We start from the raw sequence: 124,851 nt of genomic DNA, 5'->3' as shown, positions 1-124,851 counted from the left end.
TTATTACATAGATCATATTATAATAATAATGACGTCAGATGATCATTGGTGCAACTAGGGGGGGGGGGGGGGGGGGGTACTAAGATTTAGCCCCCCACAAATATGATTTAGATATAAGCCCCCTATGGGTTATTTTAAATAAATAGTTTTGTTAGCCCCTCCCCAGAATTTTAACCTTAGTCATGCCTATGCAGATGATGTTATTATTAATTACACCACCGGCCACCACGTCCTTGCAAATAGAATCCGACGATTTTCCTGTGACGGCGGATTCAATTTCGAGGAAAAACCATGAATTCCAGTCGAAATCTGCCGATTACACGGAATAGTTTTAAATATTATGATCTAGAGACTACGCTTGACTTTTTTCTATTATTTAATTACTTTGAAAGACTAGTTGTTATAGGTAGTTGGTTTAATCAATGGCCGGAGGTTTTTAATTATTGATACCTAGTTTATAGCTACACAATTCAGAAGAATACAAGGACATCTTAAATTGAAAAAAAGGTGGATAAGTGGATGTCGCTCTGCTGTACAGTAGGTTACAAGTGGGTCACTGTAATGGATGGTGTTAAATTTGAATTCAATGATATAATATCATTGTATAAGAAAAACGATTCTAAGCGAAAACGATCAGTCAGTCTATGATATTACCAAGTATATTTGATGATATTATTGTGAATAAAGTATATATATAACCTATTTACGTGGAGCCTTGTTTTAAATTTTCAATCCTTAGCTATAAAAGTTGAACATATTATACATTTTTAACTACAAAATAATTATTAAATATTAAATTTAATACATTTTGTTGAAATTCGAACTTTAAAGCTTATAAAAAAAAATTCCGTAAACAGCTCAAAAAGAGTCAATATATTTTAAAAATTGTATGGTGTATAGAAAATGCTAATATAAACATTCAGTCAAAATTTCATGTCCCTACGGTCATTTGTTTTAGAGTTACACCAAAAACCAAAATCGATTTTCTCGAAAACAGATTTTGCGTAAAAATTCCCGTTTTTCCTTAATTTTTCTTTTGTTTTTCACGTCGCTTTTGAAAATTACTGGGAATTTTTTTCTTTTGATCCTCCAAAGTACTAACTAGATTCACTTTCCTATCAGAAAAGTTACTGTTGAAGAAAATCCAAGCACTTTTACTGTCCTAAAAGGTGATGACAGACACAAAAATAAAAAAATTTAAAAAAATGTAAAAAAAAATTAAAAAAAAACACACATCATTATAAAATCAATACATTCATCGCTTCGCTCAGAATCTAAAATTTTATATGATGCGAGACTCCCAATTAATTATAACGACTTGAAGAGCCTAGCTGGTAATAATAGAGATGAGTGGAGAAAATATAGAAAACTACAAAACCAGCCTTGGGGTTGAATACCGAAAAAATCCGCACAAGACCCAACCATGTAGATACTTATTTATGAAACAAACTATACAGTATCGTTGATTAAAATTAACACTGTTCAACAATTAAATTCAGGGAACTTTGAAATTTTTGAAAATAAAAATGCAAAAAGTTCCTAAAATGCTAAACATGAGTAGGTTTAGCAGTATAGCCATAAACTACCTAAAATATCTAGAGCTGACTGCTAACAACTGACTGCTAACTGCTGACCGATAGAGCATAGCCACTTTCCGCCAAAATGTATTAAAATGTTACTATTAGGAAACCATGTAAATAATAATAATAATAATAACGCAAAAATGTAAGAATATCATATCTGCAATTTTTAGTGTACAAAACAATGAAAATAATATTACATATCGTAATTAACAAAAATTAATTGTATTAACTAATAATACCAAAACGGGTTTATTTTTTTAAAAAAATGCATTATAATACATTTTACAGTAAAATATTATTTAATCAGTACAGATATTAAATACTATAGTATAAGGTAATTATATAGTTGCATTTCATAAAAAAAATAAGTTACAAGGAATTGTTTTTTAAAAATTACATATAAATATTTTATAATTTAGATAATGATAAAATTATACACCAGTCAAATAAATTACATTATTTAAAGAAACTACAGTCTTAATAACAGCAATTGACCAACCTACTCTATTCTTATAATATATTTTAATTGCGTTTTCAGTTTTTGACACAATTTTATATTACCTGAAGTCCTGAAGATTAACCAAACATTTTGAATTTTGGCGAAGACGTCACAAACGGTCAATATTATTTTGAAGGAAACGAGTATCAACCTAGCCTATTTAGTACAGAACCTATTTAGCTAGACAACCCAATGGTGCCCCTACAATCTACATGTAAATATTCAAAATAAATAGATAAATTCATAATTGTCTACTCAGTATTTTACTATCAATAAATATGAAGACGTACTTAGTACTAAAATATTTTAATGAGAACTGAAAAGGTACAAAATTAATCGTGAACTAAGATGACAATAAATATCAGATCTCAAAAACATTTTCTATCTTACATCTCTTTGTAAAAATACTTTTATTTGCACAGACGTTTATTTAAGCATGTTATTGCATGTTTTAAATAAATAGATACCTTCCTGTTATTGTGACCACCCAAGACTACCCAGACTCCTAAAGACACCCAATCTGCAGCTTCGTTGTACTATTTTGACTCCGTCTATCACGATTGCAATTTGAACGCATTATTTTATCATGAATAATGATAAACATTAAATATTAGTCTGTAGGTACGTGTTATGTGTATACACTAAACAATATACAATATACTATTTATATATATTTTTGAATGTTCTTATAGTTCATTTCATTGATATAATAAAAGTAGTACCTACCTTCCTATATTTTAATAATAAAAATAAATAAAATATGAACTATAAATAGATAAATAACTTTGACAAAGTGTAATAGTTAAATGTAAAGGGTTATAAAAAAAATAATTTGATCTTCCAAGATAAAAAATGCTACATTTTGTTAAGTGCATACATGAATTCCATATATTTTTCATTCATTAATTTTACCTCTTACCCTTATATTAGATGCATTCTATTACACTATTTATACCCACTTAAAAATGGTGGTCGGGGAATATCATAATTAAAGACCGGATTTATATGTTTTTACATATCGTTACAGGGTCTATGCGGTCTTATGAGAGCAAAAAATATAGACGATTCGTACAATTCTGAGTTCGTAGAAAAAAGTTTTTTTTGCATATTTTGGAATATTTTGTAAATTGTGAGAAAAAATATTCATTTATTATTAATTTTAATATTATGGTACCCAGAAAATTTTTTATTGAACATTTCCAATTTTCTTTTTTTTATAATTTTGATAAAAAGAAAACACGTACCTAGTTTTATAGTATTATAAGTCACCGTGCAAATTAAAAAAGGTGGGTAAGTGTATGTTGCTCTGCTGTACAGTAGGTTACAAGTGGGTCACTGTTATGGATGGTGTTAAATTTGAATTCAATGATATAATATCATTGTATAAGAAAAACGATTCTGAGCGAAAACGGTCAGTCAGCCTATGATATTACCAAGTATATTTGATGATATTATTGTGAATAAAGTAATTTATATATAATACCTATTTACGCGGTACCTTGTTTTAAATTTTCAATCCTTAGCTATAAAAGTTGAACATTTTATAAATTTTTAACTACAAAATAATTATTAAATATTAAATTTAATAAATTTTGTCGAAATTCGAACTTTAAAGCTTATAAAAAAAATTTATGGTGAATGTATTTTTAATATTTTTCTACTGCTATTGTAACAATATATCAGGAGCCTTGCATTAAATTTTCAAGCTTTTTTACCCAAAAAATAAAATTTAATTGATATTTATAGAAAAAAAATCTAAACAAATTGAAAACTAACAATGTCCGTAAACAGTTCAAAAAAAGTCAAACTATTTTCAAAATTGTATGGTGTATTTAAAATGCTAATATAAACATTTAGTGAAATTTTCAAGTATCTAAAGTCATACGTTTTTTAATTACAACAAAATAAGAAAATCGTTACATGAGAAATCGAGTGAATATCAAAAAATATGAATTTTAAACGCTCATAAACATTTTTGATAAAGGTAGACAAACTTATGTATAATCTTGTATTACATTTTCAAATCTTAGATTTAAAAAGAAGACATTTTTATGAATTTTCAACTCAAAATAATTTGCTAATTTTCGTGATTTTTCGGTATTTTGTCAAGATTTGATCATATTACTCTGCAGGGTGTTCCAAAAATGCAAGCTTATTTAACTACCCTGCTGGTAATTGATATGTCAGTCCGTCAGTGTTTCAGAAGGTTTAAAATCTGATATTTTACCACCTTGTGCCCAATCTACTATTTTAAATTACTACCTACTTTATTAACGAATAACGATATCGATATAGATAAGTTATTTGAAATATAATTAAAAAAAGGTGGGTAAGTGGATGTCGCTCTGCTGTACAGTAGGTTACAAGTGGGTCACTGTAATGGATGGTGTTAAATTTGAATTCAATGATATAGTATCATTGTATAAGAAAAACGATTCTGAGCGAAAACGGTCAGTTAGCCTATGATATTACCAAGTATATTTGATGATATTATTGTGAATAAAGTAATTTATATATAACCTATTTACGCGGAGCCTTGTTTTAAATTTTCAATCCTTAGCTATAAAAGTTGAACATATTATGCATTTTTAATTACAAAATAATTATTAAATATTTAATTTAATACATTTTGTTGAAATTCGAACTTAAAAGCTTATAAAAAAAAATTATGGCGAATGTATTTTTAATATTTTTCTACTGCTACTGACAATATTTAGACAATATTTAGACAAATGTATGTCATACCCTCAAAAACATAATTTTCTATAATTTTTGTAAGGAGTGATTTTAATCTAAGTTAACTCAAAAACATAAATAAAATATTCTGTGAAAATCCGTTTTGTATATTATGTTGCACGTGGGCCAGAGAAAGAAAACAACAGTCCACTTGACATCCACTTAATAAAATAGGTAATACTTTATAGTATTACTCATTTTACTTCTTTATGTTCACTGTTAATAAATAATAATAATTTATTGATAATAATATGATCAACGAACAAATAAGATATAGGTATATCTACAATAATATTTGTCTATTGAGTTATATTTACATAGTACATTATTTATATATTTTATGACTCAATCAACTATTTGTGAATATTTATTTAATCGTGAACTTAAAAATATAATATATATTTATACATCTGTATATTCTGTAGTAATAAATTATTAAGAATTTATTGAATTGTTGTACCTATATATTTATTTTAAGTATATTACTTATACCACTTGTCAGGTGCGTCCAAATATATTAAAATCAATTTTAATATTCAATTATATTTATTATATAATAATGTATTATACACAATGTTCACTAGCGATTAAGACAAATTCATTAAAATCGCAATTTAAATGAACTGGCAACTGAGTTGTAGTTTATTTTAAACAATAATTAAAACTGTACTTGTATCACTGTCTTTAAACGATTAATATTGAGGATCTATCCCCGATATCATGCAGTATATTGGTATACCGACATACCGTGAGATTGCCCAATATATGTCAATTGACACTAAAATGTAGACTAATGAAGCTAAATGTGAACTGCTGAAAGTAAATTTTCTATGTTGTGACTGTTGGGTATACTTGTAAGACGTAGAAAACAAATGTGGGTGTGAGTCGTGAGACCTTCCATAATTAATTTTTTTTAAAGTGTTTTGCGAGTGAAAGAACCACTTGGGCTAAAGTCTCAGTTAAGAAATACATTTCTTCCATTAAAATAATAGAATATTTTGTCTGTGCATTGTGCAATATTGTGATATCTTATTTCGAAACAGAAAAAACAAAAACAACATTGCACAGACAAAGTTCTATTTTTTTTTTTTGTGAAATTTGGTTTTTTAATAATTATAGCCTATAGGTATTATATAGGCATCTCGGGTCTTTTCCTCTTGAAACTGTTTATTTATAGATGATCTATAGTTATTGACTATTGTGCAGCAACTGAACATCTAACGATATATAGTAGTATATTATATATAGTAGGTTTACTATAGAACTAACTACTATTGGTAATAAACCACTATATGGGATAATCACCTCTAAGTTACATTTAATTATATAGTATATAAATTTAAGTATTTATAAGATTCAAAATTTTTATTTTATCAACACTTTATTAAAATTTCTGAAGTATACAAATTCCTTAAAAAGCGGGTTTATAACGTATTTGTAACTGTTAAATAATATATTAAATAAAGAAGAAAGGTTAAAATACCTAATATTTTTATAAACTCAAATTTTGATAATATTTTTTATCTTTGCAGTAACATTAATTTTGCATGATTAATATATTTAAGAATCATCTACAAATATTTGGGTAAAATGTAGGTAGGGAAAATAAAACTGCGCATACAATCTTTATTATAAAAACATTGTTTAAATTTTTTTATTTATTATTTTATTTTTATCGTTATTTTTTTTATTATAATGATTTCCTAATGTCAATATTATATATATTATAAGGTCAATATATTAATTGGTTCGCCCTTAAGACTTAAGACAAGTAACTCTGTGTATAGACGTATATAGTGCAGAATATAATTGATTGAAATAAGACCGTATAAACTATAATAAGTAATAACTAATGAATTGCATATAATTTATTATATTCATTATTCAATATTTCAATAATATTATTATATACAATAAATCTGAATATTGGTATATAACTATACATACCTATTGTATACAGTATACTTACTGGCTACTGTCTACTGCAATATTATAGTGCAGCTTAATGTCTATTTAATTGATACAATTCTAAACGAGAAGGATTTAGATCATTACTTAAAACTTAAATCACTAACGCTTTTTAGTTCTTGACACACTCCTTCTAAAATGTAAATGATGTAGGTACATATATTTCATGTTTTAGTTACATTTTTTTCAACTTAACCTCAAGCTCCAATTTAATACATGGACGGTTTATATATAGGTTCGGCAGCTAACTCCAATATGTAATATCATGTACCTAAGTGTTAACTTGATACTAATTTACTGTACTGTCTACTTGAGTCTTGAATATTAAATAATACATTAATAATTGTATCTATTAGTTTTTAAACTAAGAAAATAGTTGTACACATAATATGTTCTATTATATAGTAATATTATTGCAGTTGTATTATATTTCATTGTTATAAATAAGGATACATGTATGTTGTATATATACATACGCTATTACACCATATTATGGTTGGTAGGTACCTTTAAACGTAGAATGATTACTCTATCATTAATTACATCATCGATATACTTGATAGATGATACAAAAGTTTTCCATTTAATTAAACGTGTACCTATAACTGTAGAAACTTCAGTAGAGGTAGTAAGCATAGAACATTGCGTAATTGTATAAGTTTTATACAACGTTCATTTGATAAAGTTGACAAAAATCTTTGATAGCCTTTGATCTTTGTATAATCGTATAGAATAGTAGATCAAAAGAAATAAATTGAGTGTATGGACGCAATTCAATGTATATAATCTACATATGATTTTTATTGGATCCTCAATCCCAATATGAATATGAATATAATAACCCTGCAAGTGGCCAAGCTGGGTTTCTTTTAAAATACTAACTAATAATTATATTGCATTTATAGTATTATAGTGTAAATCTCGATTAGAATATATACATAGGTTTCAAAATCCTACGAATAATATTTTTTTGAACTACAATAAAATAACTCAGCTTGTTATTTTTCATTGAAATATCCAATACCTTCGAAATTTAAACTTCTAATGACTGTTAAAAATAATTGCATTTTAGATTCTTAGTGGAACGATGAATGTATTAAAATTACAATGATGTGTTTTTTTTTAATTTTTTTTTTTTTGAGTCTTGTACACGATAAATAGTTGAAATAGTGCTTCGATTTTCAACTTCAGTATCTTGTTCTGGGAAAGTGATTATTGTTGGTGCATTCGGGAGGTCAAATTTTAAAATTCCCAATAGCACCTGGAAAAACAACATAGAAATTAAGAAAATACGGGAATTTAACGGGAATTTTCACGCAAAATAGGTTTTTTACAAAATCGATTTTTGTTTTTGGTGTAACTCTAAAACAAATGAACGTATATACATGACATTTTCACTGGTCGTTTATATTTGCATGTTCTATACACAATAAAATTTTAAAAATATTTTGATTTGTTTTGAAGAGTTTAGAAACATTTTCAGTTTCCAATTCTATTCGTCTTTTTTTCTATGAATATCAATAAAACTTTATTTGTTGGGTAAAAAAGCTTACAATGATGTGTGTTTTTTTTTTTGTATCTGTCATCTTTCGGGACAGTAAAAATGCTTAGATTTACTTCAACAGTATCTTTTCTAATAGGAAAGTGAATCTAGTTGGTACTTAGGGGGGTCAAAAGTAAAAATTTGCCAGTAGTTTTCAAAAGCACCGTGAAAAACAAAAGCAAAATTAAGGAAAAATGGACATTTTCAGTTTCCATTTTCTGTAGTTTTTTTTTTTTATAAATATCAATAAAATGTTATTTGTTGGTTAAAAAACCTTGAAATTAGATAGAAGATTCCTAGTATATTGTTTCAGAGGCAGATGAAAAAAATTAAAAATCCTTAGTCATAGTTTTTATTTATAAGCATTTAGAGATTTTCTATAAATATTAACAAAATTTTATTTGTTGGGTAAAAAAGCGTGAAAGTTTAATGCAAGGCTCCTGATATATTGTTGCAGTTGAAAAATATTAAAAATACATAATTACAATTTTTTTTAAAGTATTTAAAGTTTAATAATTATTTTGTAGTTATAAATTTATAAAATGTTAAACTTTTATAGCTAAGGATTGAAAATTTAAAACAAGGTTCCACGTAAATGGGTAAATATATAAATTACTTTATTCACAGTAATATCATCAAATATACTTAGTAATATCATAGGCTGACTGACCATTTTTGCTCAGAATCGTTTTTCTTATACAATGATATTATATCATTGAATTCAAATTTAACACCATCTATTATAGTGACCCACTTGTAACCTACTGTACAGCAGAGCGACATCCACTTAACCATTTTTTTTATTTTTGGGATGTTAATAGATTTTTGTAAAAACAACTATAACGAGGATTGAGGTCCTCAATCCTTCTTAGTCCATAAAGAATCAAAACAATCAAGTAAGTATATAAGTGCTCTGCTGTACAGTTGTTATCTGTAGGTGCAGTTGAGTAACTATTTGAGTCTATATCGTCGTTGAGACCGTCGAGTAGGTCACTAATAATATAATATAGGTGTGTTAAATTTGAATTTAATGCATTAAATTATGAATCATGTTATATAAACAATAAAAAACGATTCTGAGTGGTGACCTATATTTTAGCTTATATTTCTAAGGGTATTTGATCAAATTAGATTTTTATATTCCTATAATATAGTATTATGTAATTTATCCAACTTTAGTTATCAAACGATTATTATTATAATAATATTACACAATGATAAGTAAACATTTTAAAAAGTAGGTATTGGAAAATGTCATATTTTGACTTTCTACAGTATAAACTAGATCCATTTGCTAGCAAATACCACCCTCCAAGTTAAGAAACGTATAGCATTTTCTCTACACTAAAATTTTTTTTTCAAACACATAAAAAAAGGAGGAAAGTAGATAACCACTCTGCTAGTCTGCTGTTATACACTTATACCACAGTACTTGTCGAATATTCCTCGTCATTGAGTTATAGAATTGATTATATAATCAATGGTTATAGTGACTGTAATGTACCTATTTAGACATGTGGCTATGTGTTAAGTTTAAATGAAACGATAAATCATTGCATGCGGAAAAAAATGTTGAGTGAAGTCAGAACTGATTCCGTCTCATAAGTTTTAAAACTACCTATTAAAAAATATCAAAATACATAGTCACAATATTATGACTAATACACAGCTAGGAAATGGTAAAACAGAATATAAAACATTCAGTAATCACTAATCAGTGATATAATATTATGTAATATTATAATAAAAATAATTAATTTGAAAACAACTTTTAGGATTAATTATTTTATTTTTATTATTAATCTAATGTGTAGATTTGTAAACACTATACTACGTCTATAATACATACATATATAATATTCACATTATAAAATGATAGTATTAATCTACATTACTACATAATATATAATAATAAATATTTATTTTTCATTATTATTATTATTATTATTAACATTATTGTTATTGATTTATTTTTAATTTCATAATATTACATAATATAATTTTATGCTTTTACATTTTAATGAATAATTTGGTATTTGTGTAGTATTCTACCTATCAAAAAACTGTACGCGGGGATATATAATATATAAGCAAAATATTATTGTTATTGTTAATGTTTGAAAATTATAATATAAATATCATGGCTAGATATATGATAAATATACAAGTAAAATAAATTGTATTCAATATACCTATATATTTATAGTAGGTACCTATCTATATATTTTAAACTTTTAACCCTGATTTTATCATGTTTCTTTAATAGGTACCTACTTGATTTTTAATTTTTTAATGATATAACTATATAGGTACAGTGGCAGATCCAGGGCTACATTTTAGATTCTGAGTGAAACGATGAATGTATTGATTTTACAATGATGTGTGTTTTTTTTTTTATTTTTTTTTTTTTTATTTTTTTTTTTATTTTTTTATTTTTGTGTCTGTGTACACGATAAGTAGTCGAAATAATGCTTCGATTTTCGACTTCAGTATCTTGTTCGATGGGAAAGTGAATATCGTTGGTGCATTGGGGAGGTCAAAATTTTAATTTCCCAGTAGTTTTCAAAAGCGATGTGAAAAACAAAAGAAAAATTAAGGAAAAACGGGAATTTTTACGCAAAATCGATTTTTAACAAAATCGATTTTGGTTATTGGTGTAACTCTAAAACAAATGACCGTAGATGCATGAAATTTTCACTGGTTGTTTATATTTGCATTTTCTATACACAATACAATTTTGAAAATAATTTGACTTTTTTTGAACTGTTTACGGACATTGTCAGTTTTCAGTTTTTTTAAATTTTTTTTCTATAAATATCAATAAAATTTTATTTGTTGGGTAAAAAAGCTTGAAAATTTAATAGAAGGCTCCTAGGTTATTGTTTCAAAGGCAGATGAAAAAAATTAAAAATCCTTAGTCACAGTTTTTTTTATACACGTTTAAAGTTCAAATCTTGAAAAAATACGGAAAAATCACGAAAATTTGCAAATTATTTTGAGTTAGAAATTCATAAAAAATTTTCTTTTTAAATCTAAGATTTTAAAATCTAATACAAGATTCCTCATAAGTTTGTCTAACTTTATCAAAAAAAAAATTTCTACAAGAAAGTCAAATTAAATTTTTATGAGCGTTTTAAATTCATATTTTTACAACATTAGATATTCACTCGATTTCTCATGTACCGATTTCCTTATTTTCTTGTAATTCAAAAACGAATAACTGTAGATACATGAAAATTTCACTGAATGTTTATATTAGCATTTCCTATACACCATACAATTTTGAAAATATTTTGACACTTTTTGAGCTGTTTACGGGCATTTTCAGTTTTCAATTTTTTTAGTTTTTTTTTCTATAAATATCAATAAAGTTTTATCTGTTGGGCCAAAAAGTGTAAAAATTTAATACAAGACTCCTGATATATTTTTACAATAGCAGTTGAAAAATATTGAAAATACATAGGCACAGTTTTTTTTTATAAGCATTTAAAGATCAAATTTGGACAGAATTTATCAAAATCTCGAAAATTATCAACCATTGTAATTAATAAATTATAAAATGTTCAGTTTTTATAGCTAAGGATTGAAAATTTAAAACAAGATTCCATGTAAATAGATAATTCGGTTACCAAAAAATCTAAAAAATACACAAGCACAGTTTATTTGTATAGTCATTTTAAGTTCAAATTTGGACGAAATTACATAAAAACCTAGAATAACTATTTTAGTTATTTTGTTGTGATTGTATAATATTATTCGTGGGCACTTGAAACTTCTAATTTGTAATATTTTCATCGATATATTATGATGAATGATGATAGTATCACGGTTTGTTGTTGATGTATAACGCGTTATATGTACCTAATGGATATTGTGATATGATTAATTTGGAATTTATTATAGGTCAATTTTTTTTTTAATACCATAGATAAGTGTATAATATGTCTTATACCTAGACTGACATATCGTCTCCACTCAGAATCGTTTTTCTTATACAATGATATATCATTGAATTCAAATTTAATACCATCCATTATACAGTGACCCACTTGTAACCTACAGTACAGCAGAGCGACATCCACTTGCCCACCTTTTTTTTTTTTTGGTGGGGGGTCATGGGGGGGAAAGTACAATTAGTACAACAATTGTGTACAAAATTGGCTAAACATGGTGTAAAACATAGGGAACCTACGGCGATTGGGGGGAATTCCCCCTTTGACCCCTCTGGATCCGCCACTGTATAAGTATACCTATAAACTATAAGTATATATTTGTAATTAAATATTAATAATGAGGTAATTACACTAATTAGTTTTTAAAAACAATTTGTTCAATCATTTGCATGTGGTTGTGAGTAATATTGTAGTCTGGGGATTTTTATTCCGATTACCACAGACAGTATATTATTATTGTGAAAAATTAAACTTGAGTAAATAAATATTTATTTTATTTTGTATGACTTCTATTTTTAAGTGAGGGGTGGGGTGTGGGGACAACGCCGGTTGTACTTATTTCACAAAAGCTCCCTTGCCTCCCCCCGCGGGTTTGCCACTAGGGGGCCACATATTTTTGGTTAGGCCACTCAGGACTATATACTGTATTATTAACAACTCGGCCAGACGTAAGTCAGTCAATGTGACCACCATTATAATAAATATACCTACTTATCTATGGTGACCACTGATAGCTCAACTTACAAGACCAACAAAAGTAATTATTATTTATAAGTAGTTTATGAGGTCTAGGGACTAGGGGGCCTACCTCTTATATTACAAATACATATATATGGTTTATATAATTAATATTTATAAACAAAGGTATCATTTTAATTAGGAGAATTGAATACATGCAATAATAATAATATTATAAATTTAAATAAATCAGGTATCCATTTCCGAAAATTAATCATTTAAATCACTTTCCATACTTTCCACACTTGCTAAATAATCGTATTAATCGTAACAATAATAACGATTAACTTCGGCCGAGATGTCTTGGTTAGATTTTTTTAACATCGTCCTAACTCCTAATCGAGGAAATGTTTTGGTCGGATGAACCAGGAGCATATTCAGTAAATCCTCATTGGTGTGTTGTCTATAGTATCTTTTCTATATATTACCACATGTTATATAATCTGTGATAGTGTACGGTGTCCCCTAATTGTTTTGTTATCTTTGTTTCTTAAGTTTTGCGCGCTTCTTCAGAAAGTTTACCTTACATTTTGTTTCAATGAATATTACTTTTCTTATACACATTAAAAAACATATTAAAAAAATATTTGTTCAACCATTTGCATGTAGTTGTGAGTAATATTGTAGTCTGGGGATTATATTTCCAGGGATTTTTTTTGCCGGGGATTTTTATTCCGATTTCCCCAATGTCCATAGCCTCATTTGTATAAAATGAAAAAAAAAGGTCAATTTTTTAAGACGACATGCGATAGCACGAACAAAGTCGGCGGTATTAGTGTATGCCCGATGGTCAAAGTTTTAAAGAACATCATTAAAGTGTAGTAAGGTGAAAACGAATGAATAATTTAAATGGCAAACAATGGTGGACATAAAGAGGAGATCGAAATATTCGAAAAGCACGTGAGTACCATTGAGGCGTCGAGTTCGAGAGCGGTCAAGCGAGTCGTCGACATTCGTTCATAGCTCGTATCATGATATGACGTCATATAATATATCTATTTTGTCATGGCTAGTACCTACTACCTACCTACTTTGTGAATTGTAAACCGTGATGGTGTGAGTCGGCTGGGTGCAGTGGTGGGAAACTGGGAAAACCAGTAGGGTTGTGATGGGGGGGGGGGGGCATGGACCCGGGCTCACGGGCCACGACGGATATCGAACAATAGAGCGCCACTGGCAGGTATAGGGTATAGTACGTTTCCTATAATATGTGGATAATGGATATATTATTATTATTTGAATCCGGGCCCAAAATTATCTTAATCCGGGCTTGACGTAATAAGCTATTATAAGATCTAAGGAATATATTTTTGATTAATTTACAGTTAATACTAAACTCGATTATCCGTGGTCTTCCTAGTATCTATGAACAGTACTAAAAATAGTATTTATATTCATTGTATTTGTATAAGCATAAATGTAAAATAATATTAAAATGAACATTTACACAACTTTTATGTGTAAAATAAAAATACAACCGCGGGTACCTACTAATCTAATTTTCTTTAAATACTGTTTAATATTACGTCATAATATAATAATAGCATTTTTGCTTCAATTTTGGTCTAACAGCGGGATTCGATTATCCGTGGACCGTGATTGCTGTGCTACCCTGCACCACGGATTATTGAGAGTTTACTGTACTTGACACTACTTGTATTAACTATTAGGTTATATTTAGTTTTATAGTTTATTATAATTATAGTTAGACCCAAAAGTTAAAATAATAATTATTATTATTTTGTAGGTAATAATGTATTATCATTAATCAATCATCATTATAATTTTTAATACATAAGTACAATAGTAGGTACCTATTTACATAGACGGTCCTACGGGTGCAGCCTCTACAGCTTGTGCTGCACGCCTGCCCTGACATTACAACCACCACTTTATTTTATTGCTTGAAATCATATAATTATTCATAACTCATAAGGTAGATATTTTATAATTTATATATTTTTGTTATTTCACGTTCTATTGTTCTGATCATGAACTTAGTTGTTTGTTGCAATTTTGGGTAGTAACGTAACGAAAATTATAAATTAGTGTAACGAAATTACTATTGCAGTAGCCAGTAACGCTTTAGTAATTTCATTATATTTTATTTAAATTAACGCAATTGTAACGAAATTTCTTTTAAAAGTAATTTCTATGGAGCAACGTGTTATTTTCCACGTTGTTAAAATAAGTTATGAATGTAGAGTGCTTGACATATACTGAGGGTTAGGATATTAGAGAAAAATTAAAAATCTATAAAATGTATTTACTATTCTGAAAGTTTTAGATAATAATGATGAATATTATAAAAGATGCAGGAATTTTACGCATTTTATTCATGCGTTACATAATTTATCCATTATCAATATACCTATTGTACCTACATAATCAATGTCTTACATAATATACTACTATACAGTTTATATATAATAATTAATAGTATACCTACTACTTATTATATCGTTATGAACTGAATTTGTCGTTAAATTTTGAAAAAGTAATGCATTACTTTTTGAATGAAAACATAACGTGATAAAAATAATTTCGGGTGACGCGAATGTAATTTATATGAAAATATTTAATGTAATGAGTAACGTAATAGAGTTTCTTATCGAAAGTAATTTACCCAACACTGGATAGTTGTTATCTCGTAGTTCTGATGATCAAGCCAGGATTAAGGAGAGGAAGACCCTAGGCTAACAGCCGTATTTATATAGTCACGATCATATCTATAATTATTATCATATTATGAAGAAAAACCAAGTACGGAGGAAAGGAAATTACTACAAAAAAAAAGGTTGTAGTTTACTAGTTTTAACAATAATTATAATATATAATAGTCTAAAGTAAATTATGGTTCATTGATACTCAGTAAATCTAACTTTGTACACATTCCCGATACCCCTAACATTTAAAAATTAGCCATCTATGCTGCACTGCTACAGCTGAAGTAAAATCCTGGGACCGCTTATGCCTATTTAGCACGATTTAAGATATACTCAGGGTGTGCTAGTAGTACTGGGAACAGCTGTTTCAGATAGTTAGTTCACCGGTCAAATTATGGGAGTTCGATACGCAACCTCTATATCTTAAGTCGTGCTATTTAGTAAAGGTTAAACAATTTTTGAATAATAATGTACTGGTAATAGTCTATTAGTCAAGTAATAATGGTATTAATGTATTATAATTTATAAGTCATTGTATAATAAAATAATACGTATCAATAATTACAAATACCAATAATAATTATTGGAATGTACAGATAAGTATGTACATTATACATATGATAGTATGATACTACGAACTATTTATTATAAAAACAAAATAGAACTAATTATTATTTCCCATAACAACTTAGCTTTATTATGCGGGCTATTCTTTAATAGTTTAATGTATATAATAATAATATATGATATTGTTATACTGGAATTATTATACAAATCAGATTTTGACAAAATCTATTTTGTTTTTGTTGTTGTTAGGTGATCAAAAATGAAGATACTCTAAGTTCTTGCCTAATTTTTAGAACACCAACATAATTTACATCATGAAAACATTTTCAAAATATTTTACTATGTTTATGTTTTGAATTTACTATGTTTCGCGTGGATTAGAGGGATAAAACAAATAGTGCAATGACATCTTCTTAACTCCTAAGTTTCAACAACACGAATATAAAATTAATGTTTCAGCACTCACGGCGCACAAGTAAAACTATACTAAGTAGTAAGTACCTACTACCTATGTAATAATATGTAAGGCGTAAGCTATTAAGACTTAACGACATAATACATAGGTATTATCATATTGAGATTTGGGATGGGGGGGCTGAAGCCTTATTATAATACTATTGAATAAGATTAAAAAAATGTGGATACTTTTGGGGGGTTATTGAAATTTTAGGGGTCCTTACTCCCTCCACCCCTATTTGTGCCTATGGGTATCATGCATATTTTATACATCAAATGTTTAACTCCTTGAGTATCTACTGCGTAGCGTAGCCCGACTGCCCCAGTACAGTACGTATAACGTATATGTATAGATATTTGAATTTATGTATTTCATTTCATCAAATACCTACCTAACAGATTTGGGTAGATGGTCTTTGGTAATGACTCATGGACAATGAAAGCTAACAAGTCGGAGGTCAAATTGTAGTCCAAAAACACTGATTTAGTACCAACTACCAATGCAACGTTGCCGTCATTAAATATTTATAGACTATAATATGACGTGTCTGTCCAGCTATTGTAATAAAAAGTATAATATTGTATGATACAAAAAAACCTAGGTAGGTATGTTATTTAATTGAATTGAATATATTATATACATACAAATATATAATAAATAATAATATACCTACTTGTTTTGTGTAAGTTATCAGTGGTGGTATTCCAAAATTTTTCTGGGGGGGGTCCTCAAAAATAATATGTTTTTCAAATGTATTATTTTTATTTTTATAAAATTAATTAATTCATAATATATGAATATACTTAACTCCTGGACCCCCCCTCCCGTAAATCCACCACTGTAGGTAATTATGATAAAGAGAGTTTTAAAATTAAGTATAACTAGTCCTCAAAATAACTATTTGAAATTATACCTAACTATACTAAACGACAAATTTAAGTAAGTGTTTATAAATTAGCAGTTTTACAAAGAACTGTTTTAAAATTAATTAACATTGCATGACGTGTAGCAAGCTTGAAAAAAAACAATCAATTTAATTGTGTTTAACAAATACATAAGAACGTAGCAGCAGCAGCAGCAGCAGAAAACGTATTTAAAAATCATGCGACAGACCAATGAAAAACTTTTTTTATACAAAATGTTTTAGCGCACTTAATTTTTAATTTTGTTTTAAGCTTTCTCGGAAACTAATCGGGAATAGCTTATTAAAAAATTTTAAATTGTATAAATAAATACATTTAATAAAAATTAATTTTACGAAATATTTATAAATAACCTATAACTTATAGGTTGCTAAGAATGTCGGACATTTTTTTTATTTTTGTGTCTGTCATCACCTTTTAGGACAGAAAAAGTGCTTAGATTTTCTTCAACAATAACTTTTCTGATAGGAAAGTGAATCTAGTTGGTAATTTGGAGGGGCAAAAGTAAAAATTTCAATAGTTTTCAAAAGCAACGTGAATAACAAAAGAAAAATTAAGGAAAAACGGGAATTTTTAAGCAAAATCTGTTAGACCGTAGGTACATGCAGTTTTGACTGAATGCTTATATTAGAATTTCTTATACACCATAACATTTTCCAAATATTTTGAGCTGTTTACGGACATTGTCAATTTCCATTTTTTTTAGTTTTTTTTCTATAAATATCAATAAAATTTTATCTGTTGAGTAAAAAAGCTTGAAAATTTAATAGAAGGCTCCTATAGGTTATTGTTTCAAAGGCAGATGAAAAAATTTAAAATCCTTAGTCACAGTTTTTATTTATAAGCATTTAAAGTTCAAATTTTGACAAAATACGGAAAAATCACGAAAATTAGCAAATTATTTAGAGTTGAGAATTCATAAAAATTTTTCTTTTTAAATCTAAGATTTGAAAATGTAATATAAGATTACCAATAAGTTTGTCTACCTTTATCAAAAAAAAATGTCTACAAGAAACTTAAATTAAATTTTTATGAGCGTCTGAAATTTATATTTTTACAACATTAATTGATATTCACTCGATTTCTCATGTAACAATTTTCTTATTTTATTGTAATTAAAAAATGACTGTAGATACTTGAAAATTTCACTGAATGTTTATATTAGCATTTTCTATACACCATAACATTTTGAAAATATTTTGACTCTTTTTGAGCTGTTTACGGACATTGTCAGTTATCAATTTTTTTAGTTTTTTTTTCTATAAATATCAATAAAATTTTTATGTTGGGTAAAAAGCGTGAAAATGTAATATAAGGCTCCTGATATATCGTTCTAATAGCAGTTGAAAAATATTAAAAATACATAGGCACAATTTTTTTTTATAAGCATTTAAAGTTCAAATGTTGACAAAGTATATTAAATTTAATGTTTAATAATTATTTTGTAGTTAAAAATGTATAAAATGTTTAGCTTTTATGGCTAAGGATTGAAAATTTAAAACAAGGCTCCGCGTAAATAGGTTATATATAGGTAAATTACTTTATTCACAATAATATCATCAAATATACTTGGTAATATCATAGGCTGACTGACCGTTTTCGCTCAGAATCGTTTTTCTTATACAATGATATTATATCATTGAATTCAAATTTAACACCATCCATTACAGTGACCCACTTGTAACCTACTGTACAGCAGAGCGACATCCACTTACCCACCTTTTTTGAATTATATTTCAAATAACTTATCTATATCGATATCGTTATTCGTTAATAAAGTAGGTAGTAATTTAAAATAGTAGATTGGGCACAAGGTGGTAAAATATCAGATTTTAAACCTTCTGAAACACTGATGGACTGACATACCAATTACCAGGAGGGTATTTAAATAAGCTTGCATTTTTGGAAACACCCTGCAGAGTAATATGAGCATAAGTCAGTTTTGGTACTATAGTGCTATACACCACGACTATTATATATTATAACAATATTATTATTGTTATCATTATTATTATTATTATATAGGTAGTAGGTACTTAATCAGAGATTACTTTTTGGAGTCATAAACTCATAACATAGATATAATGTAGTCATTTTATAGAAATAAATAAAATGTTATATTTGGTAACAAGTTTTAACATTAATTTTAAAATTACGTTTGTGTTTGTATAACATATTATGTTAGTATTGTTACGGATTGACTTGATGAAATATGTGGACAATTAATTTTCTATATTTTCTATTATTTTAATATTTTCATAATATTCATACCAATGAATTATAAAAAGAAGTTTAGTGAAACTCACATTAGCCGGTAATACATTATACTCTGTTCTTAAATCTTAAGATAAATTGCTATAAACACATTGAATCTTAAGTTGTTGCTTGAGAAAATTGAAGATGAGTTGTAGAGGATGCAACCTTCATTTATTAAAACAATGGTACCATAATATTTAAGTTTATACATTTTGTGATGAAAAAAATATCGATTTCCCGTGCCGAATAGTTGCCACTTACCACAGTCCGCCCCTTGGCTCTGTTAAATTAAATGGTAAGTTCGGAAATATAAATGGAACTGCTCCTGCTTTTAATATGGGTCTAATTCTTTTAATTTTATTGACATAATTTAAGATAGTCTCATACTCTCATCAAAAAGTAGAATATCATTCTCTCCAAAATACAATTCACACACAAAACACCTTTCTGTGAGCATTTTATCTTTTATAGTTATAGTTCTATCCGATAGGGGTGGACTGGCAGGGCGGGTAAGTGTACTTTTGGGAGGTCAAAATTTAAATATAAATAGTTTTAAATATATAGTTTCTAATATAAATAGTTTTTAATAGCGCAAAATAAAAATTAAGGAAAAACGGGAATTTTTACGCAAAATCGGTTTTTGACAAAATCGATTTTGGCTTTTGATGTAACTCTAAAACAAATTATCGTAAATACATGACATTTTCACTGAATGTTTATATTAGCCTTTTCTATACATGAAAAAATTTTCAAAATATTTTGACTTGTTTTGAGCTGTTTACGAATATACTCGGTTTTAGGTTTTAAGTTTACAAAGCTCCTACTATATTGTTATAATGACATTTGAAAAATATTAATAATCCTTAGTCACAATTTTTTTTTATAAGCATTTAAAGTTCAAATATTGACAAAATACTGAAAAAAACACGAAAATTAGCAAATTATTTTAAGTTAGAAATTCATAAAAATTTTTCTTTTTATTCTAAGATTTTAAAATGTAGTACAAAATTCTTGATAAGTATGTCTACCTTTATCAACAAAAAAAAATGTCTACAAGAAAGTCAAATTAAATTTTTATGAGCGTTTGAAGTTCATATTTTTACAACATTGGATATTCACTCGATTTCTCATGTAGCGATTTTAGTTTAAAAATTGTAATATTGGGGTAATTTGTTTTATTTCATTATGTTAAATTTAGTTAAGTATAAACCTACAGAATTTTTTTCATTTTGTTATAAGTTCCTTAAAAAGTTATTTTATTTAAAATAAAAATTGTAACACGAGTCTCTTGTTTGGTAGCGAGCAGCTTATCACGGCCACGAATGTATGCACAAGAGGCAAAGTGCGAGGGGCGCCTGGTAGAGCTCTGCACGGTCCGTTTTCTTATAGACCGGACTGATAATTTTTAACAGAGACCAGGACTGGACCGGACCTATAAAATAAAAATGAAGCCAGACCAGACCGGACTGATATATTTTAACAAAGACCTGGACCGGACCGGACCGAACTGATACATTTTAACAAAGACTAGGACCGGGCCGGACCGGACCAGACCGATAAAATAAAAATGAAGCCAGACCGAACGATTATTTTATTATGATAATGATTTTTATTTTTCAACGTACCTAATATAAATTATATTATTAAATCAACGTTCAAAATGCAGATCACTATAGATCGGACAATATATACCTAATATAAATTTGAAGGCGGACTGGACTGGACCATTTTTTTTTTTTAGACGAAGAGACCGAACCACTTTAAATTATAATACATAAAGACCGAATAAAACCAGACCATGATCTGGACCGATCTTGACCAGACCGTGCAGAACTCTAGAGTTCCTGCCTCCTGGAGTTCACAGTTTCACACTGTTCACAGAGCCCTCTACATTTAACACGGACTAAGATACAAATTGTGTGGCCAAATAAAACCACCGGTAGCGCTGAAAACTTCAAAAACAGTATTCTTATCAGCTAAGTGATACCACAGAATATATTCTCATAGGTTAGGTTAATTTCATATATTCTGTTAGAGCGCGCTTCCTGTCCTATGAAGGCCTATTTTTTCATACTGTTAAACTATGAATTAAAATGTTATTTTTTTTGGAGTTAGCATCTAATATATATTATAATTTATAATAAGTGGAGCCTGTAATTTTAATTTACATTTGCATTGTGGTTTTAAATATTTTTTATCAAGTAGACATCATTTATGAAATATTATGATTTATAATATTTAGTCACTTCTTAGGATATTTGCAACCTAATTGAAATCTTTAAATTAAATTAAAACTATTATGATTCTGCTTCTAATTTTAATAGTAGTCTGGTAGAGTGGAGTATTATTTTCTAGTGCTCATAAAAAACTCTAAAAATATGTTTAAAATATTTTGCATATTTTATTATATCATTAGGTATATTATTTATATTATAATATTATTCAATAATACTAATAACAGTTATCTTATAAACTTCAAACTAATTTTGAAAAATTGTTTAGTTTTTTTGGTGTTTTCTTGTTTTTAGCAACTTGCTAATTTTTTTCTTTTGCAAGGGAATGTGATTCTCGTTTTGACATAATGCGTTATGATATATTTAGTTAATATTTGACTGTGTATTGAGCAACCAACATTTGTCAAAAATGTTGTTTATATTTTTCTTCAATAACTACAAATTATGTTAGAATAATAAACAGTGAAAAATGTATACGAAGTTTTTAAATTGTAATGCAACATTACAAACTTGATCGTTTACCGCGACCGCTAGTTATATATATTTAGATATTTTACAGTATAATCTAGTACAGTGCTTCTCAAATTTTTTTTGTCAAGAGGCTCCTTAAATTTAATGTAAAACTGTCAAGGCTCCCTTAATCAAAATTATTATTTTTTTTTCTAGATTAGGTATACATATACTAAAATTACATGTACTATTTCACACAGATAAATTATTAAAATGTATAGTAAATTAATGTTTTAATATACTTTTGAAAAATATTAATAATAGTATTAAAATTTAAGCATTTAAACTTTTTCCATAAACTCTTAAAGTCTAAAGAAAACAAGCACTGATCTAGGATGACCATATAAATCTATCAACCATTTAGCATATAGATATGTTTTTATCCTCACGATCTCTGTTAATAATATATAGGTAATAGCATTGATTTTATAATATACTATAAATACTATGAATATATTATAAAATCAATGGTGATAGGTACAACCGAGTAATAAATGCTTATAAAAAGGTATTCAAAATATATGCATTTTGGTAACACATAGGTAATATGAATACTAGTATTAAACTCGATATCAACATATTATGAATTGTATTTAAAATCAATATATTAATTAATAATTAATAATTATTATTTGTTAATTGTAATACTTTGAAAGCATTATGCATTTTATGCATGATAATTTAGTGAATTAACTCTCACATTTTTCATATATTTTTTTTTAATAGGAAATTTAAAAATGACAATATTTAATAATATTAATAATTGTTTTTGGTTAAAAGAAAGTATTTAAATACATGCATATAAATAATTAAGAACATTGAAGTCATTATGCAATGAAAAATTTTGAATTTTATTCCTTAAATCATAACATTCAATTTTCTATAGCTTCGGTGTACAAAACTGTTAATTTATCGGCCTCTTTAGGACATACAGCGCTCCCGGTGGTGAAGACTATCTGTAGTAAAATTTTCAATCAAGTTTTCAAACAAGTGACGACCCCTTATCAATACACCAGCTTGGTCCGTGGATAAAACCACAGAATATAACAATCAGAATGGACACTGATAAAAATTTATACAGGCAGCATAGGACGAAGGCTTGAGTCAGTCACTGCAGGTCCGCAGTAGGGCCAGTTCATTTAACAGTTTGACCATTAATACACGAAAAATAAATATGGCATACTTTTATACGATAAAATGTACTATTTTAATTTAATTGCTTTAAAACAATGAGTTAACTCTTCACCGGACATCCGGACACAACTAATAGTTAATACTAGTATTGGAATAAAGTAGTATTAAAAATACTTTTAAAATACTAGTATAAAAATGCCCTTTGCGATTACTCACTAAGTATTTGAATACAAATACAAATATTTAATACAATATTATAAATACAATTTTTTTTTATTTTTAGGTACCTTAATTATGTTACTACTTACCATAGATTTTAAAAAAATTGAAATAAAATAACATGTCCGACTATGTGAATACATGTTCAGGTATTTCATTCATATTGATTCAATTAAATTACAAAAATAAATAAAAAGTGGTATTAACTATTAATATAGAATTATTTTTAAAAATTCCGATACGTTAATATAATAGAGATAACAATAAAACGTGGTATCATGGCAAATTCAGTGCTACCAAAAATGAAAATGTTAAGATTTCATATTTTCCCAGATCATGCCCCTACTGCGGACCTGCAGTGGTTGATTCTCTATTATCAGCCCGCCGCCGAGAAGTGTCCTACCCCTGATAAAACATAAGTATTACTCTATGGGATAAAAACCACTATATAGAGTAAATATAATGAGTAATGATAATATGATATCACTCTATGATAAAACCACGATCACCGACTACATTTTTGAATTATATCTTAATAATTAATAATTAATGCCATTATGGCACTACTGTACTAGCCACTAACTTTCATCAGCTATTCTGTGCCACTAATGCATAGATAATATATTCTTATATTATCTATGCACTAATTTCTAATAGTCCGTGACCATGATTAAAGATATTCAAATATACGATTTTAAATTATAAAACTTAAATTTAATAATATAATCTGTGATAATATTTTGTCATGACCAACTACAACTGCCAAGCTAGTCTCCTACACTATTTCTATTTAATAGAAATCTGTGTAATTTGTAGTTTTACCACTAAATATAGATAACTATTTTTTTTCAGCTGTACTTGTTCAGTGTCTCTTTTTTAACTATTGCTAATGTCTATAATTTTTAACTAATATATTAAAATCTACATTATTTATCCCGCAACGCATGGATTTCAGATAATCGGATCCACATTTTGATTGCAACATTGTGAAAAGTAATAATATGATACCTAATATTTTATGTTAATTTAGGTAGTTACCTTTAATTTTACGTATTTTTGCAGATGAATATAATAAGTTAACGTGATATTGTATTATATTTCTTGACATAGTTAACAATTATAACTATATAATCAAAACCATTGTTTAAGTTCCTCAAGATTTTTTTTTATTTCATTATTTCGCTGGTAGTACCTATTGCTGAATTTCAAGATTCAAAATTATTTACAACTTTTTATAAAATAAATAATTTTTTTTGTTCATTATTTTATTGCTATCTCATTTTTTTTGTAAATTATAATCGAAGAATTCAAGCAGATGGATACTAAGTGTTAGTACTCTACTACTCTAGAACGCATGCTCTATGTTTAATATAATATTTTATAGTAAACTGTTTCATATAACTTCTCTATTATGTTTTTGAGTTTGAACCTAATATATTATTCAATTCCTATTAAATTATTTTTAAATCTGAAAAGTGTACTCAGTTGTTAATTAACTATTTAAAATTATATTATGTTGATTTTAATCTATAGTCTGTTCGAAATAAGAACAGGCTTTGGCGGCTACAAGTTTTTGTTCCACGATGGTCAGACGCCATCCCCACTAAGGTGGCGCGTCAGGAGTTGCCACAGAATAAAGCCATACCCATGAGTACAACTTGACTACCAAAGCCTGTTCTTATTCCGAACAGAGTATGGACATATTATGCACACGTTATTTTGTCGTTCATTATCTTACTCAAATGTTTATTTGGTTAAAACAATTTAATACTATTGTTCTTACATACCTAATAATTGACTTGTTATTTTACCAAAAGGCAACTATATAAGAAATGTCTTTGTCACAAGACTCAAGAAATGATGATCCATCCACATGTGAGATTGTCGATTTTGGTATCTACTATTTGGACATGGTGCAGTGTCCATTAAATCCAAACCACAAACTTCGACGTCACAGGTTGCCATATCATATTTTAAAGTGCAGAAAGAATTTTCCGGATAAAGTGCAATGCCCTTATGGACATTACTATTATTTAGAAAAACACGAAATGGCTAATCATTTACAGACATGCCCTCATAAGCCGAGGACAGCTCAAGCTGAAGAAATGCAACCATACAAAGTACAAGCTCAACAAGCTAGAAATGAGAATATCAAATACAACTATGATGTTGACAACTATACAATTGATGAACCCTATTGGGATTAATTTTGTTAAACCATTTTTTTTACATAAAATTTAAATTTAACTGATACCACTTATTATTAAATACCATTAAAAACTGTTGAATATTATATAAGCCAATGATATTTTTACTGTAAGGATAGAAGCAAATGCCTACAGGCTTTGATCAAATTTTCATTTTTTTAAAAAAATTTTCAAGTAATTCAAGGCATTAACTAGCTTTTTTTTTAAAATAATAATCATTACAATAACTGCCAAAAAATGTATGTGAATTTGATTAATATATTTTTAACTTAAAAATATGCTCTCATTAAATAAATTATGTAATAAGAATATATTGTATAGAATAAGTTACGCAGCTGTGTTAATTGCATAACAATATTTCTATATTATTACTGCATTTATCACCAATAATTAGTCATTGTAAGACAATTTAATTTAATTTACTTATTTTATTTTAATGGACATTTTTAAAACAAATGTAATTTTAATTATTTGTATTAAATAACTACATGCTCATTGAAACCAAATAAACATTAGTTGACTTCTCACAATGTTTTTAAACTTTTATTTTGATTTTTGCATTAATTTCTTTCAGCTCGAGGAAAATGTGCAGACAACTGAAATATCGAAGAATCACAAGAATGTAATGTTATAACTGAGCTTACTAAGTAATACACCGCTATCCAGTGCAAGGGTAGACAAAATAAAATTAGTGCCAGATATTCAAGGGTCTATTTTTATTTTATACCCGCCACTTCTACAGTAAAATTGACTAAATAGTAAATGTTAATAATATATAAATAATATTTAAGGGTAGCTACTCACTTATTATTTACCATTATTTTTGAATGTGCTCACTTTTTCTTGCTTAAGTCATAGATTTCCCTACAATCTCTTTTTTATGACTTTAAATATGGTCTTAGTCTGTGTGTTCAAAAATACCAAAAATCAAAATTTGAATATAATATATATAATTAAAGCATAATATTTAGGTGAACATGCTTAAAAAATCACCCTATATAGTATACCTACCATTACTATAACGCTAAAAAAAAGAAATTAGAACGCTATAATTTTAATCGGGGAATTTCAAAATTTGCCATAGATCTATTAACTTAATATCTCTATGAAAATATGTGCACATGTGCACTGTTATTGTAAATATTAAAATGATTGTTTTTATTAACATTATTTTATAACTTGTAAGTAATATACATAAATAACAAGTGAAAATATTAAAAATCACTTTTTTGATTAAAAAACACTTAAATGAAAATAATTCTCACTATTCCCACTTAATTTAAAAAAAAATTTAGTAGCAACCCTGTAATATGTATTAATAAAAATAGGGAAAGTGAGCAATAAACGTATATTATAATTGTTAAAATATATTGTTCAGTCTATCATTTAATGACTACATTTATTCAGGTTGAAAATTGTGCCCAGCCATTGTTTAATATTATTTAGGTCATGGAAGGCTATTGATAATTAATATTAATAATGATGGAATAGTATAATGTCAAGTTAATGGCAACATTTATTTTTGCACAATATACTACGTACAAGTTGTTTTCAATTCATAGGTGGAAATCCATTAAAATTCTGGGGGGCCAACATTATTAACATCAATGTAAGTGGAGGCGCTTTGATCCTACAAAACTAAAAAAGAAGGGGTTTGATGGACTTTTGGGGGGCTGAGCCCCCTCAACTCCCCCACCTGATTTCTGCAAATGTTTCAATTACAAGTCTGTAAAATGTTACATTAATTTTAATTATAAAAACAATAAAAATGTGTTGTATATATTTAAGTTTTGAATTGTTCATACATCCAAACTCAATTATTTATTTTTACAAAGTAGATACTGAAAATAGTTTGATGACAATTGGGTAACAAGAAACATCAAACCTTGAGATGATAAATAGGTATTATAGAATTATCATTGATGGTCAGTGGCGTAGCCAGGAATTATCCAAGGGGAGGGAAGCTTATCTTTTTGCGCATCACTAAAATATATTGCCCTGGTATGGTAAAACTGTAAATGCGCCACTGAGTTGTACGTTAATTGAATAATACATTTTTTATTAGACTAATAATGATACATATTTGTGAACGTTATTATTATTTAAAATTATTGTACACAGTACACACTTATTGACTTTTTATAGAAACACAGGTAAGAGTATAAAATAAAAAAAAACTTTTAAATTGTACTATTAGTATTAGTTAAAAATATTTATATAATATCTGCATTTACATTCTAAGTTAGGTATAAGTTATAGCAATCTTATTTTTCTTGAGACTTCTGCAAAGTCATCAAGAACTTCATCTGTAGTTAAGACTTTCATGATGAATATTTAGTAAGTAGTGTTTCTGAGGTATGTCTTAAGTCTTTTTAAGGTAGAAACAGACATTTCACTACTTGCTGTAGTTACAAAAGTGTAGCTGGTATTTGCAGAAGTTTATAAATCAATGGAAAACTTAATGGGTTACATGTTATAAGAGCTTCCAATGCATTTTTTGGTTTTTCTGCTCTAACAAACTTTAATATCCATGTTAATACTTCTCCAATTACTGAATTAGGACTACATCGAAGATCTTCACTATACTTTTAATGTTTTCTTCCTTATCAGCTATCTATTATTCTCATTATAATTATCATAGATCATAAAGACATGGATAGGACAATAACGTCCTCCCTTTTTTTTAGGCCAAGGGGCAGGGTTGAACCCCTAAACCCCCTCCCCTGGCTACACAACTGTTGATAGTAGTATTCTACATTATTTTCAAAAATTTTATATTATTGAACTTAGATTCTAGTTGTTAAAATTATTATTCATTCAAAATCTTTTTAGTATAGTTAAAGAAACACGAAAATATACTTAAGTGCTTTCTGGTCCATACATAATACCTATTATGTTAATTATTTTTATTTTTTAATTAGTATTGGGACTTACGAAGACGCTACACTCTTTCGCCTATATGTGTTGTCTCGTGTCTTATATACGGTTTACTCAGCAAATTGTACATTCTGAATAATCCATTTAGCTGTTGTTTAATATTAGAGTGAATTGATATATTATAAAAATTTATAAGTAAGAATATTATCTAGTAAATCTCAGGTTTTTATTATATTTTAATTTGAAAGCGAGTTATGTAGATGAACATTTTAAAGTTGTAAATTGTTCGTACATTTTACTAATGATGGATATAAAAATGTAAAATTAAAATAATTGTACTTTAGAACACTATTATATTATAATTTATAGTATAAAGATATTGTGATAAAAAAAAAAAAATAAAGCTATAATTAATATCTTAATATATTTAATACTAAAATATACAACAAATACTTGACATAATGAGAAAATATATAAAAAAAAAATACTTTCACAACCACATTGCCATTATTTGTAATTAAATCAAGTAGTTTGTGGATATTTTTTTTCTTGAGGTAACATTTGTATGTTAAAAATCATCATCATCGTTAAGATCATTAAAATCTGTAAAACAAAAACAGTCCATTAATAAACAAAACAATAGAATAAGTGTGGGTATTGGAGTATAGGGTAATAAAATGTAATAAGTCATTCAGTTTTTCTAAGCTGAGAGACTTGTTTTTACCTAACCTAATACATAACTAATACATTTTAACATTCTTCTTTTATTGCAGTATTTTTATTCCAGGATTTCGTGATTGTTTTTTTATATATATATATTTTTATTATATAAGATGATAACCCAATAAAATGATACTCATCTTAAACAATCAATACTTAAGGAAAAAACAATCCTACACTCTATAGACAGAGTAATAGCACCAAAAGTTTTTAAAAGTATGTATTATTTACTTAACCTAATGAGTAATTTAACTAATGTTTTATGAGAGGTGTAATCTATTACATTAAAAATCTAAGGGCCGTTCTTACAATGTCCGGTTAAAGTTAATCGACACTTAACCGGCCGAATTCTGCCGGTAATAAAATCTGTTATCAGTCGGTTAGCGTTAACCGACACTTTACCGGACATTGTAAGAACGGCCCTTAATCAACTACTTTTAGTTAGTAAACATGTTTTTTTTTTTTGATTTTCTTAGTTTTTCATTTTTTTTTTGGAAATTTGATTCAATCCGTTCTAAAATATTATATTGTAGAAGACAATCATGCCAGCCTAATTTTATAAAGTAGACAAAAAAAACTAAAATTTCAATAAAAGTTAAGAATAAGTATGGTTAGTAAATTAACTTTATAGGTAAATTAATATTTAGAAAAAAAAATGTCAGGAAAGTAACCAACATCTTCTAGTTTCTAAACATTATGTATACATTTAAAATTGAGTATATAAACAAACTTTGTTAAAAGTAATTTGTTACTTCCTAATACTAATTAAAATTCAATATCTTTAAATTGGCATTTTGAAATATTTACTACATCTAAACTCTGTATGATAAATATGGGCTTCTATAATACTATATTATGTAATATGGATATACTCTTAGGATGTAGACCAGTGATGTGTACACACCTCCTAATTTTATATTTACTCATGTACCCTTAACGAAAATCATGGTATACAGGTTAGGCGTAGCCCCCATGTTATTTTTTACAATGATTAAGGCGTGTACCCATAAAATTGTTTAGGACTACATCACTGATGTGGACAAAATGTATCATTATATATTTAAATATTTTTATAAGATTAATAATTGTATTGTTAACTGTTTAAAATTATGCGTTCGACAGATGGGTATATCAGGATTTTTTAATACCAGTGATGTGTGGTGTTTTCACAGTTATTTTCAAGAGTATCAAAATACTCCATACTGCAAAGACAATTTTTGTGTCACATAAGACATGTTAAACTATGCCTTATGTGACACTTGACTATGTATACAAGCATTAGAATACTAAACATAATAATATAACATGTTAGACACAAATATGCTCTCATTTTAATATTATGCTCTCAATGATAACACAAAATGAAGATCAAGTTTACATTTTTGCCGTGACTACTGACAATAATTTAAGAAATTAATTAAAAATTTAACATTAACATAACAAAAATAAGACAAATCTTAAATTATAATGTGTTCATATAATATAACATACCATTATAAAAATCAGCTTGTAGACTTTTGTCACTCATTTCAAATATAACATTGCTTCCCGTCTAAGAAAAATACATTTATTAATTTAATGATGTACAGGTTATTCACTAAGCATGCTCACCTCCATTTTTTCATTTTATATAATGGATTTTATTTATACAACAAATTGGATTTGTACTACTATACTTATGGAGTGTCCTGTGGTGATACAAACTTATTTTTCAAATAAAACCCTTCACTTAAAATTATTTAGTGCATAATTTTTTTGAAAATTTTTATTTATTTAATTCAAAATGCAAACGAGTAGTTTCTCAATTATTGAAATGTTTTTATTAAGAATAATAGTTTTTAAAAATAATTTACAAAAATATGAAACAGATGTATAATATAATATTGAACTTAGTATCCTAATAAAACTTTTACTTTCTTGATTTTTAATCAAGTCAGTATGGTAATTAAAATGAAAAGTCTGAATTTTGAAAACTTCAAGAATTTGTGTTAAATAGGAAAATAATAAAAATGTAACTCAGTAATGATGAGTAGGAGGGTAATTTAGATAGCTTTACTATAAAATATTGATGAGAGAGAATTTGATATCACACCCAAGTGGTATAACCAATTGAATTCATAAAAAAACAGTCCCAAAATGTCTATTTTTTAACTTTTTTCCTAAACCATGATAGCTATGAAGTTGGTAGATAACTCATTAAAAAAGGATTATCAAGTAGATACTAAATATGGCATTAACATTTTTACAGATAAAAAGTTATTTTTTGCTAGATTTTCATTCAGCGAGGTATTTCCAAAACTGGAGAACGGATTTTGTTGTTGGGGTCCTGTTAGATTCGCATTGGCTAAGAGAAATGCAGTGAAGATTTTCAAAACTTTATCTCCAATTGTTAATTCACTACAAAGCTGTAGAGCTGACAAACATAAAAAAACGCCCAATAAAATTTGTTTTCATTTTTTTTTTAATATTCTGCAGTGAATTAACTATTTAAGATAAAGTTCTGAAAATCTTCACTACACTTTTTCTAACCACTGTGAATCTAACAAGACCCCAAACAACGAAATCCGCTCTCCGGTTTAGCTAAAAACAGAAGTATCTTTACAGGATACTCCTTAAGGTTTACAAACATTCTCAAGAATTTTAAAATATGGTATTATAACATATTTAAAAATTCTAAATATCAGATTTTGAATAACTGCATTATTGAAGAAAAAAAAGGAGTGAGCATGCTAGGTGAATCACGCTGTATATATTATATAACGTAGTCTTATATAACATTTATTAACTATTTATTGAAATTACCTCATCGTCCAAGTCCATTATGGCACTGGTCCCTTCTGGGAACATTTCATCGGCAGCTACTACAGGCTTCATGTTAAATTGTCGATTATCGTCGATAATTTATCGATACAACAATTAATGAATGAGGACTTTTGTGTTCTGTTTTTGACTTGAGGAATTTAATATTTAATAATGATGGTCGTTAGTTCGTTATCGTTGACAGTTATCATTGTTAGTTATTAGATAAAATAAATAATAAATAATAATAATAATAATAATATGTATTCTAATGTTTATTTGGTTTATTATTAAGATATACCAGGTATACCAGGTTCTGTGGGTTTTGTATCATTATCTATTGTTATCATTTATCACTTCTGTGGTTGTTCTGTGCCACAGACTTCTCTATATAGTTATATAGTATCAAGGTGTATAAAAAGGTACCTATTCAAAATATATGAATTTTGGTAACACATAGGTAATATGAATATTAGTATTAAACTCGATATCAACATATTATGAATTGTATTTAAAATCAATACATGGTTAGGTCCATTTTATCAATCATCAGTTAAATGAATTTAAACTTGAGTTAATATTAATCTTAAGTTAAACTAAAATTTTGATTTTATGATCTCTTGGTTAAATTTTAACTGTACTTTAATCAAAGTTTTAACTAACTGACAATTTATGGTCAGTTAAGGAATTTAATCTGTGATTAAGTTCAATGTTATTAGGTTGCTATATTTTGTAGGGCTATTATAATACAATTTTTTGACATATCATAAAAATATTCTTTAAATAGGTGATTATTTCAATGTAATTGCCAATTTAATTTATAATGCCTATCAATTTGACATCATCACAGCATTACATATATCGTAGGTAGGTACTTAAAATTCATCCTAGTTGGCTGATTTAAGTAGTAGCAGTAGCAGTGACAGCAGCACTGAAGAAGAGTTTGAGTTTTTGGGTTATATAAACCAAAACTTCAATAAAGTTCGAAGACCCTATTTATTGTCAACTAGAATAGACCATTTAAATAAATGGGACGACCAGGATTTTTTTGCAAGATTCCGTTTGACTAAAAATACTTTTAAAATTGTATAAGAAATTGTTCAACAAGAAGTTACAACTGTTACACAAAGGTAAAATAAAAATAAAACTCATCAGTAATTATAATTAGATATTGGTACTTATATAAAGTAAGTATGTATAGGTAGTCCATTTTTAAAACCAAAATACATTTTGAGTAACAATTGTATATTGAATTCTACAAACAAATTATAATAACTGGAATGTGGGTAGGGAGGTAATTTTAAGGGAGTTACAAAATTATACTAGATAGTAGATTCCAAAACCCATTTACACCATATAGATAGTTTGATATTTCTTGAAAAGCAATGAGGAAGAAATGGTATGTAATTATGTAAACATTAGCTTTAAAAAAACTTTTAAGTGCTATTTTCAATTTTCTATAGCTTTGGTGTACAAAAACAAAACTGTTCATTTATCGGCTTCTTTAGGACATACAGCGCTCCCGGTGGTGACGACTATCTGTAGTATAATTTTCAATCAAGTTTTCAAACAAGTGACGAAATTTTATCAATACACCTAATTGGTTAGTATATAGATAATAGATATCTGTGTTCTGTGCCCGATGCCAAAATTGAAAATACTATATTACTATTTACTATCACAGTCCTCAGATTTTAATTATTAATTCATATTATTATTATATTTTAAAATATATTGTTCTGTGCTAATATTCTCATAGTAATATAGTATAAGGTCTCGTTTATTTATTCTAAAAACAAATTTGGCTTTGTCGTCAAGTCTACTTGAGATCGACTTTTCCTGATTTTTAATTTTGACTACTCCAAAAATTTAAATATTCCATTTCCTTTTTTAGTACGAATTTGTTTAATATTTAGGGCGATTAAATCAATTTGGGAAAGTCCGACTGAAGAAGACTTGACAACAAAATATTCAAATATGTTTTTAGAATTCTTATCACTATTCACTAGATCAATCGGTACGTTGGAATGAAAACACGTTACACGTCCAAATTCCGTTTGTTAGACAAAGACAGAAAATCACCGTTTCCAATCCATTAACAAAAATATCTTATTAGAAAAAAAATAGTCCGTACTTCGTGATAATATAAATTATAAAATTATAATAAGAATTCCAGTATTACCATTCACAAATAACTGTAAGGACTAAGGACTACAGAATTGTTTTCATAGTTTTTTTAACAAAGTAATATATTATATAAATTATTACTCAATGATTCTATTATCTATTCTATAAAGTCAATAGTCATATAATTATAGACTAGTATTCTGTATAGTTGATCAAAGTGTGTTTTGATTTTTGAATTGTTTTCTCTTAAATTGTAATCATGGGTAGTGATGGAATTCTTAAAAATAAACGTAGACGAATAAAAGAATTGAAAAATGTTACTAAGCGTCAAAGATTAGATCCAAAACTTTTTAAAAGATTACCTGCTGAAATACAGAAAGACACTTCATTGTTGAAATATTGGCGTTCTAGATATAGGTTGTTTAAAAAATATGACCAAGGAATTAAATTAGACAGTGGTAAGCATAAAATTACAATATTATTACCTATATAATTACAATAAATATATTTTTGTCTCGCTGTTGTGATACTGATTAAAGAAGAGTTATAAAAATATGAAACTGTGATAATAAAACAGGTTTAATCGATATTCCTATAGACCTACAAACTTAGCTTATAGGTGTATGGGTATTCAATATCGTTTACAGCTATTGACTTGACAATTATTGTAAAAATAAAAATTGGATTTTCACGTATATCTAACCTACAATATTATAGAAAGAAATATTTTTTAGTTGGATGTTACAATATTGTTATTTTTTAGAAAGTTGGTATTCAGCGACACCAGAAGTAATAAGTCGCATGATTGCTGAGCGGTGTACATGTGATCTGATAATTGATGGATTTTGTGGTGCTGGAAGCAATTCCATTCAATTTGCATTAACTAGTAAAAAGGGTAGGTAGATTTTTTTTTAAATGTGTTCATCCATTTATAGTTAATAATTTTTCGATTTAAAACTTTTATATGAGACTTTAATTTCAATTTTTGAAATTTTTCAGTCATTGCAATAGACATTGATCCGATTAAAATAGAACTTGCACAAAATAATGCCAAGGTTTATGGTGTATCAGATCGAATAGAATTTATTATTGGGGATTACTATGCTTTAGCTCCTACTTTAAAAGCGGATGTTGTATTTTTAGCCCCACCATGGGGTGGCCCTAAATATTCACAAAAAACAACTTTTAACATTGATGATATAATGCCGAGTAATGGAGGTGGTAAACACCTATATGAATTAACACGTCAGATAACCAAAAATATTGCATTCTTTCTCCCAAAGAATATTGAACACAAGCAAGTATGTAAATTTTAATTGAAAATTAATATATTATTTTATCTAACTAATTATTATTGGTCATTAGTTATTATTAATATTTAAATCTTAACATGAATACAGTTATTAAATATAATCAATACTTAAAAGTTATATTTAGGGCTGTTCTTACAATGTGTTGGCTAACGCTAACCGACTGGTAACTGATTTTATTACCAGCAGAATTCGGTCAGTTAACCGGACATTGTAAGGTTTTTTTGGTGTCTCCGTTTTACAAGTGCGTAACATAGCAAATTGTTCACTCAATATATCATGTTTAGTTCTGTTAGTTTAAAAATTAGAGTGAATTTATAAAATTTAAAGGTAAGATTATAATCTAGGCCCTAGAGCATCTCATAGGATTTTTATTATATTTTCATTTTAAAGCGAGTTAAGAATATCTTAAAATACTCATAACTCGCTTTAAATTTAAAATATAACAAAAATCTTATGAGATGCCCTAGATTATAATCTTACCTTTACATTTTTTTATAAGATGTCAATTCTCTCTAATTGTTAAACTAATGGAGCTAAACTTAATCTGCTGAGCGTATAATTTGGACAATTTGGTATTTTATGCACTTATAAGATGAAGGCAACAAATGTCTGTGAAGCGTCCTCTTAAGGGCTAAGGTTAGGGTTCTAGTTATGTTACTTATTTAAAGGTCCAATAATTTTTCTTTTAAAATGCATTCTTCTTTAATTTATAATTTTTGACACACATAAAAGAATAATTTATATTATAGATGTTATTATCAAAATAAAATATAAATATACAGTCTTGTCAAGTCTGAATTTGCGAGACTACTGTAGTCATAATATAATTTATAAGATTTCACAAGAAATTATTTACTAAGCAAAAATTAAGTTTTAGTTTTAGTTTATTAAATAACTCCTTGCGTCTGAAAACTATTATGGTGTTAATGCTAAATTAATAATCATTGTAAAACACAATATTTAATTTTTTACATTTAAAAATGTGGCTTTTGGTTTCAGTTATTTGAAGATATTTAAATTTGTTCTGGGTTTCCAACATTTTAGGGGTTTTATGGTTTTAGAACCACTTATTTTCGGCTTGATTCCAGTCTCTGGTTCTTATAATATGTAAATTATAAATAGTTCATGTTCATATGATACATTTTGATAACCTACTACCTCTATTTACTAAATGAAAATATGTTTAATTATTCATGTGTAGATATGTTTTTTGTTTGTCTATTAAGTGAGGTACACTTTATATAAGAGCAATTTTTTTTGTTTTCAATTTATTTCTGATAATGTTTACATTATATAATATAATAGTATGTCAATATTTGTATTATCCAATGTGTGTGTATTAATTTAATCTATTTTGTCATTTAGTGTATTTCTTTAGCTGGCCCAGGAAATTTGGCAGAAATAGAAAGTAATTACTTGAACAATAGACTGAACTCAAAAACATTGTATTATGGGGATTTAATTAGTATTAAAGACAAATAAATAATAGTACAATATATAATTCATGAATAAATCAAAATTTAGTATCAATTTTGAATTGATAATTTTTTTTCTTTATTTATTTAAATTATATAACAATATTGGTTACAAATTACAATATAATAGATTAAATATATGATTAACAATTTTTACTGTTGTAAAATAACTTTTAAAATGATATGTATGTGTTGCATAAGTGTATGTGATACTCTTAACATAAATTTTATGATGTTCGTTCCTGTAAGCAAATTACAAGTAGTCGTAAAATAAAAAAAAAATGGTTGTTTTGTGCTTTAGTTTGATATTATTTGTTCCATTTTGATTTCTTAACAGAAACATTTTTACATAAACAATAAATATGGTATATTAAATCATTGACTTACAAAGTAATTATATATATAATTTTGACATTCTATAAATAGGTAGGTATTTATATTCAGTTTCTTATTGTAAAAATCATTATTGGAGAGCATGGTAGCGTTAGGTACTTAGTAAATATAGTAAATAGAAGTTAGGTAATGATTCTTACATTTGAATCGTCCACGCGATTATTATACTATAACAGTAACACTTAAAAAACTACGACTGCAATCGTTTAGGTACATTTATATTATGTTGATATAATTGCTCATAATTCTTATTGAAAAATTAAGAAAGCAGATTTTTATCATCATAATAATTTTCGTATAACTAAAGTTAAAACATAATAATAAACTTAACAAATGACAACATTGGTTGTCAAACTTATAACTTTATAAGCAACTGTCAACTAATGAGTACAGAATATAATTCACTTACAAGTTACAATAAAGATGAGCTCAATTAGTTTTGATGGTGATCATCATTCTATTGGATTAAGTACATAATATTCATTTTAATAAACCACGAGCATCTATAATATGTCACCCTAAATTAATTGTTTAAGACAACTTTTTTGATTACATACTACCAAGGACTTAAGACAAAAAAATTCACAATTTGATATGTAGGTCATGTTTGCAACAAACAATATTATAAAATAATTTTTTTTTTGGTAACTTTTTATGATTTTTCCGGCCGATTTTTGAATAGTTCTTCAACTATATGTTCGTCAGCTAATGTTGATATGTCACCTACTTCTCTGTCATTGATTGCTACTTTTCGTAAGACTCTTCTCATTATTTTTCCAGACCGAGTTTTTGGAAGACCTGGTGCATGTTGAATAACGTCCGGCATAGCAAAAGGCCCAATCGATTCCCTCACTAAAGCATAATTATTATTATTTTTTATTTATTAATTAACCCGTGGCAACTTAGGCCATTGGGTGGTTTTTAACTGTGGGGGAGGGTACTGTAGGTTTAAACATGTGTGTTTGGTAGTTTGGCAGAATTTTCTAGTGGGCACCTGTAGGTATCTGCCATGCCCGGGTGGGAGATGGCAATCTCTCTCTCTCCAGACACCATGACTGCCCAGAGATAAGTGCTGCCCGCAACCGATGCCTTAGTCCGCTCGGCCACTCCGCCCCCCCCCCCCCATAATTATTTTATTACCTGTATTTATAATATTTATCTGTATAAAACTTACCTTTTTTAACTAATTCGGATGAAAGTTTTGATGTAAAAGACACACCATGATTAGGAGTAACGAAACAATAAAGACACTCTCCTTTGATTGGATGTGGTCTTGATACAACTGCAGCTTCAGAAACATCTGGGTGTTCAGTGAGTACAGATTCCACTTCAGCAGTGCTCATCAAGTGTCCAGATACATTTAACATATCATCCACTCTTCCAGTCACCCAAAAGTATCCATCTTCATCTCTTCTTGCACCTACCATGAGACATCAATTATTCTCCTGTAAATTATTAACTTTGAGGTTTGAACATTAATTTTAATTTACCATCTCCTGTACAATAGTATCCTGGAAATTTGCTGAAGTAAACTGATTGGAATCGTTCATGATTTCCAAATAATGTGCGCATTATACCGGGCCAAGGCTTATTGAAAACTAAGTATCCCTCGCCAACTCCTTCAATTTCTTTACCACTTTCATCCAATAGGATTGGTTTAACACCAAAGAATGGAAATGACTATAAATGCCGATAAGTTACTTGGTAGTTGTTTGGGACGGTTTCTTATAGTTATGTAGTAAAAACTTACTGCCGATCCTGGTTTCATTGGTGTACAACCCGGGAGTGGAGTTATAACATGCCCTCCGGTTTCAGTTTGCCAAAATGTGTCCGCTATGGAACATCTTTCTTTGCCAATATGTTGGTAATACCACAACCAAGCTTCTGGATTTATTGGTTCACCTACTGAACCTAATACTTTTAGTGAATCGAGATTATGTCTAAAAACAAAATCAAGTTAATAGCTAAAGTGACTAAGTTACTAAATAAAGTCTGTACTTCTTTACTGGTTCTTCTCCAAACTTCATTAGTGCACGAATGGCTGTCGGTGCAGTGTAAAACTGTGTTACTTTGTATTTTTCAATAACTGACCAGTATCTTCCATTATCTGGATAAAATGGTGTTCCTTCAAACTAAAGTTCAAAAAATATGAATAGGTATAATATATTAATATTCAATTATATTTTATTTGTTTGATATTTTCAAATCAATTTTAAAATTACTAAGTTTGACTTTCAAAATAATAGAAATCTTTTTTTGTTGATCAAACTGATGATGTGTAAATTAAATTTAAAAAAACTCACTATAACTGAAGTTGCCCCATTTGCTAAAGGTCCATAAACAACGTAAGAGTGGCCAGTGATCCAACCAATATCTGCTGTGCACCAATAAACATCCCCTGGGTGGTAATCAAAAACATACTTGAAAGTAGTAGCAGCGTATAATAAGTATCCACCAGTTGTATGAAGCACTCCTTTTGGTTTTCCTGTTGATCCACTATTAATAATAGTGTATTTTAAAATTTCAACAAATTTCTAAATCATTTGTTCATATCTTATAATATGTATTATGTTCACTGTTCTGTTTAATCCAGGTTTCACATTTTAAACAGATGACATTAATAGTGATAAACTATTATGTTAAACCTAAATATTTTAATTTGTAGGTAACACAAAATAAGTACTTATTTTTTTTATATAAATAGGTAACTGGTCACTGGAAAGTAATATAAAACTAATTAAAATCAATTCTTAACCGTTAACATTAAAATAATTCAAAACTTTGAACCCTGAAAATATAACCATCAAATGTACCTATATTCAATTTATTGACTATTGTAGTTGGCAATTTATTAAGAATAAATAAAGTGTAATTAGCGGCGCAATTCTTAAGCTATTACACTAATTAGCAAACATTTAAACACAATTTTTAGAGTAAATGTACCTACTAACCTCGTGTATAACATAAATAGTGGATCTTCTGCAGACACCCAGACTGGATAACAAGAGGGTTCTACATCATCCATCTCATCATGCCACCAATAATCTCGTCCATCAGTCCATGGCACCTAAAATACAAGATCCACATTACCTATATTTTCTATATACCTAATTTGTCGGTAATCGCATAGGCGCAATTTGAAGTGTAGGAAGTAGGTCCTATAATCTTGATCATACTAAAAAAGTCCTGCTATGGATCCGATCGATCAACACTAAGTTGATCCGACCTGATCCAAATTTGAAAATCTAGCCCTTCTAGATAATCCGAAAATTAACCCGGCATATTATATTAAACCGAACGTCTAATGACAACCCGACCCAAAATTATTTTTAAGTGACTATAATCAGATATTAGATCCGAATTATTTTATTGGTGGCCCAAGTATTATTTTTTGAATTAGGCGTTACAACCCGAGCAATGCTTGAATTTCTGGTCCGAACCATCACAATCCGACTTCGGGTCAGGTGAATCCCGGTCCGTGCAGAGCTCTAGTAAGTAGGTACACACGAAGCAGGGATTAAACAAATGTTATTGAATAATAGCATGATAAATTAATATGAAATAAACAATTGTTTTGTTTTTTTTTTTTTGTACCGGGGGAGAAATTAGCCCCTACATATTTCTAAATTGCGCATATTACCGAGAACGTCAGATTATCATTTAATATAATATTGAGTTTAGGTAGGTACGTCTGAGTGTAGATCTATGATGTCGGAGTTAGACCCATTTGTACCATTAGATGTGTTCATGGATCTGTAAAGACGTGGTAAGTGACGAACTACAATACAAGTTGAAACTTCGTGTCCAAAATTCTTGGCTTTGTCCATTGCTAGAATGTAGAAATATATATTTATTTGTTATTTGTTTATAATGCAATTTAATTAAAATACACGTAGGCATCTATTCATTAATTACCAATATCACATAGGCTTTTAATGTTTAACAATTTGTCTCCTCTGTATACACTATCAGCTGTCACAAGGACCTTGCACTTACAGTCGGCCATACGTTCTGCTAGCGAATCGGATGAAAATCCTGCGAACTAATACCCAAAAATATAAGATTATGATCTATATAGAGTAGGTAATTATTATAGTTTATAGACCTGAGAACTAAATGAATTAATACTGGGTATTAGACAGTTAAAACTAGGTAGTATTATTATTATTTATTAATTATTACAACGCTGTGTCTTGTATATGATAAATTTTTCGGAAACAATTACCTAATTTATTAAGAAAAGTTTGAATACCTATAAACCTTTTAAACTTGATTTTTGAAATAACATAGGCTTGAACATATGAATATGAGATAAAATAATTAATAATTATCAATATATTTGCAGATTAAATGTTATGTTCTTGTATATACGTGAAATTTCACGTATCACAATAAAATTGTAAAAACCTATTCGTTTTTTGTTTTGTTTCTTTTTTATATAATCTGACTGTTTTGTTAACACTTTACAATATGACACAGTATGTGATGTATGTTCTTCGTGAGCGAAATCAACATGACTGAATTCTTCTGTCACTGTCCAGGTACCTTATGTATATGTATGACCCATTTTATAGGTCCCATTTCGTCATCTGATTTCCGACCAATTAGGTAGGTACATCCAAGTATCCAACTAAATATCATCATATCAATATATCCAACGGTAAAAATATCCACGAACCATCCAAATGGATATTTCGACTTAGAATCCATCCAACTATACCTAGAAAATACCTCAACACCAATATATGACAGTATTTGCATGTGAAAAACGAATGACTTACCAACTACTTATCAGTAGGTAGGTAGTTAGTTTAATTGATTCAATGGTTGGTCTATTGATGTACGATGAACATTGAACATATATATATTATCTATTGTAGTTTATATGACTATACGGCTATACCTACCTAGATGGCTAGATAGGTACTAGGTACCTCTTACCTAATGGATATTCAGTATTCTTTCTGTTTGATATTAGTATTTAGGATCTTACATTCTTATACTTAATTATAGTAATCTAACCCAACGTTTATCGATTGATTTTGCTATACTTGCATGTGTTCTGTTCTGTTATTTTTTAATTTACGAAAAATCATTATATTAGTACCTATCTACAGATTACCCAAACGTCCCAAACAATACGCCAATACGCATCCATTAAGATAAATTACCTATGAATAGATATATTATCCTATTACGTACCTAAATTAATACCCCTGTCGGTCAATCATAGTCAATATAGTCTATAAAAATCGTTTAGAACTTACAACAATAGAGTGAACTGCGCCGATTCTTGCACACGATAACATAGCAATCACGATCTCAAAAACCATTGGCATATAAATTGCGACACGGTCACCTTTAACTACGCCTTTGGATTTTAATACATTTGAAAACCGGCATACTTCTTCTAAAAGTTTTTTATATGTGATTTTGCTATAGTCTTCCGGATCATTGCCTTCCCTAAACAAATAAAACACAATTTATGAATTAGCGATATTTTATATTAATTAATTAATAAATAATTATTGTCTGAACTAAGATCTAACTACATAGTTAGCCAGGTAGGTAATGACTTAATTCCTAAATGTTAATACAAACAATTCATGAATATATTAAAAATGTTTAATAATTAATAGCAATATACCTAAATAGAAATGTGATTCTATATAGGTATTATGAGGACGTTATACACGAACATATTTTGTTGTCTCCGTCTTACAAGTGCGTAACAGCAAATTTTACGCTCAACAGCATAGGCGTATATTTGGTCACATCCGTGGAGGGGCTTAACATTTTTGTCTTATCCATTAGCGGTAACATACATTTTTAAACGCTTCAACCTACTAACTAGTGGCTACTCAGTACTCCTACTTTATTCTGGGAGAGGCACCAAGTATATATATTTATTTTAACATCTAGTGTGGTTTCAGGTTTGTAACATTCAGGGGGGGCTTAAGCTCCCCGATATCCGCCTATGTTCAACAGATCACGTTTAACTCTGTTAGTTTAAAAATTAGAGTGAATTTACCTCATATAAAATTTAAAGATTAGATTATTATCTAGAGCATCTCTATAGGCTTTTTGTTATATTTCAATTTTAAATTGAGTTATGGTATTCTAAGATATACATACAATTTAAAATTTTTAAATACAACAAAAAGCCTATGAAATGCCCTAGATAACAATCTTACTTTTAATTTTTACAAGAGGTAAATTCACTCTAATTTTTAAGCTAACAGAGTTAAACGTCATCTGCTGATCGCAAAACTTGCTATGTTACGCACTTGTAAGACGGAGACAACAAATGTCGGTGTAACATACTAACGTCCTTATGTTTCTATCGTAGATATAATAATAATCATGATATAATCATTTACGCACACTTTTTGTTGGAAATTAAAATAATTTTTTGTAATTGTGTTCAAATTGCACAACACATTAGATATTGTGTCTAAGATTTATGAAGTTGAAAGAGTAATGTTAATTTTTTCCGAAATTTAAATCATTCAGTTTTTTATAATTTAAGTACCTATTTGGCATTTGCCAATCACAAATTATTTGTTTATTTATTTGCTTATTTATCTTTTGATTTTATTTATTATTTTTAATTATTACCTATACCATTTTTGTGGAGTTAGGAACTTTTGTCTCAGCGTGTACTTTTGTGAAGATTGTTATTCACACCTACAGAATAATGAAATTGCGTATACCCCCCCCCCCTCCACCACAGTATAATATAATTGCTAACAAATACCTCTATATCACTATCCATATATGCGAAAATAAAAAGTTTTAGTTAATTAGTCTACTGTCAAAACATTACAGTTTACGATCTTCACATTTTAATTGTAATGCAATAATCAAATAAATTATGAAACTTCCTTAATTGTTATCAGATAATTATTCTTATCGATATAATTTATATGCTTATACCACAGATATAGATAATAAACTTGACTGCTAACCACGGACTGTATACCACGATTTGAAATTCTTCAAAACATAATTTGAAATTTCGTTAAATATTTTTGTAAATTATCATACGCCTATTTATTTAATTCACCTTTGTTTTTTGAAAAATTAAAACCATAGGTACATATCAAATTAACGACCGCAGACCGCGAAAAGTAATCAAAATTTCGTTAATATTGCTTAAAATTGACCTATTCAGTATAATTTAAAGTAAAATATTGTATTTAGATAAGATAACTATGCATTCAGGTAAAAATTAAAATAAATTAATAGATTGACTTATTCAAATCTAACTTAACCTATGAAACCTACAATTTTGATAGTATATACAGATCGAACATTTTCTTTAATCCACGTGTATTGGGGAAACAAAATAACAAAACGCACTCTGGTGGAAGTAAATTGTACTTTCCGATTCGGAATATATAGATATAGTTTTATATCGGTTATTTTACTTTTTCTAGTCTTTTTCTTTGTCCTCAAAACTTTATACTCTGATATAGCTAACTGTATACGTTGGTAAGTACAATTTCTACTTATATCATCAAATACATTCAAATACATTTCACTTGAAGCAAACGTATATCTACGGAATATCGGGAAATTACTTACAAGCTGATAATGTTTATCCTACTCCGGACTGGTGGGTTAACCGCGTAACCATCACTATGGCAGGCGTCGACAGCGAGCCCAGTGTTAATTTGTCTTCCCAAAAGTAGGTGTTTTAGAGTATAATTTACATCAATAATTTTTTATATTATATGAGATTGTAATTACTGCATGTTATCTGTTGATATTACTATATTAGAAGCAATAGAAGCCTATACAATTTATAATATAATAAATAATATAATTTATTATCAGCTTAATAATTATACCGCTTCGATGATGGTTTTCTCAAAAATATTTTACTATAAATGTACGAGTATAAACATTAAGCAATACAAACATTGAAACATTACGATTACTGATTAGTAAATACTAAATAGTAGGTAGGTAGGTCATATATATCAAACATCAACTATCTCATTAATGTATTTATTCGATCATATGATCAACCACATTGACAATCTGTCGTTATAAAAATAGATTCAAATTTACATTTTAATTGAATAGGAATAGGTACTTACTAAGAAAAAAATGTTGACAATTAACAAATATATTATGATTAAAATTGTTTAAATCAATTTAAACAAGATATCTTGTTTTACCCTTCAATATTTTCTCAACGGTAATAAAAAAACAATCATACCAACAAAAATAATTCAATAGGTACGAGAAAATAGTTTTTATATATTAATTACTATTTAATTAATCAGTAACAGTAAATATTTCGTTAAACACACAAATACATTTTAAATCGTGTAAGAAAGTTAATAGATCTGTTTTTAAAATCTAAGTGCTACATTTTACAAAAACGTTGACCTTAGGTATAACCTTCACCTTTCAAACGCAAACTTGTATTTGTTCATCGAATTAAACAATCAAATGTGTAGGACGAGATGAAAACAATTCATGTTATAAATGAAAATTAAATTTCCTAATCTGTTTTTAAATAATTTTAATTATTGGTATTATCTATGTAATTATAGTGCGGTATGAGAAATCCCTGCAGTAATGGAAGAAGTGGTGATTTGTTTGTGAAATTTTATAAAATTCTGTAAATGTTTTCAATAAATATATAAATACAAATTGCTCTTATAGGAAACAAAATATTATATAATTTATTTAGAAATAAAGATCTGATTAAATGCAGCTTAAGTATTATTACAATATATTAATATAAACTGTACGAATGTATGATTAAAAATATGTTACATAATATGAATAATGCATGGACAAATGTTTAAACACTCAATAATAATTTATGAAATAGAGAAAAAATATAATGTAAAACTATGATAAATAGTTAGTAGCATTATAGTATTTTAATTCATACAATATATTAATATGTATAATACATTTTAATATTCTGGAATAAAAATTACAAACTATAGATACGTAGGTATTCAGTATATATAATAAGTACATCAATCCGAACTAAATCTGGTAGAAACTGTTGACATTAAATCTATAATTTAATGCAGGCGAAGATGGACGATTATTCGAGGTGGCGGGGGTGGGGGCTAAGACAACAATTTTATAGGCACAGTTTTAGTCAGGGACCTTTTTTATAATATATAGTATGTACTAAAGGTACGTATTTTTAAATTACCTATGTTAGTAAGTACTTACCTACTTATGTTTATAGACTAGAATAAATTCAGTAGAACCTGTTTACGCTCTCCCAGGGACCAGTTAAAAATAGCGTGAAATCGTATAATATGGGTTATGTTGAACGTTGTCAAAAACACGGGACTCATAAAAATGATCGTGTTATAGGCGGGAAATCGTCTTAAGCGAGAGCGTCTTAAACGGATTCTATTCTAGTACTGTACATATTAATTTTAATAATGAGCTACTACTAACAGTCGGGCAACCCAAAGACTTGTTTACCCATGGTATAGTCTTATCTCTCAATCCACTAGACGAGACGTAAAATATTCATAACATTTTTTATACTTCTTATATCAGCTGAATATGCTTTTTTCATTTATGTTAATAAAATTTCTGTTTCTCGGTTAAAAATCTTGAAAATGTATTAAGTACATCATACATTATGGTATTCCCTATAAGTACTTGAATAGTTGAATAAGGTAAAAAATATCAAAAATACAATACACATTTTTTTAAAGCGTTCAAAATTCAAATGTTGACGAAATTGAATATTCAAACGTAAAATAACAATTTTTCCTCAAACGATTTTAGTTATTTTGTTATTATAAATTTAATAAAATAGTTTAACCTTAGAAACTTGAAATATTTTAGTATGAGTAATATTACCTATTATTTTGAAATTATTTATAGATTTTAGACTAATTTATATCTATTTTTTAAAAATAGTTTTATTTATTTAGAGATTACTCTTTCTGGTAATTGACTAAAAACTCTTTAAGACACATCAACTAATATCCGACTGTGGATGTTCTTCAGCGTTCAGCTTTACGATTTAAACTAAATGTTCTTATTTCAACAGCCCTGCACTATTTTTGATTAGCAGAATGATACATTTCTAGCTCTTTCGACTTTCATAAAGGCTAACCTACCCTGGGATCGATGAAAATCTGTTATCGGCTTGGCAGACTCTTTACTAGAAATTTACAACAGTTCCAATATGTTCTTACTTTGTTTGAACGCAGATAAGTATAATCACTTTAAATTAATTTACTATCGCCCAAAAGTCGGCCGAAACAATTAACTCAAAATTGTCCATGATACGATGATGTAGGTAAATAGGTAATATAGGTACACGTAATTCACTTTTAAATTTAAAATATTTAAAAATATTTTAAGTACACCGTACACGTACATCATAATGTACGAATTGACGATGGTAATTACGACACTTAATTCCGACAGTACATAATATATAGTACTATACCTAATAGTCAACTTAAAATTAAAATTGCCGTCAAACGTCTGTCGACACGTTATCGCAGTCCGTCGCAGTCTAATGTCCATAAAATAATTAATACAAAATTAAAGATATAGGTAATATAAACATAACACACGCTCTTTCCAATACCCTTATGAATTATTATGATATAGTTAGTAATTATAATAAACCTTTTATAATACATAATTATTTAAGAGTTTATATTATATATGACCATATACGACTAGTCGACTTACAATTAAAATGTCATCGATTGTCTGCTGACGCGGTATCGTGGTCCAGTAGGCAGTAACCACATAATAACATTATATGAAATATTAGAAACTTAAGTAGGTATATTTATATAAACATTACATATATTTACATAAATTTTAACCTAATAAATAACAAAATTGTGAATCACATATTTTTATTCAGGATTTATTGGTTTTCTTAAAATGTTTTTTTTTGAAAAATTGTTTGAAACATTTTTTTTTATGAATCAAATGTTTGTAACACATATTTTATAGTGACCGACTAAAAGACTCTAACATTTAAAAAATATTATCTAAATATATATTATAGGCACGTAGGTACCTACTACCTATTATAATATAGCAGAGCGAGTTCCCCGTTTTTTGTACTCGGCAAGATCTTAATATAAAATATAGATGCAGAAATAGCTACTTTAAATTGTAATATATTGCATTATTGCACATATGTCATATATCACCATGCATATAATAAATCGTTGATTATATAATTTCTAATCGATATTATAGCATAAAATATAACATAATAAAAAAGACTTAATACATATATACTATATAGGCACCTATTAATGGTACTATTAATATTACCTAATATCGTAAAAACAAAATTAATTTGAATGAAAAGCAATTCATCTTTTATACCAACTATATTGATATGCTGATATCATTAGAACATATACTTCTATTTAAAATATTCTTATTTCAATTGAATTTCCATGATTTATAACTTATATAAGACTTTAAAACAATTTATCTTTATAATATTAATTATTAGTGTAGGTACATTGAAATAACACCCTATCCAAGATTTGTGAATATTTTGTTTTGTCTGATTATTAATGTTTTATATTTTGCCAAACGAAATAAATTCGATTATTTAAGAGTTAAAAATGTATTATTCCTATATCGTGTCCTAGTTTCTTCTATAATTGTATACTAAAAATAAGTGATAAGTTAATGTTTTAGTCGAATTATTCAATAATAATTTAGAATATAAATACCTACTGACATTATATAACAACTAAAAATATGAATTATATGTGCAAATATATAAAAAATTATAAATGGTATGTAAAAATAATCTAATGATCGGAAATGATGGAAATTGGAATAGCCGAATATGTACTTAATGTTTTTGAAGAATCGTTGCGATGACCAAGGCCGTATTATGTGTTCAGTGTTGTAACCGCGGTCTTACAAACATAACATGGCGAGTTTTCTTACAGCAGAATCCATTTTTAAACAATTAATATAACAATGAATAACAATAAATTAACTATTGTCTTATTGGTTACCATAAAAATGTAACGTTGAGATTATTATCTGTGTTCTCTCGTTGTTTTTTTTAACTTTGAATTTAAAATAATAAAGAGAGTGATGAGTACTTACTTTTAAATTTTAATATTTTACATACCAAATTAAAACACGATTTAAAATTAAATTATCAAAATACCTGACGAAAGAACACGGATGATATTTTTACCTTTAAATTTGATAATGGGTCTATTTACTGTAATATTAAAACTAACATAATAGACTCTGATGAATGCGAATAAGCCATGCGCCTATATGTTGTATGTACGTGAGACGGAGGTTAACGAATACCACGTCCTCTTAAATCAATAATATTTTAATAGTTTTCTTATATCTATACATTAAATATCATATACTATTTAATATTTATATAATTTAAATTTAAAATATATGTAGTTTATCAATCATAAACATACATTTATTTTACAGTAGGTACTCTGGTACTCTGCAGTTGAGTCAGACCTGCAGTGAGTTATAGCCTATAGGTACACTTGTCTTGTACAAATATGATTGATTATACTGTCAATTTTATAGCAGAAAAAATGCTTCCATTTTCAACTTTAAGGGTGTTTTTGGTAGAAAAATGGACGTATCTTTCACTTGGGGGGGGGGGGGGGGTAAAAACTAAAGAATCCCAGTATTTTTCAAAATTATTATTGGGAATCACAAATAAAAAAATAAGATGGTTAAAATTGTAATATTATTAAAATAATTCTTTTTAGTAGGTAATAGCTATGTTGCGAATTTTTTTATATTTAAATTATATTAATAAAGGAAAAATAAACCCTCTTTTGGATAGTTATTATAATTTAACGGTACCTAGTTGTTTTTATCACCACCCAGCAACCATCCATTGTATACTCAGATATTATTTTTAATATATTATACCATTGCAAGACTTCCAAATAAAAGTAAATAATAATAGAAACATTTATTAAAGTTGACAAATTAATATTTCATAATTATTAATTACACGTATAAATAAAGTACTAAACACAACAAAACAAGACAAGTTCCTAATGTATTTCAGAAACGTCAATAACCTTAGTAGTTGAGGCGTATATTATATAAAATATAAATAATAATAAAAAAGTCAAGTTCTAATAGTCAAGATTAAAAATCCCTAAATATCATTACTGTAATAGATGATATCCGTTTACTCATACATATATCAAATAATAAGCATAGATAGTTATTAACAGACAGATATAAATATATGATGAATAATAGAAATTGTAAGGAATAAGAAATAATGTTATGTATATGTATGTGTATATCAATAATGATATATCAATTGCCAAATACCCAAATACACGAGTAAGATGATGAAGGAGGTCAACTTACTGTCAATAGCGTTATTGTAAACCGACAATCACGTTATTTAGTTAGTAATATTTAAAAAAGGACCACATCATATTATATGCGAATCGTCAGTCACATATTATAAGATAATGGGAAATGGGCATATATATAATATAACGTACATAAATATAAACAGGAAAGTAATATTTAATAAATGATTGACAACCATGGACACAATGATAGGACTTTTGCACAACTAAGCGTGCAGGATATAGATAGCACTATTTGTGTAATACGGATAAGTCGATAGGCAAGGGGGAAGGTAGGAGAGTAGGAGACCCTTATAAAAACAGACCTAAAACGGCCTGTATTCAGACGTGTTCACCTATTGCCATCACAAGCATCTTCACGACACTCGACACCAGAATTATATAATTTGGACTTATAATTAATACATCAGAGTAAAATCTTAATAAACGTCTTTTACAATTCAACGAGTTTAATTTTATTCAATCAACAAGAAGAAATCCTCATCACAACGGTCTTGCTACCTGCAACCCGGTAAACCACACAATCAACCCAATTGTCAGTTTATCACATTATCTAAAGTTTTTATTTGTTTTTTAATGGTTCTATGGTAGGTACCTATACTTTTGTTGTAAACAATAAACATGTAATGCCAATATTAAACATCGCGGGGAATAACTCTTAAATAATTATCTTTTAACATTGTTTTAAAATAAGTTAATAACTTTTATAAGGTACCTAGGTACGCACTTCAAATTATACATAAGTACAATTTAGCGACACACCGACAACATACTAACATAATGATATACTATATAGTAAAATATAATTTCAAATTTTTAAATATTAAATTCATAAATAGATGACATTTGAACTAGACTTATTACACGTAAGATATCAAAAGCGAGCGAAATAATAATCAATATGAATACAGAAGTGGCAAATTTTTAGATTCAAGACTCAGCCTTGGTGGGGGTTCGGGGTGGAGTTATACTTAATGTTAGTCCTAGTTTTCACATACTACTCATACTACATGTCTCATAAGTCATAGATGAACGTCATTATATTATAAATTCACGGATTCGCGCGATTATCCAATTCACGGAGTCACTTGAACACGTGAAAACGTATACCTACGCGTGAAATAGAGAGCCCTAGTAAAAAATGACCATGAAAATTAACTATAAGTAAGTAATAGGTAACTAATTATTTATTCTAAAAAAATACAATAACACGAAACTGCAATACGATTAACTCGTTAACCTTCAATTTCTAAATCTATGAGAAGGTAAATTATGTTATCATTTTAAGCATAAATTATAAATTTCAATTGATGTTAAACTTAAGTACCTTTAGTATTTCAATTATTAATTATTTAACATTTAAAACAAAGTTTATAAAATAGCTGAAATTAAGTTTATACATAAAAAAGGTAGGTCGTAGGCAATAAATCCAAAGATTTTAAAGAATTCAAAGATATTCTTCATTCCTCTGTAATGTGTAAATGTATAATTATGTGTTTCGGTGTTATTTTAAAATTGTAAATTATAAAATACATAGTTATACTATACTAATATATATATATATATATATATATAATAAGATTGTGGTGAGGTATTTGCCATACTTTCGATTTTATATCGGCAACAAAAACAATTATAATTAAAAACTAATTTAATATAGCTAGGTAAGTGTTTAATTAATTTATCGATTTTTAAGTACCTAGGTATACTGTATGATTTCATAAATATTTATATAATTATATTTACTTTATAATTATCAAATATTTTATCATTCTGAAGTATAACTAATAACGATATAATATCTGTTGAAATTAGATAAAAAGTAAATTTTAAATAAGTACAATATACTTTTCACATTTGTACAAAGAATTGTATTAAAATTATTATAACATTTAACTAACAGTGAGTGTATAATATGGCCATATAAATAATATTATATTTGGAATGTATAATGTTAGGTACCTATAACTATGTAATAAAAATCAAAATATCGTATATTTATTAATTAAATATTAAAGAATTTAACTAAAAATAATAATATTAATTTATAGCACAATGCGTATAATGATACAATTTTATTGTTTAGTCAATATAATATTTTTAAGAAACTAGTCCGTGATAAATGTACAATTATAAAAAATGTGTAGGTACTATTTATAAATTGGTGCCAAACTTAATATCGGAATCAAATATAAGACCTCGCAATTGACCTATAACAGGGAGTTATAACTCTGTGTACCTAAATATTACAATAGTTAAGGTTTGTTTTATTACTGACACATGTATAAGCCAAGAAAAGTAAAGTACATTATTCAAATATTCATCTATCTAGTAATAATGCAAGTACCTAGTTTGTTCATTCGCTCATTAATATTTATGAACATTGAAAATATTTATATAGGACATATTGTTGTCCACTTGTCCAGTATCAGGACATTTGTTATTCGTTTTTCGTATACTACGTCCTTAACATCAATTGTCATGTGTATAGGTATTGTATAGTATAATATAATAACAATATAATATTAATATTTCAATATTTGCAATTATATGTTTTGTTTATGATGATTTTCAGTTTTCACAGATCAGATCTGAAAATATTACGCGTAAAGTAATATAGCAGTCATCTAACAACCCTTGTTGTAAATTGGAAAATATCTATAAAACTTCCTTGACGAATTATTATCCCTGTGGTTCTCAAACAAACCCTAATATCCACCAAAAGTGAATCCAAGATTAAAATAATACACAAATTTAACTTAAGTATACAAATTAAAAATCGAGAAATCCAACGGAACAGCACCGATGACTCAGTAAAATATTTAGTCACCTCAACGAAAAATTATCTCGGAAAACTCGCATCAACAAAAAACTCATCTCAGGATACACAAGAATGAAAATCCTATATTAAGTAGGTTAGGTTAGGTATTATTATAGTTAGTACACGGTAATGATAACTGATAAGACAGCTAGGTAGATACTAACTGACGCATGCTCAGTATATGGGCTGCCGCGTCTCAAACGAAAATTAAAAAATTGCATATTTTCCAAAAATAATCCTGAGGATGGCGCTTTAAGTTTATACGGATTAAACAATAACACAATGACACGGGATTGCCTGCTTATAATAAAATGGATAATTAACCGAAACAAAAATGGTTCAAAAACCTCCATTACAAAACATCTAAGACTAGGCCAAAACCACGCCTATCACAATTCACAAGACATTTTCCTAGAAGACCGACCAGACCAACTAGGTAGTAAAGAAAATGTTTATTGTAAATTTGTAAATTTATGACGGTGTAAAACATTTTTTTTTTTTTTTAGAAACCATTAATTAATTAAATTAAAAAAAAATATATTTATCGGCAGGTGCCGGGCTTACCAGTAAAAAGCTACTTTGTCACCCATCCCGTTGCGCACGTTCTTGTCCAGTAGGTTGTAGCACACGTTTGTAGTGGCGCCTTCCATCCATTTAACTTGAACGGGCCCCTTGGTCACGTCGAAGTTGTACGAGTAAAAGTTGTTGATGTCGTACGGCGTTTCCCAGTGAAATTGTGACGCGATTTCTGACCAAAATTCCGCAGTCGACTCCAACGATTTATTGTGCATTTCCCGGTAATGTTCCATAGACTTGATGTGAGCCTTCTCGGATGTCGCGCTATACGGGAGGTATACGTTTTTCGACATTTTGACGTGTGTGCCTAAACAATTAGTTTCGGTTGGAAGAATAAACAAGAACAATTAATTAACACAATTATCGCAATTATTAGAACTGCGGGTGATGACGATAGGGGTAAAAACACCACAACAACGATCGATTTAAATTACGAAAACTAGAACTACGTAAATAACGAGCTGAAAAAGGCGTTACTCCGTGGACAGGCGCCACGCCACTGAGCACTGACTGTAGGCTGCAGCGCGTACACGGTACGGAAAACATGTCAATATTTCACCCGCGCGCCGATGCCGCTACTGCCACCTCTACGCTAACAGTGAACCAACATTGCCAATAATACTCGCGCGGATATCAAATATATTGGCATCGTTTTCAGTTATGATTTAACGATAGTATTTACTATTTACCTACATTATATTATAATATTATAGTTTTTTTTTCATTAAAATGTATACTTATTGCGAATTTCGATTATTGTTTAAACTTTGTCGCTCTGATTTTAATATTAACTTAACTTATACGCATAACGTAATTTTAGTCTTTAAACAAGTCTTACAAACATCACTAGATCGGATTTCCAGGAAATTAAGTCGAAAACAACATTATTAAAACTCGTCTTGTCTTATACTAATTTTATATTAATATTTAACATATTATAATATATAGCCATATAGGTGTTGGAAATATTAAATTATAAGATTTATATACATTGAGTTCTATAGGTTGTAGGTTTTCAAAAAAGTTTAACATGTTTTATATAATAATACCTGAAAAACACGATTACTTCCTGTTGTATGATAAAACTATTAAATGACAAAACTATATAAATGATACACGTAAACATTATAATTTATGCTGACCTAGAGGCTTACTCTAGTCTTGCCGTCTTGGTCGATTGACCTGTCGGGTGCACTATTTAACTATTGGGTGCTTACCCATATTTCATTAGGCAAATGTAAATTCCTTGTCACCAAAATTACTTATTGTACAAAAACTTGTATAAATTGTAATTATTAAAAAAAAACAACATAATTTATAAATACTCAAAATGCACAAAAACATACAAAATACACAAATCAATATTATTTAGCGATTGCTTAAATTTTAATTCTGCAATATGGGTACCAACAATGGCGTAGCCAGGAGGGTGTTTGGATGTTGATACACCCTAATAATCGGCGTATTTCAGATTTCTACAAAATATGTTGTCATATATGGTTCTATTTCATATTTGATATTATTAATATGAATATTGATGACTACAATGGAGTGTGTAAAGATCCCCAAATGTTGTACTTAAATATTATAAACACCCTCCTAAAAATAAATCCTGGGCACCGAAACTGCAATTAAAACTAATTAGCGATTATTTAGTTTTAATTATATTTATATATTATATTTAATTTATATACCTAATACAATATTCACAAACAGAAAAATAGCATTTCAATTTGTATTGTTTGATTGTATCATATAAATAAAACAATATTATTAAAGTGAAGTAAATTTGAATTTAATTTACCTATTTATGATTATAATATTATATTATACATAAAATAAACTACACTCTCCATCAAACCAACTACCTATTATACGTTGCACCAAAAAATATAACTATTAAATAGCTTGTATTATACTGATAATTTTCAGCAGTAAAAACGCGTTCATGGAAATCAAATAAAACGGTGTCAAAAGTGGTTTTAGAGTATATGAGTTTAATATATTGTACCAACTTCTAGACTATAGCCCATACATTTTGATATCTCAAATGAATGTTGTTGGTGTATTATACCAGTTATGACTGCAGATCAAATTTAAAACTATGTTAGAATATTATATTTTATCATAATTTAAATAGTTTGTATTTATTATCTATTTAACCTTCTAAAAATACTAAATGACAAAATTGAAAATACCTACTAAAATATATTAAAATACATTTATTCAGGATCGGTGTTACTGTGTTAGGCCAAAGCATACGCCTTAGCGCTATTAAAATGTAAATTAAACTATTTAATATACAATAATTATATTTTTTTCTTACAGAATATGATAAAAAAAAAACAGAAAACTTAATGTTTATGTAATATGTACGTGTATACGCATACATATAGTTTAATTTCAATACGTTAACACATTAGATAACAGTTGAACTTTGTACATAGCAAATATATCTGAATAGGTACATCTAATCCAATCGTTCCTATATACATATAATATAATATACCTATATTTTATTATTACCTACCTGGTTTTATATTTCAGTAAAAAGAAAATTTAACAAAGATAAACAAAGATAAAAAAGACTAGTAGAGTTGTAAAGTAGTTGTTGCATGGGCGTGCTCAAGGGGGGAGGGGGGGGGGTTAGGGGGAGGACAAATCTAGTTTAGTGCCCACGCGAATTTTTAAATTTTTTTTTTTGGAAACCTATGTATTATATAGAGTTAAGAACGATGTTGCAAAAATTAACTGCCGGAAATCAATAGTTTTTAAATTATAGCCTTACAAAGTTCATGATTTTCGGTGTGTTACACATTCATATTATGTAGGTACAACGCAATATTGTACCGCACGTTTGGAACTTTTCTGTTTTACCGGACAACCTATCTTTTCAATTTTTTTTGTTATGACGTACCTATGTAGTTAAACATGCTAAAAACGACGGAGAAGTCTGAATTTAATGGTCAGACTTATTTTAATGTTATAGCTAATTGAAATTGTTGGTATTTTCATATTACATAGGCGTATGTATACCCGGCCGGCGGCGTGGTCACTTGATTGCTTCGCTCGCTCGGATAATTATTAAAATCGAAAACATCCATCGAATTGTTATGTAAAACCACCATGGGTTGGTGTCAGAGTTATATTTACACCGTAATTTTTAAAATATTGATTTACCTAGGCTTCAAAAAAAAAAATGAAAATTTGTTATGAGCGTTGTGCGTGTGCGCAAAACACTGAAAATCGTAAACTTTGTAAGGCTATATACCATAATAAATTAATAACTAATGATTTTCGGCAATTCATTTTTGCACAATCGTTCTTAACTGGTTGTAATACACAGCTTTCCGAAAAAAAAAAATTTTAAATTCGCGTGGGCGCTAAACTTGATTTATACCTCTAAATTTAACAAATATTTTATTTGAAAATATGTCACCCCCCCCCCCTCTCATTTTTCCTGCCCATTTCCTGAGCACGCCTCTGATTAGTTGTAGGCATAACTGATATAAGTAGAAGTTTTAGGATAATTACTTACCAAATTGCGATAAAATAATAAGAATCGAATTTGTTAAAAACGGAGTTTCGTAATTGTCCCTTTATTTCGTATTTTTTCGCAATAAACTATAACTACTAGAGTCTAGAGAATTCAGTGACCCGTTTCTATTAAATATTCAAATCCCATTTTTGATGAATTTCTAATAAAAAAAAACACCCACACAAAGTATTGTATGCACTGTTTTGTCTGAAATAACCAAGGAAGCCGCTCAACAGATGGCTAATGGATGTGTTCAAATTGAATTCAACAATAAATAATTAGCTCCCGAAGCCACCCAAATTCAAAATGTTAAACATAAGTTTTCTCAATAGTTAATAAGTAGGTAGTTTATAAGTACGCATATGAGTATGGTTTATGAAAGCATAAATTGATGATTTCTAAGTCAGCCGTTTTTAATTATCCACAAAAGTTTAAATAATGACTAACTTTTTTTAAATCTGGCCGTTAATCATTTCCAAAATATTGACTGTGCTTAAATATAGTACGCAATTTTTATTTTTTGAGTATTTTTAAGCAAGCACAAACTTTAAATTTTGTAAGATAAGCCCCATTTAATTCAAGCCTAAAGGAATTTTTGATTTTTGTTAGTCAATTTATAGACTACCAAATATTAAGTTATTTTTTTTAAACAATGCCAGCAGAATTAGGGTAATTTTTAAGTATATCTAGGTATATGAATTTTTGTATTTCATATATTATATCATGTACAATTCAGCATAAGGACCTTGAAATTGGGACCCTCAACTTTGTCAGATCCATTCGAAAAATGTGTGTATGAAAATTAAAACCATTTAACTTTAATATTTAATTATTAATTACAATATAACAACATAATCTAAAAAAAAACTTCGTCACATTAACCCCCTCACATTGGTTTTCCTAGATATTTAAGAAATTATAACTAATAGATGAATGTTTGAAAATTTGAAATATTGAAACAAATGCGGTTTAGTTTTAAGATATTTTTGTGAATTTTTTTGAAAATTTTCAATAGAAATTATGGTCAACAAACTTTAAATCTCTAAAATCTTGTTTTTAAGTTTATGGTACCTATTATCATTATAATTATGATTATCATTTTTGTTTTTTTTTTTGTAAATCTGTAAGTTTTTTTATCCTTAACATTTTTTTGTAATTAGAAATTACTTATCGGCTATAGTACTTACTTTTTATTTTATTGATAGTAAAGTAATTTTATTTTGAAAAAAACTTTTAATGACTATATTCTAAAATAGAACAAACTTAAGAAAAATATAAAATTATTAAGCATTTTGGAGAAATCCAAATCATTGTAAAACCATTACATTCCTCGCTCCGCTCAGAATCTAAAATAATTGAGCCTGTCTTTAATTTTTTATGAAAAATGGTAATATAAATAATAAATATTTGGTGAATATTTCAAGGGCCTTTAGTTATTAATTTTGAGTTATACCAAAAAAATTAATTCGATTTTCAAAAATTAGTTGCGTAAAAATTACCACTTTTTTTGTTTTTTTTTGTCGCTTTTTTTAACTACTACTTTCAATTTTGACCTGCTATAAGTACCAACTAGATTCACTTTTCTATTAGAAAAGATGCTAATCTCGAAAATCGGAGCATTTATACTACCCACAAATATGTTGGCTGTTGCTTACAGACAGAAAAAAAACATATATAATCATTGTAAAATTCATACATTCATTCGCTCCGCTCAGAATCTAAAACTTAAACAATAACAAAATTTCAAATATCTATTTGTATATATAAATATTTCAAAAAAATTCAAAATATTTAGAAAATTATAACATTTCAGAAAGATCTACTATACAAATTTGGTGAAAAATTCAAGTACTTTCTGGTTTGAAAAGAAGTTTTACGTAAAAATTTCTGTTTTTCCTTTTTTTTTTTTGGTTTTCCCTATTGATTTAAAAAGTACTGGGAATATTTAATTTTGACCTCCTACCAGAACATGTAAGCATGAATTTCAATCAATTTTTTTCTACACTAAGTATAAAACGTGTATTTGTGTACATTTATACAAAAAAAATTCATTATTGTAAAATCAATACATTTATTATTCCACTCGGAATCTAAAAAATGTAATCAATATAGAAAATACTATTACTCAATGAAAAATAAACAATTACTGAATGTAAAAACATTAAGTTCAGGCTAAAATTATTTGACTCTGTAATTAGGCAGTAAAAAGAAAATTTCTTTGAACTTGATGAAAAATACCTACACAGTATTATATGTTCTGGTAGTACCTATATACCTATAAGTATATAATAAAGTGTATATTATAATTTATAAGTATATTAATTATAGCTATATATTAAAAATTATAGACATTGTTATTTAACATATAAATGTTGAGTACCTTGAACGCAGCTCAAACATAATATATAAAACTATTATTTTATCATAATGACTTCCATAGCCATTCCGAGCTAAATAATTATGGATAAGTTCATAGCGCATAATAATAATGTTTTTTTATACCAAAGCTGAATGAACATATTATATTATATTTAGTATACCTATCCGGCTACACGTTAGAAAACTATACATTTTGAGCGTTTTAGTCAAGTTTATTGTGAAGGTTATTTTGCTACCTTCACATTAGTATACAACACTAAACATATGTATAATATAGTGTTGTAAAAGTCGGCTTAGTAAATTATTTAAACCAGAAAGTGATTATTTCCACATTCCATTATATATATAATTTAAATAAATAAATTGAGATTAGTTTAGAGTTTGGATATAAAATAAAAATACTCACCTGCTAAAAAATGGAGCACGGCTATCGGGCTATGGTGATAATATGTTCTTCTGTAAATTTGATTCATCCTAAATATTTGTATAAATATAATTTTAAATAACAAGTACCCACATTTAAGTTTGAAAAAAAATAACCTTGACTATATTAATGTCGATGATTTTTTTTTATTAGATGATAAAAATAGAGTATTTACAATCTGTAATATTTATATACAATACAATAAGTAAATTTGATAGCTATAATATGGTACAAAACATGAAATGACGTGAGGAGGGACGCCCGCCAGTGTGGATACCCTCTACTTTGGGGTAGAGTTTTTTTTTTTTTTAAATAGTGCAGGTCGGGAGATCTTGACACCAGTGTCTTTTTAGTCTTGGGATGCTATTTCGATTTCGCTGGTGTTTTTTAAGGAGATTTTTAAGTTTCAGTTGTTTTCTAAGATGGTAGAGAATTTTTCCCAATTGACAGGACTTTTTGCGAGGGAAGGTCGAGGAGGTTTGCATATTAATGACATCCATTACAAAGACATAGGTACCTATCTACTCGATAACTATTGTATAGTAAAGGGGTACTCTTTAGTGCTCTAAGCTCTTGTTCACCAATTTTTTTTCGATGGAATCACCAGATGGGGGTGTACACTGAACCGTTTGCACAATACGGCATGTATGTACTAAAAGTACACACGTATATATGAATCTTATAAGCGACATGGGATTATTATATAGATAATATTATGTATACCACTTACCTAGTTAACGGAAATCTGAACGTGAATAATGATTAAACCATCGAGTGTCTGTGATCGACGGGGCGAACAATTAAGAAAGAAAGGTTTAACTGTAAACTTCCTCAATCCATTACAGAGGTTAGGTTTTAATATTAAATCATCAATGAAGTGTATGGTGTACCTAGTCCGAAATGGTCTGAAACGTTATATTTTATGTTAATATGTTGTCTATACTCTAATACACTATATTTAGGTTTTACCAAAGTCACATTATATGGACCATACAAGTAGAACAAGTCTGTATACTGTGCATTTGTAACCAGCTATTAGTTACCTATTACTGCCTATTACATATAATTAATATAATTTTTTAGAAGTCTCGTATTACGTGCGAGTACACATTTTTCATAAATTAATATGTATGAACACGAAAACGCAAATTCACACTAAGATTTATATTAATCGCTCATTTATAATAATTGTGTAGAAACAATTATGTAGGTACAAGAATATTATTTTAATTTGTGAAACGCATGCCACAGAATGACTTTTTTTTAGGTACCTACCTAACTGCTACAGGTTATTTAACAATAAGCACATCTGCATACGTATTACCTATTACATGGAGTACTTCAATTTGTGACGTATTGATAATACAGTCATATAAATACTTGGTAGGTTATTTATCTATTATTTATCTACTCCTATCTACTCCTCTCATTACCTATAAAAATTATAGACACACAAATTAGGTAATATATAGGTTAGATGTAAGGTGTAGGTGTAACAGCATTTTAGGGGCTATTGTAATTCCCACTTCCAGGACTTCATCATACATACAGCCGACAGCCCGATGACCTACATTTTTGTGTATTCTGGTCTACCCTATGATGGCCGCGAAGTAACGATCACGTCACCGTTTATCAGATTGCCCAATTTGAAAGAGTCTCCAACAATTTCATCGGATAGGTACGCCATAAACCGTGGCATAGCGCTGATTCAGCATCATTTTGTCCGGATCAATATCTACAAAAATGACGTTCCAATTATTAGAAGCTACTAATATAGGTACTTAATATTTATTGTAATATAATATAATATTAAACTCATTATACCCAGTAATTACGATTAAGTAGAAATAATATTTATCAAATAATAGTTCAGTGTCTTAGTCGAACAGTCAGCTGTACGAAGCTTCCGCTGTGCCACAAAACGGGTCGACGCCGGTCGCTGAACATGGGAAGTCCTCAAGTCCACCCAGCATCGTATTGATGAATCAACAATACATCTTACATCTATCATTGCAATCTTATAATTATTCACCTGAATGCATGTAATCCTGAATGTACAGTTAATTTATTACTACCAATCTACAAAGTCAACACTGTAAGTATTTATTGTTAAAATAAAATTGAGTTCTATATTATTTGTAGGTACTTAAAAATTATTTGGGTATAAAGGAAACATATTTTAATCATACAAAATTAGATAAACTAAAAGACAAAAATAATAAGTAAAAAAGGTGGATAAGTGGATGTCGCTCTGCTGTACAGTAGGTTACAAGTGGGTCACTGTAATGGATGGTGTTAAATTTGAATTCAATGATATAATATCATTGTATAAGAAAAACGATTCTGAGCGAAAACGGTCAATCAGCCTATGATTTTACCAAGTATATTTGATGATATTATTATGAATAAAGTAATTTATATATAACCTATTTACGCGGAGCATTGTTTTAAATTTTCAATTCTTCGCCATAAAAGCTAAACATTTTATACATTTTTAACTACAAAATAATTATTAAATATTAAATTTAATATATTTTGTCAAAATTTGAACTTTAAATGCTTATAAAAAAAAATTGTGCCCATGTATTTTTAATATTTTTCAACTGCTATTAGAACGATATATCAGGAGCCTTATATTAAATTTTCACGCTTTTTTACCCAACAAATAAAAATTTATTGATATTTATAGAAAAAAAAACTAAAAAAATTGAAAACTGACAATGTCCGTAAACAGCTCAAAAAGAGTCAAAATATTTTCAACATTTTATGGTGTATAAAAAATGCTAATATAAGCATTCAGTCAAAATTTAATGTAGGTATCGTATTTGTATATGATAATATATTTTAGACGTTTCAATTACCCACGAATAATATTTTTAAAATAGGCATATGTATATACTACAAGTAACAACGAATTAAGAACGATATTGCAAAAAATAATTGCCGGAAATCATTAGTTTTTAACTGAAAACGACAGGGAAGTCTGAACTTGGCGGTCAGTCTTATTTTTAAGTTATATGTATTATAACTAATTGAAATTTTTGGTATTTTCATATGTACCCGGTGTACCACACTGCGCTTGCTCGAACAATTAAAATCAAAAACATCCCTCGACTTGTTATGTAAAACCACCATGGGTGGGTGTCAGAATTATTTTTGCATCATCAATTTTAAAACGTTGATTTACCTAGATTAAAAAAAAAATTAATTTGTAATACTTAAGCTCGGTAAACTTTAAGCGTTGTACGTGTGCGTAAAACACCGAAAATCGTGAACTTCGTAAGGCTATACCATAAAAACCAATGATTTGCAGGAAGTCGAGTTTTGGACAAGTACCTACATAGGTAACTTATAATAATTCATATTGTAAATTAATTAGGTACAAAAAAAATATAACTTCTCAAACACTTAGTCTATTGGCACTGGTGGGAGAATGTATTAGAATGTCTATAAACTTGCGGACCAGTTTGTAAAGTTAAATTTGGCATGCGCACTATAATTGAAATAGAAAACCAGAATAGGTGCATTGCAGATGACAAAGATTTCTGTAAAAGAACATACGATTTATAAATATACCGTATAGGTTTACTGAGTACTTATATAATAATATATAAGTTCTTTGGATTTATCATGGTAAATAATATATTTTATGATATCTATGGCAATCGTCAATTGTCGAAATTCGTCGGCGACGGTTAACAATTCTAATAATTTCAGCAATACTATTGTATTATAAATATTATAATACATTGTATATTTTGATTTCAGTGAACAAAAAAATAATAGGCCACAAATATAAACGGACAGTTCGTTAAACCGGATAAGTTGTAACATAAACTCGCAAATTTCGTTTGATCAGGTTATTTTCATAAAATATTTCGATACTATCAAGTTTCAGCTCATCGGAGTGAGATGATTAGATAAAGATGGATGAAGATAGCTGTTTCTTCGGCGATGGTGGCACTCTAGCTACGTTTCACCGGAAGAGTAGATGTTTACGAGTAAGTTTGTTTTCATATTATTACCTACTATTTTACATTTACTTTTTAGACTTAAATTAAATATTTATTGCCACGGACAATCTGTTAACTACGTGACGTAGAAGCATTTATAAGTTTAATCCCAATAGCGCAATGTATAAAATACGCGAGACCGTCTTCGTTTCACCACGCCAAGTTTAATACGCACCTTTTTGCATGTTATACTATACACCGGGTATCACCTTAGGTTTGCGCGAAGTATTTAAAACAATATAATGTTATTAATCTTTATATTTTATATTTTTATATACATAAATACATTATACACCTCATACATTTTATTAGCATACTTACACCTTTTTTAGTGTAGTTTATACCCTAGATGGCTATAGATATAGGTATTAAATGTCTTGCAATTATATATTTTACTATAATTATTAATTTCATTATAATATAATATAACAATACACTCTAAATTAAATTAGTTGTTATCAAGACAGACAGTCTTAAAACAAACTCTTTTCTGGACGTTTTCAAAACGTATTATGCTTAAAAAAAATTGCACAGTTGTCGTAGCAGTCAGTTGCTAGATCAACCCGTGTGACATCAAATAGGAATTATTCTTGTTTTTTTAAATAGTTTTTTCGAAAAATATATGTAACATGTATAGCTCATACAATTATGAATTTATAGTTAATGGAAATGCGGATGTTTATACTTCATAGATATTTTTTTAGTTAATAATCGTGTAAATAATTTGATTAAACAATAAGGTACTTACCTACTCATCACTAGTATCAATTTTATTATATTACGTGTAAAATCACCAACACAAGGTGCAGACTGCGTTTAAAAAATTAAAAACATAAAATAAAATATAAAATAATGTTGTAGTAGAAGCTGGAAACTGTAGTTTATTTTAATTTATAATCCAATTAATATAACCGAGAATGTAACTATTAAATTCATCATTGAATGATTATTCAGAGATCACTTTGGGATAAATGTAAATTAAATTAAAAATAATTAAAAAACATTTTGTGAAAGGAACAAGATTACTGCTAATATTTAAGTCTTAATTATTATTAACAAATAAATACAAATAATAGATATTTTAATAGCTTTTTACTATTAATATTCAGTGTAAATATAGTTTCTGATCGACTTACCAATATGTAATAAACCTATATGTAATAAAATAATTATTCATATCAAATAATCCTAACAATTTAATGCAAGGATTCTCATAAATTGATCTTACAGCAGCCTTAAAACACCAAAAATACATTTGTACATCATTTACAAAATTTTAGTTCTCTATTATGGTGTAGGTATTAATACAAATAATAAATTGCTATTCGAAAACACAAATTCGTATACCTATTATTATTTACTAAATACCTACAATTAAATTAAGCTAAAAATAAACATATGATTACATACTGAGTGCCTATAATATAATATTATATATGAAAATTGAATCTTTATTACAAATACTTATCGTTTACACAGACCACAAGAAAAAATAATTAAAAATATTAATAAAAAAAAACGCACATCGTTGTAAAAATATAGTTGGTATTATAGTATTTGATGAATTTACTGTATACGTTTATGGCTTTATGTTAACTCTAAAATCCAGTTATCACATTTTTATTTAATAATTCATAAAATACAATATACTCTTATAAAAATATTCTTGTGCTTCTGATATCTATTCACCACCTTAATCAATAATTAAATTGATAAACGAAAATAATAATTTAAATAATACCTATATCAAATTATTATAATTCAAATTCAAAATTATAAACTATTTTGGTTTATTGTCATATCAAATTTCAATGAACAAATTGGTCCTTAACACAGAACTCTTTGATATAAAAAGTTGCATTATATTAAATCCGTGGATTCATCATATTGACGTACCTAGTATAATAGCTATCATTTATTTATTTAATCTATGGCAAATCTCAAAGTCGTTGCAGAAGACACAGTCGATTAAAAATTCTAAAATTTAAATAAGCAAAGAAAATATGAGCAAAAAACTTACTGCGTTTCGTATAATTTTATTTTTCATAAATCACAATATTCTAAGTTCTGGCTGTATTCTGGAGCGTTTCCTCATGGGCGTCGCAATTCACACACGTCACGGATTCCGCCGAAGGAGTCGATAATTAAAGTAAGTTTGTTTTTATATTCTTTTGGGGCTTAAATTTACTTTTAAGACTTAAAACAAATATTTAATGTCACGAAAAATGTGCTATCCAAGTGTTGTAGGCGCATATTTTAGTTCCGGACTAGAAATGTATAAAATACGCGAGATATAAACGCCGTCGTCGTTTTTCCAGTCCCTGTTTGTAGAATAATTATAATTAATAGGTGCATACCTATACAGGGTACTTAATATAAATATATAAATATTTTGGTTTAATTTATAGAAATATATGTTATGACTTATAACTGATAATAGTCATAAGATACAATTTTAATTAATAACTGGTAATTTTTTTTCCAAATACAACGTTATAAGTTATAGGTAACTATTAATTTAGTGTCACATACTTAACTTCTATTGTTCACCTAATATCTATATTCTATATCATAGGGATTAGGGATGTATAACCATGTACACATAAAAGTATATTCACGGAATGGTCAACTGCCTATCCTGACGTGTGCGCACTTATGAATAATAAGTATACTCGTATAGGTATATAAATAGTGTAATACTACATACTCGAATGTGTTACCTACCTATTATGTCCCTAAAAATTGAACAGTTATTATTATATTTATTTATTTTTTAAATATAGGTAGGTACATTACAAGACTCTAATTAAAATCACATTTTTTTTTTATTTTTTTGAACACAATGTTTTAAAAATTATTAATTAATATATAATTTATTGGTATAGTACTAGATAAATTAATGAAATAAAACAAACACAACTCTATAATTATTAGTAATAATAATATATCCACGTATAAATTATTAAAATACTAAACGAACAAACGAAAAACGATTCTGAGCAAAGATATCGTTGACTAATAAATAATGAGATTAAAGTAATTTATTTTTTCGGTAGAAAATCGGTATAAATATGAATTATAAATATTTTTTTTATTTTCATACCATGACGCGTGTGTGAAAAATTGTTTATATTAAGTGTTCAAGATGTTAGATTTCGGTTCGGCTGATTGTCCACCCCCTCACTCTTCCGCATCAATGCATCAGAAATTATTATTTATAATATTTAAATATAAACTGCATTTTCTGAATTTTCTAGAACATTGCTTTCGAAACAAACAATTCGTTTCATATAATATTATCAACGAATTGAAAAATGAAATTAGAACATTTATATGGGATAAAGTCAATTTTATAAAAACTTATTAGAGAAAAATTAAATACAATTAAATAAAGGTAATTTTTTTTCTTATATTTCTATTTTTTACGTACCCATTATGTTCGATACTATAACTTCAGTCTTCAGTTATAGAAAACAACACTTGCCAATATGGAATTACTGTCGAATTTTTTTATTTTAAAATATTAAATAGCATCTGATCGACTGATGTGCTATAATGAAACTCAAAATATAACGAATACACTACCTATACATTTATCTAAATTCTATTTTATATTCGTTTAAATTGGACTTTTATTAAGCTTTGTAATATAAGTGCATTAAATCGTATTTTTAATGCATTTAAATCCACGTCCTATTTATAATTTAACGTTATTTTGTATATACCAATCGATTAGTGTACTAATGTATTAAAAAATATAATATTATTGATGGGTTAATAGGTTGATAACTATTATGTAGGTAGGTACAGTTTTGTACGTTCAATGTATCGTTCTTAATTCATAAAGTAGCTAAATGAGTCAAATGATTTTGTCAAGGGGGGGGGGAGGATATGGCTGATTTTTGACATGCACTATTTCAAGGGCTCTTAACCTAAGGGGCGCACCACTCTAAGGTGGAGTGACACAATTTTGTAAGGAGGGGAGGGACGTGAAAATGTTTAAAAAAAAACACGAATTTATTTAGTTATTTTGTTATTTAGGTGATACACATTAATTAATAGGTATTTCTTAAATTTTTTTTATTATTTTATTTGAAACATTATTTTTAAATATTGGGATCAATAAAACTATTTTTATATAATTACTATTTTATATCAATTAGAATTTGTTTATAAACCAAGTAAAAAAACCGTTATCTATATTATAAATTTGAATTCAATTTACCGCATTTGCGTCTAGTAGAAACAAATAAATGTTTTTTTGAAGATAATGTAAAATATCCATCATCCATCGGTTAGGACCATATATATATTTTCTATGATTAGGACGGTGAGGTTATAATTATAAATAATCTATGGCAAATGACAATCGTCTGAGACGAACAGCGATTCCAATACGTACTCACATATTATTTCGTTCCATTCTGGTTATTAAGCTAGGTGCCTATTTTTATAAATGTCATTAATCTCAATACATCCAGACTGAACTTTTGGATCGGAGATATGCATTTTCCTTGGCGGAGATGCACAGCTCTGACACTAGACAATATTATACACTCGAAGGGAACGCGTTTCGCCGGAATAATAAATAATTACGTAAGTTTTGTTCTTCTACTCTGTTGACGCGGTAGACTTAATGTAAATATTTATTGTCAGACAAACTTATATACTCGCTAGGCGTAGAGTAGTTTTTAAAATCCAGTTGTTATAGGTGTACAAAAATTAAGATATTATGAAAAATACCTTAAATTATAATACTTTGCCTACAACTGTTAATTTATTGTTATAGTAGAATAATTTTTAAAATTTGAAATCAATGATTAGGGCATTAGGCAATGGTTTTATAAGTAGGAAGGTAGGTTTTTATACCTATACCCAATAAAATAAGAAAATACATAATGATTAATGTTATTTAATATGATTTGTAAGTACATAGCAGATTATACCTACCACTTGGTGACGATTATTTTTGTCTTATACGTTCTTCGTAATTCCGTTCCGTCACGATAGTTTTAGTTTTCGTTAAATGTGAAACATACATTTTCTATGCATACGGGATACAGGCATTAAATATTTGGGGTTTAAGAGAACACCTCAAACGTACGTTTTATTTTGGGGGTTTTACGGGATATACCTATAGGAAATGTTCTTCAAATTTTCACATTTCACTATTTGATATTGTGATATTATTTGTACCTAGGTTAAGTTTCTGTTTTAGAATCGATCGATATGTTACCTAGGTATATCACATTCTTTAATTTAAATTCTGGTAGTCGAGTATTGGACAAGTACCTACGTGACTTATAATTCGTATCGTAATTTAATGACTAAAGAAATATAATTTCCCCAACAGTGTCTAGGGCCACCGGCAGCAGAATGCATTATAGAATGTCTATAAACTTGTGGTCTAGTATATGGTTAAAATTGGCATGCGACCAACAACTGGGGGCTTGTTCTGGAAAATGTAAATGATCTAATAAGGTTCATCTCATTATTTGAATTAAATTAATTTTTAAGCGATTGTTGTGTTAATCAATTTTTTAATTTATTTCATTCAACACACTCGTCTCAGTTTTCTAGTACCTCTGGATTTCTAGATTCCGTCACGGGGTATGTGTTTTCTTATTTCTCAGTAGGTTTTTTTTTTATTATTGTTAATTGATCAAAGGTTGTATTGCCCGAAATTTTTCAATATTTGTATTGTAATTATACTGGTATAACACTATTCCGGCTATCAATAAAGTCGTGTTAAAAATTAGAAAATTGGGAGGTATGATATTTTTTTAAGTAATTCTTTCGAGTAGGGAATTCGCTCAATGATATTTGAATATTTTCACCGATAATCAAGTACGATGACTTGTAGGTAACTAGAGACTGGGTGAATAGGAATTAGGTAGTGTGTAATATGGCGAAGATAAGGAAATGGGTCAACAGGATTTCAGAATGTTTGGTGTATGAAAGGGAAAGATGAAAAAGAAATGTAAGGTTAGGGTAGGTAAGTGGAGTGAGGGTAGCAGATATGAGAATAATAAGTTAGGTGTTAAGGTACAAAAGAGGATAGAATAAGAAATTAATTAATTAAGGGTAGTGTAGATTAGTGTACATATTGTAGTGAAAACAAGAGAGAATAGGTTTAGGTGGTTCGGTCACTGTATGATAAGAGATAGTGAGAGTGGCTATAGAAGTTAGTTAATTTAGGTGGGAAATGAGGGGTGAGAAGACTGAAGAAGAGATGGATAGACAGAATACCGATCATATGGAGGTGTGGAATGAGAGTGGCTGAACCTGTATATAGCTGTGAGAGACGGGGGAAGAAAAAGTGTAAAGGTAGAATAGTTATGTTAACAATGCCGAATACGTAGGATAAGATCTTGAATTGCAAAGGCCACTAGCTTCAACTAACCATAGGTTTACCTAACTAACCTTCTTATGACTCATTAGTACACTCTGAATAAAAAGATCCTGAGTTGCTGCAGGTTGCCGAACTTAAGTGTTTGATTATCAAGTTGATCCTCTCATTGTTGACACCATGGATAGTCCACGCCTATGTTAAATACATTTGAGGCCGCGTTCCCGGAGGGGAAGGCAATTGAGGCTCCTTTATATTGATAGTCGATACTCGATATGAGTATACTTTATTTGGCCTCAATTGTTCCCCTCGAAGGACGAAGACCGCTGATAAGACCATTATGTCCTATCCATATCTTTATTATCTATGATGGAGCCATACAAAGCTCACTCGTGTAAACTTGTTGCTGGTTGGGATGTCAGCGCACTATTTGTTTTCCATCTTTGACCCACGCGTAGCATACCAAATGTACGATTAAGAAAACACTAAAATGATTGTGCGTGGGTCGGAGAGAGAAATAAATGGTGCGCTAAAAATCTGACATCCTCTTAAGTGTTAAATATTTGCCTGCATGTATGCACTAAAAACAGGCAAATATATGCACTAAAATATTCAAAAATATTAAAAATAATAAAATATTCAAAAAAATACTGAATGAAAACGTTTTTATTAAAATTTTTTTAAATTAATAAATAATAATTCAAATTGGTTTACAAAAACAATTTTTTATTTACACACTTGGTAGGTAGGTAACGGATGAACCGAAAATATAAAAACATTTTAAGAAAATAAGCATAAATACGAAGAAATCATGAAAACATGCAATTATATTAACTAACCAGAAAAAACGCATATTGGTAACGGTGTTGTAATAATAGGGATCTCCCCAAAAAAATACGTACTAATAGTTCAAACAAATCATAAAAGCCAACCTTAATAAATATTAATTTATGAAAAAGTATATTAAAAAGCATTATTATTATAAATGAAATAAAACTATCAACTATGGACCGTGACATAATATAGGTATTTCTATATTTTTAGCTCCATAATTTCTGTTAAAATATTAGGAAAATGTATTAAGTACCGTAAAAGTGCTAAATTTGAGTTATTACTTAAAATATTATATTCATAACAAATTATAATAGAAGGTTGGGTACTGTTATTCCACAAAAAACTAAAAAAATCATACTTGAAATCATACTAGATTTCAATCTATGTATAATATACGTATATTGTAATAAACGTTTACTATAGTACATTATAAAAAATTAACTTAAGTTCAATATAATACATTATAACAGGTGTTCAAATAAACATTTCATACCACAAATTTTGTTAATTCACACAGTCTCTCTTCAATTTTAAATTTTTCTTCAAATTATCTACAAAACATAAATGTTTAGTAAATTGGAAGACTTGATTAAGTATTTAATCATTTATCTAAAAGAGATGTGCCGGGTCGCCACATTACTATATCGAGGGACCATGGTGCAAGTGTCGTCCATAAATATCATAACATATATTATATTAGAAATACAAACTTAATATTTCACTAACAGTAAATATTATAAAAAAATATTACGAAATGTACTATACTCATATTATATTATGATTGTATTAGTTACAAACTCTTGAATTAAGAGTTATGTTTGAGGATTTAATTAATTTCCTAAAAGGAAATGCCTCAAGGTTGCCTCAGTAGGTTAGGTTTACTAATTATTACTAATTATACAAAATACTGAAAATTAATGAAATCACAAATATTAGTACAATAGAGAGACTGTGCATTGATTTACAAATTTGTCTTAAATTTACTTTTTGCATAGAGAATATGAAGGTGGGCTGGGCTCTTAATATCAGAGTATGGGGGACAGGTCTGGGATTTCATATTATCATTAATAGAGACTCGTTATCGCTTTTATGTGCTTCAAATTGTTTACACGAGTGAGCTGGGTATGGCTCCATCATACATAATATAGATATAACATAATGGATAGGACATAATAGTATATGGTAATAGTCTTACCAGCGGTCTTCGAGGGGAACTAAGGTGTCAACAATCTAAGGATCAACTTGATAATCAATCACTTATAAGTTCGGCAACCTGCAACTCAGGAACTTTTTATTCAAAGTGTCCTAATGTAATTAGTCATAAGAAGGCTAGTTTGGTAAACCTAAGGTTAGTTGAAGCTATGGTAATGATAGACGACTACAATCACTGGTCGTGAGCTTTGCGATGATCTTTTCCTACTAACTATAAAGGTATTCGATATTGTAAACATAACAATGAAAGAAAATATTTAAATATTATTAATTTGGTTATGTTAGGTTAGGTTAGGATAGGACAGTAAATTAGACGTTAACTAATTATTATAGTTTTTAACACGGTCTTAAAGACTGTCAACTAGAGTTGTACCAGTATAGTTATTAAAAACTTAAATACAGCCAACATTAAATAATGATTTTTTTAACACAACAAATTATAAAATGTATTTTAAAATATAACAAAATATAATTTGTTTAGGATTTTATAAGGTTTTCAATACTTATGAGCTTTTGTAAATAGAAAATGTATAGAATCAATAGTTTTAATTTAATATATAGTATTGTGTTTTATTATCCTACTGTCAAAGAATTCTCAGGGTTTTCTTTCCACATTTTTTTACATTGTACTAAATCTAATTTTTTTCCGCACATATTTACAAAGACTAAAACAGATATCTGACTATGTTTTTATTTGCATTTAGACTTTATAGTTTGTTATTTAATATTAACACAATATTATTTTAAATTAAACATTATTTTATGTCCTTCATAAATTACAATCACATAATAGAGTCCGTGCAGGACCTTTTTCTGATTTAATTTTTTTGCATCCTTTATAAATAAATTACATTCGTTTTTATACATTTTCTAATACATATATTACGGTGATACACCTCTGATCATAATAACTGTTCGTATTATTATAATGTAAACAATACCTAGTTTTTGGATTGTAGTTAATATGTATACTGCATATTTAGCTTCCAGCGTATTCTTTTGTTTAGTGTTATTTCACACAGATTTCTCAAACAATTTTTTTTTCAATTCATTGAACTCTAGTAGATTTTTTTGTATAAATATTTTTCAAGATTAACCGGCTATACCTGGGAGTACGCTGAGTTGTAGTGTACTCCTAAAGCGTATTCCTATAGTAAAATTTTTTCCACATTTTTTTTTTTGTTTTCTAAAATTAATTTTCCTGCAGGTTCCCTCCTTCAATTTTTTTTTTTAGTTATGTAACTATAGTTGAATATTTTGTATTGACTTTAAAATTGATAACTTGGTGGTGCCCCATGAATAATCATTCTTTAATGAACTAAATATTTTGAATAGTTTTTCTAAATTTTTTTTTTGTTTTTTAAAATCTATTTGCCTGCGGGCGCCAACACCTCCCTTCAATTTTTTTTTTTAGTTCTATAACTCTAGTTGAATATTTTGTATTGACTTGAAAATTGATAATTTGGAGCCCCATGAATAATCATTCTTTAATGAACTAAATGTTTAGAATAGTTTTTTCTGTTTAAGATTCTGGGCATTTTAGTTTGAACTTTGAAATGTATTTTTCTTCTGTAAAATGTATTCAAAATTTTTTTTTTGGTTTCCTAAAATGCATTTGCCTGCGGGCGCCAACACCCTCCTTTAATTTTTTTTTTGGGATTTAACCTCTAGCCAAATTTTTTAAACATTGACAATCGAGTACCCTTGAATAATCCTTATCTTTAATGAACTAAATGTTTAGAATAGTTTTTTCTGTTAAAGATTCTGGGCATTTTAGTTTGTACTTTGCAATGTGTATTCCTACAGTTAAATTTATTCAAATTTTTTATTTGGTTTCCTAAAATGCATTTGCCTGCGGGCGCCAACACCCTCCTTTAATTTTTTTTGGGGGATTTAACCTCTAGCCAAATTTTTTAAACATTGACAATCGAGTACCCTTGAATAATCCTTATCTTTAATGAACTAAATATTTTAAATAGTTTTTTCTGTTTAAGATTCTGGGCATTTTAGTTTGTACTTTGCAATGTGTATTCCTACAGTTAAATTTATTCAAATTTTTTATTTGGTTTTCTAAAATGCATTTGCCTGCGGGCGCAAACACCCTTCTTCAATTTTTTTTTTTATGATAAAACCTTTAGCCAAATTTTTTAAACATTGACTATCTGGTGCCCTATGAATAATCATTCTGTAATTAACTAAATGTTTAGAATAGTTTTTTCTGTTTAAGATTCTGGGCATTTTAGTTTGAACTTTGAAATGTATTTTTCTTCTGTAAAATGTATTCAAAATTTTTTTTTTGGTTTCCTAAAATGCATTTGCCTGAGGGCGCCAACACCCTCCTTCAATTTTTTTTTTTAGTATTGTACTCTAGTTGAATATTTTGTATTGACTTGAAAATTGATAACTTGGTGCCCTATGAATAATCATTCTGTAATGAACTAAATGTTTAGAATAGTTTTTTCTGTTTAAGATTCTGGGCATTTTAGTTTGTACTTTGCAATGTGTATTCCTACAGTTAAATTTATTCAAATTTTTTATTTGGTTTCCTAAAATGCATTTGCCTGCGGGCGCCAACACCCTCCTTTAATTTTTTTTTGGGGATTTAACCTTTAGCCAAATTTTTTAAACATTGACTATCTGGTGCCCTATGAATAATCATTCTGTAATGAACTAAATGTTTAGAATAGTTTTTTCTGTTTAAGATTCTGGGCATTTTAGTTTGTACTTTGCAATGTGTATTCCTACAGTTAAATTTATTCAAATTTTTTATTTGGTTTCCTAAAATGCATTTGCCTGCGAGTGCCAACACCCTCCTTTAATTTTTTTTTAGGATTTAACCTCTAGCCAAATATTTTATAAATTGACAATCTGGTGTCCTATGAATAATCATTCTTTAATGAACTAAATGTTTAGAATAGTTTTTTCTGTTTAAGATTCTGGGCATTTTAGTTTGTACTTGTAATGTGTATTCCTAAATTTAAATTTATTCAAAATTTTTTTTTGGTTTTCTAAAATGCATTTGCCTGCGGGCGCCAACACCCTCCTTCAATTTTTTTTTTAGGATTTAACCTCCAGCCAAATATTTTATACATTGACAATCTGGTGTCCTATGAATAATCATTCTTTAATGAACTAAATATTTTGAATAGTTTTTTCTGTTTAATATTCTGGGCATTTTAGTTTGAACTTTGAAATGTACTTTTCTTCTGTAAAATTTATTCAAAATTTTTTTTTGGTTTCCTAAAATGCATTTGCCTGCGGGCGCCAACACCCTCCTTCAATTTTTTTTTATGAATTAACCTCTAGCCAAATTTTTTAAACATTGACAATCGGGTACCCTTGAATAATCCTTATCTTTAATGAACTAATTATTTTAAATGGTTTTTTTTGTTTAAGAATCTGGGCATTTTAGTTTTTATTTTGTAATGTGTAATCATATAGTTAAGTTTATTCAAATTTTTTTTTGGTTTCCTAAAAGGCAGTTGCTTTTATAAATATTGAATATTAAATATTGATTTTGAAGTTCTTTTGAATTATTCAATAATATTTGAATATGGAAATAGATATTTTTCATAGAATACCTACATAAATTAAATTTTTATATTGGTATCGTCATTCGTATAATTAGTAGGGAATGTTGGTACAGTTAGTTGGGTTTTTTAGTTTTTTAATACATGATAAATTCAAAAATGTGTTCAAAATTTAAATTATTCAAAAATTAATTTGGCGGGAAATTTTTGTTTGTCAATCTTATTGTTGATACTTTTTGGAGAATATAAATTTGATTTCAAGGCTTGGCTGCGTTGAATCTTGAAGACTTTAAGTCGATACGACCAATATTGAATGATTTATGTTTTCGATATAATACGAATTTGAAAAGCATATCAAACAATTTAAAAGGCTTGACTGCGTTGTATCTTAAAGACTTCAAGTCGATAAGACTAATATTGATGAAGTTAGGATTTCAAGTATTTTTAAAAAAACTATAAATCTAAAGTTCAATTTTTGGAACTCAGATCAGCTATGATAAATTCTCATTAAGTACCTACTTGAGCAAAAGTATTCCAATACTTTTTAATCACTTGAATACCCGTATTTTACATACTTTTCAAAACAGGCATCTGTATTTGAATACTCTTAAAAAGTATTTTTTTCTAGAAAGTATTATATTAATATTGTTAAACTAACATTCTAATAGATTATAGATTTAAATAATAATTTAACAACTGTGTTCCAGAATACAGAATATAATATATAGTGTATTATATATGGATACATTTACGACTTATGTTACACTTATAAGTTATAATATATTTACAAGACTTATATTTATTTATTTGATTTTTTGTTTATTATAGTCAACAAATAATACCTTTTGGATAAATTAGGTATTCACAGAGTTAATTTGAAATTATGTTAATAAATCATAACCATTGTTCTTACTTATTTGTTAACTGTTTTCAAAATTTACATTAACAGTAGTAATATTTAAAATAAAATTGTCAAAATTGTACTTCATTGTTAATGTAGTCGTTAAACGTCTGAGTTAAAATATTTCCTTATTTATATGAAAAAAACATTATATAGCCATATAGGTAGTATTATTTAAAAATTGTTAATTAATCAAAAGTTCATATTATATAATATCCATTTATAACTTAGAATATAAATTTAAAACCATAGTACGTGCAGTGCTACTCTACCCATGTTGTGTTAAAATAAATTAAATTATTTATCTAAGTAATCACTGTAGGTTATGAAAAAAACAGTCTGTTGTGGCATTGTTCATGTAGAAAATGTATCTGAACCACTCAGAACACCCTGAAAAAAAGTTCTAATGATGTGCCTGATAGTTATTAATATAGTATAGTGCAGTGGTCGGCAACCTTTTGAAGAAGGTAAAAAGAAAAAAATAACTGTTTAAAACTTTAAAATAATAGAGCATAAAAATTACAGTTTTTAATAATATAATAATTATAATATAAAAGTATGGGAATTACAACTGCTTTAGGCTTAATTTGATTTTTGTTGTTGGATATTGTTTATTATTTTTTAAATTTCCACATTAAAATTTCTTGTGCTGGCTCGAAGTACATGGTGGAGATGGTCATTAATTAAACGTGAACGGTATGGATTTTTCATTTTTTTCATATGAGAAAAGGCCTGTTCACACACGTAAGTGGATCCAAACATACTGAAGTATTTTGCAGCTATATTTTTAATTTTTGAAAATGATGCCGGAAGTTCAACGAAAAAAACTAAAGGAGATGCTTTGAATGAGTCTTTTAAGATATCTTGTGACTGCAAATCTATTATTTCCATTTGAAGCTCAACATCAACATCTTCATAATCAATATTAAATGGATTGGCGAGTAGTTGAAAAACGCAACGATTTACTTTACTGAACAGAATAGAAAATTAATATTATAATCCAAATACACTCGTCGTATCTACTCTAGGTATCTTATCGGTAAGACGGTAACTGCCAAGGTATATCTACCATTATAAAATATGACTGATAGAAACGTTCAATTATATATTTTATACAATATGATTTTTTTGATATAATATTCGATTAAATGTCGTTGTCGTAGAATTTAAAGCGGGCCGCCTGTTGCCGACCACTGGTATAGTGTGTAGTGTGTACTGAAAGAATTCAGATTTGTTTGTTTAATTAATATAGTATTAAAACAATTTTGTTAATTTAACACAAGAAATCGATAATATTTTTAATATTTTTAAAAAAAATTAACTTAAATTATAAACTTGCTGTATATTTTATTAATTATTATGATTGCTTCTAACAGTAATTCAAGAAAGATAATGTGTTTATTGGTGCAAATGTATGTTTTCTTGCCAATTATAAAAATATTGAGTGCTGAGTGGGTATAATATTACATATAAATAATAATTTTTATTTTAGTAACAGTAAAAAACTGTATGAGGGATACATTTTCAATTCAGAATTAAATTAAAAGTGTAAAATTAAATGTTATACCCAAAATACGTATTATAAGATGTAACAACTAATAGTTATTAGGTTAAGTTGCGTTCGGTTGTATACGACTTAAGCAATTATTATATTAATTTATAACTTTTTATTTTTAAGTTAGTATTGCTAACCTGTGGTTATAATTTATAAGCGGTAGTTATGTTTTTAGATATTTTAAATTAAGATTTTTGTATTTGTATTTTAGAAACACTGGTATTTAATTTCTAAATAACCTAGGAATATTTAAAACATAATATTATTATATTATTCATATTATTAAAATACAATATTTAAATATAATATATTAGGTATAAACCTACTGCCCTACTATTTCTAGACGTTTACATGGCAATAGTAAAATTATATTAAACCTATTAGGTACGTAAACAACATTTATTAATATGACAAATATTTAAAATTTCAAAAAAGGGGGACCCTCGTGTTAATACCCCTCACTTTGTTTTTTGGATAGCGCTGGGAGTTTTTGTGCACAAACGTCGGGACCTGGTGCACATTTCTGCACAAACAATGCACAAACGTTTGGCACATTAAAAATTTCAATTTTCCAAAAAGAGGGTGTCTCGTTTCAATGGCCCCCCACTTTGTTTTTTGGATAGCGCTGGGAGTTTTTGTGCACAAACGTCGGGACCTGGTGCACATTTCTGCACAAACGATGCACAAACGTTTGGCACATTCAAAAATCCAAATATTCAATGTGGGGGGGCTACCGTTTCAATGGCCCCCCATTTTGTTTTAGGGATAGAGCTTTCAGTTTTTGTGCACAAACGATTGGACTTGGTGCACATTTCTGCACAAACGATGCACAAACGTTGGCGTGGTCAGAAGTTCAAATTTCGAAAGTGGGGGGGGGGGCCATTGAAATGGACCTATTTTGAGTTGAGAATTCATAAAAATTTTTTTTTAAATTTAAGATTTGAAAATGTAATATAAGATTACTCATAAGTTTGTCTACCTTTATCAAAAAAAAAATGTCAACAAGAAACTTAAATTCAATTTTTATGAGCGTCTGAAATTTATATTTTTACATTTGATATTTACTCGATTTCTCATGTAACAATTTTCTTATTTTATTGTAATTAAAAAACGAATGACTGTAATTACTTGAAAATTTCACTGAATGTTTATATTAGTATTTTCTATACACATAATATAAGGCTCCTGATATATCGTTCTAATAGCAGTTGAAAAATATTAAAAATACATAGGCACAATTTTTTTTTATAAGCATTTAAAGTTCAAATTTTGACAACATTTATCAAATTTATAATTTATTAATTATTTTGTAGTTAAAAATGTATAAAATGTTTAACTATTATGGCTAAGGATTGAACAGTTTAAACAAGGCTCCACGTAAATAGGTTATATATAAATTACTTTATTCACAATAATATCATCAAATATACTTGGTAATATCATGGGCTGACTGACCGTTTTCGCTCAGAATCGTTTTTCTTGTACAATGATATTATATCATTGAATTCAAATTTAACACCATCCATTACAGTGACCCACTTGTAACCTACAGTACAGCAGAGTGACATCCACTTATCCACCTTTTTTTCATTATATTGGAGTAAAAGTATAGACTTTAGGCTATAGGGGCGAGGGGGGCCCATAAAATATTTCGCATCAGGGCCCCACAAAACCTAGTTGTGGCACTGTTTTGTTATTTAAATTGTAATGTAATATTGTTCTATTACATTTTGTTTAGTAAATTAATTGCTTTTGAATCAACTTGATTACTGAACTGATGTATTGTTGGAGATGTGTTTAAAAATATGAAGAACTTTATACAACAAACATTACTACTATATTGCTTGAAAAAATGCTAAAAATAGGGAGCCATAAATGTTGTCTTGCATTAGAGGTCTACCAAAGGTTAGTTGAGGCACTAACTATTTTCATTATATTGGAGTACAGGCAACACAGTCCCCATAAAATTTTTCACATCAGGGCCCCACAAAAACTAGTTGCGGCAACCTTTTGAGATGATAGAGCCTATAAAAGTTACAGTTACAATCTAAAAAAAATAATTTAAAGAGCCACTAAAAATGTTCGTTTTAATACTATAGTATTTGCTAATATTATATTTGATTTTTGATTTAAAATAAACAGCTATAAAGTATAAACACGAAATAATAATTATTCCTATAAGAATTTATTGATATATATACCCCCCCCCCCCAAAAAAAAAAAAAAATTAAGCCCTGGATCCACCACTGTCAGGGTAGTCACTTAACTACTCTGCAAACTTCTTTCCCTCAGTATTCATTATTATCATGATAATCAATAATCATATTAAATTTGAAATTAGGCAAATTTGACTATAGATTAGTTTTTATAACTTAATGGTGAATAAAGATATTTATGTGTGGGTGTGTCAGAAGCATGTCCTATGTCCAGGATAAAAATTCAGGACAGGTCAAGTTATAAGGACAATTTGAACAATATGCACATTTTTTTAATGGAATTTTTAATATATTTGTTTTAAATGTACAATCAATCAAAATGATCGAATATTTAATATTGATGTTATACATTTATTAATGTTTATCACATAAATGGTTGTTTGGTTTGTTAATACAAAAAGGAAACAAGCAATTTCTTGTTTTTAATTTAAAAATATTTATTTAAAAGTGTATATTTTGGATATATTATAAGGGTTCAAAATCATGGTAGGCCCAGGCCCACTTGCTGAATACGCCTCTGGTGTATGTGTGTGTATGTTAATGTGTTATTTATGACTACCCTGCCAGTAATGTCCGCGCACAGTTATGACTCATAACAATTTAGTTGTTAACAATATTTAATTCATACATTTTTTTATTGAATAAAAGTTTAAAAAAATAGGTTTACATATTAAATAAATGCATACAACTTAAGTAAATCAATAACAAAAAAAAAATAAAAAATACTGAAGTCACATATACTTGGTACTTGTATAACATAAAGTATTAATCAATTTTTTTTTTCCGTATTGTCGAGGACCGGGGAGAGAACCGCGATTTGCATTACAGATCCCCGGATTGCATTACAGCTCCTCGATTTGCATTACAGCTCCCCGGAGTATTAATCAATTTAAAACAATTAATAATATTATATACTTAGTTAATTTTGTCTAACATAAACAGTTATTTTAGCATTAACTGTGATCATGTTTAATGAATTCGGCATATTGTTCTTCATTCATTAAATTCGGTATTTCCTCCAAAGATGATAGTTCTAATTTGAAAAGCCATCCTACAAAATAAATGATAAAAATTACAAAATCATAAAATTGAATATAAAATTAAATATACTATACCATTTTCATAACAAGATTGATTTATTAATGCTGGTCTTGTTTCCACCTGAGAATTTATTTCAATCACTTTGCCAGATGCTGGACTGTATAGTTCGCTTGCAGCTTTTACACTCTCTAATGCGCCACATTCATCTATAAAAAGTTTATAATATAAGTAAGTTATAAAGAGAAACTAACATCAAAAGTATTAATATAATTGTTTTTAAGTAGTTACACACATTTGAATATGTAATAATAATCGAGAACTCAAATTTGATGTTTTATATTTCTAAGATGGAGTAGAGTAGCATCATCCCAAAACACAAAATTGATGTATATGGTTATGTGGATATGAAGTTTTAAAAAAAATATTTTACCTGTCATAGATTTTTTATGACAATTTTTACATCAATCTTCCTCACACCTATATGTATAGAAAATGTTTGAATAACGGTGTTTTCCATTTTTTTTTTAAATAGAAGCTGAATTGGATTAAATAGTGGACAGGGCACTTGTAAGTTGTAAGTCTCATTGCAGTATAGTGATTAATATAACATATAGTGTCTATGTACCTTTTATTTTTACTTCTGTTCCAACAGCAGGCAGCTCAGCATAAACTACATCACCTAAAGCATCCTAAAATAGTATAAAAATGATAAGTAAACTATCTGTAAAAAACATTATGTTTAGTAAATGTGTCTATATACTAGATTTCTATATAATATAAAATAAATTACCTAATCCAGTTTTTGGTATTATGAACTATTAAGTCTTAACACCAAAAACTAAAAATAAACAACATTATAATAATGTGAATGATAAGTGTTAACTATCTCAATATTATGTAATTATAATAAAATAAAAATATGCAACATAATCTAGTAATCGCCATATTTTATAACACTGTATAACAATCAAGTATTAGTAATATATTAGTATTACATGATATCATTATATTAAATTAGCATTTTTCTTACTATAAATTTATCCAATAAAAATATAAAAATGATATTAAAGTACAATGCCTCACTTAAAATAATACAATGTTTAAATACAAATAAAATCACCAATCAGTATATTATATAGATAACCTATTAAATATTACAAATTATATTAATAGATAATATATATTTGTATTCATAACTTGTTAGTAATTAAAGTTATGAATTCATAAACATATTCTTACGGGGCTATGAATGAATTCTTACTAAGCAACAAACATTGAAAAAATGGCAGGTCTATAACATTGACATAATAACTAGCAATGTTGACTGTTGAGTAGTAACATAAAGTATTTATATTTTCAAGTAATGTTAAGGTAACATTATTTTTTATTTATTGAAGTAATTCAATAATAACATGTTAATTATTTTATAAGTAACTTTGTTAAAAAAAACGAGTTTAATTTTTATCAGATCTGTAAAAAAAAATTGACTTTAATTGAATTGTTTAAATTCAAAGTTGATGCGTAATGAGTGTTTGAGCTGAAATTTAGCATTCTTATAATATTCTATTTGTTTGGGATATTTAAAAATATTTAATGGTTTACTAATGGAAGAACTAATGTTTCTAAAAATGAATATATTGGTCCTTCTAAGAGCTTCTGTAGAATGCCTTTTTAATATAATTGTGGGGATATTTGGATCAAAAAACAATCAGGAATAAGTAAAAATAATTTTGAAAGTTGGTTATTAAATAGAATAAAGTTAAATGTGAACTTGTAAAAATTACATGTTTTAAATGTTAGCATTTTATGTTATTTGGTTTTACAGTTATAAAAATGTTGAAAGTAACATCATCGTAACTATCTTCAGTCAAGAAAGAGAAACCGCCACGATCCAAAAAAAATGCTACCTAACATGCACTACACCCCGCCATTGAGACCAATATTCTACTATAGCAGGTTGTTGAATAGGGATGAGCAGAATTGGTGTTCTCTTATTGGACAGAGTAAAGTTACTGTTGAGTTAAAGTAATATAGCGCTATTATTTTTGTATTTTGGTGACGAATTAGTAATCTAGTTACTTTTTAATTTTGAAACTAATAAGTAACTTTGTAAGTTTATAAAAGTAATTTACTCAAAACTGGAAACTAGTTATTATGTCCATAGATAGAAATTGCATACAATTCTAATGTAATCTTTAGAATTTTTGTACTCATTTTACATTATAATTCACTCTGTATTCATTATGACGTAAATCTACTAGTTAATTTAATCATAATACTAATAAACATAGCAATTTTGATAGATAAATTAGAATGATAAATATATTTTAATTGATGAAGTTATTCTAGTTGTTGATAACCTCTGTAGGTTATGTTTTGAACTTTCACACTTATTTAATTTACATTTTTGTTATACTACACAATGGATTACTATACAGTGCAAAATGTTAAAATATAACTAACTTTTTTGATGACTGAACATAAACAATTTGAATTACAAAAAAAAAATAACAAACCATTTGCTCTATTCCTTTAAAAAAAAAACCATTATACAGGTAGGTAAATAATTTTTCTTTTAAAAAAAAAATATTTTCAGCCCAACAATGTTTTCTCATTTTTAAGAAGTTAGTAGAACATTAAATAATTAGGTACTATACGATGTATTTGAAGGTTTTAAAAAGGGTTTTAGGAAAATTTCTTAAATAGGTATATAATCTTTTAAATAGTTACTTGAGCATAATCTGAAATTCCTATAGTACCAATATTATCTTTCACATCAATCCATTCATGTTTGTCAGTATAATAACGATCTAAAAATTAAAGTTTTAGGTAAACATTCACTCTTAAAACAAACATTTACAGATAAGTATAAATTATAAACATATTTTTACCTTTAACAGCAGAAATAGAAAAACGCAAGACATTCGACGATAACCTTTGAGCGTGATTTACATTTCCCCAGATGCGATTAGTTACTTTAATAATTCTAATCATTTTTGTAGAAAATATTATTCAAGTTTAAACAGGAAAGTTCAATTTTGTTGAAAGAAATCAAATATAATATGAACGATGAATTATGAATGTAAGATTAGTTGTAATTTGTAAACACTAAAGTCTAAAGAAATAAACTCACAAAGACATTAAACTAAACGACGGGTGCTCGTGGAATACTGTAGTCTTTACTTCTTTTTAAAGTCTAAAAACCCGGTATCCTTATCACAGTTTAATCTCAATTATCACGTTATAATTATAACCATTGACCTCGTACTAATATATTCTGTGTATGAGGTCTATGGTACTACATGACAAAATAGATAGGTATTAGGTATGTCAGCAACAATACGAGATGTAGTCCGGTTGGCGCATCCCACTCTTCCCAACCATAGTCGTAGTTTCATTGGCCGTTAAATTACCCGGCCAACATACAGCCAGCGTTGCCAGATGTACGGTTTATACCGTACTTATACGGTTTTTTTACTCCGTGTGCGGTGTACGGTACAAAAATCAAAACCGTACGTAAATATACAGTATTTCAATTTTCAGGCGGTAAATACTAAATATATTTGTATTTTCATTTTCATTTTTTTTAAAATGCCCTGGGGCTTTATTATTATTTAAACGACCCAAATGGATTGATAAAAATATGTTTAACAATTATATATTTTTTACATACTAGATATAAATTATATTATATATTAACTAAATACCTACCTATATAATAATATAATGATCATACCTATATTATAATAATACGGTATATTGGTATTTCTCACCATTTCATGAATTATTGTTTTTCAACATCACGAAGATACGAACAATTTTTTCTGATCCCATTGTAGTAATCTGGTAATCTGTTTAATTATTATATTACTGGTTGCAGGTAGCTAGACCGTGTTGATAGGATATTCAGGTGCAGTTTGTTGGCAAAATAGTATGCAGTTGAAAGTTAAAGTGTTTATTAAAATATGTTTCTTCAAATAAAATATTACTAAGTCCAATTGACCAAATTGTTACACAGTCTAACGTGAAGGTGCTTGCTGGTAGATTGAGCGTCCACGTCTGATTACAGGCCGTTTCAGGGTCCCTCTTATTGCGCTGCTTACGAATTGCGTCCCGTTAAAAAGGTATAATACTAATTGCGTCCCGGGTTTTTCTTGAGCATGTCTGAATGGGCGAATGTAAGTTTCCACACGAGATATAGCTGGTAAAAATTACCCCTGGATATCCATACGTAAGTTCCCACACGAAAAAAAAATTTTTATCAAACACCAAGGCTGGGCAAAGAAAAGTAACTTAACGTAATTTATAGTTAAAATTTTCTTATTTTCAAAATAAAAAATTTCAGACACATAATAATGTTTATATAAATTGCTTATAATTTTAACTTTTAATTCGTTAATGCTCAGCCTTGCCAACAGTGGCGGATTTGATTCGTCTTCTAGGGGGGGGGGGGGGGGGGCAATATCCTTTGGGTCCACAAATGATACTACTTTTCAACCAACAGAGGAAAAACATGTAATAGGTACTAGGTAGGTATGAAGGTAAAAATGTAAAATAAATATTTATATTAAAAAAATTAAATGGTTAATTAACATATTATACAATATAGTATAATTTGTATATTGAATATACAAATTTATATTAGTCTTCTATAATACAAAATCTAAATTTCTTTTTTTCATTGAAGCAAATCGACTAATTATATTTTCCACTGATATATTATACTCTCTGTGAACATTAAGTAGTGCTAGCCCTACTAGTCTATCTTGACCCATTTGTGACCGCAACCATGTTTTAATCTAATGTGCAAAAGCATAGGCAAGTATTAAAATTAATTTTCAAGCTAAGCAATAATAATTATACCTGCGAAGCGTGGAAAAGCTGCGTTCAGCTGTAGCAACACTTACAGGCAGCGTCCCTAATATCAATAGAATGTTGTGAATTGTAGGAAATATTATTGGCGAACAATTATCTAATGATGCCCATACAGTTTTTGGAGGTTCAAATTCTAAAAATAAAATTATTATGAATGTATATACTACGTTGCAATCATGTGTTTAAAGTTATGGTTATATAACATATTACCTTCATTAGTATTTTTGTCTGAACTCAGCCATTTGTGACCAACCGCTTACTGCGATACCAAAACTATTTACACCCTACAGAGGCCGTGATTATAATTCTTAGAACTTCTATACAGATTTCTGAAAAAAAATTATTATTTTTACGTAGTTTGATGTCTAGGCCTCTAGGGAGGGGCCATGGCCCCTATGCCCCCCCCCCCCTAAACGCCGCGCCTGCTTGCCAAACACAAACTTCCTTCCCACTTTATTCAGACTTAGGACTGACATTCCTAAGTCTTAATAACTTAACTTACGTACAGGTGTAATTTTTTCCGTGTGGGAACTTACGTATGGGCGTATTTTTTTTCGTGAGGGAACTTACATATTATGTACTCGCTTACCTGCTATGTTTCGTGTGGGAACTTACCAAACCCCGTCTGAATTGCGTCCCCATTACCTGTGATATCTTAAAAGGCGAAATTATTGGTTATTAATCTAGGGCTGGGATTTCGAAGCACCTTGCATTGTTTACCAAAGCTTACTGTGCAATGTTGTCTTGTCACAAATTTGTTTTATGTACATTTGAATGAGAATAAGAAAGTTTATTTTGCATTTTTTAGTTTTAAGGTCATTTTCTTAATTTTTTAGGGCATTTTAGAGTTTTTGGAGCATTTTTTGAGTTTTTGGAAACCAAGTGTATGAATTTTATTTTAAGATTTTTACACCAACATGGTTTTTAAATAAATATAACAGATTATAAGTAGGTACCCGTAATTCGTATTATATTATCGCCATTATCGGACAAGGTTTGAGTAACCTCTACCCGCATAATAACTTATTATAGATTATAGATTTAATAAAAACGATTACGTTAGAACTTTGATAAATTTCTAGTGAGTTACGTTCTGTAGACAAACACAATTGAAGAGCTTGGTGCAACAACGAGAGAAGTACACTTTTTTCGAAAATGCACTTTTTCGTGGATTATTGTGTAGGAAAAAATTACATTTTACAATTACATCTACATTTTGGTGCAACAACCAGTTAAATCCGATAAATATATATATAATTTTTAATGAAATTGGATTTATCTTGTTTTTGATTTTGGTGCAACAACCAGATAACTTCGGAGTCGCACGGGGGTCGCAATCATAATTGAGACGAGCGTCTCGGGAGCAAAATTGCGCCACCAATCAGAATCGTTCACATTTGTTATCACTATTTGTGAAAATCACGTTTCTTATCATAGATGATAAATAATAATATATATATATATATATATAAAAAAATAGAATATAATAGTTACAGTAAAATTAAAATATGTCATCATTAAATAAATAGGTATTAGGTACATTAAAATATTTGTAATAAATTTACAAAAAGATATTCTGTCTTCAATCTCATTTTAGTACTCAACAAGTCATACTGTTGTTCTGTTTTATGATTTTATAAATAATAAAAAATAAATAAATAATCGTTTTTGGTATAATAATTATTAAATATAACTAAAGGCAAAAAACCACAACATATTAAACATTTTATGTTTTGTATTTTCAATGTAAATAAATATAACATATTAACACATAAATAATACAGAGTGACAGTGATTCATTTTTCATTTAATATTATACTTTACGTTTGTCAATTTGATTTTATATGATTTTATAATTATATACAGTGCCGCAACAATTGGGGGTGCTAGGGGTGCAAAGAACCCCCGGGCCCCCGTTAAATCATAACAATGGACCCCAGGGCCAGTGGCCGAACTATTTGGAACTTTTTATTATTTTAATGTGTTTTACAAAGTGGTATCTTACTATCTTATTATTTTATCAAAAAATATAAACTAATGAATTTGGGCCCCCACATGAGTTTTCTCAGTGGGGCCCAGTATTTCATATGTATATGAAAATTAAAAAAAAAATGAATACATTAGAATCATAATTATTATTATTTAATATTTATTATAATATAAAACAAAGTCCTAACTATAATTATAACAAAATAATAAAAATAATAATTTCGAATGGCCGGGGGCTGAATTATACCTCCAATGTCATATTCTCGAATTTCCTAATTTTTCTATGTTGTGACGGCTGATGATTTATTACATTTAAATTGGGACAAGAAAAAAAATAAATGGTTTTAAGGGCTGCATACTACTTTGCTCCTCAGTCCTCACCTATCTGTGTACAATCAATACAATGTGCAATGTGTTCAATGCTCTTCACCTACCTGTAAGCACTGTATATTATATTAACTACATAATATAACGTATAAATAGCTAAAAACAACAAGCAATATGTATTTAATGACCTATTGGTACATGACCATAGTCGCAACTATTCTTAAAAATTCTGGGGGGCTACAGCACACCTAACAAAACTATTAATTTAAAATAACCTATAAAACGCCTTATATCTAAATAAATAAGGAATATTTTTTGGAGGGGTCTGAATCGTAGTTGGGGGGGTGGGGGCTATAGCCCCCCTCTCCCCTCCCCTGTAGTTTTGCCTCTATACATGGGCCCTATATATTTGGTCGCACACCCACCAATATGTACCAAGTATTGCGGCACTGGTCCCAATTATTAGAAGCTAATAATATAGGTACTTAATATTTATTGTAATATAATATAATATTAAACTCATTATACTCAGTTATTACGATTAAGTAGAAATAATATTTTTCAAATAATATTACAGTGTCTTTGTCGAACAGTCAGCTGTACGAAGTTTCCGCTGTGCCACAAGGCGGGTCGACGCCGGTCGCTGAACATGGGAAGTCCTCAAGTCCGCCCAGCATCGTATTGATGAATCAACCATACATCTTACATCTTACATCTAACATCTTACATCTTACATCGATCATTGCAATCTTATAATTATTCACCTGAATGCATGTAATCCTGAATGTACAGTTAATTTATTACTACCCATCTACAAAGTCAACACTGTATTAATAAAAGTATTTATTGTTAAAATAAAATTGAGTTCTATATTATTTGTAGGTACTTAAAAATCATTTGGGTATAAAGGAAACATATTTTAATCATACAAAATTAGATAAACTAAAAGACAAAAATAATAAGTAAATACGTCGTGTTAAAAATAGTTTTTAATTAATATAGGTAGGACAGGTACCTATTATGTAGGTAGGTACTTATCCAAACCTCGTTTATCAGGAATTAAATAAAAAGGGAGGTCAATTGAAAAAAGGTGGGTAAGTGGATGTCGCTCTGCTGTACAGTAGGTTACAAGTGGGTCACTGTAATGGATGGTGTTAATTTTGAATTCAATGATATAATACCATTGTATAAGAAAAACGATTCTGAGCGAAAACGGTCCGTCAGCCTATGATATTACCAAGTATATTTGATGATATTATAGTGAATAAAGTAATTTATATATAACCTATTTACGTGGAACATTGTTTTGAATTTTTAATCCTTAGCCATAAAAGTTAAACATTTTATACATTTTTAACTACAAAATAATTAATAAATTATAAAATTGATAAATGTTGTCAACATTTGAACTTTAAATGCTTATAAAAAAAAATTGTGTCTATGTATTTTTAATATTTTTCAACTTCTATTAGAACGATATATCAGCAGCCTTATATTAAATTTTCACGCTTTTTTTACCTAACAAATAAAATTTTATTGATATTTATAGAAAAAAAAAACTAAAATAATTGAAAACTGACTATGTCCGTAAACAGCTCAAAAAGAATCAAATTATTTTCAAAATTTTATCATGTATAGAAAATGCTAATATAAACATTCAGTGAAATTTTCAAGTATCTACAGTCATACGTTTTTTAATTACAACAAAATAAGAAAATCGTTACATGAGAAATCGAGTGAATATCATATGTTGTAAAAATATGAATTTCAAACGTTCACAAAAATTTAATTTGACTTTCTTGTAGACATTTTTTTTTTGATATAGGTAGGTAAACTTATGGATGATCTTGTATTACAATTTTGAATCTTAGATTGAAAAAGAAAAATTTTTATGAATTCTCAACTCAAAATAATTTGATAATTTTCGTGATTTTTCCGTATTTTGTCAATATTTGAACTTTAAATGCTTATAAATAAAAACCGTGACTAAGGATTCTTAATTTTTTTCATCTGTCTTTGAAACAATAACCTAGGAACCTTCTATTAAATTTTCAAGCTTTTTTAACCAACAAATAACATTTTATTGATATTTATAGAAAAAAAACTAAAATAAAATGGAAACTGAAAATGTCCGTAAACAGCTCAAAATAAGTCAAAATATTTGGAAAATGTTATGATGTATAGAAAATGCTAATATAAGCATTCAGCTCATTTGTTTTAGAGTTGCACCAAAAACCAAAATCGATTTTCTCGAAAACGGACTTTGCGTAAAAAATTCCCGTTTTTCCTTTGTTTTTCACGTCGCTTTTGAAAACTACTGGGAAAATTTTACTTTTGACCCCCCCCCCCCCCCCCATAGTACCAACTAGATTCACTTTCCTATCTGAAAAGTTACTGTTAGAGAAAATTCAAGCACTTTTACTGTCCTAAAAGGTGATGACAGACACAAAAAAAAAATAAAAAAAACACACATCATTGTAAAATCAATACATTCATCGCTTACCTCAGAATCTAAAAAAAAAAATTGGAAGTGACTCTGCTGAACAGTAGGTTACAAGTGGGTGACTGTTATAGATAGTGTTAAATTTGAATTCAATGATATAATATCATAGTATACGAAAAAACGATTTTAAGTGGAGACGATTTGTCAGCCTAGGATATTGTATACTATATTTATATTGATATTATTAAATATCATTAATACCGTAGCCGTTTAAGTTGAATTATTATTATTTGTTTATTATCGTATTTGTATATGATAATATATTTTAGACGTTTCAATTACCCACGAATAATATTTTTAAAATAGGCATATGTATATATTACAAGTAACAACGAATTAAGAACGATATTGCAAAAAATAATTGCCGGAAATCATTAGTTTTTAACTGAAAACGTCAGGGAAGTCTGAACTTGGCGGTCAGTCTTATTTTTAAGTTGTATGTATTATAACTAATTGAAATTTTTGGTATTTTCATATGTACCCGGTGTACCACACTGCGCTTGCTCGAACAATTAAAATCAAAAACATCCCTCGACTTGTTATGCAAAACCACCATGGGTGGGTGTCAGAATTATTTTTGCATCATCAATTTTAAAACGTTGATTTACCTAGATTAAAAAAAAAAATTAATTTGTAATACTTAAGCTCGGTAAACTTTAAGCGTTGTACGTGTGCGTAAAACACCGAAAATCGTGAACTTCGTAAGGCTATACCATAAAAACCAATGATTTGCAGGTAGTCGAGTTTTGGACAAGTACCTACATAGGTAACTTATAATAATTCATATTGTAAATTAATTAGGTACCAAAAAAATATAACTTCTCAAACACTTTGTCTATTGGCACTGAATGTATTAGAATGTCTATAAACTTGCGGACCAGTTTGTATAGGTAGTTAAATTTGGCATGCGAATTATAATTGAAATAGAAAACCAGAATAGGTGCACTGCAGATCACAAAGATTTCTGTAAAAGAACATACGATTTATAAATATACCGTATAGGTATACTGAGTACTTATATAATAATATATAAGTTCTTTGGATTTATCATAATAAATAATATATTTTATAATATCTATGGCAGTCGTCAATTGTCGAAATTCGTTGGCGACGGTTAACAATTCTAATAGTTTCAGAAATACTATTGTATTATAAATATAATATATTGTATATTTTGATTTCAGTGAACAAAAAAATAATAGGCTACAAATATAAACGGACAGTTCGTTAAACCGGATAAGTTGTAACACAAACTCGCAAATTTCGTTTGATCAGGTTATTTTCATAAAATATTTCGATACTTTCAAGTTTCAGTTCATCGGAGTGAGGTGATTAGATGAAGATGGATGAAGATAGCTGTTTCTTCGGCGATGGCGGCACTCTAGCTACGTTTCACCGGAAGAGTAGATGTTTACGAGTAAGTTTGTTTTCATATTATTACCTACTATTTTACATTAATTACTTTTTAGACTTAAATTAAATATTTATTGCCACGGACAATCTGTTAACTAGGTGACGTAGAAGCATTTATAAGTTTAATCCCAATAGCGCAATGTATAAAATACGCGAGACCGTCTTCGTTTCACCACGCCAAGTTTAATACGCACCTTTTTGCATGTTATACTATACACCGGGTATCACCTTAGGTTTGCGCGAAGTATTTAAAACAATATAATGTTATTAATCTTTATATTTTATATTTTTATATACATAAATACATTATACACCTCATATATTTTATTAGCATACTTACACCTTTTTTAGTGTAGTTTATACCCTAGATGGCTATAGATATAGGTATTAAATGTCTTGCAATTATATATTTTACTATAATTATTAATTTCATTATAATATAATATAACAATACACTCTAAATTAAATTAGTTGTTATCAAGACAGACAGTCTTAAAACAAACTCTTTTCTGGACGTTTTCAAAACGTATTATGCTTAAAAAAAATTGCACAGTTGTCGTAGCAGTCAGTTGCTAGATCAACCCGTGTGACATCAAATAGGAATTATTCTTGTTTTTTTAAATAGTTTTTTTCGAAAAATATATGTAACATGTATAGCTCATACAATTATGAATTTATAGTTAATAGAAATGCGGATGTTTATACTTCATAGATATTTTTTTAGTTAATAATCGTGTAAATAATTTGATTAAACAATACGGTACTTACCTACTCATCAGTAGTATCAATTTTATTATATTACGTGTAAAATCACCAACACGAGGTGCAGACTGCGTTTAAAAAATTAAAAACATAAAATAAAATATAAAATAATGTTGTAGTAGAAGCTGGAAACTGTAGTTTATTTTAATTTATAATCCAATTAATATAACCGAGAATGTAACTATTAAATTCATCATTGAATGATTATTCAGAGATCACTTTGGGATAAATGTAAATGTAAATTAAAAATAATTAAAAAACATTTTGTGAAAGGAACAAGATTACTGCTACTGCTAATATTTAAGTCTTAATTATTAACAAATAAATACAAATAATAGATTTTTTAATAGCTTTTTACTATTAACATTCAGTGTAAATATAGTTTCTGATCGACTTACCAATATGTAATAAACCTATATGTAATAAAATAATTATTCATATCAAATAATCCTAACAATTTAATGCAAGGATTCTCATAAATTGATCTTACAGCAGTCTTAAAACACCAAAAATACATTTGTACATTATTTACACAATTTTAGTTCCCTATTATGGTGTAGGTGTTAATACAAACAATAAATTGCTATTCGAAAACACAATTTTGTATACCTATTATTATTTACTAAATACCTACAATTAAATTAAGCTAAAAATAAACATATGATTACATACTGAGTGCCTATAATATAATATTATATATGAAAATTGAATCTTTATTACGAATACTTATCGTTTACACAGACCACAAGAAAAAATAATTAAAAATATTTAAAAAAAAAAACACACATCATTGTAAAAATATAGTTGGTATTAAAGTATTTGATGAATTTACTGTATACGTTTATGGCTTTATGTTAACTCTAAAATCCAGTAATCACATTTTTATTTAATAATTCATAAAATACAATATGCTCTTATAAAAATATTCTTGTGCTTCTGATATCTATTCACCACCTCAATCAATAATTAAATTTATAAACGAAAATAATAATTTAAATAATACCTATATCATATTATTATAATTCAAATCCAAAATTATAAACTATTTTGGTTTATTGTCTTATCAAATTTCAATGAACAAATTGGTCCTTAACACAGAACTCTTTGATATAAAAAGTTACATTATAATTATATCCGTGGATTCATCATATTGACGTACCTAGTATAATATCTATCATTTATTTATTTAATCTATGGCAAATCTCAAATTCGTTGCAGAAGACACAGTCGATTAAAAATTCTAAAATTTCAATAAGCAAAGAAGATATGAGCAAAAAACTTACTGCGTTTCGTATAATTTTATTTTTCATAAATCACAATATTCTAAGTTCTGGCTGTATTCTGGAGCGTTTCCTCATGGGCGTCGCAGTTCACACACGTCACGGATTCCGCCGAAGGAGTCGATAATTAAAGTAAGTTTGTTTTTATATTCTTTTGGGGCTTAAATTTACATTTACGACTTAAAACAAATATCTAATGTCACGAAAAATGTGCTATCCAAGTGTTGTAGGCGCATATTTTAGTTCCGGACTAGAAATGTATAAAATACGCGAGATATAAACGCCGTCGTCGTTTTTCCAGTCCCTGTTTGTAGAATAATTATAATTAATAGGTGCATACCTATACAGGGTACTTAAAATAAATATATAAATATTTTGGTTTAATTTATAGAAATATATGTTATGACTTAACTGATAATAGTCATAAGATACAATTTTAATTAATAACTGGTAATTTTTTTTTCCAAATACAACGTTATAAGTTATAGGTAACTATTAATTTAGTGTCACATACTTAACTTCTATTGTTCACCTAATATCTATATTCTATATCATAGAGATTAGGGATGTATAACCATTGTAACGTCTCCTCTTCACCTGGGCTCTTACCCGTTCCGGTGTCGTTCTGTTTTTATTAACGAGGTCTCGGAGACTCGACCTCGGTGTGTGATATTATTACTAGGGATCAGGGTTACCTTATGTGAAGCAAGTACTCAACGTAATGTATATATATATATATATCTGTTATTGATGTATTATTATTATTTAGTACAAGTTACAATATTGAAATATACTTATAAATTATACTCCGGGCTACCGATCGGGCCATGGTGTGTCGTGGGTGCCGATGTCCAAATGTGGGTTGAGCTGGTCGTCCGCAGGTCCTCTTCAGGTCGTTGTCAGCCCTCGAGTTCCACTATCGACCACCTCACTGTCGACTCTTCATTCTTGACAATCCAACTATCAACCGCCGAGCCTATTCTATCGACTACCTCACTGTCGACTCTATCATAACTCACTCCCGCCAGGCGTCCAGGTCGGTTATTTACACGATGTGAGCTAAACATCGCGTCAGCATAATATATATTTCATATATATATATTCACATTTGTCATTACTAACACTCAGCATATTAGCCGTGCTCAACGTAGGGAGTAATGTACGATGTCGATGATCGTTACACCATGTACCACATAATAGTATATTCACAGAATGGTCAACTGCCTATCCTGACGTGTGCGCACTTATGAATAATAAGTATACTCGTATAGGTATATAAATAGTGTAATACTACATACACGAATGTGTTACCTATTATGTCCCTAAAAGTTCAACAGTTATTATTATATTTATTTATATTTTTAAACATAGGTAGGTACATTACAAGACTCTAATTAAAATCACATTTTTTTTTTATTTTTTTGAACACAATGTTTTAAAAATTATTAATTAATATATAATTTATTGGTATAGTACTAGATAAATTAATGAAATAAAACAAACACAACTCTATAATTATTAGTAATAATAATATATCCACGTATAAATTATTAAAATACAAAACGAACAAACGAAAAACGATTCTGAGCAAAGATATCGTTGACTAATAAATAATGAGATTAAAGTAATTTTTTTTTTCGGTAGAAAATCGGTATAAATATGAATTATAAATATTTTTTTTATTTTCATACCATGACGCGTGTGTGAAAAATTGTTTATATTAAGTGTTCAAGATGTTAGATTTCGGTTCGGCTGATTGTCCACCCCCTCACTCTTCCGCATCAATGCATCAGAAATTATTATTTATAATATTTAAATATAAACTGCATTTTCTGAATTTTCTAGAACATTGCTTTCGAAACAAACAATTCGTTTCATATAATATTATCAACGAATTGAAAAATGAAATTAGAACATTTATATGGGATAAAGTCAATTTTATAAAAACTTATTAGAGAAAAATTAAATACAATTAAATAAAGGTAATTTTTTTTCTTATATTTCTATTTTTTACGTACCCATTATGTTCGATACTATAACTTCAGTCTTCAGTTATAGAAAACCAACACTTGCCAATATGGAATTACTGTCGAATTTTTTTATTTTAAAATATTAAATAGCATCTGATCGACTGATGTGCTATAATGAAACTCAAAATATAACGAATACACTACCTATACATTTATCTAAATTCTATTTTATATTCGTTTAAATTGGACTTTTATTAAGCTTTGTAATATAAGTGCATTAAATCGTATTTTTAATGCATTTAAATCCACGTCCTATTTATAATTTAACGTTATTTTGTATATACCAATCGATTAGTGTACTAATGTATTAAAAATATATAATATTATTGATGGGTTAATAACTATTATGTAGGTAGGTACAGTTTTGTACGTTCAATGTATCGTTCTTAATTCATAAAGTAGCTAAATGAGTCAAATGATTTTGTCAAGGGGGGGGGGGAGGATATGGCTGATTTTTGACATGCACTATTTCAAGGGCTCTTAACCTAAGGGGCGCACCACTCTAAGGTGGAGTGACACAATTTTGTAAGGAGGGGAGGGACGTGAAAATGTTTAAAAAAAAACACGAATTTATTTAGTTATTTTGTTATTTAGGTGATACACATTAATTAATAGGTATTTCTTAAATTTTTTTTTATTATTTTATTTGAAACATTATTTTTAAATATTGGGATCAATAAAACTATTTTTATATAATTTACTATTTTATATCAATTAGAATTTGTTTATAAACCAAGTAAAAAAACCGTTATCTATATTATAAATTTGAATTCAATTTACCGCATTTGCGTCTAGTAGAAACAAATAAATGTTTTTTTGAAGATAATGTAAAATATCCATCATCCATCGGTTAGGACCATATATATATTTTCTATGATTAGGACGGTGAGGTTATAATTATAAATAATCTATGGCAAATGACAATCGTCTGAGACGAACAGCGATTCCAATACGTACTCACATATTATTTCGTTCCATTCTGGTTATTAAGCTAGGTGCCTATTTTTATAAATGTCATTAATCTCAATACATCCAGACTGAACTTTTGGATCGGAGATATGCATTTTCCTTGGCGGAGATGCACAGCTCTGACACTAGACAATATTATACACTCGAAGGGAACGCGTTTCGCCGGAATAATAAATAATTACGTAAGTTTTGTTCTTCTACTCTGTTGACGCGGTAGACTTAATGTAAATATTTATTGTCAGACAAACTTATATACTCGCTAGGCGTAGAGTAGTTTTTAAAATCCAGTTGTTATAGGTGTACAAAAATTAAGATATTATGAAAAATACCTTAAATTATAATACTTTGCCTACAACTGTTAATTTATTGTTATAGTAGAATAATTTTTAAAATTTGAAATCAATGATTAGGGCATTAGGCAATGGTTTTATAAGTAGGAAGGTAGGTTTTTATACCTATACCCAATAAAATAAGAAAATACATAATGATTAATGTTATTTAATATGATTTGTAAGTACATAGCAGATTATACCTACCACTTGGTGACGATTATTTTTGTCTTATACGTTCTTCGTAATTCCGTTCCGTCACGATAGTTTTAGTTTTCGTTAAATGTGAAACATACATTTTCTATGCATACGGGATACAGGCATTAAATATTTGGGGTTTAAGAGAACACCTCAAACGTACGTTTTATTTTGGGGGTTTTACGGGATATACCTATAGGAAATGTTCTTCAAATTTTCACATTTCACTATTTGATATTGTGATATTATTTGTACCTAGGTTAAGTTTCTGTTTTAGAATCGATCGATATGTTACCTAGGTATATCACATTCTTTAATTTAAATTCTGGTAGTCGAGTATTGGACAAGTACCTACGTGACTTATAATTCGTATCGTAATTTAATGACTAAAGAAATATAATTTCCCCAACAGTGTCTAGGGCCACCGGCAGCAGAATGCATTATAGAATGTCTATAAACTTGTGGTCTAGTATATGGTTAAAATTGGCATGCGACCAACAACTGGGGGCTTGTTCTGGAAAATTTAAATGATCTAATAAGGTTCATCTCATTATTTGAATTAAATTAATTTTTAAGCGATTGTTGTGTTATATTTTCTGTGAACACGAAAATATTTTAAATTTGTGTTTTAATTATGTGATTTAATGATAATGAAGCAATATTGTGACAACGACTCGTGGCAGAAAATTCCATATTGTGGAATTATGTTTTTTAAGATATTTTAACAATATGTGGTACCACAGATTTCTAAGATATAGACATGTAGTTAAGTAATATATTTCAGAAACATGTAAATAAACATATTTTTACAATAATAATTGATTATTGTTAACATATTTTTTCTAAATGTACTCAAATATTTAATGAGACAATTCATTATTTGATGCTTGTAGCTATATAATTGAGTACCCATACTACAGTTACTACTATATATTAAACTATATTCCATTTTATGTATATGCCTTAATCTTACAAACCATGGTACACTAATTAATGTATTAATACATCAGTTTATTCACCTCATAATGGAACTCAGTTCACCTTAATTTAATTTTAATTTTTAGTTATTAATAAAATCCAAATACCTATTGTTCACATTATAATTAATTATTAAGTATTTGGATACAATCCAATTTAAGTTCAGGTTTTAAGATTATTTTTTTTACTGATCAACAACCATTTTAATTTCTATATCCACAATCAATTTGTATACAGTAAAACATGGTAAGACAGAACTTCTGTAAGATTGGAATACGATAAAAAGAATAATTTCTATAGTCGCGATTCAAATAAATGTGAGCCCTCTATCAAGTCAGAAACTCCGTTAAAGATGGAAAAATTGGACGGGCCTAAGCGATTCTGTCTTAGCGAGGTTTTACTGTACTACTAATTATTACTCAATAATTTAAAATCCAAATCAATCATATTTCAAAGTGTAACTATAAAATGCCATACAAATCTTCTTATTTATTTAAAAATTTTTATTTTTTCATGTTAAAACATTAGACTTTAATGTTATTTACAATTTTTCTTTAGTTTTTTAGTAATACGATTAGTGGCTTGAGCCATCCACTTGCTTATTGTAAGTGCTATTTCCATATCAGGAACTTTTTCAAACTTTGAACAGCTTCAAACAGCTTTTAATAACATAAATAGTTAAACATAGATATAAATAAATAGTACAATCAGAAAGTAAAAAATTATCAACTCTCACCAAATATTATTTTACACGAGTGCAAAAAAGAAAATTTGTTTTTGCCTTTAAATCCAATATAGGAGTAATTGCGTAACCAATCATCGACAAATAGTTTTTGCATCATGCGTCTTATGGTTTCAGGAATAATTTTTCCAACTGAAAGAGATAATTCTGAAACCTAAAAGATAAGCAAATAACATACAATTTTGAAATTAAGTAATAGGTTAAATTGATATCTAAATGTTAATACTTACAACTTTATCTCTATAAGCAGAAGATTCGAGTAACATTTCAAAATTGTTTATAGTTTCTTCGTTAGATATAGGAAGGTTTTCATTATTTAATACAGATACAGCAGTTAAATTAAAGTTTTTTGTCACACCCAGTTCTGAGCAGATATTGTTAACATTTTCGAGCATTTTCTTAACTGATTCTGATACATATACCAAATGTTTAATATCATATTTTAAATTGGTAAATGATGTTCTAACATAATCATTGAGTCCTTGAAAAAATTAAAATTAAGTACCTACATGAATAAATGCAGTCAACTATATAACACATTGAATTATAATTAAATCATTACAATATTAAAATTCAAGTTAATAACATTATTTATTATAGTTTTAAAAAAAAAAAATACGGTATTACAGCATTATAACATAATAGATAAATAACTCACTATTAAAATCATCCACCTTTACTAAATCTGCAGGTTCAATAAGACTTTGCTTAAAACTTTCAGTATCCAACCATACAATTTTACTGTTATTACCTTCAGAGAAAAATTAACTTAAAGTTAATGGCTAAGTTTTTAATTAACATTATAGAATATAATATAAATTCATACATTTTGTCTTACACAATGGGAATAGTAGTAATAGCAATAATATTATTATAAGCAATGTCCAATAATTCAATTTCAAAATCTATGTATAATTTTTTTTTTAAGAAGAGAACATAAAAAACTATAGTAGATAGTTTTAAAACAAATGTATGTATTATTATTATTAAGTTGTATTTTTTTAATTATTAAATATATTTAAATTTAAAAATCATAGAAATTCTACTTAAATAATAATTACAAGTATGGTAAATAGTATCATAATACCAGCATTTTTTCTCCAGCACATCATCATCATCACTTTGAGCAAATAGTTTGCGTTTAACTTGAACTTTTGAATCTTTTGAGTATCTTTTTTTTTAATGGAATTTAATGAATCATCTGCAATAGTGACTGCTGATCCATCTAGTACTTTCCACTTTCCAACAGGACTATTGATTACTTCTAAACAATCTAAAAAATAGATAAAAAAATAACAATAGGAAAATATGATACAATAGTTTTATAAAACTTGGTGATTGATTTACACAACACCAACCATATTTCTTAAATAAGGCTTAAATAATGATGTATTATGTATTATTATTCAACTTTATACTTAATAAATATCAAATACATAGTCAAGGTTTGAATAACTCAAAATAATTTATTATTTTGTAATAATTAAGAACTGTATTAGTGAAAATATGAGAGTACAGGCACGTGAAGATCAAAATAATATATTATTAGATTATAACTTTAAACAGCAATTTAAATTTATTAACTTTTACTACCTAAGCCATATTTGTGGCATTATAATTATCTTTTTGAAAATGGTGCATTTAAGAAAATTAATATTATATAAAAAAGTAAATATCAGTCATAGGTAGTATTTACCAATATCGTCATTTTCCAAATGTTTGTAATTTAGTGGAGAGGCACATAATTGTTTTCCACACATCAGTTCATTACAACTTACACAATCTATATAGTATAAATTCATTTTAATTTTAGGTAAATATATTACTTAAGTAAGATTAACACTTGTAAATATAACCTTTTTTTTTTAAATGACTGTCATTGGGATTTAACGGAAGCACTTACAACATATCTTGATCACTATCATAAATATCTGTATTTTCACTGGAATCTATATTATGAGCCTTAGCATAAATCATAATTATAATATTTTTAGAAGAACTATAACTTTATTCAGTATAAATACTATATTTATTTAATGAATACTTAACTATCATAATTATTTGTGTACTTATTAGAAATAATTAAAAATTAAATTTATAACATTAATTAACAATGTTGACACCATAAGAAATTAATTTACTTAGAACCATAGGTAGGTACCTAAAGTTATTTGATTGATGAAATAAATGTACTGTTATTTAATTTATCAATGAAATATCATTTTTATTTACATACCTACCTATATCTAAATATAAATTCATATTTTATTACTTACTTACACTTTAATAGAAAAATTATTATTTTTTTTTGTATGTACTGAGGGTTCTGCAATATTTGTGCCATTTTAATAGGTATTGAATTTATAAATTAGGTGTACAAAGTATTAGGTTTATAATACATAGTAACATTTTAATAAACTAATAAAATATAATGATGTGGTATCTAATAAAATAGCAAAATAGGGTACTTACCGATGTGATGTATGTTGTGTACTATATTAAATTGTTATAGGTAAATACTTTTTACCGTCGCTGTAGTAAATAATAGGTATAACACTAAAATTGAAAACTAAGGGAAACTGCAAAATAGTAAGTATCAATAGTGAATAGTTGAACGCTGTATGAGAAAAATAATAAACATGACGTGTTCACTGCTCACTGTTACTGTGTGTCTGTTGGTGCAGGGGGCCATTCATAACGTTTTATGTTGCGGGCCGCGGGGTTGACGGTCGGCGATCGCCGTCTACGACGGCGGTGCGTCGTCGGCTTATCTTGGGTAATTCCGAAATTCGAACATTTTTAGTGTAATAATAATAATTGAATGATATCGCGGCTGTGTAGTGTGTAAACCTACTTCACTCTCCTGTCCGATATGGCGATATCCTATCTATTTTTTAATAGTAATCGCCACCGCCAGTCCGGTACTCGGCAGACGGCAGGCACAATATTATACGTTGTCAAATTACGTATATTATAATAAATCATAATAATAATAAATATTATATTGTATCAATAATATAGGTATCGGAGGTAGCGATCGCCGATTGGGGAGTCTCCGTTAGTCCGTTTACAAATGTTAAATTCCAAATAATGGTTAAAATAATAATTATATTACATACTATTAAATTATTGCCATGACGCCATCAATAAATAATTAATAGATTAAAATTACGTAGGTAGGTACATTAAAAATCGAAATGGGTACATATTCACATTAGTATACCTAACGACGTTTTTTTACTTTTGTTCATGTAAGAATATAACTAATTTATTGGTTCAAAATATATTAATATGATATCAATAATAACATTAACACGTTTTTACCAAGTCTCGTGAAGTTAATACCTATGCAACGTAATATAAAAATTATTAATATATCTGTGGGGTCTATACCTATAGTATATTCAATATTGTATATATATCAATTAATTTCGACTCAAATACGTACGTCCCTATAGTTAGGTAATTTACGAGTACCTATAGGTAAATATACAATTTTAAACTAGGTATGTTTTATTATTTTGTTTTTATTATAAATGTATAATTTTATAATTATATGTTAGTTTTTACTTTTTTAAAGAAACTTAATTTTTAGTATCTGGGTTATAATTAAATAATTAGTTTTCTTATTTTATTACCTACTATTATAGGTTATTTTACGAAATCGGCACTACTATTAATTTATCGTATGTGCTTTCCACTCATAATAAAATAAAACACTGCAAAAACATATTAAATCTGTCTGTTTTTTAGTCACTCGAACATGACGAGAAACGATAATATTAAAACAATATTATTTGGTAATTTACAAGTTTGAAACTATATTAATATCAATTTTAATAATCTAAAGGAATTATTATAATTACTATTAATACTTATTACCTACACATTTACACAGGGAATAAAACAAGTAATACTATAATATTTTAATGTATCAGCTGTCAACATGTATACAATTAATTATTTTAGGCGTTGATAGGTAGATCGTAGGTACCGACTAAAAAATAATACTAATTAAAATATAAATGCGTAGGTAGAAGCCGTCATAAATTAATATTATTGTCATGAGATCTACCAGAACATATTTTATCAACAATATACAGAAATACGTTGTATCAATATTTTTCCTTAATGTTTCTTAATATATGTTGATGTCCATTAAATAACCTCATTGTTAAAATATCTACTAGAACATATTATGCTCTCAACAAATAAAAATAAACATTGTTAACGTATATTTTAATTATGTTTCCTACAATATTTTGTTGTCCATTAAATAAAAACATTGTTACAATATCTACCAGAACATATGATCTCAATCAATGAAAAAAAATATTGTCAACGTATATTTTAATGATGTTTTTTACAATATTTTCTTCTATACATAAAACACATACTGCTACAATATATTCTAGATATTAATTTATATATATATTGTTGCTCATAATATAAACATATTGTCAAAATATTTTTAAACAAAATATTTTCAAGAACACAAGGAAAACATATGTCTACAATATAAATATTTTCAAATTGCTGTGTGTATATAATACTTTGCCTACAACTGTTACTTTATTGTTATAGTAGAATAATTTTAAAAATTTTAAATCAATGATTAGGTAATGCTTTTATAAGTAGGAAGGTAGGTTTTTATACCTACCTAACAAAATAAGAAAATACATAATGATTAATGTTATTTAATATGATTTGTAAGTACATAGCAGATTATACCTATCACTTGGTGACAATTATTTTTGTTTTATACGTTCTTCGTAATTCAGTTCCGTCACGATAGTTTTAGTTTTCGTTAAATGTGAACGTACGTTTTATTTTGGGGGTTTTACGGGATATACCTATAGGAAATGTTCTTCAAATTTTCACATTTCACTATTTGATATTGTGATATTATTAATTGTACCTAGGTTAAGTTTCTGTTTTAGAATCGATCGATATGTTACCTAGGTATACATCACATTCTTTAATTTAAATTCTGGTAGTCGAGTATTGGACAAGTACCTACGTAACTTATAATTCGTATCGTAATTTAATTACTAAAGAAATATTATAATTTCCCCAACAGTGTCTAGGGCCACCGGCAGCAGAATGCATTATAGAATGTCTTGTGGTCTAGTATATAGTTAAAATTGGCATGCGACCAACAACTGGGGGCTTGTTCTGGAAAATTTAAATGATCTAATATAGTTAATCTCATTATTTGAATTAAATTAATTTTTAAGCGATTGTTGTGTTAATCAATTTTTTATTTATTTCATTCAACACACTCGTCTCAGTTTTCTAGTACCTCTAGATTTCTCACAAAATTCATATTGATCATCTCACAGCTTTCATATTCAAAACCAAAAAAATATGTATTTTTATCTTATTTCAATCTTTTTCATCGAACACCATTATATATTACAGATCATAAAGATACTAGTATTGTATACTAGATAAGTTTCAATTAGAGAGAGATGGAGATGGAGCGAGATGTAGACGGATGAAGATAGCTGTTTCTTCGACGACAGCGTGTGCTGCAGTACAGCTAGGTTTCACTGGAAGAGTCGATGTTTATGCGTAAGTTTGTTTTTATATTATTTTGGTCTTACATTTCCTTTTTAGACTTGAATTAAATATTTATTGTCGCGGAAAATCTGTTAACTAAGTAACGTAGAAGCATACACGTTTATTACTGCCTACCAAAGACGCAATGTATAATAATAATAAATTATACGCCAGTCCGAACAATCCAAACGCTGTCTTACTCGTAGTCGAGTTCTAGTTGATAACTGACTAGTGAATAAATGTAATTTTTGTTAGGTATAAAAGTAAAACTAATAAATCCTTGAATACAACATTTAAAAATACAAACTCTGTGTAATAAAAATTAATATTAGGTATTTATTGGTAGGTTTATATAATATCTGTAGACTGTAACGCATAGATCATTAGAATATTGTAGAACATTTTACTGCATAAGATGCGTGTTATTTCAGAAATGGTATTCGTCAGTGAACATTTTCAAACTGGGAATAATATATCATAAGCAGATTGAAATGTGTGAACGTTTCAGTGTTTCGAAGACTAAGTTTCGTAGCAGATTTTGATTCCGTCACGGGGTATGTATTTTCTTATTTCTCAGTAGGTTTTTTTTTATTATAGTTAATTGATCAGGGGATGTATTGCCTGAAAATTTTCAATATTTGTATTATAACTATACTGGTATAACACTATTCGGGCTATCAATAAAGTCGTGTTCAAAATTAGAAAATTGGTGAGGTATGATATTTTTTAAGCAATTCGATCGAGTAGGGAATTCGCTCAATGATATTTAAATATTTTCACTGGTAATCAAGTACGATGACTTGTAGGTAACTAGAGACTGAGTGAATAGGAATTAGGAAGTGTGTGATATGGCGAAGATAAGGAAATGGGTCAACAGGATTTCAGAATGTTTGGTGTATGAAAGGGAAAGATGAAAAAGAAATGTAAGGTTAGGGTAGGTAAGTGGAGTGAGAGTAGCAGTTATGAGAATAATAAGTAAGGTGTTAAGGTACAAAAGAGGATAGAAAAAGAAATTAATTAATTAAGGGTAGTGTAGGGTAGTGTACATATTGTAGTGAAAACAAGAGAGAATATGTTTAGGTGGTTCGGTCACTGTATGATAAGAGATAGTGAGAGTGGCTATAGAAGTTAATTTAGGGGAGAAATAATGGACGAGAAGACTGAAGAAGAGATGGATAGACAGAATACCATTCATATGAAGGTGTGGAATGAGAGTGGCTGAACCTGTATATAGCTGTGAGAGACGGGGGAAGAAAAAGTGTAAAGGTAGAATAGTTATGTTAACAATGCCGAATGCGTAGGAAAAGATCTTGAATTGCAAAAGCCCTATTGACTCTTTGGCTTAAACTAACCATAGGTTTAACTAACTAACCTTCTTATGACTCATTAGGACACTTTGAATAAAAAGATCCTGAGTTGCAAGTTGCCGAACTTAAGTGTTTGATTATCAAGTTGATCTTTTGATTGTTGACACCTTATTCCATGATATGGATGAAGCTCATAGATAATAAAGATATGGATAGTCCACGCCTATGTTAAATACATTTGAGGCCGCGTTCTCGGAGGGGAACGCAATTGAGGCTCTTTTATATTGATAGTCGATAGTCGATACTCGATATAAGTATACTTTATTTGGCCTCAATTTATTGTTCCCCTCGAAGACCGCTGATAAGACCATTATGTCCCATCCATATCTATGATGGAGCCATACCCAGCTCACTCGTGTAAACTTGTTGCCGGTTGGGATGTCAGCGCACTATTTGTTTTCCATCTTTGACCCACCCGTAGCATACCAAATGTACAATTAAGAAAACACTAAAATGATTGGGTCAGAGAGAGAAATAAATAGTGCGCTAAAAATCTAACATCCTCTTAGTGTTATCAAGTTGAAGAAGCAGTTGATTGTTGACAATTTGACATTTAACATTAACTGTGGTAGGTATTATGATTGGAAACCCAGGACCGGATTTAGGAATGTGGGGGCCCTGGGCCCACCTTAGAAGTATATATTATTTGTCGATAACATATATTTAATATTTTAATATACTATTATAACTTTATAAGTGAATTTAATTTAATCATAGGTATATTAACATTTACCGAAAAACAATATTTAATTAGAAATAAAATTATGGTTTAAAAATATTTATATTATAATGCTAAAATAATAATAACAAAAAAAATGTAATACAATAAAAGTTGGTAGTAAATTATGTTCATTAAATATTTATATCGTATATATACCTACATATTACATAGTCTATAATAATAATATTAATATAATACTAAATAGTATATAATTAATAATAATTTTTATTATATTGCAACTTGCGAGATTTCGTCGCTGCAAATTTTTCAACTACTTGAGAAAAATCCAATGCTCTAAGTATGTTACTTTCTTTACTTAATAGTGCAAGGGTTGATAGTCGACTTTGTGTCATCGAAGTTCGTAGTCGGTTTTTTATCAACTTCATTTTTGAAAACGATCGTTCCCCACTGCAGTTGGACACCATCAAAACCAAATATATACGCAGCACTACTTCTATATTAGGAAATGTACATTGTAAATTATTTTCCACAATAATCCTGTATAAAAATATTTCCCATTGCTCATTATCTTTACGCGTTTCTACATATATTTTGACAAATGAACTGAACTGTATGAATTCATTACCAAGTGAAGATTCTAAATCATTGGAGTAAATGCTAACAAGATAATTTGCAGCAGATTGTAGCTCAGAAGTTTCTAATTTTTCAAATGTATTTAAAAAACCAAAACGTTGACAAATTGTTTCGTAAGCAGCTATTCTTTCGGTTAATGATACTGTCAATTGATCAATTACTGATATGAAGCTTTCTGATCTGAATTTTTATCTTGGTGATAACTGAGTTGAGGCTGTTTGATTATTATTTAATGAACTGAGTCTAACATTTTTTTTCCGATTTTGAATTGGCGCATAATCTTTTAATCCTGACATGTCTTTTGCCTATTCTTCGTATTCTTCATATTTATTTCGTATTTCTCGAACAAATGATAAAAGAGAATTAAGAGCATTTACAGCAGTTTGAAGAACTTTGTATATAATTTAAACTACAATCAATTTGATTTTAAGGGGGCTGGATCGTCATTCATTTTTAGTCGAAAACATAACTCACGATTTCAATAACTACGCCCAATATAATGATCTGATATTAATTTAGAAAACAGATTTGAATTTATCACTAAATTATCTATGCTTTTACAATTTTATTTTTCTGATTATTATTTTTTTTTGCTTAGAAATTTACTAACAAAAAGAGTAAGAATAAATCATATTCATATAATTTCAAATTTAAATACATTGATATAGAATATGAATATATAATATGGCCATATAAACTGAAATATAAAATGCCTAGTTTTTACTCCTTAGAATGGATTACGCTCCAGCCCCCTTAATAATATTACATACTTTTACTTTTTAGATTATATTATAATTTATAATTTCCCAATAATAATATTAATAAATATATATTTTATACGAGCAGCGGCCCACCGGGAAATTTCCCGGTATCCCGGTCGTCCAGTCCGCCACTGAGTCCGTCGTCCGTGGCGAACACAAAATATGTATTTTATTTTGTTTAATTTATTAATTCAACAAAACAAATTAACACACTACCATATAAACATGAGCCGCCACTGAAATTTAGTAGATATTCAATAATATAAAATAATTAATAACATAAAATAATAATAAATCTAAAAAATGCTCATATAATTATTCAGTGAATGTTTCAATCGGGTAGGAATATTATTTTAAAAATAACAATTAAAAAATAAAAATCAACTAATATCGTCGGAATAATAAATTTAATAGTGAGAAATAATACATTAAACTAACCTGGATACTCGGGTACTCGTGTGGACGTATGGTTGAAGACGAATAAAGAGGGTACTCACTACTCACCGTACTCGTCTATATCACATCAATGTTAAATATAATCTTTATCTACGTTATTGCATGTTTTTATATAAAACGTATTCGGCACGTATTTATCAACAACAGCGGTCGGGCGGCTTGCTATACAAGTAATATGTGTTTATTTATAACTGATAGTCTCAAAATTTAAAACCATACCAAATTAGCAATATTATTTAGTTGTCCTTATCGCTTATCCTACTCTACGAGTCATAATCATCTATTTTAAATTACTTTAATAATTTTACTATATAAAATATGATTGAACAATATTATTCGATTTGTGATTTAAATTTATTTTGCAAACATTATATTGTCTGTGTGTTACACTTGGGCGCAAAAAAGTCCCATTAAGTGGGGGCCCTCATTTTGTGGAGGCCCGGGGTCCAGAGCCCCCTGGGCCCTCCCCTTAATCCGGCCCTGGTAAAAGTAATTAGTAGGGCTGTGAATTTAATGCAATGAAAAAGTGTTAAATATTTGCCTGCATGTATGCACTAAAAACAGACAAATATATGCACTGAAATATTCAAAAGTATGTACTTAAAATTCAAAAAAATACTGAATGAAAACGTTTTTATTAAAATTTTTTTAAATTAATAAATTATAATTCAAATTGGTTTACAAAAAAAATTCTTTATTTACACACTTGGTAGGTAGGTATGTAGGTAGGTAACGGATGAACCGAAAATATAAAAACATTTTAAGAAAATAAGCATAAATACGAAGAAATCATGAAAACATGCAATTATATTAACTAACCCAAAAAAAACGCATATTGGTAACGGTGTTGTGATAATAGGGATCTCCCAAAAAAAAATACGTACTATAATAGTTCAAACAAATCATAAAGGCCAACTGTAATAAATATTAATTTATGAAAAAGTATATTAAAAAGCATTATTATTATAAATGAAACAAAACTATGAACTATGGACCGTGACATAATATAGGTATTTCTATATTTTTAGCTCCATAATTTCTGTTAAAATATTAGGAAAATGTATTAAGTACCGTAAAAGTGCTAAATTTGAGCTATTACTTAAAATATTATATTCATAACAAATCATCATTAGAAGGTTAGGTACTGTTATTCCACATACTTATTATAGTTTAATTTAACTACAACGTTCTAGTAGAGTCTGATAAAATTTGGTTCCACGACTTTGATCATACAAACTTTAAACACTAAACTATGGGTCTGAAATTTAGTTTATATAGATCTAAATAATCCAAAACATATATTGCTTCAAAATATAAAAATAAAGTGTCTTGTATTGTAGTAGGTAGGTAACTTTCAAAAAAAAAACTAAAAAAAATCATACTTGAAATCTATGTATAATATACGTATATTGTAATAAATGTTCAAATGTTTACTATATTACATTATAAAAAATTAACTTAAGTTCAATATAACACATTATAACAGGTGTTCACATAGACATTTCATACCAAAAATGTTGTTAATTCACACAGTCTCTCTTCAATTTTAAATTTTTCTTCAAATCATCTACAAAATATAAATGTTTAGTAAATTGGAAGACTTGATTAAGTATTTAATCATTTATCTAAAAGAGATGTGCCGGGTCGCCACATTACTATATCGAGGGGCCATGGTGCAAGTGTCGTCCATAAATATCATATGTTTGAGGATTTAATTAATTTCCTAAAAGGAAATGCCTCAAGGTTGCCTCAGTAAGTTGAGGGACCGTAGTTAAAGTGCCGTCCACCAATAAATGACCCGAAAAAAAAACGATTAATTCAAATATAGAAGGTACTTATATCATATACTTTTATCAAAGTATGATTGTGTTAGCCATAGTCTTGTGTAAATTATATTGTTTTATGTTTTCCCAATCTAATAATACAAAATACTGAAAATTAATGAAATCACAAATATTAGTAGGTACAATAGAGAGACTGTGCATTGATTTACAAATTTGTCTTAATTTTACTTTTTGCATAGAGAATAATATGAAGGTGGGCTGGGCTTAGATGCTGATAGCATAGGCGCACATTCAGTCTTAAACTTGGGAGTGCTAAAATTTTTTAGCACAAAGTGACACGTGGGGTGCTTTGCCACCCACACCCCCTTAACAGTTATAAATACCAGCAAAATATTAAATCAATTAACTACAATTTTTACTAATTAATAGGTCAGGATCATCCACATTTTCACTACTTTCATTATTTTCGTTTTTATTGCTTATTTTATTACATTCAAATATACTAAACAAATTTAAGTGAGTAATTTTATATACGTACGCAAATTAAATGTAAATCACATAAACTACTTTACAAATTGTTGGTATTTATGTAGAAAAATGGAAACAACAATAAAATATAATTAGTCAATATCAGAACTGTAGTCATTTGTCACTGACTCGAGAACACGATTGAACAACTTAATAGGTAGAATCGACTATCTTATATTCATAGTACCTACTACACTACTACTAAGAATAGACGGTTGAAAATGTCTATAATATTATCATTTATCAAACTAAATAATATTAATTAATAATATTTTTTTTTTTTTTTTTATTGATCTTAAGCTTCGGCAACTATGGCCATTAGCTGTAGTGGTTTGTTTGTGGGTGTTGGTAGGGGAAGGAACACGTGTGTGTTGGGTTTGGCAGAATTTTTGATTGGGCACCCGTAGGTATCTGCCATGCACGGGTGGGGGATGGCGGGACTTGTTCTCCAGACACCGTGACTTGCACGGAGAAAAATGCCACCCGGTGGTCGAGGATCGAACTCGGACCGGCTGTGCCGAATCCGTCGCGTTAGGTTAGGTCGCCTCGTCCCCCAATTAATAATATTATATTCATATCAATAAACCACAACACCGGTATTCAAAACAAAATCCTATTCAGTACTCCAATTTCCAATAATAAAATAATACTAAAAATAAACTTGTGTTAAAACAGCCGATAAGATAACATGCATTAAAAATAGGGAATATACCGTCATACACTCATACCAACATCACAATTCACAAACCCAATTACCCAATCACTGTATTTATGTATAAAATATTTACGTCCCGTTAGTGTATACCGATACAAACTGGAAACTCATTCTTATAAACGCAAAATTACAGTTTAAATAATATTTTTTGCACAATAGAAGATGGGGGTGCTAATTTAAGACTTGGGGTGCTCAGCACCCCCTGGCACCCCCGTATGTGCGCCAATGATGCTGATAAATCATTAATAGAGACGCGTTGATCGCTTTTATGTGCTTCAAATTGTTTACACGAGTGAGCTGGGTATGGCTCCATCATAGATAATAAAGATATAACATAATGGATAGGACATAAAAGTCTTATCAGCCGTCTGATCTTCGAGGGGAACAATTGAGACCAAATCGAGTATCGACTATCAATATAAAGGAGTCTCAATTGCCTTCCGCGGGAACGCGGCCTCAAATGTATTTAACATAGGCGTGGACTATCTATATCTTTATTATCTATGGGCTTCATCCATAGCATGGCTTAAGGTGTCCAACAATCTAACGATCAACTTGACAATCAAACACTTAAGTTCAGCAACCTGCAAATCAGGATCTTTTTATTCAAAGTGTCCTAATAAGTCATAAGAAGGTTAGTTAGGTAAACCTATGGTTAGTTGAAGCTATGGTAATGATAGACGACTATCATCACTGGTCGTGAGCTTTGCGATGATCTTTTCCTACTAACTATCAAGGTATTCGATATTGTAAACAAAACAATGAAAGAAAATATTTAAATATTATTAATTTGGTTAGGTAGGTTAGGTTAGGATAGGGCAGGAAATTAGATGTTAACTAATTATCATAGTTTTTAACACGGTCTTAAAGACTGTCAGCAAGAGTTGTACCAGTATAGTTATTAAAAACTTAAATACATCCAACATTGAATAATGATTTTTTTACCACAACAAATTATAAAATGTATTTTAAAATATAACAAAATATTATTTTATCAGGGTTTTATAAGGTTTTCAATACTTATGAGTTTTTGTAAATAGAAAATGTATAAAATCAATAGTTTTAATTTGATATATGGTTTTGTGTTTTAATATCCTATTGTCAAAGAATTCTCAGGGTTTCCTTTCCACATTTTTTTACATTGTACTAAATCTAACTTTTATCCGTACATATTTACAAAGACTAAAACAGATATCTGACTGTTTTTATTTGCATTTAGACTTTATAGTTTGTAATTTAATATTGACTGTAGACCCACCGAACACAATATTATTTTAAATTAAACATTTGATGTCCTTCATAAATTACAATCACATAGTAGAGTCCGTGCAGGACCTTTTCTCATTTAATTTCTTTGCATCCTTTATAATTTACATTCATTTTTATACATTTTCTAGTACATATATTACCGTGATACAACACCTCTGATCATAATAAACTGTTCGCGTTATTATAATGTAAACAAAACCTAGTTTTTGGATTGTAGTTAATATGTATTGCAGTATTTAGCTTCCAGCGTATTCTTTTGTTTAGTGTTATTTCACACAGATATCTCAAACAATTTTTTTTTCACTTCATTGAACTCTAGTAGATTTTTTTGTGTAAAAATTGTTCAAGATTAACCGGCTATACCTGGGAGTACACTGAGTACCTGTGTACATAATATATATAATTTGAAAAGAGAACGTTCTCTCACGTTCCCCATTCAATTAATTTTTTAATATATTTAACTTTTTTTTATTCTTTTATATATATCTTTTTTTAAAACATTAACAACTTGGTACAACATGAATTTTTTAAAAAATTTTATCTGCTTCTTAAAATGCGTTTGCCTGCGGTATTCCACGATCGTATTCTGTTATTTAATTCCTATCTAGATCTTTCTATATAGATTTTTTAAACACTGACAAGTCGGCGCCAACACCCTCCTTCAATTTTTTTTTAATGATTTTACCTCTAGCCAAATTTTTTATACTTTCACAATCGGGCACCCATGAATAATTCTTATCTTTAATGAACTAAATATTTTAAATAGTTTTTTCTGTTTAAGATTCTAGGCATTTTAGTTTGTACTTTGTAATGTGTATTCCTACAGTTAAATTTTTTCTAAATTTTTTTTTGGTTTCCTAAAATGCATTTGCCTGCGGGCGCTAATACCCTCCTTCAATTTTTTTTTTAGGGTTTAACCTCTAGCCAAATATTTTGACCATTGACTATCGGGTACCCTTGAATTATCCTTATCTTTAATGAACTAAATATTTTAAATGGTTTTTTTTTTTTTAAATTCTGGTTATTTTAGTTTGTACTTTGTAATGTGTATTCCTACAGTTAAATTTTTTCAAAATTTTTTTTGGTTTCCTAAAATGCATTTGCCTGCGGGCGCCAACACCCTCCTTCAATTTTTTTTTTATGATTTTACCTCTATCCAAATTTTTTATACTTTGTTAATCGGGTACGCTTGAATAATCCTTACCTTAAATGAACTAAATATTTTAAATAGTTTTTTCTGTTTAAGATTCTAGGCAGTTTAGTTTGTACTTTGTAATGTGTATTCCTACAGTTAAATTTTTTCTAAATTTTTTTTTGGTTTCCTAAAATGCATTTGCCTGCGGGCGCCAACACCCTCCTTCAATTTTTTTTTTATGATTTTATGTCTAGCCAAAATTTTAAACATCGACATTCGGGTACCCTTGAATAATCCTTATCTTAAATGAACTAAATATTTTAAATAGTTTTTTCTGTTTAAGATTCTGGGCATTTTAGTTTGTACTTTGTAATGTGTATTCCTACAGTTTAATTTTTTCCAAATTTATTTTTTTGTTTTCTAAAATGCATTTGCCTGCGGGCGCCAACACCCTCCTTCAATTTTTTTTTTATGATTTTACCTCTAGCCAAATTTTTTATACTTTCACAATCGGGTACCCTTGAATTATCCTTATCTTTAATGAACTAAATATTTTAAATAGTCTTATCTGTTTAATATTCTGGGCATTTTAGTTTGTGTTTTGTAATGTGTATTCCTACAGTTAAATTTTTTCAAAATTTTTTTTTGGTTTCCTAAAATGCATTTGCCTGCGGGCGCTAATACCCTCCTTCAATTTTTTTTTTAGGGTTTAACCTCTAGCCAAATATTTTGACCATTGACTATCGGGTACCCTTGAATTATCCTTATCTTTAATGAACTAAATATTTTAAATAGTTTTTTCTGTTTAAGATTCTAGGCATTTTAGTTTGTACTTTGTAATGTGTATTCCTACAGTTAAATTTTTTCTAAATTTTTTTTTGGTTTCCTAAAATGCATTTGCCTGCGGGCGCCAACACCCTCCTCCAATTTTTTTTTTTTATGATTTTACCTCTAGCCAAATTTTTTATACTTTCACAATCTGGTACCCTTGAATCATCCTTATCTTTAATGAACTAAATATTTTAAATAGTCTTATCTGTTCAATATTCTGAGCATTTTAGTTTGGGCTTTGTAATGTGTATTCCTACAGTTGAATTTTTTTTTGGTTTCCTAAAATGCATTTGCCTGCGGGTGCCAACACCCTCCTTCAATTTTTTTTTTATGATTTTATGTCTAGCCAAAATTTTAAACATCGACATTCGGGTACCCTTGAATAATCCTTATCTTAAATGAACTAAATATTTTAAACAGTTTTTTCTGTTTAAGATTCTGGGCATTTTAGTTTGTACTTTGTTATGTGTATTCCTACAGTTAAATTTTTTCCAAATTTATTTTTTTGTTTTCTAAAATGCATTTGCGTGCGGGCGCCAACACCCTCCTTCAATTTTTTTTTTTATGATTTTACCTCTAGCCAAATTTCTTATACTTTCACAATCGGGTACCCTTGAACTATCCTTATCTTTAATGAACTAAATATTTTAAATAAACTTATATGTTTAATATTCTGGGCATTTTAGTTTGTGTTTTGTAATGTGTATTCCTACAGTTAAATTTTTTCCAAATTTATTTTTTTGTTTTTTAAAATGCATTTGCCTGCGGGCGCCAACACCCTCCTTCAATTTTTTTTTTATGATTTTACCTCTAGCCAAATTTTTTATACTTTCACAATCGGGTACCCTTGAATTATCCTTATCTTTAATGAACTAAATATTTTAAATAGTCTTATCTGTTCAATATTCCGAGCATTTTAGTTTGTGCTTTGTAATGTGTATTCCTACAGTTAAATTTTTTCCAAATTTATTTTTTTGTTTTCTAAAATGCATTTGCCTGCGGGCGCCAACACCCTCCTTCAATTTTTTTTTTATGATTTTACTTCTAGCCAAATTTTTTATACTTTCACAATCGGGTACCCTTGAATAATTCTTATCTTTAATGAACTGAATATTTTAAAGGGTTTTTTTGTTCGAGATTCTGGCCATTTTAGTTTGTACTTTGTAATGTGTATTCCTACAGTTAAATTTTTTCGAAATTTTTTTTTGTTTTCTAAAATGCATTTGCCTGCGGGCGCTAATACCCTCCTTCAATTTTTTTTTTAGGGTTTAACCTCTAGCCAAATATTTTGACCATTGACTATCGGGTACCCTTGAATTATCCTTATCTTTAATGAACTAAATATTTTAAATGGTTTTTTTTTTTTTAAATTCTGGTTATTTTAGTTTGTACTTTGTAATGTGTATTCCTACAGTTAAATTTTTTCAAAATTTTTTTTGGTTTCCTAAAATGCATTTGCCTGCGGGCGCCAACACCCTCCTTCAATTTTTTTTTATGATTTTACCTCTATCCAAATTTTTTATACTTTGTTAATCGGGTACGCTTGAATAATCCTTACCTTAAATGAACTAAATATTTTAAATAGTTTTTTCTGTTTAAGATTCTAGGCAGTTTAGTTTGTACTTTGTAATGTGTATTCCTACAGTTAAATTTTTTCTAAATTTTTTTTTGGTTTCCTAAAATGCATTTGCCTGCGGGCGCCAACACCCTCCTTCAATTTTTTTTTATGATTTTATGTCTAGCCAAAATTTTAAACATCGACATTCGGGTACCCTTGAATTATCCTTATCTTTAATGAACTAAATATTTTAAATAGTCTTATCTGTTCAATATTCCGAGCATTTTAGTTTGTGCTTTGTAATGTGTATTCCTACAGTTAAATTTTTTCCAAATTTATTTTTTTGTTTTTTAAAATGCATTTGCCTGCGGGCGCCAACCCCCTCCTTCAATTTTTTTTTTTATGATTTTACCTCTAGCCAAATTTTTTATACTTTCACAATCGGGTACCCTTGAATTATCCTTATCTTTAATGAACTAAATATTTTAAATAGTCTTATCTGTTCAATATTCCGAGCATTTTAGTTTGTGCTTTGTAATGTGTATTCCTACAGTTGAATTTTTTTTTGGTTTCCTAAAATGCATTTGCCTGCGGGTGCCAACACCCTCCTTCAATTTTTTTTTTATGATTTTATGTCTAGCCAAAATTTTAAACATCGACATTCGGGTACCCTTGAATAATCCTTATCTTAAATGAACTAAATATTTTAAACAGTTTTTTCTGTTTAAGATTCTGGGCATTTTAGTTTGTACTTTGTTATGTGTATTCCTACAGTTAAATTTTTTCCAAATTTATTTTTTTGTTTTCTAAAATGCATTTGCGTGCGGGCGCCAACACCCTCCTTCAATTTTTTTTTTTATGATTTTACCTCTAGCCAAATTTTTTATACTTTCACAATCGGGTACCCTTGAACTATCCTTATCTTTAATGAACTAAATATTTTAAATAAACTTATATGTTTAATATTCTGGGCATTTTAGTTTGTGTTTTGTAATGTGTATTCCTACAGTTAAATTTTTTCCAAATTTATTTTTTTGTTTTCTAAAATGCATTTGCCTGCGGGCGCCAACACCCTCCTTCAATTTTTTTTTTTATGATTTTACCTCTAGCCAAATTTTTTATACTTTCACAATCGGGTACCCTTGAATTATCCTTATCTTTAATGAACTAAATATTTTAAATAGTCTTATCTGTTCAATATTCCGAGCATTTTAGTTTGTGCTTTGTAATGTGTATTCCTACAGTTAAATTTTTTCCAAATTTATTTTTTTGTTTTCTAAAATGCATTTGCCTGCGGGCGCCAACACCCTCCTTCAATTTTTTTTTTATGTCTTTACCTCTAGCCAAATTTTTTATACTTTCACAATCGGGTACCCTTGAATAATTCTTATCTTTAATGAACTGAATATTTTAAAGGGTTTTTTTGTTCGAGATTCTGGCCATTTTAGTTTGTACTTTGTAATGTGTATTCCTACAGTTAAATTTTTTCGAAATTTTTTTTTGTTTTCTAAAATGCATTTGCCTGCGGGCGCCAATACCCTCCTTCAATTTTTTTTAATGATTAAACCTCTAGCCAAATTTTGGAAACATTGACAATCTGGTACCCTTTGAATAATCCTTTTTAAATGAAATAAATATTTTAAATAGTTTTTTCTGTTTAAGATTCTGGGAATTTTAGTTTGTACTTTGTAATGTGTGATCATACAGTAAAATTAATTCAAAATTTTTTTTTGGTTTCCTAAAATGCATTTGCCTTCAGGCGTCAACACCCTCCTTCAATTTTTTTTTTATGATTTAAGCTCTAGCCAAATTTTTTAAACATTGACAATCTGGTACCTTTATATAATCCTTATCTTTAATGAACTAAATATTTTGAATAGTTTCTTCTGTTTAAGATTCTGGGCATTTAAGTTTGTACTTTGTAATGTGTATTCCTAGAGTTAAATTTTTCAAAAATTTTTTTTGGTTTCCTAAAATGCATTTGCCTGTTGGCGCCAACACCCTCATTCAATTTTTTTTTTACGATTTAACCTCTAGCAAAATTTTTTATACATTGACAATCTGGTACCCTTTGAATAATCCTTGTTTAATGAAATGAATATTTTAAATAGTTTTTTCTGTTTAAGAAGCTGGGGATTTTAGTTTTTGTACTTTGTAATGTGTGATCATACAGTAAAATTAATTCAAATTTTTTTTTGGTTTCCTAAAATGCATTTGCCTGCGGGCGCCAACACCCTCCTTCAATTTTTTTTTTTAGTAATGCAACGCTAGTTGAATATTTTGTATTGACTTTAAAATTGATAACTTGGGCCCCTGTGAATAATCATTCTTGAATGAACTAAATATTTTGAATATTTTTTTCTGTTTACGATTCTTGGCATTTTAGTTGGATGTTTGTAATGTGTATTCCCACAATATAATTTATTTAATTTTTTTTTTCTTTTTAAAAATGCATTTGCCTGCAGGCGCCAACACCCTCCTTCAATTTTTTTTTTATGATTTAACCTCTAGCCAAATTGTTTATACATTGACAATCTGGTACCCTTTGAATAATCCTTGTTTAATGAAATAAATATCTTAAATAGTTTTTTCTGTTTAAGAAACCGGGCATTTTAGTTTGTACTTTGTAATGTTTGATCATACAGTAAAATTAATTCAAAATTTTTTTTTGGTTTCCTAAAATGCATTAGCCTGCGGGCGCCAACACCCTCCTTCAATTTTTTTTTAATGAATAAACCTCTAGCCAAATTTTGGAAACATTGACAATCTGGTACCCTTTGAATAATCCTTTTTTAATGAAATAAATATTTTAAATAGTTTTTTCTGTTTAAGATTCTGGGCATTTTAGTTTGTACTTTGTAATGTGTGATCATACAGTAAAATTAATTCAAAATTTTTTTTTGGTTTCCTAAAATGCATTTGCCTTCGGGCGTCAACACCCTCCTTCAATTTTTTTTTTATGATTTAAGCTCTAGCCAAATTTTTTAAACATTGACAATCTGGTACCTTTATATAATCCTTATCTTTAATGAACTAAATATTTTGAATAGTTTCTTTTGTTTAAGATTCTGGGCATTAAAGTTTGTACTTTGTAATGTGTATTCCTAGAGTTAAATTTTTAAAAATTTTTTTTTGGTTTCCTAAAATGCATTTGCCTGCGGGCGCCAACACCCTCCTTCAATTTTTTTTTTATGATTTTATGTCTAGCCAAAATTTTAAACATCGACATTCGGGTACCCTTGAATAATCCTTATCTTAAATGAACTAAATATTTTAAGTAGTTTTTTTGTTTAAGAAGCTGGGCATTTTAGTTTGTACTTTGTAATATGTATTCCTACCGTTCAATTTTTTTTTGGTTTCCTAAAATGCAATTGCCTGCAAGTGCCAACACCCTCCTTCAATATTTTTATTTATGATTAAATAGCCAAATTTTTAAACATTGAAAATCTGGTACCTCTTGAATCATCCTTGTATAATGAAATAAATATTTTAAATTTATTTTTTCTGTTTAATATTCTGGGTAATTTAGATTGTATTTTGTAATTTGTAATCATACAGTTTAATTTATTCAATATTTTTTTTTCTTTTTAAAAATGCATTTGCCTGCGGGCGCCAACACCCTCCTTCAATTTTTTTTTTATGATTTAACCTCTAGCCAAATTTTTTATACATTGACAATCTGGTACCCTTTTAATAATCCTTGTTTATTGAAATAAATATTTTTAATAGTTTTTTCTGTTTAAGAAGCTGGGCATTTTAGTTTCTACTTTGTAATATGTGATCATACAGTAAAATGTATTCAAAATTTTTTTTTGGTTTCCCAAAGTTTATTTGCCTGCGAGCGCCAACACCCTCCTTCAATTTTTTTTTTTGGAATGCAACTCTAGTTGAATATTTTGTATTGAACTTGAAAATTGATAACTTAATGCCCTATGAATAATCATTCTTTAATGAACTAAATATTTTGAAAAGTTTCGTCTGTTTAAGATTCTGGGCATTTAAGTTTGTACTTTGTAATGTGTATTCCTAGAGTTAAATTTTTCAAAATTTTTTTTTGGTTCCTAAAATGCATTTGCCTGCGGGCGCCAACACCCTCCTTCAATTTTTTTTTATGATTTAAGCTCTAGCCAAATTTTTTAAACATTGACTATCTGGTACCTTTATATAATCCTTATCTTTAATGAACTAAATATTTTGAATAGTTTCTTCTGTTTAAGATTCTGGGCATCAGTGGCGGCTTGTGGGGTTCATTGAAGGTGGGGCACAAATATTTCCTTTTTTTTCCACTATGACAACTTTGAACTTACCATCAATTCCTGTTGATTTTTTAAATAAAATAAAACATTTTTTGATACCTTTGATACCAAAACCATATACGCTTATAAAGTATCTTGCACAACAAATAATTTAAAAAAAAAATTATGGTTTAAAAATAAATATTAAATATAATTATTACGCCATTATAATATGTAATACAATATAATATTTATAAGTTATAACACAATATTATGCGGTCGACAATAACAATACGAAGGCGATAAGACCGACAAAATCTTGTAAATCATAATAAAAATAGAATTCGGGCACAATTCGATTGTGCCCGGCAATGCCGTATTAATTCGTGTCGATAAGTGGGGGCAATCTAGTACTGTTGGTCGGGTCATCGGGGCACAACTTAGTTGTGCCCGCCGCCCAATGCGTATATATAGTATACACGTATCGTATCTAGGAGCACCCGTATTTGATAAAACATTTTTTTCGATAATATTCGATAATATACCAACTACCAAGTACCAACTTATATCATGATGGAAGAAATACCTATTCAATTTTAATTTTAATAATTTAATATACATTTTTCTTCTTTCTTCTCAATTTTTTTAGGTGGGGCACGTGCCAGTGTGCCCTATAGCACGAGCCGCCACTGCTGGGCATTCAAGTTTGTACTTTGTAATCTGTATTCCTAGAGTTAAATTTTTCAAAATTTTTTTTTGGTTTCCTAAAATGCATTTGCCTGTTGGCGCCAACACCCTACTTCAATTTTTTTTTACGATTTAACCTCTAGCAAAATTTTTTATACATTGACAATCTGGTACCCTTTGAATAATCCTTGTTTAATGAAATAAATATTTTAAATAGTTTTTTCTGTTTAAGAAGCTGAGTATTTTAGATTGTACTTTGTAATGTGTTATCATACAGTTAGGTTAGGTTAGGTTAGGTTAGGTTAGGTAAATTAGGTAAATGCGGGCAAATGCAATTTAGAAAACCAAAAAAAAATTTAGAAAAAATTTAGAAAAAATTTAACTGTAAGAATACACATTACAAAGTACAAACTAAAATGCCCAGAATATTAAACAAAAAAAACCTATTCAAAATATTTAGTTCATTAAAGAAGGAATATTCGTATGGCACCAGGTTAGGCTAAATTTATATAAATTATATTGTGGGAAAACACATTACAAACATCAATCTAAAATCTCCAAAATCCTAAACAGAAAAAATTATTCAAACTATTTAGTTCAATAAAGAATTATTCAAAGGGTACCAGAATGTCAATGTTTAAATACTTTGGCTAGAGTTAAAATCATTAAAAAAAAATTAAAGGGAGGTGTTGGCGCCTGCAGGCATATCGATTTTCGAAAACAAAAAAAAAATTTGGAAAAAAATTTAGAAAAAACTATTCAAAATATTTTGTTCATTAAACATTTTTCAAGTCAATACAAACTAGAGTTACAGTACTAATAAAAAAAATTGAAGGGAGGTGTGGGCGCCCGCAGGCAAATAGATTTTAGAAAACAAAAAAAAAAATTGGAATAAAATTTAGAAAAAACTATTCAAAATATTTTGTTCATTAAACAATTTTCGAGTCAATACAAACTAGAGTTACAGTACTAATAAAAAAAATTGAAGGGAGGTGTGGGCGCCCACAGGCAAATAGATTTTAGAAAACAAAAAAAAAATTGGAAAAAAATTTACAATAGAAACACACATAACGAAGTTCAAACTAAAATGTCCCGAAACTTAAACAGAAAAAACTATTCAAAATATTTAGTTCATTAAAGAATTATTCAAAGGGTACCAGATTGTCAATGTTTAAAAAATTTGGCTTGAGTTAAAACCATAAAAAAAAAATTGAAGGGAGGTGTTGGCGCTCGCAGGCAAATAGATTTTAGAATTTAGAAATTGGAAAAATTGGAAAAAAATTTAGAAAAAACTATTCAAAATATTTAGTTCATTAAAGAAGGATTATTCGTGGGGCACCAAGTTATCAATTTTCAAGTCAACACAAACTAGAGTTACAGTACTAAAAAAATAAAATTGAAGGGAGGTGTGGGCGCCCGCAGGCGAATAGATTTTAGAAATCAAAAAAAAAAAATTACAGTAGATACACACATTACGAAGTTCAAACTAAAATGTCCTGAAACTTAAACCTAAAAAACTATTTAAAATATTTAGTTTATTAGAGAATTATTCAAAGGGTACCAGATTGTCAATGTTTAA

At 28.2% G+C, this 124,851-nt stretch overlaps 5 protein-coding genes, 1 long non-coding RNA gene and 1 pseudogene across 8 annotated transcripts; 3 read left to right on the top strand and 4 right to left on the bottom strand.

Moving 5' to 3' along the window:
• The first annotated feature begins 24,532 nt into the window (after window positions 1-24,532).
• On the top strand, window positions 24,533-26,720 carry LOC132939301 (gametocyte-specific factor 1-like). Its single transcript, XM_061006392.1, has 2 exons — window positions 24,533-24,979; window positions 25,804-26,720. Exon 2 carries the CDS (start codon window positions 25,819-25,821, stop codon window positions 26,191-26,193), a length of 375 nt encoding a protein of 124 aa, XP_060862375.1. The 5' UTR covers window positions 24,533-24,979; window positions 25,804-25,818; the 3' UTR covers window positions 26,194-26,720.
• A 2,755-nt stretch (window positions 26,721-29,475) lies between these two features.
• Window positions 29,476-32,871, bottom strand: LOC132939302 (COP9 signalosome complex subunit 9). Its single transcript, XM_061006393.1, has 3 exons — window positions 32,593-32,871; window positions 31,282-31,342; window positions 29,476-29,673 (listed from the first exon to the last, which is right to left on the bottom strand). Exons 1-3 carry the CDS (start codon window positions 32,662-32,664, stop codon window positions 29,639-29,641), a joined length of 168 nt encoding a protein of 55 aa, XP_060862376.1. The 5' UTR covers window positions 32,665-32,871; the 3' UTR covers window positions 29,476-29,638.
• Window positions 32,872-34,218: 1,347 nt separating this feature from the next.
• On the top strand, window positions 34,219-37,531 carry LOC132938466 (trimethylguanosine synthase-like). Of its 2 annotated transcripts, none has more exons than XM_061005319.1 (4): window positions 34,219-35,174; window positions 35,480-35,611; window positions 35,716-36,017; window positions 37,029-37,372. In XM_061005319.1, the coding sequence occupies exons 1-4, from the start codon at window positions 34,976-34,978 to the stop codon at window positions 37,044-37,046; spliced, it is 651 nt and encodes a 216-aa protein (XP_060861302.1). In that variant the 5' UTR covers window positions 34,219-34,975; the 3' UTR covers window positions 37,047-37,372. The 2 variants fall into 2 exon arrangements, with proteins under 2 accessions (XP_060861302.1, XP_060861301.1); XM_061005318.1 differs by lacking the exon at window positions 37,029-37,372 and adding an exon at window positions 37,395-37,531 and having other exon boundaries at window positions 34,222-35,174.
• Window positions 37,528-55,238, bottom strand: LOC132938465 (acetyl-coenzyme A synthetase). Its single transcript, XM_061005317.1, has 11 exons — window positions 54,671-55,238; window positions 43,165-43,360; window positions 41,813-41,939; window positions 41,587-41,726; window positions 40,849-40,964; window positions 40,201-40,393; window positions 39,896-40,029; window positions 39,648-39,837; window positions 39,388-39,577; window positions 39,072-39,317; window positions 37,528-38,749 (listed from the first exon to the last, which is right to left on the bottom strand). The coding sequence occupies exons 1-11, from the start codon at window positions 54,973-54,975 to the stop codon at window positions 38,550-38,552; spliced, it is 2,037 nt and encodes a 678-aa protein (XP_060861300.1). The 5' UTR covers window positions 54,976-55,238; the 3' UTR covers window positions 37,528-38,549.
• Window positions 55,239-61,922: 6,684 nt separating this feature from the next.
• On the top strand, window positions 61,923-90,683 carry LOC132938084 (uncharacterized). Of its 2 annotated transcripts, none has more exons than XR_009663871.1 (5): window positions 61,923-62,800; window positions 62,892-63,118; window positions 64,792-65,024; window positions 67,102-67,185; window positions 90,443-90,683. It is a non-coding gene; the product is annotated as an uncharacterized LOC132938084 (long non-coding RNA). The 2 variants fall into 2 exon arrangements; XR_009663870.1 differs by lacking the exon at window positions 90,443-90,683 and adding an exon at window positions 84,500-84,646.
• Window positions 82,250-85,933, bottom strand: LOC132938083 (glycine cleavage system H protein, mitochondrial). Its single transcript, XM_061004752.1, has 5 exons — window positions 85,566-85,933; window positions 85,405-85,484; window positions 83,300-83,363; window positions 82,749-82,880; window positions 82,250-82,684 (listed from the first exon to the last, which is right to left on the bottom strand). Exons 1-5 carry the CDS (start codon window positions 85,666-85,668, stop codon window positions 82,587-82,589), a joined length of 477 nt encoding a protein of 158 aa, XP_060860735.1. The 5' UTR covers window positions 85,669-85,933; the 3' UTR covers window positions 82,250-82,586.
• Window positions 90,684-100,810: 10,127 nt separating the features above from the next.
• Window positions 100,811-102,871, bottom strand: LOC132938851 (uncharacterized; annotated as a pseudogene).
• Window positions 102,872-124,851: the final 21,980 nt, after the last annotated feature.

The sequence above is a fragment of the Metopolophium dirhodum genome, chromosome 2 (genome assembly GCF_019925205.1).
Source record: "Metopolophium dirhodum isolate CAU chromosome 2, ASM1992520v1, whole genome shotgun sequence".
NCBI classification, from domain to species: domain Eukaryota; kingdom Metazoa; phylum Arthropoda; class Insecta; order Hemiptera; family Aphididae; genus Metopolophium; species Metopolophium dirhodum.
This window is presented reverse-complemented; position numbering and strand designations above follow the sequence as displayed.

What these genes read in the sequence shown, in the direction of transcription:
- LOC132938083 (XM_061004752.1), bottom strand. Translation starts at nt 85,668, where the DNA reads ATGATTAGAATTATTAAAGTAACTAATCGCATCTGGGGAAATGTAAAT. An exon ending in TTCTATTTCTGCTGTTAAAG is followed by an intron (nt 85,485 to 85,565) that starts GTAAAAATATGT and finishes TTTAATTTTTAG; the next exon opens with ATCGTTATTATACTGACAAA. An exon ending in TCAATCTTGTTATGAAAATG is followed by an intron (nt 82,685 to 82,748) that starts GTATAGTATATT and finishes TTTATTTTGTAG; the next exon opens with GATGGCTTTTCAAATTAGAA.
- LOC132939302 (XM_061006393.1), bottom strand. Translation starts at nt 32,664, where the DNA reads ATGAAGCCTGTAGTAGCTGCCGATGAAATGTTCCCAGAAGGGACCAGT. An exon ending in TAATGGACTTGGACGATGAG is followed by an intron (nt 31,343 to 32,592) that starts GTAATTTCAATA and finishes TATTTTTCTTAG; the next exon opens with ACGGGAAGCAATGTTATATT. An exon ending in ACAAGCTGATTTTTATAATG is followed by an intron (nt 29,674 to 31,281) that starts GTATGTTATATT and finishes TTTGTTTTACAG; the next exon opens with ATTTTAATGATCTTAACGAT.
- LOC132939301 (XM_061006392.1), top strand. Translation starts at nt 25,819, where the DNA reads ATGTCTTTGTCACAAGACTCAAGAAATGATGATCCATCCACATGTGAG.
- LOC132938466 (XM_061005318.1), top strand. Translation starts at nt 34,976, where the DNA reads ATGGGTAGTGATGGAATTCTTAAAAATAAACGTAGACGAATAAAAGAA. An exon ending in TGCATTAACTAGTAAAAAGG is followed by an intron (nt 35,612 to 35,715) that starts GTAGGTAGATTT and finishes GAAATTTTTCAG; the next exon opens with TCATTGCAATAGACATTGAT. An exon ending in AGAATATTGAACACAAGCAA is followed by an intron (nt 36,018 to 37,394) that starts GTATGTAAATTT and finishes TTTGTCATTTAG; the next exon opens with TGTATTTCTTTAGCTGGCCC.
- LOC132938465 (XM_061005317.1), bottom strand. Translation starts at nt 54,975, where the DNA reads ATGTCGAAAAACGTATACCTCCCGTATAGCGCGACATCCGAGAAGGCT. An exon ending in TAAAAGCCTATGTGATATTG is followed by an intron (nt 41,727 to 41,812) that starts GTAATTAATGAA and finishes TCTACATTCTAG; the next exon opens with CAATGGACAAAGCCAAGAAT. An exon ending in CAATGAAACCAGGATCGGCA is followed by an intron (nt 39,578 to 39,647) that starts GTAAGTTTTTAC and finishes CGGCATTTATAG; the next exon opens with TCATTTCCATTCTTTGGTGT.